Source organism: Delphinapterus leucas, chromosome 7, assembly GCF_059928025.1.
Source record: "Delphinapterus leucas isolate spDelLeu-1000000601 "Yukka" chromosome 7, BTC_Dleu_Yukka2, whole genome shotgun sequence".
In the NCBI taxonomy this organism is placed as follows: Eukaryota; Metazoa; Chordata; class Mammalia; order Artiodactyla; family Monodontidae; genus Delphinapterus; species Delphinapterus leucas.
The window spans coordinates 73,831,717-73,975,895 of record NC_143135.1 but is presented as its reverse complement, the minus strand read 5'-3'; positions in this window follow the sequence as shown (position 1 = coordinate 73,975,895).

Genomic DNA, 144,179 nt, shown 5'->3' with positions numbered 1-144,179 from the left:
ACCATAAAAGGCAGTGGAAGTGTGGGAGAAAAAAATAGGAACAAAATACAAGAAAAGGACAAGAAATATAAAACATTAGCAAAAATGGTAGACATTAATCCAACTATGCCATAATCACTTTGAATGTCAGTGGTCTAAATGCAACAATTAAAGACAGAGATCATCAGAGTGGATCAATAAACAAGACCCAACTCTATGCTGTCTACAAGAAACCCAATTTGGATATACAGATACAGATAGATTAAAAGTAACTGGACAAAAGAACATATTCCAGTCTAACCATAATCAGAAGAAAGCTGGAGTAGCTATATTAATTTCCGATGGAACAGACTTTAGAACAAGGAAAGTTCTTAGGCTTAGAGGCATTACACAATATCAAAGGAGTTGATTCCCAAAGAAGACATAACAATCCTTAGCATGTATATGATTAAAAACAGAGTGCCAAATACAGAAGGCAAAAATTAATAGAACTGCAAGAAAATTCACATGAATCCCCTATTATAGGGGGAAACTTAACACCCCTCTATCAAAAATGGATAGATACAGCAGGCAAAAAATAAGGACATAGTTGAACTCAGCAATGCCATTAATTAACTGGATAAAAAAGACAGCAATAAACAATTTCATTCAATAACAGAAGAATGCACTTTCTTCTCAGGCTCACATGGAGCATTCAACAAGATAGACCACAATCTGGGCCATAAAATACCCCTTAACAAGTTTAAAAGAATAACAACACACAATGTCTGCTCTCAGATAATGAAATTAAACTAGAAATTAATAACATGAGGATATCTGGAAAATCCCCCAAATGCTTGAAAATTAAATAGCAAACTTGTAAGTATCACATGAGTCAAAGAAGAAATTTCAAGAGAAATTTTAAAATATTTTAAACTAAATGAAAATGAAAATATAACATTAAATAAAATGTGTGGGAGGTAGGAAAAGCAGTGCTTAAAGGGAAATTGATTCCATATATTAGAAAAAAAGAAAAATCTAAATGAATCATATAAGATTTTACCTTAGGAGAGCAGAAATAATGTGAATTAAACCCTAAAAAGCAGAAAAAAAGCAATAATAAAAATTAGAGTAGAAATCAATGAAATTGAAAACAGGAAATCAATTGAGAAAATCAATAAAACCAAAAGCTAGCTCTTTGAAAAATTCAATAAAATCAATAAGCCTCTAGCCAGGCTGATCACTTCACACTTATTACAATTTCCAAAATCCAGAACACTGATAAAACCAAATGCTGGTGAGAATATGGAACAGCAGGAACATTCATTGTTGATGGGAATGCAAAATGGCATAGCCACTTTGGAAGACAATTTGGTGGTTTCCTGCAAACTAAACATACTTGTACTCTATGATCTTGCAATTATGCTCCTTGGTATTTACCCAGAGGAACTGAAAAAGTTGTGTCCACACAAAAATCTGCACATAGATATTTACTCATAATTGCCCAAACTGGAAGCAACCAAGATGTCTTCAGTAGGTGAATGGATGAATAAACTGTGATACATCCAGACAGTATAATATTATGTAATGCTAAAAAAAAGATGAGCTACCAAGCCATTAATTGACATAGAGGAAACTTAAATGCATGCTACTAAGTGAATTTGTTAGTCTGAAAAAGCTATCCACTGTATGATTCCAACTATATGACATTCTGGAATAGGCAAAACTAAGGAGAAATTTCAGTGGTTGCCAGGGATTAGAGGAGAGGGAGAATGAATAGGCAGAGCACAGAGGATTCCTAAGGCAGTGAAAATACTGTATATAATACCATAATGATAGATATATGTCATTATAAATTTGTCCAGACCCATAGAATGTACAATATCAAGAGTGAATCCTAATGTAAACTATGGATTTTGGAGGATAATGAAGTATTAATGTAGGTTAATTAATTATAACATATGTACACTCTGATGGAGGTGTTGATCAGGGAGGAGGCTATACATTGGTGAGGTAGAGGGTATCTGAGACATCTCTGTTCCTTCCTCTCAATTTTTGCAGTGAAACAAAAAAATACAGCCTATTATATGTGTGTCATCCATCAGACATTCTGTTATATGTTAGAGTTTTGAAGACAAGTAAGATAAAACCTTACATTTGATAGGATCCTAGCCCTAGACAAATAAACAGAGAAGGAAAAAGAATTGAAGAAACCAATAAATGCAACAAAATATTATTACAGGAGTAGTGCTTGAAATCTATGTCAGGTTCTACAGAGATATAAAGCAAGAAGTCAATTTTACAATCGAGCATAGAGCTTAAATATTAACCTAAATGAAGTTTTACAAAATTAATTGTCATGGGAAGAGGCTGTTTCCAGGAGACAGCACAAAGGGAACGTAATCATAAGGGCATGCAATGACCTGGTAACTATGAGAATGTGAACAGTGTAATGAGGCTGGAGAATGGGGTGTAACTGAATAAGACAAGAGATGAGAGACAAATCAATGATTAATGGCCATTATTATTCAAGTTTTTGTGTGACAGATTAGTTAGGACCGTATCCTAAAACTATAGCGTGCATATTATTTTTGGACCTGAGATATTTCTCCCAGTGAAATCTTTCACAGACACTCAATAGATAAACTGGTAAGGATGAAACTCTCCTGTTTCAAGCAAGGTAATGAACCTGCAACACCATCCACTCTCCCTTCATTTTCTTCTCTGTCCCAAAGGCATTTCCTTTTTAGCCATCCTACCACCACCATTGGAGTACAAAAGGCATATTTCAAAAACCTCTTCTACTTATGATGAGGACCTAATGAAAGCTTTGAAAGGTCATGGGGAGCAGTGTAAAACTAATGATATTTAGGCGTCTGAACTTAGTGAGGATGAAGGAGGTATGAATATATATCAATGTTACTTTCCTAAGACTTAAAAAGTTGCTTTTTTTCCTCTCATTAGAGCACTTCTATCCAAATGAAAAAACGGATTTGTTGTGGCAGAAGTGAGCTTATGCGACATTTCTTGTCACTCTGAATAGGCTTAACTAGAGCCACACTTCCCCTCTGACTTTGTACGAAATGCACCATGAGTGTCCCCTCAGAATGACTCAATAAACTATAGACTCATCTTCCCTGGGGCAAAGATACCTTCTAAGGAGCATGTCAATATAATTAAACCACTATAAACTTATAGTGTGACTTATAAAGGTTTTACTTTGGTAAGCATGAGGCAATAGGTATGTATTTATTGTGTGTAGTAGTATGTAAATATATATAAAAGTAATGGTATTTTTAGTAGTAAAATACTTAGGAGAGATAAATACAGTAAAATAAATTCTTAATGACCCAAATTCTTAATGATCCAAATAGTATTCTTTTGTGATCCGTGAGCTGAATTTGCCTATAGGAAAAGACTGTGACATAATATTGCAAAAATTCTCAGGTTTCACAATTCTAATTATTTTCTATTTTTCTTAAAAGCTAGAAGTAACAGTAACAATCTAGAGTCTTTATTTCAAAATGCTTGTTTATTTACTTATTTAAATGTTAATTATGTTATTCCCAGTTTCCTCTGTACTGAGGGTACTGTATAGTTCTAAATTAAATAATTTACCTTGATAGATATTGATTTAGACCATTAATATGTATTTTTATATACCATACAAAAATAACCTAGTAAATGAGACTATAGATCTAATTATTTTTAATATATGCCTTTATAGGTCATAGTATCATAAATTCAAATGTCTTTAGGACATAAAACTAAGAAGGAAGTATAATTAAGTGAATTAGTGTAATGAACTACTCAATTCAAATTCATTTTTAAATGTTTTGAGCAAATAAAACATATTTGATAGTAGATTTTGGTCCATAGGTCACCAGTTTATGACTCCTTTCCTGGCCTTAAAATTTCATTTTTTTAAGGAAATGATGTACATTTACATGTTTCCATTTATACATATCTTCAATAATCCTTAATTAATCATTGAATTATCATGTGATAATTCCTGGTATTTACTTCTAACATCACAAGTTAAATCCACTTCAATAACTTTTTAAAATTTTATAATTAGTTTTTTTAATTAATACATGTATACATTTAAAAAAAAATGAAATAGCACTACAATATTAGAATGAAAAAAATTAACCACAGCCATAATCCTCCATATCCTTTATTCTTGCTTCCTCTTTGAATTCTATTTTCTTCTGAAAATTACTAACATATTTCTAAATAATATGTGTATATTATGATTGATTTTCCATGTTTAGTTATTATGTATTGTTTTCTCATAAGGAAAGTGATAATAAACCTCAGCTTACCGTCCCATATAACTTTTTCCTAGTCTATGCCTGTAATATTAATTCTTCACATATTTTCTAAATAAATATTTAACATTTACATCATTATAATTAGAAAATATTTTTATAACTTGTATAATATTTTCCACTTTTATAGTTAATAATTGCATTTTTGTTTAGTTTTATGTGTGCCATGTCTTTACTGCTAGCACATTCAAGCAGTGAAATTAACATTTCACTCTCATTCTGTCTCTCTCTTTCTCTCTTTTTTTAAGACATGCTATCTGGGGATCTCAATTTCTCTGCTCCAATTCAACTAATTGTGTTTTATGTTTTCTTCACTGCTTTTGTCCTGGAATTCCTTTTATCAACATCTTTCTACTCTTTAGGAGCCCATGTTTTCTGGAGTTCCTGTAGTCTCCTGTATCTTATTTTAATCTTGTTTAACTCCCTGGATTTGAAAGTTATATTTTTCATTACTTTTCTGAATAAGTCAGCATGGGAGGTAGATTTTTTTTCTGGGAACATGCTGGTCTACTTTTTTTCTATTCTCACTTTTGATTGATATCAAGCCTTAAATTGATTGACAAAATTGGTATATAATTCAAGTTTAAAGTCATTTTCCTTCAGCATTGTTCTTGGAAATTTCATTGATTTATTTGAGTTTGTTTTTGATTGTTGCTTGTTTGTGATTTGTTGATTTCCTTGTCATTTGGTTTTTGTTTGTTATTTTGATAGATCATTGTTGTTTTTAAAATTTCTTTTTTTAAAGCATCTTATGTCTCAATTTAACACTTTTTCTTATTGATGTATTATTGATATTTTTTCTTCTACTGTCTCTATCATCATGTTACTTCTATTTCATTTTATTAAGTTTTTGTTCTTGGTTTTGCTTTTTAATTTTTTCACTGAAAGTTCTGTGAGCATGTCTGGGACTTATCAATTCATATAGCTCTCTATGTAATGAACTGGTAGAGACAACATTTCAACTTAGACTCTTTTATGCTTCTTTTTAAACCTAAAATAAATTCTCCCTTCTTTTACCTGGAGCCATAATCCTGGCTGCCAGTGTTCTTGCAGCTTATTGTGGAATACAGAGATGGTGAAAAGTGTCTAGTCAATATAAACATTCATTTAGCCTCCTGTTTTCAGAACAGTCACTCACTCCTGCTTCCCGCTGTATCTCGTATTGGAGAGTACAGAGAATCTCTGTTTAAATCTCACAAGAATCCAATGTTCTGCTTTTCTTGGGATAGAGAAGGAGTAATCACTCACTACAACTTTGGAAAAGGGAATCTCACTGTCTAGTTGCTTTTTAAAATAAGTTCTAAAGGGATCTTCTTGTATAATGCACTACTTCAAGTCCTGTTTTCTCAATTCCTTAAACTTTCTAAAGTTTTATGGTGCAAAATCAATTTTCAGAAGTTCTATGTCAGTTATCAGTACACCATTTGCTTTACATCATACACTTTTTTGTTGAAATATTTCATTTTATGTTGCTGGTGTTGCTTAATTCTTGTTCTAAAGGGTTGAAGAATTATAACATTAATCCTTAACCTACCACACAGTAGATTTGGCAAAAAGCAGTGGTAACTAATGACCACTTGTTAAGTTTTTGTTCCTAGAAGACTAGAATAGAAGTAGCTGTGTTTTTTAAACTAAGAAAATGCATTCCCCTGACTAAATTAAACAAAAAAAACAGTTACCAACTGTATCTTCTCATTCCCCAACCATAAGAAAAAATTATGAAAAGAAAGGAGAGAAAGTCACATCAAATAATGCAGTGACTAATGAGAAGAAAACAAGTATTTTTGAGAAAAAGTAGGAGTAAATATTGCAATGTACAAACATCAGTTTTGTACTGATGTTTTATGATAAACAATGAATTATCTCTAATTGAGAAGAAAGGTGAGAAGAACTGGTGTTTAAAATCATATTTTTGTCTTTTCTCACTTAGATGACTTCACTTTCTCATAAAGTATTTTAATTAAGAATGTAACCATTATAATCCTCTATGAGGTCTTCCTGGCCAATATGGCAACAAAAAGTAAAAGCAGGACCTGGTATGCCTCCTGCCAACTTTCCACTTTTATTTATAAATACACACAAAATTGGAAAAGTGCTACTAACCTCTCAGTACAAAAGAAACAAGCAATAAACCACAATCTCACAGTATAAGTTCATACAATTTAATGAATAATTAACAATTATTTTTTTCAGGCCTTTGGATAGGCCCTAGGGACACAGTGATAAATAAGGTAAAACACATCCCTGCCCTCATTGCTAGTCTCCCAAGGAAGAGAGCCCTTTGTATGTAAATGCATGTGTGATGAGAGTAACAAGAAGGTAAGTATATGATGTTATGGAAGAGCAAAGATAACTAACCTTTGGGAAAGCCAACTTGAGGAAACGGTGTTCAGATTGAGATTTTATACATGAAACATGTTAAACTCTCGACCATTTGAGTTGAAAAATTTTATTGTAAATTGAGTCTAGAATAATGAATAAAAATGAATAATTTTTATCTAGGTGAAATTTAACAAGGAGTGAGAAGAGAACTCTGAATACTGATGCAAGGTTGAAGACAGTAGTTTTTGCTGCCTCAATTATGGGGATATAGAAATATACTGAACATAAAATTAAACTTTCAGGTCCCTGGGATGATTTAACCAGCCATAGTCAGATTTATACCTCTGACCCTCGATCACCAATCAGGGAATAACTTTCCCATTTTTTTCCAGATTACAGCACCTAGGACTCTACTACTAGAAAGTAGTGTAGGAAAGAAAAATTATATCCTGTGATAGTTGGATGATGGATCCAAGAAAAGACAAAGAGGCTTATATACTAAAAGCTATGGTCTTTAATATGTAGTACAGTTGAAATGGTTTTCTAACAACAACAGCAAGAATACTAATAATAGTATAATAATAAAAAAAAACATTTGAAGAAATCTTGATAACCTTCCCAGAAAGGGTAGCTATGGCTTTCATGAAATAGAAACAGGAGCACATAAAAAGCTAAAAGGATGAAATGATAACAGAGATGCAGAAAGAACTGGAAGACAATATAAAAATATTGTCAAAAAATTCCAGAAATAAAAAGTTATCATAGAGCATAAGATTAGCTAAAGAGTGGGAAAATTTGATAAAATTTTAAGTGAAAAACATAAAACCTGAGAAAAAAATTTAATATGGATAAAAAAAACAGAAGAACTTAAAACAATGGTAATATTGTACATCATTAATTCATAACTGAAGCTGTTTTTTCTTAATGAAAAATATTTTTCAGTCTGCAAATCCAAAGAGTTCACCCAGTTTCAAACAACTTTTTGAATCTTAAGGTTAAGTCAGAGTTAAGGTTAACTTTAAGGTTAAGCAAAAGTTCTGACAAGCATTGAGACAGCAAAACAGGTCATGGAAAAAATCAGACTAAGCTCAGAATTCTTGAAACAATTACTACCAATATTATGAGTAATTTATTACATGCTTGCTACTCTGTTAAGTACTATAAGAATATTTATTCAAATATTAAGAAATAGTTGCACAGCTGTAAAGTTGATACCCCTGTTAACCTCATGTAGAAATTTAACATAAAGAGACATTAAGTGACTTAGTCATGTAAAACAAATATTTGGTCAATTTAAGATTAAAACCCAACATTCTATTTCAGAGCACGTACAGCTAACAATAATGCTTTACTCTAAGATGCAAGTGCCAACAGTAAAATGAGCTAAAAATTTCTGGTGCATGGTAAAGAGAAGGGAGAGATTATTGTGATTCAAATAATCTCTATCTAACTAAACTAGCATATAGGCAATAAAAAGACATGTAAATTATGAAAGGCTTAGAAAAAAAAATCTTCCTGGGAGGAGGAGGGGGATTGAAGATGCACTCTTGAATAAAAATAAAATTAAGAAATCAATATTGTGAAAGTTATGGCATAATAATATTGGAAAGGACATTGTAAAGATAGAAATTATTGCTGTAAATATGATTATATGAATGCTAGAGCAAAACCAAATTACTGAGAAATATAATTTGCATGATGAGTCATAATAATTATGTATAAGCTGCATCTCTAACTTAAAAAATTACATTGGCAAGCATTGTAAACTGGAAGGGCATATTAAGGGTTGTAAAATGCAGTACATTTTTCACTGTGGAAAAGGGATTTACTTATTTCTTTTTGTAATTATTTTTACCTAAATATGCATTTACCAATGCATCTGATGCAATTATAAATAACTGATCTTATAATGGAAAATTAGATTTCAATCTCTCAAACTTTGCAAAAGGAAAACATATTGTTTTCTAAATAGCAAATAATCAGAAATTAAGATAACATAAAGCAATATAACCAGAATAAATTGAGGTAACAAATATGAAAATAAATATAATTATGCAAATTTTTTGATCAATAGGTAAAGACTTTAAGACTAGGTTAATAATATCACAAAGTTGTGTTAGTTTGCAAGAAACAGACATTAATAAAATTGTTCAGAATGCCTTAAAAATTCTCAAAGAAATAGTAGGAAAATACAGAATAAAAAAGGAATACTGATATTAGCAAGAGGAAAATCCAAAGTAAAAAACATAATATTATTGACCATCTTATACAGAAAAAATATCAATTCAAAGGTTTCATGCACTCAGAGAATAGACATTAAGCTTAGTAAGAAACAAGCTAGGTCTGAAATTCTATTCTGGTAATAGGAAGGGAAAGATGGTTGTTGGCAAAGTTTAGACAAAAAATAAATAAAAGGAAGGTGTTTAGCAACATAGAAGAATGAACTCAAGTAAATAATTGCTGTAGTTCAACATAGTTTAGCACAGTTAATCTTGCATGCTTATTATACAGTGTATGTAAATCAAAAAATATATATAAACTGAAGAAAACCTATCATGTTGGTTTTATTCTTAGGTATAAGTAATTACTTTGTTCAGGAAAGTAAAGTAATGAGGAAAGCAAATGTTTAAATTATTTTTTTCAAATTTTGCTGATATGAAAGGGGAAGATGGCAAAGAAAATTAATTGGATAGAGAGGATGTAGAACATTTTTATGACTATGCTATCCTGTAAGTGTAAATATAAGAAGACTTGTTTTGATAAACATTATTTATTTTGTGATATGCCTGAGAATGTTGTGATAATTTTAATACATAGGCCATCTTTCAATGCCAAGTGTAGCACAGAGCATTAAATACACTTAGATTTAGTAATTCTGGATTTCACAATAATATGTCTTGCTTACCCAGGCTTCTCCTTGAATCCCTGGATCTTGATTCTTTGTTTTAAAGAGTATCTACCTGAGTATCAACTCATGAAAATACTGTCATGGTTTCTTTAACATAGACTTGATAACAATGAAAACCTTATTTGTCTTTAACAATGATTGTCAATGAGATTTTCACTTCTCCCTAATGCATTCTAGAAATATATGGGGTTATAAATATATGGGGTTGAGCTTTAAAATTTTATAGTTGTCCACACTGAACCTCCAGCAATTCCAAAATAACAGTTTAGGTTTTCTTAACCCATTACTTGTTACCATGGAGGTTTCAATTCAAAGTTTTCTGCTCCAGTAAGTTGTGATTCTCTGAATTTGCCTGTCAGTCTCCTTAATTTTGAGTGCAGAATTTCACCTTGTGACCTCATTTCTCTTTAGGATCTAAATTTGTTGATTTTGCAGTTTACTTAGTTTTTTACTTGTTAGGATGTAATGGTGACTTCCAAGCTTCTTACATGTAGGATTGGAAAAACTGTACTTTTATGGATATTTTTAATGAATGAAGTCACACACTTTTCAATAGTTAGAAATATTGAGTAACTAAAGATTAATTCTAATTTTCACAAAACCCAGTGAGATATATAATGCTAACTCCATTTTCAGATGAGAAAAATAAGTCTTAGTGATTGATTGACTTGATCCATATTAAAGGGGTAGTGAATGGAGGTCTTTAGATTCAAAACACTTTTACAAAGTTGGTCTCCTAGTAACACACCTTCAAACAACCCCAACCCTGCAACTCTTCTCTTAGTTCACTCTCTTTATATTCTTCTCTCTTCTCTCTAACAATCTTTTGTTGTTGACTCTTCCACTTGTTTATTTCAAAATATCAGATTTCAGTAACATGTTCCTAATGCTTTAGACTTGCCATCAGTTTCTAGCACAATATTTCAACAGATATATCTGTGGATAACCACCCTCTCTTGTTAATGATCAGCTGCTCTCTTAGGCTGAGCTGAGACTTGCAGGAAATCTGGGCTTAGTATAATGATAGAATAATCATAGTGTTCTTTTTATTTTACAATGTTCAAACTGCAGTGCTTATTTTTCTATGGCAATCTATCTTTTATGACTTTTATCAGCCGATTTTTTTAAAATTTCCTGCACTTCAGTTAAATCTTATTCTGCTGCAAAGGAACAAGTAATATGTTTTTTTATATCTGTTATTACCTAGTACATTTATAATATTACATCAAAGGAAAGATGATGTATTTGAGATGTCTTCTTGATGTTATCTGTTATTCTATTTCTTGTATTTATATGTTTGATCATTTGTTTGAGATACTAAACTCTATTTCAAGTTCAATTTTTCTTAATTCCAGGGTTATTTAGAATATTATATACCATTGCTTTTTGTCAGTCTAAATCAAACTAGAGAAGCAATTTATGGATCTTACCTTGGAAGAATCTAAATGCTCCACTGTAATAGCAAATTTTCCCAAGTGTACTTTCAGCGATATAAAAAGGTATTTCTAAGAAAATAGCATCTAAGTGCCTGTGGTTGATATCAAAAATTTTATAGGCTACTGATAACAACCCATGTGCAATAAATCTAATGAAAACTACTTTGTTTGCAAGCAAACATTCTAACTTATAACTGTAGATACATTCCAATTGCATATTAATCATTCATAGTGTAGTTGGTTGTGGGTGACCCAGACTGAAACTAAACTGTATGAATAAAAACTATTACATTTAATTGAAAATTCAAGGAATAAGTGCCAGTTTATCTGAATCCAAATAGGAGGACAAGGGTTTTAAGGAATTATTCTTAGTCAAGCAATCCAATTAATCCTCAGGGCAGGGGAGACACAGGAGCAAAATCTTAAGGTGGAAGTGAGTCTGTGTTCTTGGCATCCAGAAGGAGTCTCAGGAAGGACGAAGATTGACATGGTCACTGCTCTCATAAAATTCAGGATAATCAGATAAAATGTAATGAGCACTGTGAGTGTTATATAAGAGTATTATGATAGGGCTTTTCAAAATACTCCATGATGCCCAAGAAACAGAACACTTAACATAATCCATAGGGTTAGAGTAAACTTCCCAGGAAGAGTTGTTTTACTTTCTCTGTTTGGTTAGATTTGATTTTTATTTTGTGCCCTTCTCCCCTATCTCCTACTAGAATTATAGAAGAGATTGAGGCAAAATATTATATAGGATGTATGGAACAGTAGAAAGAAAGCATGCATGTTCTAGCAGAGACCAGGGAGAAAATATGAGAACAAAAGTAGGTATTTAAAATCTATATGTTGTTATATCTGACATCAGATTATCATAAGAGGCAAAGTGTGAGGCAGCAATTACCTCATAGTAGGCACTCACTAAAGATTTTCTATCCATCAAGATCTGATGTTGTGGGATGAGAAGAAGTAAATATATGTCAGGAGATAAACATGAGTTAGGCCATGGAAAACATGTGTATTACACAGAATAGATAGGATGCACTAAGATAAACATTTAAACTCCCAAATCTCAGTAAGTTAACATAATAAAGGTTTATTTCTCACAGACATTTTAGCTCCATATAAGTGAGGCATTCCTCTTCCTTCTTGTACCCATGCCATCTGGAACACAGGATTTAAAGGTAGCCACACAAAGAAAAAGAACAAGAGAACTGTAAGGTGTTTGAATAGTCAGGCTTAGAAGTGGCTTGTCCTACATTGCTTCTGTCCACATTTCAATACAATATTGCTTCATATGATCCAGATCTAATTGCAAAGGAGGTTTGGGAATGTAGTCTCACCTAGTGTTGTCTCTGTCAAAAATATTAAACAGTTTAAATGCTGCTGGTAATATCATTGATAAATTATGTGCATTTTTATGAGGCTAACAAAGTGAAGAATGAAAAATGCAGTCTAAACACAAGAGTTTTGTTTTCTGTGTGTTTTTCCAAATAAAGAGCCTAATTGCTCTATATAGGAGTATCAGAGTAATTTACTCAAAGCATTTATAAGTAACTTTGAGAATAATTAAAGTGGTATTAAGGTATTTACATGAGGATTAATGGAAAGCATAGAATAATCAAATTAGCAGAAGTACTAAACTGAAAATATTTCTGAGACTAATTATTTCTTAAAGCAATTTTCTAGAAAGCAATGGACATATACAATGGGTATAAAATGATATTTAAGAGACAGATCAGTGTCAATCAAAGTCAAACTAATATGCCTTCTCATCCTTCATCCTTACCTTTATACATTTTTTTCAAAAGACATTCTAAGGTTTTCTACAGAAAACAAATTGATTTTTAATCAAATTTAATATAGTTTAATGTAATCTATATCAAACATTAAACATGTTTATACAAATTAGTGTTTTCTCTTAATCTGAAAAAAATTTGACACCAAATAATGTATTTTAAGATATATTTTTATCTTTAAAAGGGAAAATTATACATGATAACACTAAGTTCTGTCAATAATGTGAATGATTTGGCACTCATATTCTTCTGGAAGAGTATAATTATATACACAGTTTTTGGAATAGAATGTGGCAACGTTATCATTCAATTATACCATAAATTCTGCCTATGAATCTATCCTATAGATTTAAAAACACTAGTATGTAAAGCAGTACATATTTGGTTTCACTGGCAATAAAAAACAATAATAATTGACTTTAAATAGCTACCTCAATAAATTTTACTGCACATATACTGTAGTATTCTTAGATTAAAAAAGAAGTTATGGGGAAACATATATATATAGTACAATAGTAGATGATTTTTTATAAATAAGTCAATGCAAATATATTTGTATATATGCATGATTAAAATTGTATGCTCATGATAAAAATTGTGGGGCTGTCATTGGATTAGACTTTTTTCTTTTTCTTTTTCTTTTTTTTTTTTTTTTTGTGGTACGCGGGCCTCTCACTGTTGTGGCCTCTCCCATTGCGGAGCACAGGCTCCGGACGCGCAGGCTCAGCGGCCATGGCTCACGGGCCCAGCCGCTCCGTGGCATGTGGGATCTTCCCGGACCGGGGCACGAACCCGTGTCCCCTGCATCGGCAGGCGGACTCTCAACCACTGCGCCACCAGGGAAGCCCTGGATTAGACTTTTAATAGCCATTGCCATGAAGGGGCTGGGGTTTGTGTGGGAGAAAGATGAAATGTAGGAAAAAAATTCATCACTGTAACAAATGGTATTTTATCCAGTGAAAATGCAATACAAAATCCTATCAAACATATTGCTTGAAATACAAAATATAGTTAAGAACTATGTCTGAAATTTTATATGAAAAAATGAGCATTTAGTTCTTTAGCTGACTGGGAGGTAAGAAGTATATGTCTTGAAATTCTATAACTTTAATAGGTTTTCAGCAATCAGTATTAGTTTCTTTAAAAAATAAATCAAATATTCATAAGAACTTTTACATTATGATGTGTAGTTAAAACTTTCCATGTTGGTTACTTTTTGTACATACTCAGATTGAGAACATTGTCCTTTACATAGAGTCTACAATTTGCCTGAAATACAACAGTCTCATGGATTATACCCAGCACTGCTATTAAACGCTAGATCAGAAACCACAGTAGAGATGAGGAGGTAAGAATTTGGCTTTTTATGAGCCTTTCAAAATTCTGACCCCCTCTACCCCCACATCAAACCTGTCAGAATTGTTGCCTCCTTTGTGGCCCTTTTTATATTCTGTCAGTAAATCTGTCAAAATCCAGTTTTTCTTATTCCTATGAATTTGCTCAAGACATTTTCCCAAGCAACTAGCTCTGAGTTATGTTAGACCAAAAACCACAGATATTTGAACTCTGAGTAAAATACAGCATTTTAAAGTAATTCAGTAACTTTATTTCAAGGAGAGCCTATCACACTGAAACATACACAGTGCAAAATCTAAAGTAGTTAGACTCTCACAATCTATCCCTCCCTTTAGAAGCACTTTCCCCTTCTAAATTCTTTTATGTCAGCAGCATAGTCCCTGAAATATGAAACTTGAAGTGGGTAATGACCTTGTATGTCCCTCCTCAAAGGGAGCTTGCTTCTTTGTAAATCTTGGTAGTAAAAAAATCTAGAATGCCTGTCCCCTATAATTCACATTGCAAAAGGATTGTCTGTGCCTACAGGTGCCTGTGAGTTTCAGCCTGCATCAGATAGTGTATTTTCAAAGGCCAGCTGCCTTCTACCAAGGCTTTGAGAAGGCTTTGAAGGAAGGCTCTCAGAAACAGCCTGAGTGTAATTGTCAGAAATCTCTGTTAGTTACCAACTGAAATAAACAATCTGATTTCTCATTTTTAAGCTGCTAGTTTTTAGAAAACAACTAGTTGTATAACCTATCAAAATACCTGTTAAAAAACAGAATAACAAAATGAAATGTACTTCAATACTTCTAAAAATTGTGATATTTCATTTCCAGGGTATACATCTCCTATTCAACAAACAAGTTTTGAGCTCATACATGTTATTATACAGTGGGCAGGAAACAGCCCAGACTTTGAACAGGTTAGACTCTAGGAAAGGAAAGAATACATTGTTGATGAGTACTCATGCTTTATAATATTAAGGTTTATCTGTACTGATGCTTCCCCCATATTTAAGAGTTTTCTATTTGAATTCAGGCAAATAATGCAGTCTACCTTGTGCCGGGGTTTCCATGCACACATAGGTGCACTCACATGCACAAATATACATTGAGTTTTACAAATAGATGATTTTTCAAAAAAATAGAAGAAGAAGAAAAGAAAAATAGGCCTTTAAAATCTAATTTTAGATACTGAGAATTAACAATTTTTCACTGAGCTAATCATTTTATTTATTACTACCAAATATCAGCCCCAATATCTGTAAACCAACTGAAGAATAAAAAAGTGATTCTGTTCTTTCAAAGTTCACTTATACAAAGTGATCCACATTTCCCAGGGACAGAAGAACTTGACACAAAGTGAAATATAGCAATTGCATGCCAAGTTCATGGTTAAAGGGAAAAAAAGGTTGACTTAAAGAGGGAAATGGTAAGAAAAAAAAAAAGAGAGAAACAGGCTAAGTTAATCCTGTCCTTAGGTTTTATTTATTTTCCAGAAAAAATTTCATATGAGCCTTTTTATCATTAAGGAATTGAGATTGAAATGTGTCCACTTTAGGTAATCATGTCTTGAATTCTAATTTATCTCCATGGGGTCAACTTAAATGTGGCAAATTGAACCGAGTGCAAAGGATTAATGCAAGTGAAACAGCAGTCATTTTTTTAATGTACTGCACACAATTTGGACCAATTTTACTGCAGCCCTATGAGAAGAATTTGATCTATGAAGTAACTGAAAAGATTAATCCACTTAGAAATAACGAGCAAGAGGTTAGTGACTTTCCATCCCACACTTAAAATCTTGTTTAAACTAGTTTGAAATCTAGATTTAAAGAGAAAAGTACAAAAGTCAGTTCATATTTTAAAATGAAAATCTGCTGGTCTATCCCCACAGTTCACCTACCCCATAACTACACACATTTCCTTTGGTACTTCTTTTGTATGATTAACTATCCATTTTTTTTTTTAATATTGAACTTTGCTGTTACAGAATGCAACTTATCTGATGATATCTCTCTTCTTCGATACTACATTAAACTGTCAGTTCTGAGCTATCTGATCTTTTTGTCTGGTTTCTATCCATCGTTTTGCACATTATGTATCAGCGTGTACCACAGCATATTGACAGGCAAGACGTTTGAGAATAACCATAACTTAGAAAATGGTAACTATCATTTCTATTTCTCGTTTAAAAAGTTCCAGAGCCAAGGTTTCACTGTGCAAAACAAAAATAGGTACCCAAACAAATTTGTATTCTGTTCTTAAGGGGTATTTCACATTTATTAAAAAGAGAAATGAATTTATCATAGAGAATCTTGGTTAATCTTAAGGCAACTCATGAGTATCCCCTGAAATAAAGTAGCATAAAATAGCCCTCCTGAAACACATCATCCTTACAGTGAGGAATTATATTCAATTTTCCCATTTGAAATATATTTGAGCTCCCTTCTCCTACTGTTCAGGAAATGAGGTGTCTCTTTTTTTCTCCCCCTCTGCCTCCAATGGCATGGGAAGGAAATTCTGAGATACTGGGCTACAAAGTAAGAGATGAAAGTGAGGGCACAAGAATTACTGTGAGTAGAGGCAGGACATTATTTTCATACAGATCTCCTGACACTCCTTTCCTTTGTAACATCCTTTTAATAATTAATTAATTTGATGTAAAAAAGGTGTTCAACAATACTAATGCACAACTTCACTGGACCAGGAGGTAGATCGGATTCTAGAATACAATGAAGGATAAATTACTCTTCAGACTAATAGAAGTTTTGCCTATTGGGAAAATAACACTACATAGCAAGTGTATTGGCAGACAAATGAGCACAGAATAGGGTACTGAGGCAAACTACTGGGATAGTTGAGATTTCTTCATAAGAGTTGAGTTAGATCATAAAATATGTGTCTTTCAAATGGAAATTGGAGGAAAAGTATTCTAGAATCCATAGAAATCCTTTTCATGAGTAACATGAATTTTTTAGGGAGAAGGTTTCTATCACAAGAATTGGGGCCAGCATTACTCTAACAACTGTACATTGATGAGAATTATTTTGAATTCTCACATTGGATGTGTGGAATTAGGAAGAAGTGGAGGCAAGTGCCTTCAATAGGTAATGTAACAATGACTGGGGCTTAAGATGAGTTTAGTTTTCCTTAACAGTAGAGAGAAGATCAGGGAAGCAATGTTGGTCAGGAGTGTTTTAAGATGAGACCCCTGAGTGGGGTAATTTTATGGAGTGCTAAATCAGCATCAGATGGATAGAGATATGGAAGGGCAATTTTGAACATGCCCAGGGAAGAGAGGATGGTCATCAATAGATGACAAACATTAAGGATCTAGAAGAGCAACTGGTTTCTTCTCTAGATTTTTGGAACTCAGAAATTTGAGATACTTTGATGAAATTGTGGAGGAACAGAAGCTTAGATAAGAAATAATTGAATATAAATGACTAAAGGAATATGACATATATTGTATCCTAATGTAATAAAACTAAAATTATACACTATTAAAACTATACATCATTACAAATTTATGTTATTATTAAAATTATTAAAATCAGACATTATTATTATACATGAAATAATTTTAAAAGATATTGACTACTTCCAAGAATGGAAAAGTAAATATGTGTCCCAGCATCTCATAATACCATCTCACAAATTTGTAGAAATTTGTAACTGCAATTTGTAGAAAAAGTCAAAGCGTTAAATATCTGGTAAGGGTGGATATTTGTTCTAATAGAACTGAAAAATATTATATCTTGCATTCAAGGAAATATCAGACTTATGCTGACAGTTATTTGGTCAGGTTGATCATGAGTGCTGGGTGAAAAACAGATTGTATCTTCTTGGTGGGAAGTTAGAAAGAGACAGGAGCATTGTTAAGAAGAACAATATCGGAGCTCAGATCAAAAATGGAGATAATAAGATTAGAAATAAGAGAATATTAAAATCGACAGGAAATGCAATTCTTTCAGATTGAGTCTTCTCTCTCTCTCTCTCTCTCTCTCTCTCTCTTTTTTTAACAGAATAAGTTTGACACCAGAAAGGATATATATTACAAGGAGATAAAACGTGGACTTGAGCTCTGCATCCTCTGATTTCTATACAGTGTTTAATTCATTGACCCAAGCAGTTTAGAAGAGTAACCTTATTGGGAATTTTACTCTCATCAACCCTAATACCACAGGATTCTGAGACTAGAAACTAGACTAAGACTGTGAGAGAGTGGAAGATTATTTCCAACAGCACCAGAAGGGTCTCTAACAAAACAATGGAAAAGTAAGAATAATTTCTATGACTATGAGTTATTCTCTGGTGGTTTTAACCTGGAAGGGGCTTCAGTAAGTCAGGTCTAAATTCATAATAACAGGCACAAGCTTGAGAATTTGTGTGAAGATATAGAAGTTGACTTTTAGGAATTTTAAATTAAAAACAAACACAGTATTTGTCAATCATTAGAAATTACTCATAAGGTGACATTACTTTGTAAAATTCATCAAAGTCTAGATAATGGATCAAATTTGCAGACTTAAATTGGTTTCTCACAGTTGTTCAGACTAGAAAATGTGAAACCATATTAAGACAATTTTCCAAAGAATTGTATATAAAGCTATAGTTCCACTTATTACTTTTCATGATAGATAAAAGTATAAGACTTATGCAAGGTATATTTATAATTAGCACACAATTTCACTTTGTTATCTAAGTAGACTATCAGCTCTAATATTCTCAATGCTGCTTGATAAGCCTGGAGTCAGTTCACTAGGTGGGTATTAGCTGATTCAAAAGCCCACCTGTAGAGTTCTTTTTTTTTTTTTTCCTTAATAATAATGGAAATAACACTCCTGCCAAGAACAATTATAAACTCTGGACAAAATAATTAAATAAATTGGAGGATATTTACCCTTGAAAGAAAGAAGCATCAATGATTGAGATCCACATTTACACAAATATCCCTTAGAATACTCCCCAGTTCTTGGGGTGGCATTCTGAATAGAGCTAAAAAAAAATCCTCATTTTTTATTTGAGGAGTCAGTGAATAGAGTTCAGGGTTTTACAATCAAGTAATAATAAAAGGGAAAATCCCAGAAAGTAAGGAGCCAAAAAAAAAGGCGAGAGAGAGCTTTAAAATTCTGTATGATAATAACAGCACAAAGGAGGGGGTGGAAACAGGGATACATTGAAGCAGATTTTTTGGTAATTATTTTTACTGAAATTATGTATTTAGAGTTCTTTACGTTATAATTTTAATTTCCCAGGCAAATAGTTACAAAATAATTGAAAAATATAATAAAAGAAAAGAATTTAAATGGTACAATAGAGAGTATCTATTGAAAATAGAAGGAGGCTGTAATGGAGTAAAAGAAGCACAAATTAATAAGACATACATAAAACAAATAGAAAAATGGTAGATGTAAGTCCTACCTATTCAGTAATTATATCAAACATAAATTAATTGAACACCCCAGTCAAAAAGCAGAAATAGAATAGAATTAAAAAAATTTGATCCAACTATATGTACTGTAAAAGACACACACTTCAGACTCAGAGACACAAATAAGATTGATGTAAAGGATGGAAAAGATTAATACCAATCTTTTACAAAGTGTTCAAAAAATGGATAAAGAAGAAAACGCTTCCCAAGATATGCTATGGGTACTTTATTACTCTGATATCATAACGAGATAAGACAATCATAAAAAATACTAAAAAATATTATCAATATTTAATATAAATGCAAAAGTTCAGCAACATGGAAACAGATTATACATTATGACTCAATGGGACTTACTCCAGGAATGCAAAATGTGATTAACATATGAAAATCAATGTGATGTATAAAGGATACAAAACATATGCCTCAATATGTGCCCCAAAACACTTAACAAATTCAACATTCATTCATGATAAGAAGGAAACTCTCAATAGATTAGATATAAAAGGAATGTATCTCAACATATTAAAGACCATATATGATAAGCTCACAGTTAACATCATACTCAAAAGTAAAAAGCTAAAATATTTTTCTATACAATCTGGAATAAGACAAGAATGCCCACTCTCACCACTTCTATTTAACATAGTACTGAAAGTCTAGCAAGAGCAATTAAGCAAGAAAAAAGAAGTAAAAGATGTCCAAATTGGAAAGAAATAAGTAAAAAGTCTCCCTGCTCACAGATAACATGATAGTACATGTAAAAAACCTAAAGATTTTATCAAAAAAAAAAGGAACTAATTAACAAACTCTTCAAACTGGCAGGGTAAAGAAATCAATGCACAAAAATCAGTTGTGTTTCTGTACAGTAACAATGAACCATCCAACAAAAGAAATAAAGAAAACAATCTCATTTACAATATCATCAAAAGGATAAAATATGTTAATCAAGAAATAAAATTAATCAAACAGCTGAAAGACTTGTGTACTGAAAACTACAAAACATTCATGAGAGAAATTGAATATAACACAAATAAATGAGAAGATTCCCTGTGTTTATGGATTAGAAGAATTAATATTGTCAACATGATCATATATCCAAAGTGACCTATAGTTTCAGCACAAACCCTTTCAAAACTACAATGGCATTTTTCACAGAAATAGATTAAAACACTCCTAAAATTTGTGTGGAACCACAAAAGACCCCCAACTAGTTAACACAATCTTGAGAAAGAAAAACAAAGCTAGAGGCATAACACTTCCTAATTTCAAATTATAGTTACCAAATTATATAACAAACTTACATAATCCAATAGCTAAATAAATAAATAACCTGATTTAAAAATAGGCAAAAAACATGAGGAGATATTTTTCCAAAGAAGAAAAGAGCCAAAGTTATGAAGGTCCTCAACATCATTACTCATCAGGGAAGTGCAAATCAAAACCAGAAGATATCACTTCACCTGTTAGGCTGGCTAGTATCAAAAAGTACAAAGATAATAAGAATTGGTAAGGAGAAAAGAAAACCCTTATCCACTGTGGATGAGAATGAAATTGATACAGCTATTATGCAAAACAGTATGGTAGTTCCTCAAAAAATTAAACATAAAGCTACCATATGATCCAGCAATCCCACTTCTGGGTATACATACAAAGGAAAAAAAAATCACTACCTTAAAGAGATAGCTGCACTGTCATATTTATTGTAGCATTATTCACAATAGCCTAGATATAGAAACAACCTAAGTGTCCATCAACCAATGAATGGATAAAAAATATAGAATATAAAGATATATACATACATATTCAATATTTTATATACATTTTATACATACATACATATATATATATATAAGATATATAATTCAGTCTTAAAAAAGAAGGCAATGTCATTGACACCATGGATGAACTTTGAGAACATTATGCTAAGGGAAATAAGCCAGACAGAAGAAAGAGAAATACTGCATTATCTCACTTATATTTGAAATCGAAAAAAGTTGAACTCATGGAAATAGAGAGTAGAAAAAGTGGTTACCAGAGGCTGGAAGTAGGAGAAATGGGGAGATGTTGTTCAAAGGTAAAAATTTTCAGTTATAAGATTAGTTCTGGAGACCTACTGTACAACATGGTGACTCTAGTTAATAATACTGTATGTATTCATGAAATTTGTAAGAGAGTAGATCTTTAGTGTTCTCATCATACACACATATACAAAAAGATAGCTGTGAGGTGATGGATATGTTATTTAACTTAACTGTAGTAACTATTTCACAATGTATGTATATATCAAATCATTACTGTATATTGTATAGTTTAAAAATATATATATTTTTTGTCAATGATCATGTCAAAACCACATGATCATCTCAATTGGTACAGAATAGGCATTTGATAAAATTCAACACTTTCAGGGTTAAAAAAAAAACAAACAACTTAAGAAACTAGGAATAGAAGTGAACTTCGATTAGTTGATAAAAGGCATCTACAAAATTCCACTGCTAGCATCATATGTAATAGTGAAAGACTACAAGCTTTCCCCCTAAGGTCAGGGACAAAACAAAGGTACCTCCTCTCACCACTTTTTTTTAACATTGTACTGGAAAATATAAATGGGGTAATTTAGCAAGAAAAAGAAAAAAAGGTAAACAGAATGAAAAGGATCAAGAATATCTGCCTCTACTTAGAGATAATATGGTCTTGTATATAAAAAACCTAAGGAACACGTACACACACACAAACACACATATACACACGAATTATTAAAATTAATAAATGAGTTCAGCAAGGTCACAGAATTCAAAATCAATAAAAGGCATTGCATTATATTTCTATTACTAACAATGAATAGTCAAAAATAAATTAAGAAAGCAATGACATTTATAATAATGTTAAAAAGTATAAACTATTTCATAATAACTTTAATCAGAGAAGTTCAAGTATATACCCAAAAAGAAGAAACTACCATTGACGTTGGTAGAAGACGTTGAAGAAGACCTAAATAAATGATAAGGTATTCTGTTTTCATTAACTGAAAGACAATATTCTTAATATGACAATACTACTAAAATTCATACAGATTTAATGCATTCCCTATAAAATTTTGCAGAGATTGACAAGCTGATAATTAAATAAAATGGTAATGAAGAATAGCCACAACAATCTTGAAAAAGAAGAACAAATTTGGAGGACTTATAATTCTCATTTTTTAAACTTACTACAAAGCTATAGTAATGAAGATATTGTGATACTAGAACAAGGACAGACATACAGATGAATAGAATAGAATTGAGAGTCCAGAAATAAAACCTTACCTTTATGATCAATTGATTTTTGACAAGTATCCAAAGCCAATTCAATGGAGAAAATGTAGAGTCTTTTCAACTAATGATGAGACAAATTGATGTCTACATGGAAAAGAGTGCAGTAAAACCCTTGCCTCCCATCATATACAAAGATTAACTTAAAATGTATCATAGACCTAGATGCAAGAGCCAAAACTGTAACAATTGTAGAAGAAAACATAAAAGTAAATTTTTGTGACCCTGAATTATTGCAGTGGTTCTAGATACGGTCAGAAAACCACAAGAGCTGAAAGAAAAGATATTTTGGACTTCCTTAAAATTAAAATGTTTTTGAAAGTTAAAATCAATGGAAGAAAGAAGGCAGTGAGATATCACATTAACTGTGGTGAAGAAAAATTGTCTACAACTCTTTGCAAATAAAAACATAACTTAAAAGAGCAATCGATAGTTATTTTATTGACTTTATATACACTCAACTTATTCTAATTAGCTCTTTTCCCGAATCTGCCACTCCCAATTTCCCTTTTGTATGTCACCGTGTACAATCCATATTGTTAAACTCAACCTCTCCTTACTTTTTATCTTGCTTGACTTCTCAGCATAATTCAACTTTGACCCTCCCTGCTTACTTATTGAAACAATTTTGCTGTGGAATTCAATAATGCACACTCTTTAGTTTTTAACTGTATCACAGGACACTCTGGTGGTCCTGCCTTTATAGACACACCTCCTTACATACCTCTCTAAGTACTTAAGGGGCAAGGCTCAATCCTAGATTCTTACTTTACAACTAGAGGGCAGATTAGTTTCCCTCTTTGTAAAATCTTCACTGCACATTTCTGGCTAGTTTCTTACACTTCGTCAAACGTCAACATTGACCTGGCCCAGAGAAGACTGCCAGGACCCATCTCTAGCAAGAAGGTCATTTCATGACGATTTATAACATTTTCTTGAATGTTCATAATTTGAGGCTAAGCCTAATAGATAAAATCTACTGAGGTTTTTGACCTTGAGATTAGTAAACCCATTCAAATCTTGGCAGTATGTCAGAATATGTACACTGAGCGAGGGTATTAAGAACAAGTTTACTCACATTTGGGATTAAAAATAAAGTGTTTATGAATATATATATTTTGATATCCATATGTATTATGGTTACTATTCACTAGAAATTAACAAATTGCATCAATTATATCTGTTTTCATAACTGAAAAAGTGTGTGTTAAGTATGTAGAAGTATGGTAAAATATATACTGATTTATATTTTTGTGTTCAAACCTATTTTTTCCTAAATGGATATTCTAAAAGCCTTGATAAAATTGAATTAAAAAAACAATATGAACAAATTGTTTCTTATTATTTTTATTATTTCACTTAATGTTGTACAGTGCTTCCATTTTAAAATCACACATTGCAAATTGATATCCTGGTTATTGGTTGCTGCCAAGTCTTTCCATATCAAATTTTTACATGCATTAATTGCATTTAGCATTCAACTCCAAACATAATATGTAAATTCAGACTATGATTTGTCGACTAATAAGCACACAAAACGAATACTAAGTTATTAAATTTTCAATGACCAATATTCTTAATTGTAACTAATTGCTCCTTTTCACTCAGATGTTTATGTTTTGATGTTACACATACAGGGGATTTTTATACAGGTTGTATTTATTTTATGAAGCTTGGCAAAGAAAAAAATTATATTCAACATGCAACATGCTCAATATGCTTAATAAATAATATCACCAAATATGCCTGGATTTATTTGAAACACCACATTATCTGAGGATAAAATGAACCTTATAAATCCTACAGAATCTTAAAAAGAATAGACAAAAGGCAGCATTATTCCCTAATGTAGAAACAATCACTAATTACAATATATATTGTGTTCTATATCGTAATTTTTTAAAACCCTCTTCTCTTAATAGTATGCTCAATTTTACTATCATGTTTGTGCCTGATGAATAAAATGTAATCTGTGCTATTTTGTTTTATTTCAAGTAATAGCAACTCAACTTTCTAATACCTTAATTAGTACTACCTTCATTTGAATAAATGAGTTTGAATTTAAAAATTAGTGTTCTCAATGATTTAATTGGCCAATATATATTATTACATTATGGTTTGATATTTACAACCAATAACCTTAATAAATTATGTAAGTAGGTATAAGAAAAGTCATTCAATTTTAGTCCAATAATTTAATTTTCTAATACTATAATCAAGACCAAGAGAAGTTGTGTAACCTGCCCAGGTCACAAATCTGGTTATTCACTGAAATGAATTCAGTATCCAAGATCTTAACCACACTTTTGGTTATCCTTCAGTTTTGTCATTCTTCTGTGTGTCTGCCATACAACTAATCTGTTAGTTTAAAGAGTTCTTCAAAATATGCCAACATACACCACTCTCTCAAAAGTACTATTTAATTGTTGTTACTGGTATTACCATTTTAAATATGGCACATCTTTTGGCTTTAGGGATAATAAAGTCAAGTCTGAGGAGATCTGTAGTACAGAATTTTAGAAAATTTTATTCATTCCTAAGGCCATGTGGCAATAGATGGTAGGTTAGGTACATACTTCACCAAATTTAAGGTAGTGCATTTTGAGCTCTGTACATGCAATAAACTACTTATTCCATTGTAAATTTTACAATCCATTTTTATTTGTAGCTCTCTCTTAACCTACTACAATCTTATAGCCAGCAATATGTCTGGATACCACACATGTTTGTCTTTCTCTTGTTCATCATCAATAGGTCAAGCAAATAACCCAAGTCTGTTATCCTGTATATTAACTAGTTAAAAGTTCAAAGGTTTTAATACAAAGCTAGGGCAGTTAATCTCAGCATAGCATTATTTAGTAGATAAAGAAATCAAAACAACAGAATTGCCTAATCTTGAAGACGATGGGAAATCCCCATGAAAACCAACCTTAACACTTTCAACATAGTGACCTACAAGGCACGTATGATGTGATAGCTGCTCATCTGTCCATCCTTACTTTGAATCACACTCCAGCTTTCTTACCCAGCTCCATCCATAAAATCCCTTTCTAGCTCCTGAGAAGCATGAAATCTTAGAAAATTTTATTTTCATCTTTCTTTTCTCTGCCTTTCACATGGATAAATCCTGTTTATGTTTTGGATGTCAGCTTAAATAGCACTTCCACAGAAAGTCTTTAACCTAAATTAAAACTTCTTGTCATAATATTTCATATCAGCTTGCACATTTACTGAATTATTGAAATGCATGCACATATATCATTTTTATTAATATATTCATTATTTAATATTTATTTTTCAAATAGACTGTAAGTACCAAGATGGCAGGTAATGGATTTTTTTCTTTATCATCTATATGCAGATTTTGCATTTAGCAAGTAGCATGTATCTAATTTTTGCTGTTCTAGGACATGAATTATGGTTAAACCCAGTAATGAAATCCATTGCTTATTTCTGTTACTTCCCTCCATAATACACAAAATTTCTTCCTATGCTTTGGTATAGTCTATTAGTTAGTAAAGCTATGTTATAATATGTCTTGTTTCTGAATATGTGCCCCATGTCATATCAGTGTCCTCTGAAATGAGCTACTTCACACTTAGATATCAATTATATATAAATCAATTAACAGTCAGATAATTCTCATTTGTATCTCATGACCTATATTTAATTTTACATTATACTTAAATAAAAAGTAGTGTTTGAATACGTTAATGTCTGAGTACTTTCTGTTATGGGAAGATACCCCCCTCTTGATTCCTAGGAAGATTAAGTTTATTTGATTGACACCATTGCAACCATATGCAATTGAGGAGTTGATAAAACTAGACATTAGACAGATGCCCAGAAATAAGATAACATGCCAAAGTCTTCTGGAAATGTTTAATTCACATAGATTATCTCTTAAAAATGGGAAATTAGGGGCTTCCCTGGTGGCACAGTGGCTGGCAGTCCTCCTGCCGATGCAGGGGACGCGGGTTCGTGCCCCAGTCTGGGAGGATCCCACGTGCCGCGGAGTGGCTGGGCCCGTGGGCCATGGCCGCTGGGCCTGCGCGTCCAGAGCCTGTGCTCCGCAGTGGGAGAGGCCACAACAGTGAGAGGCCCGCGTACCGCAAAAAAAAAAAAAAAAAAAAAAGGGAAATTAGGTAGTATAATAATATCCTAGAAATAGCAAGCATGATATTTCACTTTAATTGAATATAGGTTCATTATTTAAAATAGCTAATTGTATTGCATGATGTGGGAAAAAAAGCAAGTTGCTTACACACGCTTTACAAAATGCAGTTTCTTCTATCCTTTTATTAAGTGAGACAAAACTTCCAGATGTCACTCCTTTAAAATATATTATTCAGAAAATTAGAACAGTTCTTTAATATTTTTCAAAATCATGAAAGAAGGAAAGAGCCACTTGTCATCTTCATCAGAAAGCAGTCTTGATTGAGGGTGAGGGAATATAATTAGCAATTTTATTCTTCAATATTTCCTTCCTCTTTAAAAAAAAGATTGCCTTGGGCTTCCCTGGTGGCGCAGTGGTTGAGAGTCCGCCTGCCGATGCAGGGGACACGGGTTAGTGCCCGGTCCGGGAGGATCCCACGTGCCGCGGAGCGGCTGGACCCGTGAGCCGTGGCCGCTGGGCCTGCACGTCCGGAGCCTGTGCTCCACAACGGGAGAGGCCACAACAGTGAGAGGCCTACGTACCGCAAAAATAAAAATAAAAAATATTAAAAAAAGATTGCCTTTAATTTTGCAATATGTATGATTTTTAGTAAAGACACCCTCAATCATGGGTGGATGGTTTTTTGAATTTCTTTAAGTACTAGCAATGTCTGTATTAGGGTGCACAGCATGAAATAAGAGAATTCAATGGTATAGATGAACTTATTTGCAAAGCAGAAATAGAGACACAGACATAGAGAACAAATGTATGGATAACAAGGGGAGTGGGGGAGTGGAAGGAACTGGGAGATTGGGATTGACATATATACACTACTATGTATAAAATAGATAACTAATGAGAGCTGATTGTATAGCACAGGGAACTCCACTCAGTGCTCTGTGATGACCTAAATGGGAAGGAAATCCAAAAAAGAGGGGGTACATGTATACATAGGTGATCCACTTTGCTGTACAGCAGAAACTGACACAACATTGTAAAGCAAATATACTCCAAAGAAAAAAAAAATGTCAACATTATTACCCACCAAAAGTCATGGAGCACTGTTTATGGATTTATGGGAAATATCTATCAAGGAAAAGTTGTCCAGGAGAAAAAAATTGGGCAGGAGTATTGAGAGAAACTATCAAAATAATATGTAAATAAGTTTTGCTGACCTGAAACAAATAGACTGTCAGATACTTCTCCAGCAAAGATGGATTTATTAGAGATCAGCAGAAACTAGCAGTTAGGAGTCTGCAACCAAGGTGAGCCACCTGTAAATCCCTGCTCAGCAAGGGAAGGAGAAAGCTTTTATAGAGGAAAAGGAAGTGGGGAACCCTATAGTAAACCAAGAGTCTATGGCTGTTCTCTGGCTGAGTCCTTACAGGAAAGAAAAGGAGTCTTCGTGTTGTTGGTCTCTGCTATAAATGCAGGGAATAAGAGCACCCCCTTCTGTTCTCTCAACTTCTTTTAATTAAAATTTCTGTTTATTAAGTTGTACAGTTTAAACAGAAGAGCAGAAGTTATAATAAAAACAGGGCACAAAGTCTTATTTATCCTTGCTGTTGTAGCCTCTTTCATTTCCAATTATCTCTCTCTTCCCTGGTATATTTACTTGATAATGGAAAGCTGTGATGTTAGATCCCTCTTTCTTGAGACATGGAATAACAATGTATAGGTCTTATTAGTTTAAGACTGCCACAATAAATCTCCCTGGGGAGAAGATACTATGTGCAATTCAGAAAGTTAGCAGAATGTGAAATCACTTCTTATTACTCTTCTAGTTCATCCTGGTTCAATTAGCATTGGATATCATATTTGGGAATTATCTTCCTGGTATGTTTATAATGGCAAATGAGCTATATGCTAAGCATTTTCTATAATGTGCATATAAAGCTATTTATTATGTGATGCACAACAATTGTGTTGGTATAATAGTGAAAAAGGAATGACCTGTATTTGTTTATTTTACAATCACAGTTTCATTTTTTTGCTGTGTCATCAGTTTATCAGTACCAGAAAAAAAAGTAAGAATACAAATTATTTGTATTGAAAATTCAGGTATGATTCATAATATTAGACAAATTTATTAGGCTTAAATAAGAAAAACAGATTAAAATTATCCATTTTCAGATTATTTTTGCTGTACAGAGAATTTATTAATAAAAGAAAGGAAAATAATTGGAGACTGTTCTTGCAACTGATTTCTTTTTGTTGTTGTTATTGAAGTATAATTGATGTACAATGTTGTGTTAGTTTCAGGTGTATAGCAGTGATTCAGTTATATATATATATATATATATATATATATATACTTTTTCAGATTCTTTTCCCTTATAGGTTATTATAAAATATTTAGTATAGTTCCCTGTGCTATACAGTAGTTCCTTGTTGGTTATGTATTTTATTATATGTATAGTAGTGTGCATATGTTAAACCCAAACTCCTAAGTTATTCCTCCCTTCCTTTCCCCTTTGGTAACCATAAGTTTGCTGTCTATGTCTGTGGGTCTATTTCTGTTTTGTAAATAAGTTCATTTGTGTTTTTTTTTTTTTGGATTCCACATAAAATCAATATCATATGATATTTGTCTTTCTCTGTCTGGCTTACTTCACTTAGTATGATAATCTCTAGATCCATCCATGTTGTTGCAAATTACATTCTTTAATTCTTTTTTTATGGCTAATAGTCCATTGTATATATGTATATAACACTTCTTTATCCATTCATTTGTCGATAGACATTTAGGTTGCTTCCATGTTTTGGCTATTTTAAATAGTGTTGTTATGAATACTGGGGTGCATGTATCTTGTCGAATTAGAGGTTTCTCTGGATATATGCCTAGGAGTGGAATAGTGGGATCGCTGGACCATATGGTAACTATATTTTTGTTTTTTTTAAGGAACCTCCATACTGTTTTCCATAGTGCTATACCAATTTACATTCCCATCAACAGTGTAAGAGGGTTCCTTTTTCTCCACACCCTCTATGGCATTTATTATTTGGAGACTTTTTGATGATGGCCATTCTGACTTGTATGAGGTGATACCTCATTGTAGTATTTATTTGCATTTCTCTAATTAGTGATGTTGAGCATTCTTCCATGTGCTTGTTGGCCATCTATATGTCTTCTTTGGAGAAATGTCTATTTAGATCTTCTGCCCATTTCTTGATTAGGTTTTTTTTTTGTTTGATATTGAGCTGTATGAGCTGTTTGTATGTTTTGGAAATTAATCCTTTGTGGCTCACACAATTTGCAAATATTTTCTCCCATTCTGTAAATTGTCTTTTCATTTTGTTTATGGTTTCCTTTGCTGTACAGAAGCTTTTAAGTTTAATTAGGTCCCATTTGTTTATTTTTGTTTTTATTTCCATTACTGTAGGAGACAGATCCAAAAAGATATTGCTGCCATTTATGTCGGAGTGTTCTGCCTATGTTATCTTCTAGGAGCTTTATGTTATCCAGTTTTATATTTAGGTCCCAGAAATAAACACACACACCTACAGTCAATTCATCTATGACAAAGGAGACAAGAATATGCAATGAAGAAAAGACAACCTCTTCAATAAGTGGTGCTGGGAATACTGGACAGCTACATGTAAAAGAATAAATTTAGAACATTCTCTAACATCATATACAAAAATAAACTCAAGATGGATTGAAGATCTTATTGCAACTGATTTCTAAATGGGCTCTGAAATTTCTAATAATTTCCATTTTTGTGATTGTTGAAAAAAAGCCAAGTTACATCAATTTCTTGTTTTTGCTGGTGGCATGTGAAGCATCAGAATTGCCTCTATTAGGAAAACAACTATTTTGTTCTCCAGAGATTAGAATGTTGAAATCTCAAAGGGTAAGTCTAGCACTTTGAATATATTCATGGTTAAGTAATACTGAAAACTAACACAGGGTTAATGCATTATAGCAATTAAAATATCTAATATATTTTTTTAATATTATAAATAAGACATATCATTTTATGTATGCATTTAACAATTCCCAAATGAAGAATAAGAAGGTATTACTAGGGAGAAGACACAAAATTATTTGACTGTCTCCAATAGTTTACAACTTATACTATAGCTGACGTAAAGAAAAATAATTACATGAGTTCTCCAGACTTTTTAGATACTGGTCTGAATTATTTTCACTTTTTAAGTAAATATATCTCTTTCCTTCTTTCTTTTTTTCTTTCCTCTCCTTATCCCTTCTTCTGCTCTTTCTACAGGCAGATGAGAAATTAAAGGAGAGAAATGTAGCAACTGGTGTAAAGATATACGTATGATAATATTGAAAAAATAATTTGTATTACACTAAATCAAAATATATCTAGCTCAACTACTGAAGATAAAGGAGACTTAGGGCTAACCTAGAAAATAAATTGCATTGTGGTAAGAAATGAAAATGTCTTCCTTTCAGAGTACAGGTCACTGTCAATATGTTAAAAAGGATAATCATTTTCACTGTATCATTTCACTGAGTAAATCAAATTGCTGGGAAAGAATAAAACTGCTTTTTCCTTAAAGTGGCACCTTTATTTCCTTGAGTACAAATTCTATTTTCTCTCCTGGAGGGTTTTGATAGTTAAAATAGATGTTTCCTTTCTTTGACTCTCTGAGAGAAGTTTCCTGGTTAACATTTCCCTCAGTTTTAAGTAAAACAGAGATTGAAATGTGAGATTTTTGGTTCCGTTTTTCCATTATGCATCCAAGCAACCTCTCAGGATCTTAGGTTAAAAAATTGAAATATTGGAATCAGAAAATTATGAGCTGAATAGCGATCTTCAGTTTTAATGTTTCAAACTCAAAAACAAGCATATCAACTTCTAATTTTGCCTTACAAAGTAACCTTAACTATTTTAGATATTTGAATATTTTTCATGACCTATAAAATGGAGATAATAGTATCTTGTCTCTGTCTTCTTTTTTAGGTTAGCATGGAATTGCTAGGTAGTTAATGGATGGAGTGATTAGAATTTCCATGTAGTTGAGAAATTAGTGACTTAGTTTTATTTTGCTTGATTTGGCTTGGTTTGATATGAGGGGAGCATAGTCATTATTTAAAGTTCTTTTATAAGCTAATTATAATACCCGATAACACTAAAAGTTGAAGATATACTTGTGGAATGAAAGAAGAAAATTTTAAAATAATATATTTTCCACATTATAGCAAGTCTTAGTTTAGCTCTAATGTTTACCAAGTTTTTCTACATTTATCAACTGAACTCATTCATTCTACACTCATTTAGGACTACTGTGCTGTATGACAGGCAAAGTGCTAAAGACAGAAAGAAAAATATTACTTGGCATTAGTCCTAGAAGCATAGGAGAGAGAGAGGGACAGAAATACTAATCAATGATCATGAACAGTATGACAATTGCTTGATAGAAATCTTTGATAAATGCTAAGAAAAATATTAAGGAAAAGAAATGAAACTAGATGGATCTCCTAAGTGGCCAGGGAAAGATTAAATTTGGCCTGAAGAAATGACAAGTGTAAATACACAAGATCATGGGCCAACATTATGCCTCTGGAATTTACAGGTATTTCCTTATGACTAGAAGGCCTGAGTGGGACTGGTGAAAGTTGTGACTAGAAGTGAGGACAGGAACTAGAATATGAAGGACCAAGTGTGCTTGGTAGTAGGTATTTTATTCTAAATACACTAGGAAGATCATCATTAGTGAAGTTTGCATTGGGAAATTTTGATGAGGTTTTTATTTTGTTTTGCTTTGTTTTTTCCCCAGGGGAAAAATATTTTTTATTAAGAGTATTTAAGAATGTATTTTAGGATAGGGACTAGAACCATGAAGTTATATAAATTTTAAATGGACCAATTATAGAAAAAATGTAAAAAGTTATTGAAAGGCCCCATTTTATCTCCTATCTTGACAAATTCACCAACCTAGTTGATTTCATAAAGGAATACTAACAAACACTCAAAATCACACAATTTCAATACCCCCTGAAACACACCAATAAAGAGAACAAGGAAAAAGTTCAAAATTCATTTTTTAAATCAAGGCAGGTCTATGCCTAAAATATTACAAAACTAGTATTAAAAAAAACCCCTAGAACTCAATACACTATATATATTTTGCCAAAGTCTAAACAAATAGAAAAGGAAGTCTTGTAGCATAGCAATATCATGAGTTATGTCGTTCATTCTAGATTTGTAACAATAGTTGATTAGGAATTCTATAAATATAAATCATAATGTTGGTAAGTCAAAGAAGAAAATAAGGATTATGTCCATAATTGCAGGTAAGACATTTCATAAAATTCAATAGCCATTATTGCTAAAAACTCACATTCACAAGTGAAACAAAATAAAACAAACACAAAGACAAAAATGACAACTACCAAAATTACTAGCAAAAAAATAAACAGATGAATAGATGGAAACTGCTTTATCATGATGACTGTGCAAGTTTGTATAAATAAAAAGCCATCAGCTTGCTTAGTAGTGAAATTTTAGAAGGACTTCTATTAAGTCAGGATACCACTATCACATTATTATTTCATTTTATTAATAAATTGTATTATTTTCCTTATATATTTGGAAGTAAGTTTATTGGGTTACCATTTTAATTTACCAGTGAACTTCTGTTTATACAGGTCTAATTTACTTTATAGATTTCTGTTTTGTTTTGTTTTCTCAGAACATAAAACTAGAGTGCATTCCAGCCTCACACTAATGTGTGATACTGCCATTATTCAAATTCTTAGAAAAAATTTTATGTTTTCTCCTAAATATTCAGATTGATATCTGACACAAATATATTTGCCTGTGGTAGATTTATTGTTATTTTTGTTTATTTGTTTCTCCTTTCTCTGAGTGTGTTAAACATCTGATCTTAGGCCCACAGCTATTTCTTTAATAAGCCTTTAAAACTGAAATTCTAGGGTACTGGTGAAGCATTAATAACCCTGATATCTGCTGACCTTTCTAGTCTTATTCTCTTATAAATCTCCTGGTTTTAGAAGACTTATCTTCTTGTCAGGTCATCCACACATTAAAGGAATTGTTACAATATTTTTTTTGACATTGTTATGTGTTCTGTAACAGGTGCATCTTAGAATATCAGATCTGCAATATTGCCATACAGAGGTTGTTGGCATCTGAAACTCAGGCTTGTAATGTTGTAGGAAATGATTTGGAAAAATAAACAAGCAAACAAAAATTAGATTCATGGACTTCAAACAGGAAAAGTTTTAAAAGATCACAAAAGCCAAGGCTTGGGTATGATACTTTGTGTCTCAGATAGATGATCTACAGGTGTAGACAGTGAATGAAGAATCATTTACAAAATGTTTTCTGATAAAGGCTAGAAAGAAGAGATCATAAATAAAATAAAATAAAGAAGTTAGAACTTGTATAACTTTTAGATATTCTCTATCTTCTCCATAAACTTTGCAGTTAAAGAATCTGTGGAGAATCAAAGTAGTGGAGTTGAGGAAATTTGGATGTTTTGTCCCACTTATTCTAAGGATTGTTTTAAGGAACTAACTAAATATTAATTTAAAAGCTACAGTGCTTTCAAAGGCCTAGTCAAAGTTGTATAAAATAAATTTATTCTAGATCCTTTCAGATCATTTCTGTGGTTTTGTCCCCTGTATAATTCAGTAGCCATCGTGAAAGGGTAGAATTAGGAAGCCATGACAACAAATAAGGTCATAATTTCATACTTAGAAATTCCCAAGGTAGACATGGCAGAGAAAAAAGAAAGTGAAGACACAAATCAAAAACTGTACAAGCTAAACTTAAGGACTGTTTCTTCACAATTAAAGAGTCTTGTGCCCAACTTCATGGCCAGCTTAAGTGAACAATATAAAGATCAAAATAATGAGCTTGAAGAATATAGTTTTTCCTATAGTTTATTATAGCATAATAATATCGTAAATTTAAATTTAAGATACTGAACACTCATAAAATACAGAGCCATTTTGGTAATAAAGTGCACTAAAATCTTAAAGGTCTTCATTTTTCAGGTGAGTTATCATGATTTATAACATGACTTTTCATGTCATGAAAAAGTGACAAACAGGAATCCAGAGGAAGAAAGTTCCCTGGCATGGCATAAGTTCCCTTGTCTAATAGGTTACTGGTATGGAAAAATTGGATAGAAAATAAGGTTTTCCAATAAATAGAATTACATGAAGACATATTTTTCATTATAATTATGGGTGGCCTGTTCACAAAATGCTTGTAGCCACACTGACACAAAGAGTAATAAACATTTCCTCACTCTGCCTAGTGTTGAAACTAATTATTTATGAATGCAGGAAATATTTATTATTCATCTTGTATTTTACATCAATTCATCTTGGTAACCTTAAAAATAAAACAGCAATTTCTTCTCCTCATGCTTAACAGAGGCTTCGGGTGGGACTAGAGCTTTTGTGATTAATCAGAAGCCAAGCAGCATTAGGGTTCTATTAGGATAAGGTTTAGGCAAGACCCTAAGTGAAGACTTCTTGCCTAAGGCAACTGAAGATACACTGACTGTGCAAAAATTTGAGGCCAAAATGTCAGGTAAAATAAATACTCCTGGTGGGACCAAAGTTATGGATTCAGATAAAAGTACGGAACCAAGGGCCAAAACTTGTGAAAATAAGCAGATATTAAAACAAGTCGATGATACAAATGAATGCATTTGCAAAACAGAAACAGACTCACAGGCTTAGAGAACCAACTTATGGTTACCGGGGGGAAGGATCGGGGAGGAGGGATAGTTAGGAAGTTTGGGATTGACATGTACACACTGCTATATTTAAAATAGATAACCAGCAAGGACCTACTGTATAGCACAGGGAACTCTGCTCAATATTATGTAACAACCTAAATAGGAAAATAATTTGAAAAATAATTAAAAATAATAAAACAAGTAAAGAACTAGGGTGAACCTTGAGTAACATCAACTTGCTTCTGTGATTTAATTTTACAGTCCCAGAAGACCACATTATAAGTGAGTTGATATTCAGCTTAACTGATCCAAGGTAAGATAGAAAAACACTGGTTGTAGCTTTTCTTGGGGATTTAATACACAGTGCTTTAAAAAACTGTTTTGTCAGTTATACAAATCCAGATTTAATAGAATTTATTTTCATCTCTGAAATTATGTTCAAGCAAGGAGGTGAACCCAAACACAAACATTTTGATCAACAAATGTAATAATAGTTATTACTGCAAGACCAAAATTATCACTAAACACCTCTACTGCAATCTTGTCTTATTTTGGTTTTCATAATTTTTTTTCCAATATCTGAATATCCTAAAAATCTTCCTGTGGCTGCAGGTGCTGATTAATCAAATGCAAAGAATAAGAAACTAGATTGTCAAACTAACTAGCATTTTCTCATTAAAGCCTTTGAAATTAATGGCAAAGCCCTGATTTGGAATCTGTGTTTGATCAAGCAATATAAAGGAACAGAAAATTAGGCTTGCAAACTTTCTCTAACCAGTTGGCAAAAACTGGTGTTTTCCAACCAGATGCTGCTTTTTTGTGATCTCCTGGGTGAGGGCCAGACATATTCTCTTACACAATTGCTGAATTTAAATCAGTTATGCAATGGTCATTGACAACCCAAGGATTCATTAATATTTGTTGTTATTATTGTTAGCAGAGGTGGTGGTGACAATTCTCAATTACAAAATATTTAAAAGAGGAGAAGATAAGATTTTTTGCTATTATTAATTTCCTAAAGACTTGAATATTATCATGACTGTTATTTCTTCATAAGATAAAAGTACAGCCTAGGGCAAAACCTATTGTATACTTCTGAGAAGAACATCAGTACTGAATTTTAAGACATTTATTTAACCTCAAGAAGCATAAGGTGTTATATATGTATAAAAATACATACACCTTATGTATATCTTAATTCCTGACATAAATAATTTGAACTTACCTTAAAGGGTTTTAAAAAATGGCTTCCCACTTTTATACTCTTCTATACAAGCATAGGAAATAGACAGATGTCATAAGGATTAAGCACAAAATGTTCCAGATGGCTAGCATAATTTTTATAATTCACAACTTCCAATATATATAAACAGAATAACATCAAGCTCAAATTAAAACAGCAAACAATTTGATTGATTGGCACATGAAACATATGCTCAATTTTTTAAAAAGTACCTGAAGAATTAGAAATGCCAAACAAACGTATCTATATCCTTAATGCTTTCACATTCAAAATATTGAATATTCTTGTTTCCTTCAAAGGTATTTTGGTCTGGAAAGGTATCATGTACCTCTTTGGTGGGATTGCCAATGCTGCAACATAGCTCTCTTGTAGGCTGCCACCTGTTGTGCACTGTGGCTCAGGGAGAATTCCACAATTTTCACAACTTAAGTTAGGGAGAGATTTTAATGTGTAATAGATAAAATTACAAGTCATAGATCAGCTAGAAAAGAAATATGATGATATATAAAGAGATATGATGAGTCCCTCATTCTCTCATTATTCTATGGGCACGCCAGGCCCAGGGACATTTGATGGGTATATTTAGTGGGTAGTTTTGTGTTCAAGTAGAGGAATCTTTCACACTCTCTCATTGGTGTCCTGTCTCATAAGGTAGGCATAGAAGTCAACTTACAGTGGAAGAAATCTCACACTCTGGCATCAGGAAGTCTGGATATGGATGAAAGCTATTGATAGGGGTTGTCTAAAAATGTCAGCTTCCACGGCTTCCCTGGTGGTGCAGTGGTTGAGAATCTGCCTGCTAATGCAGGGGACATGGGTTCCAGCCCTGGTCTGGGAGGATCCCACATGACGTGGAGCAACTAAGCCTGTGAGCCACAACTAATGAGCCTGTGCATCTGGAGCCTGTGCTCCACAACAAGAGAGGCCGTGATAGTGAGAGGCCCACGCACCGGGATGAAGAGTGGCCCCCACTTGCCACAACTAGAGAAAGCCCTTGCACAGAGACGAAGACCCAACACAGCAAAAATAAATAAATTAATTAATTAAAATGTCAGCTTCCAAATACTAAGAGACATTGGGTCCAAGGGTAAGATTTATTCTCCTCTTCTGGCATGACAGCCGCCATAACTTTCCTGGAAAGTTGACCTTGGTACAAACTCTTTGGTGGGTAGAAGGTAAGGTACTCAGGCTTCTTTTTGAACAATTTAATCATTATTTTATAATAATTTTCACAGGATACCTTTTTTGCCTTCATTTATAATGGCTTCTAATCAAAGGCAAAGGAATTGGTTCACCCAAAAGACAAATAGTTAATCACATTCTTATATAAGTGACTACAGAAAGTACACTTTTGTGCACTAGAATATAGGTCCTAAAATCTGAAAGAAAAAGAAATAATGTATATATGTATATCAAGCAATTTGCTGTTGATGCTTAACTGTATGCTACATGGATTTTGCTGAATCATGAGCAAAAATAAAGCCTCAGATGTCAAGGAAAAGAGTCCAAATGTAAAGCAGAAAAAAAACAAAATAAGTCCATTGTTCTGCTTGAACAGAAAGAACCAAGATATTTTACATTAACATTTCTCCTACTCCCTTAGCCCTTATAATAAACATGGCAACAAACAAAAAAGAGCTCAAATCTCAATGCTCATTCAAGCCTGCACTGTTGAAGAAGTTCCTAGCATCTATTAGCTTTTAAATATATGACTCTCAGTTCGAGCATAAACTCACAATTTGACTAAAAAACACTTGGAGTTCCTGTTTAGCAAAAGAGTTATTTGCTCTAGCTGATATAACATCCTGTCGTTCTAGGAACCCCTGTTAACACTGAATTAGAGCCTTTAATTTTAGTTTTGTGTGAGGACCTTCTATGAATGGTGTTGTGTTTCATGCAGTTAACTTATCAAATAGTCACCATGTGTTAGGAAATGATCCTTACATTGAAAATACAGTACTTTTCGCTTGGGGAAGTGAGACCTAAGGACAGGAAAATGACTGGTAATAATATGGTGATTAAAAGAGACAATTTCATCACAATCGTCCCTTTTGAAAGAGCAAACTAGAATTTTTCCAAAATGTTATCTCCTGGTTAACCTATACCAAAGAGAAAATAGATTTTTCTTTCTCTCTCCTTCTTTATTAGCCATGCATGCACATGTGTGCACGGAGGCACACACACACAAACACACACACTATGTATGCATGCACTTCATATATTGAGAGAAAAGAAAGGAGAGATTAAAAGCCAGTCTCTAAAATTACTTACTACCAGTCTTATATTTTTGGGTGGGGAATAACAACAGTATTTTATCAATTTAAGAAGTAGAATTTTTCACATTTTAGATCTCCATATGACATGTTAAAATAGCTGTTAGCCAGATGGCTGTTGTATCATAATTTTAATTCCTGATGGCATGACCAGGCAATTGCATGCCTCAAGAATTCAGTCACTGAAGCATTTAAGAACCATTTGAGGAACAAAAAGAAGTCCAGATTGTTTCTTAAAAACCTCCCATTGGACACTTTGGGGAAAAATAAAGTGTTCAAAATTTGCAGAATTTGTATTAGAGGCTTCAAAGAATATCCTTTAGACACATGCTCTAGGGGACTGTAATCGCTATCTGCTTGTGGATATGGAGCATTTTCCATGTAATTAGCACAAATTAAGATATGATATAAGTGTAAAATATTCACCAAATTTCAAAAATTAGTATGTAAAAAGAACATAAAATATATCATTTATAACTTTTATATTTATTACATGATAAAATGAGAAAATTTTGGTTATATTGTGGTAAATAAAATACAATATTATTGAATTGAATTGAATGTTTTATATTTTAAGTGCATTATAAGAAAACAAAATTACATACGTGGCTCACATTACATTTCTGTTGAACATGTTGCTTAAGAACATATGGAACATTTTTTTGAACAATGCTGCATCAAAAGCATTTTGATGGACCAGAAGATGATATTGTATAGAAAACACAAATATTAATGACCCTGAGTCAAAAATAATTCTGAAGATTTGGAAAATGAATGTATCTAGTTTGAGAGGGTTTTTTTTTCCCCCCAAGACTTTGTGAGGTATGGCCAGCAATCCAATTCCAGCTATTTATACTTTTCGTGAAAAAAAATATTTAGTAGAGCACAGCACTGTCTGTTAGTTTACATTTAGTCTATGGCTACTTCTTGCTACAATGGCAGCTTTGAGCTGTTGTACTGAGAACCTTTGGCTGCAAAGTCTAAAATATTTACTATCTGGCTCTTTACAGAAAATGCTAGCCTCTGCCTTAAGCAATTTATTTTGTTTATATTTTCCATTTTATGTTTGAAAACAAATGATAAAATATATGTATAAAAACTTAAGTCTAAATAAAAAATATCAATAAGAATAAAAGAAAAAGAAAATATGGGTAATTTGCTTAACATTTTTCTTTTATGAGAGTTTATATTGCTATGTGTTCCTTTAAACAAAAAACAAACAAACTCATAGAAAAAGACATTGGATTTGTGGTTACCAGAGATGGGGGTGAAGGAGGAGGAATCAGATGATGGCAGTCAAAAAGTACAAACTTCTAGTTATAAGATAAAGTACTAGTGGTGTAAGGTACAACAACATTAATATAGTGAACACTGTCGTATGTTATAAATGAATGTTAAGAGAGTAAATCCTAAGAGTTCTCATCAAAAGGAAATTTTTTTCTTTTAATTTTGCATCTATATGAAATGATGAATGTTCACTAATGTTACTGTCATAAACATCTCATGATGTATGCAAGTCAAATCTTATGTTGTACACCTTATACTCATACAGCACTGTATGTCAATTATATCTCAATAAAATTGGGAAGAAAAAGATGCTCTGTGTTCCTATCATGTCTTAGAATTGATGAATTGTACTTAGATCCATAATAGATTGCTTTTCTGTTTATATAAATAAGTATAAAAGCATTTATTTGTTTAGTAAATAATTATTGAGAGATTTCTATATACTATGCATTGTTTTGGATAAATATGTAGAATTAATTATATAGAATAAATTAGTATTTAATTAGGAACTTATCTTTTGGAAAGAGAAAGACTGATCACACAAGTGTAGGTGTTAAATGGCATGTAAGTAGGAGAAAAAAGAGGTTTCTCACATTTAGGAAGAAATAATAAGCTTTTTAAAAAATGGTGTTAGACCAGGCAATTAATAATCTTGGAAATTGTTTGATTTATGTCTCACAAAGAGTATTATGAAAAATTCCAAAGAATCAAAGTCATAAATATATTTTAAAGCAATAAATCAAAATATATTAGAATAAACATAACAATTTTTAGTTATTTTAGAAAGGAAAAAGATTTTTTAAAATTCAGAAATTAGAGGTAGTAACAAAGGTAATGAATTCAACCAAAAATTACAAGTGTAAGCATCTTTACAGGGAAAAATTACACAATCTCAAAAGGCAAATAACTTCAATTGAGAAAAAAGAAATATTTACAACTATTACTACAGAAAATGGACCACGTGAAGAGAGAGATATTGGAATTTGGGTGGGGGGCAAGTAGTTAACTGAATTTGTGGTATACAGTGTTATCATTGGAGTGAACAACACAGAGATAACACAGTAGAAATTGGCACAATTCCTTTTAATTCTTTCCCTGAATAAAAATTAGTGCCTGCAACTTGTGAAATTCAATAAGACTGGGCAAAGAACAACCATGGAGCTGTTACATCCACAGTTACAAGAGCACACTCAAGGCCAAGAGATGTTCAAGTTCTAGCCCATCAAATTAGAGAACTCACATTGAACACTTGGGACATTCAGTGGATAGCAGAGTTCTTAGCAGTTTACAGCTTCTAGAGTAAAGCTTACTGTATAACAGAAGCAATGAAACAACCAAGCTGATCTTCAATAATATTAAGTGTTTTCCAAAGCAATTTTTAGTACACTTAAGGGAAAATAATATTATTCAGATATTCAGCAACATAATATTAACATGACTAAGATAATGGAATTAGAAGATAGAGAGTTTCAAATAGAGAATTTGATGATTTAAATAGTGAAACATGAAACTTCTAAATAAAAAGCAAAATATATGAAATAAAAAATGTCACTGGATTTGCTTAACAGTCAACTATGTACTGCAGAAGAGAAAAAATAGTGAATTTAGTAACATAGAAATAGAAACTATCCAAAACAAAGCTGCAGAAGAGAAAAAATAGTGAATTTAGTAACATAGAAATAGAAACTATCCAAAACAAAGAACAGAGAGAAAAAAATATGAAAAAAAATGATCAGAACATCAGTATACTATGGGACCATATGATAATAGCAATCTGGAAGGAAGAAAAAACAAATTTTTTTTTTTTTTTGCAGAATAACAGCTTAAAGTTCTCCAAATTTGATGAAAAATGATAAACCCATAGATTTAAGAAGGTCAATCAACCCAAAGCAAAATAAAAACAAAGAATACAACATAAGCAAACTACAATTAAATTAATGAAACCAGAGAAAGTAAAAGCATTAAAATCACTCAGAGAAAATTGGGACATTACATACAGGAGAACAAAGATAAGAGCTATTACTAATTTCTCATCAGAAAAGACGCCACACAGAAGACAATGGGATAATGTTTTTACCATACTAAAAGAGAAACAAATAAACAAACAAAAACTGATCAGTCTAGAATTCTATATTGAATGAAAATATCCTTCAAAAATGGAAGTCAATTTAAGGTGCTTTCCAGGCCAATATAAAGATATTTCCAAATTAACACAAACTGAAAGATTTTCTATCTATAGTACTGTGCTGTAAGAAATGTTGTTCTTCAGAGTTTGCACAGCTGAAAACTTACATCTAATATACAAAAATGAGAAGGTCTCAAAGTTAGAAATATATAGATAAATGTAAAAGTCTTTTTTCTCACTTTAAAAAATCTTAAGATGTAATAACTGCTTAGAGCAACACGCACAATGTGTTTTGCATAAATCAAAAGATACAGCATGCAATTAATAGGAAGTCTAGAAACATACAATAGAGAAAACAGGAAACTCAGGGAAGTAATTTTTTCAGTGAAGTAACTGAACACAATGACCAGAACTAAAGAACCCAAAGAACCCAAATTTGTGGACTGAATGGGTGTTTCCATTGTTCAACTTGGACAATAAAGTAACAACAGCAGCACATGTTTGCTTTACAAAATAATAGGAAAAAAAGAACCAAAAATTCCTAATTATTTCCAGAGAATGAATGAAGGTATATCAAAAATTACTTATAAATTAATTGACATTGGACTGGTGTCTATTAATTCTTACAACAGACCAATCCAGAAACATAGAAAACAATGGGGAAAATCTTCAAAATTCTGAGGAAAAAATATTTCCAAAAAGTATACAATCATTTAACCACACATTTAATCAAGCATAAAGTTAGAAAGAAAAGAATTTTAGGCATGCTTGTTATATCATTCGGAATTTAGATTCACGGAAGAAAATCTATTCTATCTAGTTTAGGCATGAAGGGATTAATGGCAGATTACTAAACTGCCTAAAAGATATTGAAATTGATGATAAAAAATTAATGTTTGCCCTTAAATAATAATATCTAAATCTACGTGTATTAGTCAAAGTTCTCCAGAGAAACAGAACCAATAGGATGTATATACACAAGAGGTTTATAATAAAGTATAAACCCGCATAACTTATTCAATTTTGGAGATTGCCAAATTCCAAGATCTTCAGCGTTAGTCAGCAAGCTGGAGCTCCAGGAGAGGCAGTGGTGTAGTTCCAGTTTGAAGGCCAGCAGACTCAACACCTAGGAAAAGTCAGGGTTTCAGTTCAAGTGCAAAGGCAGGGAAAAGCCAATATCACAGCTCAAAATCAGGCAGGCAGAAGAAATTCTTCCTCCTTCAGAGGAGGGTCAGCTTTTTGTTTTATTCAGGCCTTTAACTGATTTGTTGAAGCCCACTGGCTTTAGGAAGGGCACTCTACTTTACTCAGTCTACCAATTCAAATATGTCCTATCCATGAATACCCAAACAGACACATTCAGAATAAAATTTATGCAAATATCTGGGCATCTTGTGCACAGTCAGGTTGACATATAAAATTATTATACCAACTCATAAAATCAGGTAATCAAAGGAGCTTTTTTTGTAATCTGAGATCTCTGACTCCTCAATTGTAAAGTTATCAGTACAACTATGAGCTCTGGAACCATCTTTCCTTAGCGACAGACAGACGACTCTAGTTACTAAAACATTTGTGAACAGTGTCACAGAAAACAATAAAAAAAAATCTAAACTCCTTTGTGATTTTGTTTGCCACCAGGAATGCAAAAACAGTCAAAGTGTGTCATCTGACATATCTGACTTTCAAATCTTATCTGTGTCAATTCTCCATATCCACCTCCGTCAACCTCTATGATATTCCTCATCCACATACGCCCACACACACCTTCCCATACTTAGCCATCTAAAACTCCCAACGTCACCAAATGTTCCTATATTACAGAATGCGACTATTCCTTTGTGCACAAACACAAATATCTGACAATCACCCTAAACGGAAAAAACAAAAATCACTTCAGACATGAAATCCATGTTGAACATATTCATTCCTTGCTGGTTCAGTCAAAATCCCAACTTGATAAAATGTACTCTATGGAATAAACTATAAAAATAACCACCATCACCACTTAATATACTATAAAATAGAGGAAATGGAAAGGGGATAAACAAAAAGGTGGAAAACATAGGACTTTACATTAGTCTTCATTTTTTGCAACTGGCTGTTTTTAACTTTTTTCTTTCATTATCTATTTAATATTACTTTGCTCTCAACCAGAACATCAGCTTTCCAGGGTTCTTTACAAGATTGAGTGACCAAAAATTTATTCTTGGGAAAGTCTTGGCCCTTTTGGAGTTATTCCTGTATTTAGATTTGTCACCCAGCCGGTTGAATTTTTACGTCTAAAATTTTGGAGAAGAGAAACAAGGAGGGCTATATATTTTAGTGAAAACAGCATACAGCCAGAAATCAGCATACAACCAGTGAATAAAATCTCCATTGAAAGAATTTGGTTGGATAAAAATGGAAAAAAATCTAAAGAAGAATCTTGAGGATAATATTCATTCCCCAGTGACTGTAGAAAAATCAGTGTCATATTCAGTAAAATATTTCTCCCCTAGCCTGTGGTCCTCTTATTGGCTTTGCTTATTGACAAACTTTAATTCAAAATTCCCTTTAGTTTTGAATTTAGTCATATTTTCAGATAGTCTCTTAACTGTTTAATATTTTCATGAAGATCTTAGAAAATGACTATTTTAAAATATATGAATACTTATGACTCTTTAAAGTACATTGTATTATTTTGAAGACATATAATAAAAAGCTTATAATTGCCATTTATTTTACAATACAGTTTCTTTAAATTGAGACAAATTCATTAAAAAAGATATATAAAGATCTTAAGGAAAAAACCTACAAGTTATCCTTCATGGTTACCTTTTTCTAAAATATAGAACATTTCATTTTATATTAGAGTAATTTTTAATGTAACCTTCAATTGTGTGTCACTATGATGTCTTACTTTAAAATAAATTCAGTTTTATAGTTAAATTTGTTGTATCCACTTATGCAAGTGGAAAAAACAAACAGTGAAAAAGATAACATTTCCAAAAGGGAATGTTACTAGTGAACTTTGTGGTATAGGTTCAAATATCTGGATTAGGATATTTGAACCTTGGCACTAATGGCATTTAGGGCCAAATAATTATTTGTGTGTGGATGCATTATAGGATATTTAGCAGCATACCTGACCTCTATCCATTTGATGCCAGTAACAGTTCCCCCGCCCCCTGCCATGCCATGACAACTAAAAATATCTCCAGACATTTGTCTCCTGGAGGGGTAAAATCATCCCTGACTGAGAACCGCTGCTCTGCATTTAAGAGGAATTTCAGGTCATTTAGAATTGAAATTTAACTGTTAGAATAAAAAACACTACAACATGATTTAGAATGCATTTTGTATATTTAATTATGTCCGTGCGTATTACTATTCTGTGGATTATCATATTATGTTTTTTCTATGAAGGACTATTGCTCTTCTACATTAGAAATAATTTTCATAATAGCTCTTGCTCGACTGCAAGGATAATCCAAATGAAAAATAGAAATTAAGTAGTGGCACTGAGAAAAAGGTATGATCAGTTTTTAGATCAGTTTTTCCCAGAAGCTTCCTGGTGAAACATTAACTTTATTCTCTTTCTTGCAGGCCTTTGTCAATCTTTTGAATTAGTTATGTGATTTAGAATTGCAAAGAGGAGATAGGAATGAAAAGAGCATCTTATTCTTTGGATGGTGTTCATTTGGGAGGATAATTATCAGACATAGATTTTAGAATATTTCCTGATACCATAATTGCAGTTTGTGACATGTCAAATACATAAATAGTTGACTTTTACTTGTTTATTGATCACTGGTACAATTGATTATGGTCAGTATAGTTGAACTTGTTTAATAGTGCATGCTAGAACTTTGTTTTGTATAAAAGACCATTTGATATCAGGCCCCACAAGATGGCTGCTCTCTTGCTCTGTGTACAAGCCCTGCCTCACCTTTATCTTACTCGCATGATTGCTTTCAAGCATCAACTGCGTGAATGGCCTGACCCCCAATAAGTAATTATTCTATTCTTCTGAGCAGAAGAGCTTCATTATGTTATGTTATCAACAAGAAACCTTGGCCCTCATGATGGTTGCTAACCTGAAGATATGCTACCCAACATAAACAATAAGAGAAGGAGCTTTCATCACAATGTAAATCAAAAAAGATACTTGGCAACATATCTTCATTAAGGAAGCAATGCTTTGAGTTTCATTCCAGCTCAAGCTCCTTATTTCATTGATACTGGCACTGAGTTGCCTTGATCTAGTAGATGAGTGTTTTAGGTATAAAATTTAGGAAATACTCTGAGGTAAGAATGTATTTATATGTTCAAGAAAACCACTATAGTCAGAATATAATAAGAGAGGGAAAAGTAGGAGCAACTCTCCATTCAAGGATAACTTTGGTTACTGAAGGTGGACAGAAGAGGAATCAGGGAGACTAATTTAAGATATTGCAAAAAACAATGTTGTATGGTGATGAATTTACTGAGCCAATGGTGGTATTATTTATTGAGATGAAGAGCACTGGTTGTAAAAACAAAGGTGAAATCAAATGTCTTTGCCTAAGCAATGGGATGAATGGTCTTGCAATTTAAGGAGATGGGGGTCGCTAGATTAAGAGGTATAATTGAAGAAACAGGAAAATCAATAGCATACTTTTGGACATGTTAAGTTGGACATTCTTATGAAAAAATCAAACTGAAGATGTCAAGTCTTCAATTGAATATAAGGGTCTGAAATCCAGGTAGGAGGGCAGAGTTGGTAATCAAAATTTATAAGTCACCATTATCTGGATAGTTTTTAAAGTAATAGAAGTAGGTAAATCAGCTTACTTAGGGAGTGGACGTGGTTTAAAAAAAAAAAAAATGACCAGTCTGGAGTTTTCCACTGCATAAAATTCAGAAAATGAAGGAATATTTAGCAAAGAAAATCAAGAAAGTGTTGCCAGTGAAATAAAAAGAAAATTTAAGAGAGTTTGTTATATATGAGGCTAAGTGAATAAAAGTGAAGCTTATAAAAAAGAATGAGGAGGTAGCTAAGATACAGATTGGTCACTGTAAAAAATAATACATATGTTGGAATTTAAAGCAATAAAATTCCTTTCTAATATCCTCTTTTCAAGGTTATAGTCTCATAAGAAACAATTATCATATAATGACTTTGCTACTATAAAAATAATTTCCTATTTCAGCATTGAGGTGAACATCACATGAATTGACTGAAAGGGATGGAGGAAATACAGGCATAGTTTCTTATAATGGGTTGTGTCTATGGGTTCTACCTTTAATAAGAAATAATAAAGGCTGAAATAGATGTTTACAGAAGACTTCAAGTATCCATAACTCTGACACATAGAGATTAAAATCGATGATACATATAAGTGATATAAACTATTATAAATATATATTTAGGGTTATCTTGAGAGATTTGCACTGGACTATGCCAATGAAAGAACATAATAACTTGATATCTATGGATTTTGTATCTTTACCCTTAGGGAAATGGATCTATGCATGAAGAACCAATTTAACAATGTCTACAATTAAGTCTCTAACTTTTACAATATAGAAAGAAAATATGATTTGTGTTATAGCACAGTTTGAGTAGAGGCCTATGTATGTATCCAGGGACTTCATTACTTCCTCCTCAGCACTAAGTTGTACCTCCACTCCCTGAAGAAATTAAGTCTTCAATATCAACTATCAGGTGGATGGTGAAATATATTTTGGACTGCATTGACAAGAATGGAGCTACATTCTGCATAAAATGAGAACACAGGCAATTTCCTAGCTATCCTGCTAGGATAGAAAATCATGAATTGATTAGTTTACTTCTTCTTTGTTAGAAAACAAGTTGAGCCAACAGTGGAATTCATTTATTAATTTAATAAATATTTACTGCTATGTTCCATATTTTTGCTATGTTTGTGCTCAGATTTAGCTCCTAAGTGTATGTGAAATAACAATGCTTTTGTCCAACCAGCATCTCATAAGGCATGGTTATGACCTAGAGACAAGATTAGAATACTTGAGGAATTATTATTACATCTGCTTATTTTGATTGAATCCATTCTAAAAGCCAGCCAGTGGTAGATGTCTTACATATATTATCTAATTGAATTATCATAATAATCCTGCAAGACAATTATCTTTATTTATAAATGAGAAACTAAGGTTCTGTGAGTTTAATGAGGTCATTTAGCCAAGACATTAAGGTGTTTCAATAAGGTGGAAGTAATGATTTTTCAAAGCTGCTTGGAGTTCAAATAAGATTAAAATATATAAATGATTGAATTTGAAAAGTCATTGGTAAACTTGAAAAGATGCTGTTTATAGAGTCAAATCATTGGTGACCTTGATAAGAATGGCTCTTTTAGAGTCAAAATAGTAGTCATTCATAGACTTAGAGAAAGACGTCACAAGGAAATGAAAACCTGATTAGAGAGGATTAAAGACAGACTGCGACATGGAGAATTTGAAACAGGAAATGTAAACAGATTTTGCGGAAACTGCCTATAAAATGGAACAGATAACTGGTCAGTTGTTAGAGCTACTTAAAGTGTAAGGTTGAGGGAATGTTTTATAAAATTGAAGAATTATTTTGTATTTATGCTAAATTTACTGTGTGCAGGAGAGAATAAATACAGTGATGCAAAAGGAACGGAGATAAGTGCAAGAGTGAAAGTTTTTACTTATAAGATGCAATGAGATATAGTGAACATTTTTAAATTTGGACTCAGGGAGACAGAAAAAGAGTTCTGACTTTGAAAAAGGAGGAAAGGGCAAATATATGGGGATATAGTATACAAAGTGAAAATGTTTTATGCATAAGTAGATTGCTTTTATTTTCATAAAGAAGTAAGAAGGGAAGTCATTGACTAAGAATAAGATATTGAGACCATGTTAAATATTCCTTGACCTGAGTGAGAAAGTTAATCTATCAGGGCAAAATAGTACTGTAAGTTCAGAGAGCTCACTTGAAATCTGTGGCTTTAAAAGTGAAGTGAGAGTGGTCTGCATCGGTGTGTATTCCTTCAAATAAATTCATCTGAGTTGGTGTAGGCCTAGTTGCTCTATTCTAAATTTAAAGAAAAAGACTTTAGTTTAAACAGAATTTTAGACAAGAAGAAGGGAAAGGGCTAATGAGGAAAGACTATTTGCAATGAAATGGCTATAGTAAGACTATGAAAAACAAGATGTTCAATGAGTGAAGAGAGGCTTGAGGTCGATAATGACTGAACGTAACCAAGAATTTAAAGGAATCTTGATGTGAGAAAAATGAAAAATACCTGGAAAGTTAGGAGATGACACTGAGAGAATGAAATACTTGAAATGTTATTTTCTGAGGTGGTGTACTTACATTTTGTTTTGAATGTCTAGGAAATGACCAAGGCAAGAATGAGAGGCTGAGGTAAGCTGAAGAAAAAGATCTTCAGAAGTGATGAGGTGAAAGGAACAGAGACACTAGTTATATCTTCTCCATAGAGGTGGTTATATCTTCTCCATAGAGGTGAAGTCATGAAGAATGAGCTCAACCGAATTGGATATTTTGAGGTTGGAGGGAGAAATGAACCTATGGAATTGGATAATAAAAAGTTGAGGGACATAAAGAACAACTGACACATCTTCAAGCTGTATAGTATGTAATGGTGGGGGGATATAAGTATCACCTTGAGAAGGCTGGATGGACCCAGTATCTTCAGTGGGCAACTTGGATTAAGTTATAGCAAGAACAATGTAGGAAACTTTGGAGAATAGACGACCGATATTTTACAGGTGATATTTATAAGTTCTTTAGGACGTAGTGTGATTGGGGGGTGGGGGTGGATAAGAGCAGTGTAGGAGATAATGTCTGGTCAAAAGATAAATAAAAAGTATCTTGATGTGAGATAAGATAATGATGGCTGACATGGGACATTTATAATTTGGATGGTAATTTATCTTAAAAAGTACATAAAACATGATGAGATTAATCAGAATGATTTCTCAGAGGAAATTGAGTTATTGGTTTCAGCTATAGCTCTTTTTGTATGGTTTTTCAATTAGGCTTTAGCACTGAAGGCAGGGTCAGGAACAAACGCTTCAGTATGCGGGTAGAAGCAGGAAGTCAGGGAGTCAATATCTGAAGGCAGGGGAAAGAACAAGTGTGGAATAAAGCAAAGCAAGGGCTTACAGCATACTCAGTCAGAGAGGGGACAAAAGTAGTGCTGACCAAGTGTTCTTTTGCCAAGTTAGTGAGAAATCTTTGCTGAAGTTTTCCTGCATAACATAGAGTTTATTCCTAACTTAGGGACATTGATGAGCTCATTAATATGAGGATTGAGTGGCATTTGTTTGAACAATACAGTAATGAAGGGGAAGAAACTCAAATAATTCGATTTCTGTTTCCTTCTCATTTGCCCCTTTTCTACAATGCCAATGAGTTGCTGCTCTACATAATCCACATCAGATTCCTTGATATTTTGATGTTTTTCCCCATGGCAACAAAGTTTTTAAAAGGTAAGTATGTTATTGAAATATGTACTAACAGTAATGCTATAAGGTATCTAATATGCATTTTGTAAATCAAAAATTTTCCAACTTATTACTCTGTATTTAATTTATTTACTTATTGATCTATATTTTTATTAAATAATAGTTGATTTACAATATTATATTAGTTTCAGGTGTACAACATAGTGATTCAATATTTTTATAGATTATTCTCCATTAAAAGTTATTATAAAATTTTGGCTATATTCCATGTGCTGTAAATATTTCCTTGTATCTTCTTTATTTTATACATAATAGTGTATAGATAGCCTCTTAATCCCCTTTCCCTATATTTCCCCTACCCCCATCCCTCTCCCCACTGGTAACCACTAGTTTGTTTTCTATATTGGTATGTCTGTTTCTGTTTTATTATATTCATTCATATGTTTTAATTTTTAGATTCCACATATAAGTGATAATATAGAGTATTTGTGTTTCTCCATCTGTCTTATTTCACTAAGGGTAATACAATCCAGGTCCCTCTATATTGTTGCAACAAGCACAATTTCATTGTTTTCTATGTTTGAGTAATATGCAATTGTATATATATCACATCTTCTTTATACATTGAGTTTTTGATTGACATTTAGCTTGCTTCCATATCTTGGGTATTGTAAATATTACTGCTATGAAAATTGAGATGCATATATCTTTTTGAAGTAGGGTTTTTTTTTTGTTCGTTTGCTTGTTTTCTTTGGTTATATACCCAGAAGTAGCATTCACTGGATTCTATGGAAATTTTGTTTTTAATTTTTGTTTTTAATTTCCTTATTTTTATTTTTTCCTTTTTTTTCTTTCTTGGCTATGTTGGGTCTTCATGCTGCACGTGGGCTTTCCCTAGTTGCAGCAAGCGGGGGATACTCTTAGTGGCAGTGCATGGGCTTCTCATGGCGGTGGCTTCTCTTGTTGTGGAGCATGGGCTCTAGGCACGCGGGCTTCAGTAGTTGTGGCACGCAAGCTCAGTAGTTGTGGCTCACGGGCTTAGTTGCTCCACGGCATGTGGGATCTTCCCGGACCGGGAAACAAACCTGTATCCCCTGCATTGGCAGGCGGATTCTTAACCACTGCACCACCAGGGAAGTTCCTTGTTTTTAATTTTTGAGAAACCTTCATACTCTTTTCCATAATTGGCTGCACCAGTTTACATTCCCACCATCAGTGTACTAGGGTTCCTTTTTCTCCATATCCTCACCAACATTTGTTATTTGTGGTCTTTTTGACAATAGCCATTCTAACCATTGGCTATTGGCATTCTGACTAGGTGTGAAGTGATATCTCATTTGGTTATATTTGCATTTTCCTGATGATTAGTAATGTTGAGCATTTTTTCATATGCCTGTTGGCCATGTGTAAGTCTTCTTAGAAAAAATGTCTATTCAGTTCTTCTGCCCATTTTTAATGATGTTGTGTGTTTTTAGATATTCAGTTGTATGAGCTGTTTATACATGTTACCTATTAACCCCTTATCAGTCATATCATTTGCAAATATTCTCTCTTGTTTAGTAGAGATACTTTTGGTTTTGTCAATGATTCCTTTTGTTGTGCAAAATGTCTTAAGATTATTTAGGTCTCATTTGTTTATTTTTACTTTTGTTTCCTTTGCCTGAAGAGACAGTTCCAAAAAAATATTGGTAGGACTTATGCCAATGACTGTTCTCCTTATGTTTCATCTAGAAGTTTTAGAGTTTCTGGTCTTACATTTAGGGTTTTTTTTTTAATCCATTTTGAGTTTATTTTTGTAGATGGTGTGATAAAATGTTCTAATTTCATTCTTGCCACATAGCTGTCCAGTTTTTCATGTACCACTTATTGAAGAAACTGTCTTTTCTCCATTGTATAGCCTTGCCTCCTTTGTTGTAGCTTAATTGACCATAAGTGCCTGGGTTTATTTCTGGGTTCTCTATTGTGTTCCATTGATCTATGTGTCTGCTTTTGTGCCAGCACCATACTATTTTAATTACTGTATCTTTGTAATGTAGTCTGAAGGAGAGTGATGCCTTCAGCTTTGTTCTTTTTTCTCAAAATTGCTTTGGATACTTGGGGTCTTTTGTGGTTCTATACAAATTTTAAGAATATTTGTTTTACTTCTGTGAAAAATGTCATGGGTAATTTGAAATGGATTTCATTAAATCTGTAGAATGCTTTGTGTAGTGTGGACATTTTAACAATATTAATTCTTCCACTCCATGAACACAGGATATCTTTCCATTTCCTGTGTCATCTTCAAAATCCTTCATCAATGTTTTATAGTTTTCAGAGGATAGGTCTTTCACTTCCTTGGTTAAGTTTATCCCTAGACATTTTATTCTTTTTGTTGCAATTTTAAGTGAGATAGTTTTCTTTCTTTCTCTTTCTGATAGTTGATTATTAGTGTATAGATAAGCAACAGATTTCTTTCTATTAATCTTATGTCCTGGAAATTTACTGAAATCATTTTATTAGTTCTAATCATTTTTTGGTGGAGACTTTATGATCTTCTATATATAGTATCACACCTACTGCAAATAGTGAGAGTTATACTTCTTCCCTTCCAATTTGGATGCCTTTTATTTAAATATCTTGTCTGTTGTGGCTAGGACAGCCAGTACTATGTTAAATGTTAAGTGGGCATCCTTTTCTTATTCCTGATTTTTAAAGAGAGGGATTTCTGCTTTTCATCATGGAGTATGATGTTACTTGTGAGTTTGTCTTAAATGGCCTTTATTATGTTTGGACATCTTCCTCCAAACCAACTATGATGAGAGGTTTTATCATGAATGTACATTGAATTTTTTCAAATGCTTTTCTGCATCTGTTGAGATGATCATGTGATTTTACCCTTTTTTTTGTTAATGTGATGTATCACATTGACTGACTTGCTGTTATCGAAAGATCCTTGCTCTGTGGAATAAATGCTACTTGATCAAAGTGTGTGGTCCTGTTTATATATTGTTGAATTCAGTTTGCTAATATTTTACTGAGGATTTTTGTATCTATATTCATCAGAGATATTGGCCTGTAACTTTTTTTTGTAGTGTCTTTTTTTGTAGGTTTTTTTTTGTTTGTTTTTTTAGTGTCTTTGTCTGGGGCAGTCACAGGAAGCCAGTCAGAGCCTCAGGCAGCTTTCAATCTGCTTCCTCCATGCTTTTCCCTAGAGTAAGCAGGCATGTGCACAAACTCTTCATGAGCAGACTTTCAGTTTCCTTTAACTCTCTGGTAAGTCCCACTGGTTTTTAAACCAGCTAAGGGGGCTCATCTTCCTAGGGTCAGACCCCAGGGCTGGGGTGCCCAATATGTGGCTGGAACCCCTTGCTCGCCAGGAAAGATTCCTGAACCCCTGATATCTCCTCCTGTGTCCTTTGCTAGGGAGATGGGTCCTGACCCAATCACCTCTATTCCCTTTCTGCCCAACTCTGTGTGGATCTTTGTTTTTATAGCCTTGGTTGTAGAAGAAACTTTCTGCCAGTCTCCAGGTTGTTTTCAGGGAGAGTTGCTCCACATGTAGATGTATTTTTGATATGTTCAGGGAGGAGGTGAGCTCAATCCTCCTACTACGTCATCTTGATCTCCCATTCCAGACTGTTTATTTTTATAACATTTTTCTAGTTATTGTAACTCTTTTCAGAAAGAAATAATGATGGAATAGTGTTACTACAGAAACATGAATTTTTAAGAAACAAAATATTTACTTTATGATAAATATAATTCTTTTAAAAATTTACAACTTATATTTAAGTCAGAGTATTGAGTCACTTAATACCTTTACTTTATCAGTATTTTAAAAGTTTGAGTTAATAATATTTACTTAATGGTGAGTCAATAAATCTAGAAGGCTAACATTTAAATTATTGATAGCGTTATTCATGAAGAACAGTGTTTTTTAAAATCAGTTTCAGTATCCAATGTATTCTATATGTATTTTTCATTGAAATTTAAGATAAAAGTATGAATTTATACTAATAAGTAAATGCAGATGATATTCTTGTAATAGTTTGTCTTATAATATCTGATTACTCTTTAATTAAACAGCTTTAGAACCTCACAAATAAAATAACATTATTTTTTAATTTTAAAATAAAGTGTATAAAGTTCATTATAAGTATAAATTTCAGAGAAAATCTATTTCAGATTTGTAAGTATTTTCTAACTATAATATTATGTAATATGCAAGATAATTGAAAATCATTCACTTATTATTTAACTGACTTACTGGCTCATATTGACCTTAAATTAAGTGTGTGGGACAGGTGTTACAGTTAAGGTTTCATCTGTAAAATTTTACATTACTGAACATGTATAGGCTTTAAGTTAATATTTTATGTATTTACAAAAAAATTAAAAATTAAAAATGTTGCATGCATTAAACAGTCACTTCTCTGCTGAATTCTATATTTAGTGGCCTGTTAGGGGAACCTTCACAGAGAATTTAAAATATATCTTGAGCTTTCCACTATACTCTTAGATATTGGTACTCAAAGTTCTTCCAGCATATCAGCTTTTTGCTATTCTTCATTGAGTATATTACTGCCCTCTGAATTTCCTTATATATTAAAAAGGAACTCCTGAGAAGAACATCCTGTGTTCTCCTCATTTGATTTTTTTTTAATCTTTCCTCTTGTTGATAAGTAGCATCTGTATATTTGTGATATTCATCTGGGAAAGTTGAGGTTCCCAGGCAACAAGTTGTCTCATAGAGCTTGGAACCTTAAACAAATGAGAAAGGGAGGAGGGGGAAGAGAGAAAGAGAGAGAGAGAAAAAAAAACTGCATCTAGATTCATATATTTTCTTCTAAATCTCCATTAAATTTGATAATTTCTCCAATTTGTCTTACCAAAGAAAAGAGGTCTTACTAGTAAGCATTATATCACATATATGTGTTTATTCTGTTGTTTTATTCTGTTACTTCTAGACTCAGTTATTCATGGCACTACTGATTTCCCTAGAGTTCTTTGCCTGCATTCATGCATTACTGATCATCTTATATTATTTCAATTACATGTTTTCAGGTTTTTTTCTACCTTTGGTCATAAATAATTTTAGGGCAAGCAGCACATCTTATGAATTATTACAACCAAAATATATAGCATAGAGCTTGTCATATAGTAGCCACCCTCTGAATAATCTATGGATTCAAACAAGTTTTGGTACAAAATGGCCACTACTTATATTGCATTTCAATGTACTGCACACACACATAAACACACACAAATTATATATATATATATATATATATGAATATAACAGCATTGTTATATTTCTATTTTGTGTTTATGCCAATATTCCAGATGAAAACTATAAGGAAAATAAAGAGTTTGTCTAATCTAATTTTCCCATAGTCACACAGCAAATACATGGTGGGTGGGGAAACATATTTACCCTATATTATAAGATAGTCCTTTGGAAAATTCTTTTAAAGTATTCATGGAGAAATCAGTGCTTGGGAATTTCACTAACCTTTCGACTCATTGTTATTCCTTTTATTGGAAGTGGCAAAATCTCAACTTAGACTAATTTAATAAATATAATTAATTGGCTCACAAAAACTGAAAAATCAAAGGGTAGTTTTGTATTCAATCACCTATGGATCTAGGTGCTTAGCCACTTCATTGAAAAAAAATAAATCAGTCCTTCATCTGCTCACTACCTCACTCTCGTTTCTATTCTGGCAAGTTCATTAGTAGCTGGCTCTCAAACTTTAGTCAAGTAAAACCCCTAGTCCCATTTTTGGAATCCAGAGATGTGATCAGACTCACTTAAAACAAATGACATGAAAGGGGGGACAATTTCTTCTAAAGATGCTGACCAGATCAAAAAACATCTTGTGTTAATAAACGAAGCGGGAAAGTTAGTTTGAAAAATATTCATGACATGAAATAAAATTTCCCTCTCAAATCTCTCTTTTCTTCCCAGTACCAATGTCAGCAGGTGATCTTCCGAATTGCATAGGGCCATTTTTATATTTCCTTAATAAATTTCCTTCTTTTGTATAGGCATTGCAGTGTCATAGTCAAACCATGGGAAATAACACTCCCCCAACACTGTAGATGATGGTATCCAGAGCCATCCAGAGCCACATAATTGAACTAACTTTAAAATTTTCTACTTTTAACTAGGACTACATTTTAATTGGGACTATGATAAAAATTATTTTAGTTAACAAAGAAGGGAGTAGTTAATTCTGCTTGAGATGAAGTCCTGGTCAGGCAATGCTTTAAGTCAGGTGTGGACTTTTAAGCTAAGCCTTAAACATTAAGTAAGTTTGTGGGGTTTTGTTTTTGTACTTGTTGCAATTAGGAGATAAAGAGAAAAACTTTAAGCAGAGCAAATGGCATACCCAATGCCTTGAGATATAAAAGTTTATGACTCCTTATACAATATTCTGCCATGAATAAAGAAGAAGGTGCTGCAGGAGATGAAGTTGGAATGGTAGGTGGAAGGTAGTTTGTACCATACTTAGGTCTTTGTGAATTTTTTGTTGTTATTAATGAGTTTTGGTTAGAGTTTTGGTTAGTATTCCTAGACAGGATGCTTGTGAAACTTGTTTAAGTCTTTTTACTTAAGAGAAAGAGGAAAGAAGGAAGGAAGGAAGGAAGGAAGGAAGGAAGGAAGGAAGGAAAAGATAAAGGATTTTTTTTAATCCTGACATTATTTTATTTATTCAAATTATTTGAAATTTGGAGAGGAATTTCTGCCTTAATATGCAGGAAAAAAGCCTTCTACTCACTGAAATTCCTATGAAAAATGTCAGAATGAGTATTAAGTTTGTATTACTTTGGAAATCCCTGCCCCTTACCTGTATGTCCTACCTTGATGCATTGGTAGAGCAATTGATTATAACTTGGATAATTTAGATATTTATTAGCATTTTTAACAACTAAGAATAATGAAGAAAATTTTTCTAAGTGAAATAACTTCTAACTTCTAAAAAAAGGAACTGAGTTAATATTATTGTAGGATAGAGAAAGTTCTAAGAATTCTGTCGTAAATATTACCCTTGTGGTAGGTAGCTTCTAGCAGGGTCTCAGTAATCCCAACCTCCTGGTATTCACAAATTTATGTGATACCCTCCCTTTGAGTGTGGGCTGGAACTAGTGACTTGACTATAATGAATGAAATATAATAAAAGTGATGGGATGCAACTTAGATTGATTTACATAAAAGCTGTGACTTCTGTTTTATTGTGTCTCAATTTTTACTTGTTGTGAGAGACGTTAGCTCCTGTGTTTTTTAAAAATTGACATATAATATTGTATAAGTTTAAAGTGTATGATGTGTTGATTTCATACATTTATATACTACAATATGATTACCATCATAGAGTTAGCTAATACCTTTATCACATCACATCATTTCCTTTATGTAGTGAGAACAAATGAGATCTAGTCTCTTTGGTACTTTGAAGTTTATAATATAATATTATGACTATAATCTAGTCTTTCAGGGACACTCACATGGCAAGGACTGATGTCTCCTGCCAGTAGCCAGTGAGGACAGGAGTCCTGCCAACAACTACTTCAAGATCAGTTGTATATTCTCCCTCAGTTGAGTTTTGAGATGACTGCAAGGCCTGGGCAAAACCTAAATTATGACCTTGTAAGAGGTCTTGTGCTGGATGGATCTAGCTCAGTAGAACCTGAATTCCTGATTTGCAGAAACTGAAATAAATGTTTGTTATTTTAAGTCACTAAAATTTATGGTAATGTATGATATAGCAATAGATTATTAAAATGCCTTTCTTTTGAGATGCCAAATGGCATTTATTTTCTCTTTCCTCAGTCACAATATCTTGGTTTACCCATTTACTCCTGGCACAGGAGTAGGAATGGTCTGCACTAGCCAAAACCAGTATTAAACTGAGAATCAGAGTGTGGCAGGAAACATTTTGATGCCTAAAGCAGGAATGAATTTGGACAATGCCAACCTCAGAAAGCCATAGAGAAAGAAAGGGCTTAAAATGCTTCCATTCTGAGAGCTGAATGCCTTTTCCTACTAAGAAACTAATGATGTAATCCCCTTTAAATTCTATCATGTAGATCTTTTCTAATAGATTTCTATAGACGCTAATGTGTACAATTATCAGTTTCCTGGGAAAAGGAGTTTAACTGCTTTAATGGAAGGGAGCATGTGTTAGTTTGCTAGGGATTCCATAACAAAATATTACAGACTTGGTGGCTTAAACAAGAGAAATTTATTTTCTCTTGGATTTGATGGTCAGAAGTCTAATATCAAGGTGTCAGCAGGTTTGGTTTCTTCCAAAGGCTCTCCCCTTTTCTTGCAGATGGCTGCTTTCAGGATGTGTTCTCACATACTTACTTGCCCCTGGCCTGTGTGCACATATCTGATGTCTTTCTCTCTGTGTGTCGTAATTTCCTTTCTTATAAAGACAGCAGTCATACTGCCTTAGGACTTATCATAAATGAGATCATTTTACCTTAATTACCTCTTTGAAGGCCCTATCTCTACATACAGTCACAATCTGAGGTACTGGGGGTTAAAACTTCAACATAGAAATTTTAGTGGGTACAGGGCCAAAATTCAGTTTTCTTTTTGATTTCAGTAGTTGGGTCACACTTAGGCATTCGGGTCATGGGCTTGCCTATATGTTTCTATGAAAAGGGAGAAATTGTAGTCCTAGTTAAAACCCACAGACCTGGGCTTCCCTGGTGGCGCAGCGGCTGAGAATCTGCCTGCCAATGCAGGGGACATGGGTTCGAGCCCTGGTCTGGGAAGATCCCACATGCCACGGATCAACTAGGCCCGTGAGCTACAACTACTGAGCCTGCGCGTCTGGAGCTTGTACTCCACAGCAAGAGAGGCCGCGACAGTGAGAGGCCTGCGCACCACAATGAAGAGTGGCCCCCGCTCGCTGCAGCTAGAGAAAGCCCACGCACAGAAACGAAGACCCAACACAGCCAAAAATAAATAAATAAATAAAATTAAACAAAAGCAAAAAAACCCAGAGACCTAATTTGTCTTACTTGTCAGCTATTTTTACAGTGTGATGAATTAGTGACAGGTCAATTAGTCAACAAGCATTTGTATAGAACCAAGTTTGTTTAAAGTACATACTTAGCCAAACATTGTGTCTAGATCAAATGTATTACTCTATCTTTCTAAATAATCACTATTGATTTTTTTGACAAAATTGATGTCATAATACAGTTTTTAAAATTATTCTAGTTTGTGAGTTCGTATGTCTATAGATAACACAATGCTGCTCAAAACAAATACGTGCATCTATCTTCTACTTTTTATTTGATATGAAACACATAATGAGACTATAAATTGAGAATTGTACATTTTTAGGTAAATTATGTGCATCTCATTCTATTTATCGTGATTTAGGTTTTGAAATGGTTTGCGAGGTTGAAGAGATCTGGTTTGAGATCCTGGTTTGACTATTTACTAGCTGTGTCATCTTTAGTAACTAACTTATTTCTCTAAATATCAGTGTCTTCATCTTTAAAAGAGAAGAAAAATTATGCCAAATTTGTGGCAGTTACATGTGGAAAAATAGTTTGTGAATATACTGAGAAATGAATGAGTGTAGAAAAATTAAGGTGAACAGATGGAAAATTACTGAAAATCCAAAATTTGTTATTTCTTTAAGGCTACCTTTAAAATTGTTTTGTAAAATAATGTATTATGGAAACCTATAACAATGTTATATGACAAAATGAGTGAAAGAATGAAAAGGCCTATTACCCTAACTTTATTTATTTATTTATTTATTTTTGCGGTACGCCGGTCTCTCACTGTTGTGGCTTCTCCCGTTGCGGAGCACAGGCTCCGGACGCACAGGCTCAGCGGCCATGGCTCACGGGCCCAGCCACTCCGCGGCATGTGGGATCCTCCCAGACCGGGGCACGAACCCGTGTCCCCTGCATCAGCAGGCAGACTCTCAACCACTGCGCCACCAGGGAAGCCCACCCTAACTTTCTTAATAGAATTCCTGAAGCATTTTCTGTTCTCCAGGTAATATTGCCTTGATATGCTAAGTAGAGAAGCAATGTGTTTAAAAGTCATTAATCTCAATTAGCTTTATTTTCCACCAGAAAGTTGTTCAAATGACCTTACCTATGCAAATTAGGCCTAATTGCTCCCAGTAAAGGAGCTAAGTTCAATTATCTGATATCTTGGATTTCAGCCAGTGTATTTTGTCCCAAATATTTCAAACCTTCAGGAACTCATTTAGCATCTCTTTTAACATAATGCCCTTTAGGGCACCCAGAATCTATAGAACTGGTGATATAACTTAATTTGTAATTTACTGTGTTTTGCCTTATCAACGTAACTTATTCGTGGCTTCACTTCAAGCTAAATTGATATAATAAGAGGTCCTGCCAAAAGTAGCAGCACAACTTCACTTCAAATCTAGAAAATAATACAATGGAAATCATGAATGTGAATGTCTTATAAAAAAATAGTTTTAGAATTTCTAAAAGCAGTCACATTTAATGTTTCTAGCATCTTGCTGACTCTTAATACCAGGGCACCATGGTTTGAGCTAGGGACAAACACTGAAGTCTTAAAATGTATACTGGAAGTGTGTCATTTTTAAAATGTTAGGCATATACCGTGTGTGTGTGTGTGTGTGTATGAGTGTGTGTGTGTGTGAGTGTGTATGTGTGTGTGTGTAGGGAGTGCAAAGTAAAAATGAAGGTCTTAGGTCCTAAAACTAGACATTCATAGTTTGACACTTAACTTTATAAGATACTAGCAGTATGAGTTTTAATGTTAACCTCAGTTTTTCTCATTTTTGAACTTGGGACAACAATGAAGCTTACCATTCAACCAGAATTAAATGTGATAGCTCATGGAAGGGCTTAGCACAGTGTTTTATAGAGGAAGAAAACAACATCAGCCATTATTATTGCTATGTTAGTTGAAATTCTTCTCAGGGTCAGTTAGTGCTTAACTTTGTTCTGTGAAGCATATCCTGACTTGACATACAGTTGCTGAGCATACTTAGAGTTCACCAAATACAAACATATAAAATGTACAAAGTGTATCAAGTGTTTCAGGACCATTTGATGCCTGGAAGAACAAAAACGTCTCAATTCCATTAAGCCAAAAATTTGGCATTACTTTTGTGAAATATTGACTATTGCTGTGTTGCCAAACCAACAGATAATTGTGCATAAAAAGATTTTGTCCTCCTCCACAATTTTCTCATAAACCCAAGAACTACTTATATTGTATAGGAGATGTCAAAATGTTTTATAATCATCTTAGATTTCACTGCTCTAGAAATAATGCTATTGTTGAGATTAGTTACAATGAAATGTACTTCTGGAGAAGTTGTATTTTCTTGGATAAAAGTGAGCATAGCTAAAAGCTCTTAAATTTCTGCCACACATTTTGATTATCAGTTTATACCATCTTTTGAGACAGCAAAATACTAAAACTTTCTTTTTTCTTATAGAAAAAGAAATTTCATTATGACTTTAATGTCATTTTATGGCTTATTGTGATAGGCAGAGAAATGCCCTCAGTAAAGATGCTAGTGCCCTAATCCTTACAGCCTTTGAATAGGTTAGACTGCAGAAGGAACTTTGCAGAAGTAATTATGGTTTGGGACCTTAAAATAAAGAGATATCCTGGTGAGCCCAATCCAGTAGCCTGAGCCCTTAATATCCAAGAACTTTATCTGACTCAGAGCAGAGGAGTAACGAAGCAGATAGAAAGATCAGAAAGAGCTGAAGAATATGGGGCACTTGACCACCTGCTGCTGGCTTTGAAGGTAGAGGAAGGTGGACATGAGCCAAGGAATGTGGATAGTCTCTAGAAGCTGAGAATCACCCATAACCAACCATCAAGAAATGGAAACCTCAGTCTCACAACCCTAAGGAACTGAATTAGGCCAACAATCTGAAAGAGCTTGGAGAGGATTCATCCACAGAAACTCTAAAATGAACACAGTTATGCTGATAACTTGATTTCTTCCTTGTGAAACCTGTAACAGAGAAACAGCTGAGCTATACTGTGCCCAGGGTTCTGACCTACAAATTGTGAGATAATAAGTGAATATTTCTTGAAACTGCTGAATTTGTGGCAATATTTCATATGGCAATACTAGAAAATTAATACATTTATTTAATATCTTTCTATTCTGTATCCATGATGCTAATATTTATGAAGCCAGTTAGATTTGGATAAGAGAACAGAGACTTTCATTTCCACTTCATAACTAACCTCTTTTTATTTGCTCTCTGAAATCCCTGCTTAAATTTGTTTTCTTCTTTTTTCAAAACATGTGATATTTATTTATTACAATACTTGGGACAAATTAACCCTTCAAGAAATAGCATGGATCAAAGCCATTAGGTAAATCTCTACTGGAATACATTTGCTTCTTAGAAGCACTCAATTCTAATACTAGAATATACCACCCGACTGTGGCAGACAGACTCTTTTTTTTTTTTTTTTTTTTTTTAAACATCTTTATTGGGGTATAATTGCTTTACAATTGTGTGTTAGTTTCTGCTTTATAACAAAGTGAATCAGTTATACATATACATATGTTCCCATATGTCTTCCCTCTTGCGTCTCCCTCCCTCCCACTCTCCCTATCCCACCCCTCCAGGCTGTCACAAAGCACCGAGCTAATATCCCTGTGCCTTGCGGCTGCTTCCCCCTAGCTATCTACCTTACTACGTTTGTTAGTGTGTATATGTCCATGACTCTCTCTCACCCTGTCAAAGCTCACCCTTCCCCCTCCCCATATCCTCAAGTCCGTTCTCCAGTATGTCTGCGTCTTTATTCCTGTCTTACCCCTAGGTTCTTCATGACATTTTTTTTTCCCCTTAAATTCCATATATATGCGTTAGCATACGGTATTTGTCTTTTTCTTTCTGACTTACTTCACTCTGTATGACAGACTCTAGGTCTATCCACCTCATTACAAATAGCTCAATTTCGTTTCTTTTTATGGCTGAGTAATATTCCATTGTATATATGTGCCACATCTTCTTTATCCATTCATCCGATGATGGGCGCTTAGGTTGTTTCCATCTCCGGGCTATTGTAAATAGAGCTGCAATGAACATTTTGGTACATGACTCTTTTTGAGTTTTGGTTTCCTCAGGGTATATGCCCAGTAGTGGGATTGCTGGGTCATATGGTAATTCTATTTGTAGTTTTTTAAGGAACCTCCATACTGTTCTCCATAGTGGCTGAACCAATTCACATTCCCACCAGCAGTGCAAGAGTGTTCCCTTTTCTCCACACCCTCTCCAGCATTTATTGTTTCTAGATTTTTTGATGATGGCCATTCTGACTGGTGTGAGATGATATCTCATTGTAGTTTTGATTTGCATTTCTCTAATGATTAATGATGTTGAGCATTCTTTCATGTGTTTGTTGGCATTCTGTATATCTTCTTTGGAGAAATGTCTATTTAGGTCTTCTGCCCATTTTTGGATTGGGTTGTTTGTTTTTTTGTTATTGAGCTGCATGAGCTGCTTGTAAATTTTGGAGATTAAACCTTTGTCAGTTGCTTCATTTGCAAATATTTTCTCCCATTGTGAGGGTTGTCTTTTGGTCTTGATTATGGTTTCCTTTGCTGTGCAAAAGCTTTGAAGTTTCATTAGGTCCCATTTGTTTATTTTTGTTTTTATTTCCATTACTCTAGGAGGTGGGTCAGAAAGGATCTTGCTGTGATTTATGTCATAGAGTGTTCTGCCTATGTTTTCCTCTAAGAGTTTGATAGTTTCTGGCCTTACATTTAGGTCTTTAATCCATTTTGAGCTTATTTTTGTGTATGGTGTTAGGGAGTGATCTAATCTCATACTTTTACATGTACCTGTCCAGTTTTCCCAGCACCATTTATTGAAGAGGCTGTCCTTTCTCCACTGTACATTCCTGCCACCTTTATCAAAGATAAGGTGTCCATATGTGCGTGGGTTTATCGCTGGGCTTTCTATCCTGTTCCATTGATCTATATTTCTGTTTTTGTGCCAGTACCATACTGTCTTGATTACTGTAGCTTTGTAGTATAGTCTGAAGTCAGGGAGCCTGATTCCTCCAGCTCCTTTTTTCGTTCTCAAGATTGCTTTGGCTATTCGGGGTCTTTTGTGTTTCCATACAAATTGTGAAATTTTTTGTTCTAGTTCTGTGAAAAATGCCAGTGGTAGTTTGATAGGGATTGCATTGAATCTGTAGATTGCTTTGGGTAGTAGAGTCATTTTCACAATGTTGATTCTTCCCATCCAAGAACATGGTATATCTCTCCATCTATTTGTATCATCTTTAATTTCTTTCATCAGTGTCTTATAATTTTCTGCATACAGGTCTTTCGTCTCCTTAGGTAGGTTTATTCCTAGATATTTTATTCTTTTTGTTGCAATGGTAAATGGGAGTGTTTTCTTGATTTCACTTTCAGATTTTTCATCATTAGTATATAGGAATGCCAGAGATTTCTGTGCATTAACTTTGTATCCTGCTACTTTACCAAATTCATTGATTAGCTCTAGTAGTTTTCTGGTAGCATCTTTAGGATTCTCTATGTATAGTATCATGTCATCTGCAAACAGTGACAGCTTTACTTCTTCTTTTCCGATTTGGATTCCTTTTATTTCCTTTTCTTCTCTGATTGCTGTGGCTAAAACTTCCAAAACTATGTTGAATAAGAGTGGTGAGAGTGGGCAACCTTGTCTTGTTCCTGATCTTAGTGGAAATGCTTTCAGTTTTTCACCATTGAGGATGATGTTTGCTGTGGGCTTGTCATATATGGCCTTTATTATGTTGAGGAAAGTTCCCTCTATGCCTACTTTCTGCAGGGTTTTTAGCATAAATGGGTGTTGAATTTTGTCAAAAGCTTTCTCTGCATCTATTGAGATGATCATATGGTTTTTCTCTTTCAATTTGTTAATATGGTTTATCACATTGATAGATTTGCGTATATTGAAGAATCCTTGCATTCCTGGAATAAACCCCACTTGATCATGGTGTATGATCCTTTTAATGTGCTGTTGGATTCTGTTTGCTAGTATTTTGTTGAGGATTTTTGCATCTATGTTCATCAGTGATATTGGCCTGTAGTTTTCTTTCTTTGTGACATCCTTGTCTGGTTTTGGTATCAAGGTGATGGTGGCCTCGTAGAAGGAATTTGGGAGTGTTCCTCCCTCTGCTATATTTTGGAAGAGTTTGAGAAGGATAGGTGTTAGCTCTTCTCTAAACGTTTGATAGAATTCACCTGTGAAGCCATCTGGTCCTGGGCTTTTGTTTGTTGGAAGATTTTTAATGACAGTTTCAATTTCAGTGCTTGTGATTGGTCTGTTCATATTTTCTATTTCTTCCTGATTCAGTCTTGGCATGTTGTGCATTTCTAAGAATTTGTCCATTTCTTCCAGATTGTCCATTTTATTGGCATAGAGTTGCTTGTAGTAATCTCTTATGATTTTTTTTATTTCTGCAGTGTCAGTTGTTACTTCTCCTTTTTCATTTCTAATTCTATTGATTTGAGTCTTCTTCCTTTTTTTCTTGATGAGTCTGGCTAGTGGTTTATCTATTTTGTTTATCTTCTCAAAGAACCAGCTTTTAGTTTTATTGATCTTTGCTATCGTTTCCTTCATTTCTTTTTCATTTATTTCTGATCTGATTTTTATGATTTCTTTCCTTCTGCTAGCTTTGGGGTTTTTTTGTTCTTCTTTCTCTAATTGCTTGAGGTGCAAGGTTAGGTTGTTTATTCGAGATGTTTCCTGCTTCTTAAGGTGGGCTTGTATTGCTATAAACTTCCCCCTTAGAACTGCTTTTGCTGCATCCCATAGGTTTTGGGTCGTTGTGTCTCCATTGTCATTTGTTTCTAGGTATTTTTTTATTTCCTCTTTGATTTCTTCAGTGATCACTTCATTATTAAGTAGTGTATTGTTTAGCTTCCATGTGTTTGTATTTTTTACAGATCTTTTCCTGTAATTGATATCTAGTCTCATGGCGTTGTGGTCAGAAAAGATACTTGATACAATTTCAATTTTCTTAAATTTACCAAGGCTTGATTTGTGACCCAAGATATGGTCTATCCTGGAGAATGTTCCATGAGCACTTGAGAAAAATGTGTATTCTGTTGTTTTTGGATGGAGTGTCCTATAAATATCAATTAAGTCCATCTTGTTTAATGTATCATTTAAAGCTTGTGTTTCCTTATTTATTTTCATTTTGGATGATCTGTCCATGGGTGAAAGTGGGGTGTTAAAGTCCCCTACTATGAATGTGTTACTGTCAATCTCCCTTTTTATGGCTGTTAGTATTTGCCTTATGTATTGAGGTGCTCCTATGTTGGGTGCATAAATATTTACAATTGTTATATCTTCTTCTTGGATCGATCCCTTTATCATTATGTAGTGTCCTTCTTTGTCTCTTGTAATAGTCCTTATTTTAAAGTCTATTTTGTCTGATATGAGAATTGCTACTCCAGCTTTCTTTTGGTTTCCATTTGCATGGAATATCTTTTTCCATCCCCTTATTTTCAGTCTGTATGTGTCTCTAGGTCTGAAGTGGGTCTCTTGTAGACAGCATATATAAGGGTCTTGTTTTTGTATCCATTCAGCCAATCTGTGTCTTTTGGTGGGAGCATTTAGTCCATTTACATTTAAGGTAATTATCGATATGTATGTTCCTATTCCCATTTTCTATATTGTTTTGGGTTCGTTATTATAGGTCTTTTCCTTCTCTTGTGTTCCTTGTCTAGAGAAGTTCCTTTAGCATTTGCTGTAAAGCTGGTTTGGTGGTGCTAAACTCTCTCAGCTTTTGCTTGTCTGTAAAGGTTTTAATTTCTCCATCAAATCTGAATGAGATCCTTGCTGGGTAGAGTAGCCTTGGTTGCAGGTTTTTCTCCTTCATCACTTTCAGTATGTCCTGCCACTCCCTTCTGGCTTGTAGGGTTTCTGCTGAGAGATCAGCTGTTAACCTTATGGGGATTCCCTTGTGTGTTATTTGCTGTTTTTCCCTTGCTGCTTTTAATATGCTTTCTTTGTATTTAATTTTTGACAGTTTGATTAATATGTGTCTTGGCGTATTTCTCCTTGTATTTATCCTGTATGGGACTCTCTGTGCTTCCTGGACTTGATTAACTATTTCCTTTCCCATATTAGGGAAGTTTTCAACTATAATCTCTTCAAATATTTTCTCAGTCCCTTTCTTTTTCTCTTCTTCTTCTGGAACGCCTATAATTCGAATGTTGGTGCGTTTAATGTTGTCCCAGAGGTCTCTGAGACTGTCCTCAGTTCTTTTCATTCTTTTTTCTTTATTCTGCTCTGCAGTAGTTATTTCCACTATTTTATCTTCCAGGTCACTTATCCGTTCTTCTGCCTCAGTTATTCTGTTATTGATCCCATCTAGAGTACTTTTAATTTCATTTATTGCATTGTTCATCATTGCTTGTTTCATCTTTATTTCTTCTAGGTCCTTGTTAACTGCTTCTTGCATTTTGTCCATTCTACTTCCAAGATTTCGGATCATCCTTACTATCATTATTCTGAATTCTTTTTCAGGTAGACTGCCTATTTCCTCTTCATTTGTTAGGTCTGGTGCATTTTTATCTTGCTCCTTCATCTGCTGTGTGTTTTTCTGTCTTCTCATTTTGCTTATCTTACTGTGTTTGGGGTCTCCTTTTTGCAGGCTGCACGTTCGTAGTTCCCGTTGTTTTTGATGTCTGTCTCCAGTGGCTAAGGTTGTTTCAGTGGGTTGTGTACGCTTCCTGGTGGAGGGGACTAGTGCCTGTGTTGTGGTGGATGAGGCTGGATCTTGTCTCTCTAGTGGGCAGGTTCACGTCTGGTGGTGTGTTTTGGGGTGTCTGTGGCCTTATTATGATTTTAGGCAGCCTCTCTGCTAATGGGTGGGGTTGTGTTCCTGTTTTGCTAGTTGTTTGGCATAGGTTGTCTAGCACTGTGGCTTGCTGGTCGTTGAGTGAAGCTGGGTGCTGGTGTTAAGATGGAGGTCACTGGGAGATTTCCACCGTTTAATATTATGTGGAGCTCGGAGGTCTCTTGTTGACCAGTGTCCTGAAGTTGGCTCTCCTACCTCAGAGGCAGAGCCCTGACTCCTGGCTGGAGCACCAAGAGCCTTTCATCCACACGGCTCAGAATAAAAGGGAGAAAAAGTAGAGAGAATTAGTAGAAGTATGAGGAAAGAAAGAAGGAAAGGAGGAAAGGAAGGAAGGAAGAAAGAAGCAAAGAAGGAAAGAAAGGAGGGAGGGAGGGAGGAAGGAAGGAAGGAAGGAAGGAGGGAAAGAAGGAAAAAAGACAGAAAGAAAGAAGATACAGTAAAAATAAAATAAAGTATAATATAGTTATTGAATTAAAAAATATTTAGAAAAAAAAAAAAAAAAAAGAGGGACGGATAGAACCTTAGGACAAATGTTGGAAGCAAAGCTATACAGAGAAAATCTTATACAGAAGCATACACCTACACCTTCACAAAAAGAGGTAAAGGGGGAAAAATCATAAATCTTGCTCTCAGAGACCACCTCCTCAATTTGGGGTGATTCGTTGTCTAAAGGAGGGAAGGACGGAAAGAAAGAAAGAAAGAAAGAAGGAACGACGGTAAAGTATAATAAAGTTATTACAATTAAAATTAATTATTGAGAAAAAAATTTTTTTTTTTTAAAAACCATGGACGGATAGAGCCCTAGGACAAATGGTGGAAGCAAGAGTATACAGACAAGATGTCACACATAAGCATACACGTACACATTCACAAAATGAGGAGAAGGGAAAAAAATCATAGATCTCGCTCCTAAATTCCACCTCTTCAATTTGGGATCATTCCTTGTCTATTCAGGTATTCCACAGATGCAGGGTATATCAAGTTGATTGTGGAGCTTTAATCCTCTGCTTCTGAGGCTGCTGGGAAAGATTTCCCTTTCTCTTCTTTGTTCTCACAGCTCACAGGAGCTCAGCTTTGGATTTGGCCCTGCCTCTGCGTGTAGGTCGCTGGAGGGCGTCTGTTTTTTGCTCAGACAGGACGGGGTTAAAGGAGCCGCTGATTCGGGGGCTCAGGCTCACTCAGGCCGGGGGTGAGGGGGGGGAAGGAGGGGCACTGCGTGCGGGGCGGGCCTGCGGCGTCAGAGGCGGCGTGACGTTGCGGCAGAGGCCGGCGTGACGTTGCACCAGCCTGAGGCCCGCCGTGCGTTCTCCCGGGGAAGTTGTCCCTGGTTCCCGGGAACCTGGCAGTGGCGGGCTGCACAGGCTCCGCAGAAGAGGGGTGTGGAGAGTGACCTGTGCTCGCACACAGGCCCCTTGGTGGCGGCAGCAGCAGCCTTAACGTCTCCCGCCCGTCTCTGGGGTCCGCGCTTTTAGCCGCGGCTCGCGCCCGTCTCTGGGGTTCGCGCTTTTTGCCGCGGCTCGCGCCCGTCTCTGGGGTTCGCGCTTTTAGCCGCGGCTCGCGCCCGTCTCTGGAGTTCCTTTAAGCAGCGCTCTTAAACCCCTCTCCTCGCGCACCAGGAAACAAAGAGGGAAGAAAAAGTCTCTTGCCTCTTCGGCAGGTGCAGGCTTTTCCCCGAACTCCCTCCCGGCTAGTCGTGGTGCACTAACCCCTTCAGGCTATGTTCAAGCCGCCAACCCCAGTCCTCTCCCTGCGCTCCGTCCAAAACCGAAACCCGAGCTTCAGCTCGCAGCCCCGCCCGCCCGGGCGGGTGAGCAGACAAGCCTCTCGGGCTGGTGAGTGCCGGTCGGCACCGATCCTCTGTGCGGGAATCTCCCCGCTTTGCCCTCCGCACCCGTCGCTGTGCACTACTCCTCGGTCCCGAAGCCCCCCCCTCCGCCTCCCGCAGTCTCCGCCCGCGGAGGGGCTTCCTAGTGTGTGGAAACTTTTCCTCCTTCACAGCTCCCTCCCACTGGCGCAGGTGCCGTCCTTATTCTTTTGTCTCTGTTTTTTCTTTTTTTCTTTTGCCCTACCCAGGTACGTGGGGAGTTTCTTGCCTTTTGGGAGGTCTGAGGTCTTCTGCCAGCCTTCAGTAGGTGTTCTGTAGGAGTTGTTCCACGTGTAGATGTATTTCTGGTGTATCCGTGGGGAGGAAGGCGATCTCCGCGTCTTACTCTTCCGCCATCTTCAAGGTCCCCCCCCCAGACAGACTCTTAAGTTGGTTTCCATCATCCCAAATTACTGATATTCATGTCTTTGTATTATTCTCTTCTTTTGAGTAAGTGAGAACTGTGACTCACCTATGACAAGTAGAATATAATAAATGTGATGATTTGTATAAAATTATATTACATAGATTGTAATGTCGATCTTGCTAGGTGAGACTCTCTGCGTTACTGGATTTGAGAAAGCAAGCAGGCTGCTAAGTTTGCAGCAATATTGTTACACAGAAGTAGATAACAAATGCAATGCCCTTATTTAGATTAGTAGTAATGTTAAATGACACTTATTGCTGCTACTCGAAAGACACCAGAAGGTGAGGACTAATAAAGGTACCCATCAGTTAAGTAAGTACCTCTATCATGAATTTTCAAAATAACAGAGCAACTGGTCAATTTATCCAAATATAATTATATTTGGAATATTTTTACACTCTTAGCCGCTGGTATAATTATTATATTTAATCAGTAAAGAGTTTTGTTTGGAATATGTTTTAAGTACCAGCTAGTTTTAATGGAGTCTCTATTCACAGTAGGTTGGACTTGAGGTTTTACAAGGCAGACTGAATCTAGCTTGCTAAGTAATAAAGAGATCAGAAGGAATAGAGCCAAAGACTGGAAGAAGAAAAAGAAAAACTGAGGGTTAAGGCGGAGACAGGCCTTGAGAAAAAAATATACCTAATGATAGAGTTTAAATAAAATTATATGCACTTTTTTTACTTCTAAAATCTTCAGTAAAACTTTAAAAAATAATGACAATCTGGGTGTAATTTGATATTATTTTGCCAGTCAAGTCACCGAAGATGCTGAATTTATGTCAAGGATATCTTGATACTTATACTGAATTAATCCACAAAGACATTAACTTTTTTGTTCACCTTGATGATTAATAAATAATACCTTATTTAAAAGGAGGTATCCTTGTAGTATACTTAGTATCGTAGTATTGCTTGACCTCTTTTTTTAAATTGCTAATGCAATATATTTTTTCTGCTTCTTCATATGTCAAGTAATATCTGATTTTATGGGAGACATTATGGTTGCTCCAGTTTTCAAAGTTTAATTTGTGTTTTCTTCCTTAAGCGAGTGTTGAGTTTGTTTTGATAGACAGTTAATTTCCAGGTATTTCATCTTGATCCTGCTGAGCCTTGATTTCTAGATTTGTTAGGACATTTCTGTACAGTCCTTACTATATGGGTAGCTTTACTACTGGTAGATAGCCTTTCAGGGACTTTAACTGAATATCTGGAGAGTTTAACAAGGTTTATCTGGTTGGTAGAACTTCACCATCTCTAACAGCATTTCCGTCACTGGCATCTGTCTTCAGCTCACAATCTCCAGTGTGTTTCTCTGCCAGAGCTTGTAGAGTTTTCTTCTTGTCATTTAGAATTTATTATTTTCCAAAAGAATCAAAGGAATCTGCCTGCAGATTTCTGAAACTTCTTATCCATGTTTCTCTTTTTAATACCCTGCCCTGCAAATTTTAGTTTCCTTGTCATCAAATTTTTGTATATTCCTTTTGCTCAGTGTACCACTGCTCTTTCTTCAGGCTCCATCTCTCTGTTCAGTGATTCATAAAGTGCCCTAAGCATAAAGATGAAACGAATAGGCAGGTGTTCCTCATTTTATTCCACTTCGCTTTATTGTGCTTCACAGATATTGTGTTTTTCACAAATTGAAGGTTTGTGGCAATCTTGCATTCAACAAATCTATAAGAACCATTTTTCCAGCAGCATTTGCTCACATCATGTCTCTGTGTTGCATATTTGTAATTCTCACAATATTTCCAACTTTATCACTATTATATTGGTTATGGTGATCTGTGATCAGAGATCTTTGATGTTACTACTACTATAACTCACTGAAAACAGATGATGGTTAGCATTTTTTTGCAATAAAATATTTTTAAATTAAGGTATGTACATTGTTTTTAGACATAATGCTTTTTTTTATTTATATTATTTTTTTTGCGGTACGCGGGCCTCTCACTGTTGTGGCTTCTCCCGTTGCGGATCACAGGCTCCGGACGTGAAGGCTCAGCGGCCATGGCTCACAGGCCCAGCAGCTCCGCGGCATGTGGGATCTTTCCGGACCGGGGCACGAACCCGTGTCCCCTGCATCGGCAGGCAGACTCTCAACCACTGCGCCACCAGGGAAGCCCAGAAATAATGCTTTTGACTCACTTTTTTATGATATTTGCTTTATTGTGGTATTCTGGAAGTGAACCTGTAATATCTCTGGGGTATGCCTGTATTGTTCACCTCATGTTTTCCTTTTCTCAAAACTCACATTCCTCTGTATATTTTCTATTTTCAAAAAAAATTTTTCTTAAATTTTATCTAAAATTGTTTCATATATTCTGTTCTAAAACTGAGTATAGTAAGAGAGCCATTCCCATACTCATTCCTTTGTCAGTATTCAGCCACTGTCTACAAGTCAGTATAAATTCATACCACTGGCCATTTTTTCATTCAGGAATCTGGGCAATAAGATATATTGTTCAAACTGTTTCCCACTGGGAAAATTTTCCATTAACACTGCCATCCAGAAGAAACCTTCTGTGAGTCTATAATATGCTAGCATATTACACCAAATCATAGGAAAAACAAAACCAAAATCTTTTAATGCTTTAGCCATAAGGGGATTGTCCATAAATCCATATGCGTGCATAGACAAATAGGATGTAATTCAGGAGGTATAGATGTTTGAAACTGTGAAACACCTGCTATGTAACTTATTATGCCTTCTAATTTTGCTCAGATAATATAGATAGATAAGTACATAAATAAACAGATAGAATTTATGCTTAATCATGGAATACTGATCATGATTATGATGCAACTAACTAATTAAATAGTTTTCTGGCTCATATTCCCCAGTTCAGGATTTGCATTTCAGTTCACATGATTATTTGGTGTCCTGTGGTTCAGTAAGAGGCTATTATGCAAAGTAATAAAAGTTGCTTGTAGAAGACAACATGATTTCACCACAAAATGTCTTGTTTTTCTGTTTTTTTTGTGTTTTTTTTTTTGCATTACACGGGCCTCTCACTGTTGTGGCCTCTCCCGCTGCAGAGCACAGGCTCTGGATGCACAGGCTCAATGGCCATGGCTCACTGGCCCAGCCGCTCCGCGGCATGTGGGATCTTCCTGGACCGGGGCATGAACCCATGTCCCCTGCAACAGCAGGCAGACTCTCAACCACTACACCACCAGGGAAGCCCAAAATATCTTGGTTTTTATACCCTGACTTCTATTATTGAGGAGTGTCAGAGGGTCCACACAGTATCCCCATGTGCAGACACACTTCTTACACCATTGATCTGTTTGGATATTAAACCCAAAAGGGCACTTTAGACCAGCTTCAAACCATTGTCCTACTCTGGAAAGTTTTAAAGATTAGACAGTAAATGAGCTGGAATAGGTTTCAACACACCATGAGCCATGGATTGACCATCTGTTCTTGTTAATAAAGTTTTACTGGAATACAGTCATGTCCATTTGTTTATTCACTGTTTATGGCTGCTTACACATTACAATGACAGAGTTGAGTAGTACTGACAGAAACTACTAACAATAAGTTAAGCCAACAAGTTTTAAATATTTTCTATGTGGCTGAGAAAAAAAAAAAATGTTGACCCTCAGTTAGACCATCAAAGAAAATGTGGTATATATATTTCCTTCAAAGGAACCCATCAAGTAATATATCTCACTCTATGTATCTGGTGCAGCAATGCCCGCCAGCTTTCTTTCTTCACCTGTAGAGGCTATCCCAATACATCAACACACTAGAGCCCATGAAATTTCACCAATTAATCAGGCTCATAAATTTGATGTGGTTAATGATAAATGTAATGGATTAAACAATTAATAGGCAGAGGTTATCAGACTGAATGAAGAAACAAGGCCCAACTGTATTTTGTCTGTAGTAGGCACACATTAGATATAATATAAAAATAGATTGAAGGTAAAAGGATAGAAACAAAGATATGTCATGTAAATAGCAACCACAAAAAATCTGGAGTAGCTATATTCATGGCAGACAAAAGAGAAATTAGTACAAAAAATATTACTAAAGTTAAAAAAGGCATTTATAAAAATAAAAGGAGAAATCTATCGACACAATTAAAAAGATATATGCACCTGATAAGTGACCACCAAAATACATGAAGCAAACCTGGAAGAAATGAAAAGAAAATGGATAATTCAGCATTTCAACAATAATAGTCAAAGACTTAATACCTCACTTCCAATAATAAATAGAATAACAAGAAAAAAGACCAGCAAGAAATAGAAGACTTGACCACCTTTAAATATATACCAAATGATGTAACAGACATCAATAGAACACTATACCCTCTAGCAGCAGAATATACATTCTTCTCAAGTACACAATGAACATTCTGCAGTGTAGATCATACCCTAGAACATAAAACAAACCTCAACAAATTCAACAAAATAGAAAAAAACATACAAAATATGTTCTCAAACCACAAAGGAATTGATTTAGAAATCAATAACAAATAGAATTTGATAAATTCATAAATACACACAAACTAAACAACACAATCCTAAATAACCAATGGCTCAAATAAGAAATCTAAAGGGAAATTAGAAAATATTTTGAACTGAGTAAAAATGAAGACACAACATGCCAAAATTTATGAGATGCAGCTAGAAGGACATTTATACTGGTAGATGCCTCCCTTAGAAAAGAAGAAACATCTGAAATCAACAAACTTACTTTCCAAAAGAAAGTTTCCAAAAGAAAGTTCATAAGAAAATAGGAAACGAAGAGCAACCTAAACCTAAAGCAAGCAAAAGGAAGACAATAAAATAGGAAGTAATAGCTAATGGGATACATTTCTCTTTGAGGTGACAAAAACATTCTAGAATTGACTGTGGTGTTTGTGCAATTTAAATGCGTGAATTTTATGATATGTAAATTATATTTCAATAAAGCTGTCTTTAAAAATTAATATGCCTTTTCTCACACACTTTGAAGTACATCATAATACTAAGGAGATATCTTTTAGACATTTGCAAATATTATGTGTACATAAATGAGCAAAGGATAATACACTAACAATTGTGCCCTATGTTTTTTCACCCTCTGTAATTTTTTTTTTTTTTTTTTGCGGTACATGGGCCTCTCACTGTTGTGGCCTCTCCTGTTGTGGAGCACAGGCTCCAGACGCACAGGCTCAGCGGCCATGGCTCACAGGCCTAGCCGCTCCGTGGCATGTGGGATCTTCCTGGACCGGGGCACGAACCCGTGTCCCCTGCATCGGCAGGCGGACTCTCAACCACTGTGCCACCAGGGAAGCCCCGACCCGCTGTAATTTTTAGTAGAAGTTAGAATTGCCTGTTTTGGAAACTTTATTTGAACAGGTATACATTTAGTAAAGTGAACATACAATTTACAGTTCAATAATTACATGTGACAAGCTTACACATCAATAAACAGAACATTATCAACACCCCAGAAACCCTTTTTGGCCTCCCTGCTGTCACAATGTTCCCAACCCCAAGAAGCCCAACAGGAAGAAAACTCCTTTTCTGACAAAAACTCAGCCAATGAAAAGCCACAGACTCTTTGTTTACTATAGCCCTCCCAACTTCTTTATCCCCTCTGTAAGTGTTCTCCTTCCCCTTGCACATGGTCTGACTTGGTTGCAAACCCTGAAATGCAATTCTCTTCTGATCCCAAATAAAAAAAATTTTGTTGGAGAAATAACTGACAGTGTATTTGTTTTAGGTTAACATTGTGTATATTTATCTATATACATATAAATATATGTACATATATAATTGAGAATTATAGAATCATGTTCCAATTAAAAATTTAAAATGTTGATATGTTAATGTGGATTATGTTTACTCTATAGATAAACTTAGAGATAATAGGCTTATTTACAGAATTGTCATTTAACCTATGAATGTAATATATCCCTGTGCTTGTCTTTTTCTCAAAAATATCTTGTAGGTTTTGAAGATCTTATATTTATTACTACCTATTTACATTTTATGATGCTATTGTAAATTGTACTATTTTAAAATTTTTACTTCCTATCTTCTTTGTTGCTTGTATACAGGAATTCATATTTATGTCTTATCTTGTAACTTAGTTCACTTCGGTCAATTAGTTCAACTATATATTCTTCTGATTTTCTACACACACAAGAATGCCATTTGATTTCTTTAAGATAAATGCTATCATAAAGAATTTTTAAAATGATAAGATTCAAGTTGTCAAAGTTAAAAAATATTCTAGATTTCGAGATTAATATTATGTTGAAGAAGACCTTCTATACACTGAGATTATTTCATAATTTTGTTAGGTCAATCATCATCCCCTTGCCTCATGTTTACATTGGGAGAGACTTTGACTAGAGTCAGTAGTTTGCAGTTCTGAATGAATATTAAAGTCACCTGTGAAGCTTCTAAAAACCAAACACACACACACACACACACACACACACACACACACAATATATGTTCAGGGCTCTATTCCAAGATTTTGTGGTTGTATTGGTCTGGGATGGTCTGGATATTATTAAAGTTCCAGTATGCAGGCAGGGTTGAGAATCTATAAAGCTAACCATTGTTCCTCAAACTTTTGTGTACATTAGAATCATGGAGAGCTGATTCAGCAAGTGTGAGGTGAGACATTTAGAAACCTGGCATTTCTAAAAACTTCCTAATGTCATTTTCATGCTGACAGTCCAGGGACCACATTTTGAGAACCATTCCTAGCCTACCTATATATCTTGCCCATTTCTAGCGAGAATAATGGGGAAAACATGTAAGTTAGGGAACTTCAGTGTCTTTTGTGACTGCCTGTTTTCAAATATAGTATTCTGCTTGTAATAAGAAATTATAATCATGCAAGCTCTGTCCCTGTGAGGAAAGATTATGGTGGTTCAGATCCGATTAATCTAGGTGGGTCAGACTAAGTAAGCAATGTTAGCATATCCTTCTGACAATACTCTTCAAGAATCAAATTCCCCAGTAAGCTTTATCAGCAATAAAGTCACTGTATTTCCACTGTCATATTTCTCAACTAATTACAAATTTGGAAGGGGTTTTCAAGAGTGTTTAATATTATTGAACAATTTAGTATGTATGTAACTGGAGTCCCAGAAGTAAGAGAGAATGGTGTAGAATATATATTGAAAGAGATAATTGCCAAGAATTTTCTGTAATTATTGAAAGGAAAAAAGATACAAATCTAATAACTTTTGTGCATACATATCCATACTTTACGGTGCATCAAATCCTCTCCTAGAAATAGTAATAAAACAAATGTGTGACAGAGGTGTGTCAAAATTCATAAAAAGAATGCTCATAGCAGTGCTCTTCATGGTAACCCAACACTGGGAAAACCCGATTACTAACAAAAAGTACTAGATAACTAAGCTGCCATATAGTCTTTCAATGGAACAATTATACAGCAATAAAGACTACTTTTAATTGAAAAAGAATAAATATATACTATATATAAAATAGATAGCCAACAAGGACCTACTCTATAGCACAGGGAACTATACTCTATATCTTGTAATAGTCTATAATGGAAGAGAATGTGAAAAGTAATATATATATATATTTATATATATTATATATATGTATAACTGAATCACTTTGCTGTATACCTGTAACTAACAAAACATTGAAATTCAACTATATTTCAATGAGAAATTTTAAAAAGAATAACTATAAACATAGTGCTATGATCATAGCACTTAGTTGTAATCTATGAACAATTAATTGGCTGTATTGAAAGTCAGCATAGTGTTCCTCTCTGCATAAGAGGACAGAGCTATGATTAGACAGTCATGAAGGACACTATGTACTCCTAAGTTTTTACATGGTTTTGTATGTATGTTATACTTCAATAACAAAGTTTATTAGAGAAAATAATGTTCTAATATGTATTTCCTTATCCTTTTTTTATATTTATGCTAGCTAGAAATTTATAAATTTTATTTTGATATTTGTAAAGAACCACCTTTGTCTCTTAAGAATTGATTTGGTTACTATTTGATTTTGTAATTCATTCAGTTTCTACTTTATCTTCATTTTTTTTTTTTTTTTGTCTTTCTGGACCCTTAGCTTTGTTTCTAATTGCCTTTTAACATGTGAAATGGAATTGATTATATTTTTTATTTTATAAATGAAAAGGTCTTTTCCTACCTTCTACAAAAGATGTTTTTTACAGTTTGGTTTAATCCCCCATTTTATAAACCAACCAAACAAACAAACAAAATACTGATGTTCCAGTAGGAGGTTTGAATAAAATAGCTTTTAAGTTTCAATTATTTTTTTTAAAATTTGTCCTAAATTCTACTTATCATAAACATCTATCTGTATCTTTCCTATAGGTTTGATTCCATCTTGATCAGAGAAAATTGTGCCATTACTTGGCCAAATGAAAACAGACTCCAAGTAATATTTCCCCACAGTTTTCCATATTTTCAGTACCCATAAGCTTTCTTTGAGATAGAGGAAACTCTGAGGAAATTTGAAGAAGATTGTTGCATTTGGAGATATTAGATGAAACAAATCAATTTGTAAAGTAGGATTAGGTTAATACATAGGAATATGCTCTAGTGTCTTAAATAATTAAAACAGTGTAATCTTTCAAGGACATGTTTTAGGAAAAAAAACTAGACATATAAATCTTTAATGTTTATGGATTATGAGTATTTTCTTAAAGCTTTAAGGATAATTTTAAAATATAGGACTCTTAATGAAAATAATAGCTTGAAAAATTACTATAAATCAAACATACCCACATATACACAATATTCACCCAATGTAATATTAACTATGATTTACTCTTCTAAGAAGTTAGTACCCAAAATAGCTGTGGAGAGAAAAATATAGTATGGTGAACAATAACAACTGTTTTAATCATGCATGTTAAATTGAAATATAATCCAATCTCATGCTCCTCAGGACATATTAATTGATAGTAAATGTTCTTTTAGTGCTTAGTATACAATTTTTTATTTGATCTCTGCTTGGTATTTTCGAAAATTGCTTGATCTTTATGAGAAAGAGCCAAGACAGACTTTAAGACATAAAGCATTAATTATATTTCAATATAAAGAAAGCTGTGTTCATTTTTCAAGCATCATTCCTCTAGATATTTCATTTTGTCTATAAGAACTATATATTTTTAAAATTTCAAGTACACAGGAATTTTAGAGATTAGCTCCCTTAATCGACATATTTTGTAAGTGAAGAGGCTGAAATCTAGATACAATTAATAGATTTACTCAAGTTAGATATTTATTCAAGTATAAAAGAGGATTAGAATCTGAATCTCATGTACTCCAGTGAAATCATATTTCCTACCACAAAATATACCTCTTTAAATTTTTGGCATCTCATATTTAAAATTTTTTATGTCCTACACTGTAGAGAGTGTATTTCTACTATAATAAAACATTAAATATTAAAATATGTTTATCATTTTTCTAGTTTATGCTGCAATAAAAACATGACCCAGATTTACTTTGCTGTACAACAGAAACTAACAGAACATTGTAAATCAACTATACTTCAATAAAAATTAAAAAAAAAAATGACCAATTATCAGTGATGTATAATACTAAAGCTATTTTTTTTTTTTGGTGTATTATATGCCCCCTATGGATTTTCTATTGCTCTACTCAATGTTCTCTTATAGAGCTCATAATTCAGGATGGTGTCCTGTCTAGATAGAACTCATCATAGGTAAGGATATGTTTTAAGAAAATAAATTAGACATATAATTCTTTAATGTTTATGAATTATGAATATTTTCTCAAAGCTTTAAGTATAGTTTCAATATATAGGACTCTTAATGAAAATATAACTTGAAACATTACTACAAATCAAACATAGTCTTAAAACTTATACTCAGAAGTGGTACCCATTCCTTTTGCCCACATTTCTCTGGCCAATGAACATGGCCAAAGCATGATGAAAATTGATGACAATAGGTTAGGAAGGTATATTCCTCTTAAATGGAATTCCAGGGAATATTTTGAAAAATGCAATTTCCCACAAAAATGAATTATATATTTTTTCAAATTTATTAACGTATAGTGACATACAAGGAATGACACGCAATCAAAGAGTAAACTTTGGTGATTTTTGACATATGCATACACCCATGAATCCATCTCCACAATCAAGAAACAGAACAATTCTATGATCAGCAAATAATTTTCCATGCTCTTTTTCAATCCCGCTCACCTTTCAACTCTGTCATCAGGCAACAAACTTCAGTCACTAAATTTAGTTCACATTGTCTAAATTTATATATAAATTGAATTATCTAAATTTATGTATAAATGAAATTATATAGGATGTACTCATTTTAGTTCATTGATGCAGCATAGTATTCTAGGTTCCTTTCTGTTGGTTGCATCTTTTAATATTTTGTTTTTTATTGTTGAGTAGTTCTATTGGATGGATATACAAAACGTTATCAGTAACTAATTAATATTTGGATTGTCTCCAGTTATTTGCTAGAATGGTTAGTGCTGATAAAACGCACTCAAACAATCATCTGTACGGATATATATTTTGATTCATTTTGTGTAAATACCTACGAATAGCATGGCTGGGTTGCATGGTAACTGAATATTAACTTTACAAGAAATTGGCAAACTGCCAAATTGGTGGTACACTTTTTCATTCAGTTCGTAATATTTGAGAATACAAGCTGTTCCATGTCCTTGACAATCCTGGGCATTGTGAGCTTTGTTAATTGTAGTCATTCTAGCAGATGTGGTTTTAATTTGAATTTCTCTGATGTTTGTCATTTTTTTTCATGTATTAATTGGTCAATTAAGTAACACACTAATTTCCTTAATAAAGTGATATTCAGATTTTAAATTTTTTCATATATCTAATTGGACAAGATATATTTCAAGAAAAATGTTTATTTTATTGGAAGTGTCAAATTTGTTGTCATGAACTTATTTATAGTTTTTATTACTCTTTAACAATTTAATTTCTCTTAGAATTACTGGTGATAACTTCTTCCACTTTGAAATTGGTGCTCTGTGTTCCCTCTCTTTTTTACTTGACCAGTTAACTGGGCTTTTCAATTTTGTGGCTCTTTCAAAATAAAAACTTGTTGCTTTGCTAACTTCTATTCCATTTTTATTTTATATTTCATTGAACTTCTGCTGTTAAATTTTATTATTTCATTGCTTTTCTTACTTGAGTTTATTTTCCTCTTACTTTTCTAGCCTAAAATGGTAGAACCTTAGGTCATTGGTTGTGGACTTTTTTCTTTTCTAATATAAATGTTTAAAGCTACAATTTCTCCTACAAGCACTGCATTAACAGTATCCTATAAGTTTTACATGTATTTTTTTGTTATTATGGATTTAATTTTTGAAAAAAAATACCATAATTTCATCTTAAACCCATGAATTATTAGACCTTTTTTTCTGTAATTTAGAGTGTTCCAAGATATTTTATTATCATTGATTTCTAATTTAATTACATTTTGGATCAATATAAAAAATTTTATATGTATTGAGGCTGTTTTTTTCAGAGAATATGTTCCTCCTCATTGATTGTACCATGTTCACTTGAGAAGAGTGGTTATATTGTCATCGTTAGATGTAGTGCTCCCTAAATATCAATTATATCAAGGTTGTTAATATTATTGTTTACATATTCTCTATGTTTACTAACTTTTTATTTAGTTATTCTATCAATTATTGAGACAAAGAATTAAAATCTACCATGATTGTAGAATTGTCTATTTCTTAAGTTCTGTCAAATTTTTTGCCTCATGTATTTGGAATGTTGGATATTCGTGTATAAAATTATACAATTAACATGTCTTTCTGATAAATGAGTCCCCTGTTTTGTTATGAAATGTCCCTCAACTTTGGGTAATATTCTTTGTGTACATGTCTGTTTTTATCCAATATTAAAATACTACTCCAGGGCTTTTGGTTTCCGTTCCAATACATAAAGTGCTGGGAAATCAACAATCTTGTATTATACAGGAAAAACTAAAAAACAAAAACAAAAAATCAACTACCTTTCTTGGATCAGTCATATAACTGTGTTTCAAGACAAACTTGAAATCTGGAACGAAGCAGACTCACAGCAAACATCAGCTTACCTGGAGCAGAAATGACGGGAACCTTAAAGTGGTAGGACCACTTAACGTGTAATTTTGATGAATAGCTGGGCTAATATGAGTAAGGAGCTCTTGGGTGCTTAAGTCTAAGTGGAACCCTACCACTTCATGGTTTTACCTCCGGAAATACAACCAGGATCTCACATTAAAAAGCCAAGAATAATTTTTCTCAAGACTCTGGCGGGAAAAGGAGAAAAGTAACTATTGTGAAACATGCTTAGTCTCCAGAACAAAGGTTTACTTTTCAGGTGCCTTATCCCACCTGGAGGTAGAGCAATATTGCCCTCCACCACCCTCTTCTTACTGTCTCAGTTAAAGTGGAAACAAAAACCTCAGAAACACTTGTACAGGTTACATCCCAGTGACACAGTCCCATTGGAAGACTGGGATTTAATCATAAGATTATAGAACAGTTTTCCTCTCTAACATCTCTCCAATACACAAACAAAGCTTCTGTGTAATAACAGTAGACTACAGCCTAAAGAACTATAAGACACAGAGTCTTCAGGGAGGAGTATTTATGGAGGCCCAAAATCAACAAAGGAGACCAAAAAATGACAATAAAGGAACTTAAAACCTATAGCAGGTAAAACTACAGGGAAGAGTAGACAAAGCCTAATTCCTAGCCAGATTAACAAAAAACATACACTAAAATCTTAATTATTTAATGTCTTTTACCTAGTACATTATTTTTTTCTTTTAACAAAAGTCATAAGGCATATAAATCATGAGAAAACATAAAAAAATACAGTCTATAGAGACAGAACACTCAAGTGACACAGATGTTGGAATTATCAAAGAATTTAACTATAAATAACATATTAAAGACTCTAATGAAAAAGTAGAAATGCAACTACAGATGGGTAATGAAAGCAGCAAGATGGAAACAATAAAAATAAAAATGAAATGACAGAAATAAAAAACTTTGTAACAATAATGAAAAATACCATTGATAGGATCCTCAGTGTATTTAATACAGCTGAGGAAAGAATCAGTTATCTTGAAGCTAGATCAATGGAAACTTCTGAAACTGAAATACAAAGAGACAAAAAAGAAAGAACAGAACAGTCCATTCAAGGAATGTGGAGCATTTTAAAAGGTGTATCATTGTGTAATGGGAATATCAGAAAGAAAAGAAAAGGAGAAAGAGAAGTAAAGTTTGAACTAATAATGGTTGAGATCTTTTGCAAATTAATTACAGACACCAAAACACAGATCTCAGAAAACCACAGTAGGTTAAACAACAAAATGTCTACACCTAGGCATATTATACAATACAATCTATAAAAAAATAAAAGATAAAATCATACAATAAGTTGGAAGAAAAAAGCCTTACACATGAAGTTCAAGGATAAAAATTACAATGACTTCTTATCAGAAAATAGGTAAGAAAGGAAATAGTGAGTAAAATATTTAAAATTTGGATTGATATTGGAATTCCAACCACCAAAACTGAGAGAAAATAAATTTCTCTTGTTTAAGCCACTAAATCTGTTGGATTTTGTTATGGCATCCCTAGCAAACTAACACATATCCCCTTCCGTTAAAGCAGTTAAACTCTTTTCCCAGGAAACTGTTAAGTGTATACATTAGCTTCTACAGAAACCTATTAGAAAAGATCTACATTATAGAAATTATATGGGATCACATCATAAGTTTCTTATTAGAAAAAAGGCATTCAACCCTTAAAATAGCAGGAATTTCAGCCCTTTCTGTCTTTCTTTCTCTATGGCATTCTGAGTGTGGCATTGTCCAAAATCATTCAAATGTTTCTTGCCACACTCTGATTGTAAGTTTGATGCTAGTTTAGCTAATGCAAATCATCCTTAGTCTTATGCCAGGAGCAAATGGGTAAACCAATAAACTGTGGCTGAGGAAAAAGAAAATCAATAAAAACCATTTGGCATCTCAAAAGAAAGGTATTTTAATTATTTATTGCTACAAAACATATTACTATAAAATTTAGTGGCTTAAAATTTTAAAAAAAAATATTATTTCACAGCTTCTGTGATTCAGGAATTCAGTTGCTACTTAGCTAGGTTCATCTAGCTCAAGACCTCTTACAAAGTCCACCAGTCTAATATTTTATATCCAGTAAATTTCTCCTTCATATTGAAAAAGAAATAAAGACATTCTCATACAGTCAGACATTTATGTCACTCATTCATCATCAACAGACTTGCCTTGCAAGAAATGTTTTAAAAAGTTTCTCAGGGAGAAGGAAAAGAATATTATACAAAAAATTCAATATACCTAAAGAATGGAGGAACATGGAACAAAGAATAAATGAGAATAATTTGTAAAAAAATTCTTATGTTTTATTGATTGAAAGATAATGAATTTAAAGTAAGTAGTAGCAATGTTCTAGGTGATGATAGCAAGTGGATAAGTGAAGTGAATGCTAGCAATATTATAATGGATGAGAAGGATGAATTGTGTATAATCTGTTACAAGCTGTGCACACACTGCATATAAAGCATTATATTGTTATTTGAAGGTGGACTTAGATCAGTTAAAAATTCACATTAAAAACATTAGGATAACCAGGAAAATAGTAATATTTTTAAAGTATAATTGATTTGCTAAGAACAACAATAAAATGTAATCCTATAAATGCACCATTAAAACCATAGAAAGCCAAAATACAAAAATAATATAAGTACTAGACTGATCCATGTGTTAATGGATTCAAGTTGAAGACATCAGTATAAACTCATGTTTAGCATAATATAAAGATATTACATATAGAAATATTTACAGAAGTGTTTATGTATGTGTATATATGTATATTCATATTTTTTGCTCTGTCACCTGAGACTCTCTGTGAGAATAAAGGACACCCAGCAGCAACAAGCCCATCTAATTCCTTGATCTTGGTTTCTAATATAATTCTCCAATGAAAGAAACCAGGGATCTTTGGAGAAAGCTATTTCTAAGAGTAGTGCCTGAAATATGCAAGATGAGCTTAGAACAATTTGTGGTGCTAGAATGTAGTACTAAACAATCACAGTAACAACAACTCAATCTCCAAGGAAGGGCATTATTTCATAGGGACACATTGAGCCAACTGAAAGATCTCCCAGTGATCAAACCTGTAACAATTTGAGAAACAAAATAAATGAAATAATATTGGATTATTGATCAAAGTATAAAATGTCCATTAGTCCATACTGATATAAATGAATGATATAAATAAATAAACACTTGAAGAGAAACAAATCTCCCAAGCAGGAGAATTTAAATGATTTATGTAAATACTCTTCCCTCAAGAGGGTGCGGCATAATCCTCCACTCCTTAAGTGTGGGCTACATATAGTGATTTCCTCTGAACAAGTACAGTATGTACAGAAAGGGAGGGACGTTGACTTTAGAGCAGTTAAATCAGACAAACACTACTTCTGCTGGGTAATCAAGGTCCACTTCAACAGAGATAAGTCATGTTGATAGTATGTACCACTTTATCTCTGTGATCTTCCTCTCAAAACACAATTTTTTTCAGACTAATCATAAGAAAAACATGAGACAAATACCAATCAAGGGACGTTTTACAGAATACCTGTCAAGGTCATCAAAAACAAGGAAAGTCTGAGAAACTGTCACAGTCAAGAGGAGCCCAAGGAGCTATAATGACTAAGTGTAATGTGATGTCCTGGATGAGATTCTGGAAAAGAAAAACATATTAGGTTAGAAAACTAAGGCAGTATGATTAAATCATGTGCTTTTGCAATAAAATTGTATTAATATTGATTCACTAATTATAAAAAATATACCATACTAAGGTAAGATGTTAATGATAGAGGAAACTGGTTGCGGGGTATATGGGAACTGTACTAATTTTGCAAATTTTCTGTAAATCCTAAACTATTCTGATATTAAATATTAAAATATCACTCCAGACTTTTGTGCTTACTTCTTGCATGGTAAACACTTTTTTATTCATTTACTTTTTATCTTTGTATTTAAAGTGTAACTTTTATAGGAAGCATATAGTAGGATCTCGTTTTTTTTTACTACGTTACCAATCTCTGCCTTTTTAAGCAGAGTATTTAGATCTATTAGTCCAATATTTGAGCTGTTAGCTACACGTCTATTTAAATGCATTAATAAAATTAAATAAAAATTTAAAAATTAGTTTCTCAACCTCAGTAGATATATTTCAAGTACTCATTAACTACGTACATTGAAAACGTCACCAGATATTACACAATTTTTCAGCCATCATATATATATTTTAAAAAGCTTAAACATAAAATATAGTCCTTTATATATACTTAGTTATCATATATTTTACTCTTATTACATTCATGAAGATACTTTTTCTTCTTTTAATTTACCTTCAGCCTGAAAATCATTTAGCATTTTAACTATAGAATTATTTGATGAAATGTTTTCTTTCTTTCTTTTTTATTGAAATATAATTGATTTATAATATTATATTAGCTCAGGTGTACAGCATTAGTGATTCAAGATTTTATACATTAAGAAATGATCACCACTGTAAGTGTAGTCACTGTCTCTCACCACATAATGTTTTTGCAACGTTATTGACTATATTCCTCATGCAGTATATTAGATCCCTATGCCATGTATTTTATAACTGGAAGTTTGTACCTCTTGATCTTCTTCACCTGTTTTTCTTCCTTCTTTTCTCTCTCTCCCCCTCTATCTCTGTTCCCCCCCACCCACTATCTTCTGGACTTGATGCTTTCTGATGAGAAAACAAGTTCATTCAAATAGTTGTTTCCTTAAATGTAATGTTACATGTTTCTCAGAATGCTCTGAGAATTTTTTTATCTTTGATTTTTAGAAATTTGGATTATGATAGTGGTATTTAGCCTAGTGACATCTGAAGTGTTGTGTACAAAACAGCCAGCACAAGAGCAGACTATAGGGTTTGTTATGGTTTTCGATAATAGCCATTTTTCAATTATATTAAGGAATTAAAATTGATTAAATGTCCAGAGACATACTTGAAAGTGTATGGTATTTTGCAATGATAGTTAAGTTAAAAAAACAGTGAAAAATAGTTCTGACTTTTAAGCAATAAGAATTTCCAGTCAATCAAAGATACACTTTGAATTTAATTCCTGCCATCATATACCAAGAAAAAAAAAAGTATATATATATATATAAGGAAATGTTATGTATAGGTGTATCTCCTTTTTTAGTTTCTAATTTCACAGTAAGTTAGTATGTGCATATATTATGGATTTATTTTTTGTCTAGCATAGGATTTTGGCTTGCATTTAAACAAAGTCATACACACTAGAAATAGGTGGCTAATTAAAAAGTATTAATGACTGTTTTTCAAGGAAATGTCTGAGATCTTCTAAATTTGGAATAATTATAATTAAATTTCAAAGGTTAATTAGGACAAATAAATAGCATTAATATATATTATTTGTTTTCAGAGTAATATGATTTATTGTTTTGTATCTCTGTTCAGATCTATTTTTGAATAATTTAAAAATTGAACATGTCTTCCTCCCTTTTTGATATGGTGTGAGAATTTATACCAGGCTTTCTGCCGAGCATCAGAAGAAGGTCTAAATAAAGGCTTAGGCCCCGCAAGTAGCCGACCTCCAAACCATGCTGGGGCAAAGAACACCTCCTGGAATATTGAATAAAAGTTACTTTGTAGCCACACAAAAACTGTGCTGCACAGCTCAGAAGTCTCTGGTGCTGTGGGAAATGTTCTCAGACTTAGGGTACAGGGGACCCTAAGGGGGACAGATGTGATGCAGAGGATGAAGACCCATTCTGGCACAAGTGGCAAGTATATCTATGGTTGTGTCTGGACTTTCTCTCTGGACCATGCCATGCCTCTGTCCTTGTCTGTCTCCCTGGGTCTGGATCTCAAGAATCTAAGACTCCAGCCCCTCCCCAACTCAACAACAGAGGGCTGAGAACTTGGGCTTGGAACCAGGGGAACCTCGTTCAATGCTGAGCCACTGTCTGGCTGGGTGGCCATGAATAAATCACTCACCTTCACTGGCCTCACTTTCCTTGGTTGTAAGTGGGATATTAACAGTGTCTCCATTGTGGGACTGTTTTGAGGGTCAAATGAGGCAAGGTCAGTTTTGTTTGTTGCCTGGTTTTTGTTACTGTTGTTTTTAAAACTTCAATGAAATGCGTTGAGCCTCAGATCGCTAAACTGTCCCCCAGCTCTTGTGTTAATAAAAACAGACTGGGTCCTACTTCAGCCATTCCAAAAAAAAAAAAATGTAATTGTAATTTGAATTATTCTGCATTATAAAAGTAATAAGCTCCTACAGGGCAAGAGTTGTATTAGGTGCATCAATATTTACTTACTGAATTGAAGTGCTTTGAAGAAATCCAATTAAATAAGTATAATTAAGCTTAAAATTATTACAAAACTTTCAGATTATTAAACAATAAATATCTGGAAGAAAAAGAAAATGGTAATTAAGTTTTTTGAAAATGATGGCTTTACAATCTCTGGATTTTCACAGGCCTCATCAGCCTGTAAGTAGCAACTGAATTTATTGAGTGTGTCTCAAAAAATCATAAGTAGTTTCTGGTTTGTTTGCTTCTTTGTTTCTTCAAATGTTTTGATGTAGACTCCTCCAAGTGGGAAACTATACTTGAATTACTATAAAGGCACCATGTCATCACAGCCAAGTTTTGGTGTCAATGCCTCAGTGACACCACAGCTTCCCATGTAAAGTCAGATCTTTCTGGATTTTACCAAACATTCATGGTGCCATGACAGTATTATATTTTTTTCAGTTTCACTGTAAAAAGCATTTTTGCTGTCCAGAGTGGTAGGTCAGATGATCCCTGATACCTCTTCCTTCTAAGAGGGAAGTTTATAGTGATACAAGCTTACCACAGGAAATGGGAAAGCTCTCAAATAAACAACCTAACCTTACACCTAAACAAACTAGAGAAAGGAGAACAAACAAAATCCAAAGTTAGTAAAAGGAAAGAAATCATAAATGTCAGAACAGAAATAAATGACATAGAGACTAAAATTAAAAAAAAAAATAGAAAAGATCAATGAAATTAAAAGCTGGTTCTTTGAAAAGATAAACAAAATTAAGAAACCTTTAGCCAGCCTCATCAACAGAAAAAGGGAGAAGGCATAAAAATAAAAACAGAAATGATAAAGAAGTTAAAACTGACACCACAGAAATACAAAGAATAATAAGAGGTTACTACAAACAATTATATGCCAGTAAAATTGACAACCTAGAAGAAATGGACAAATTCTTAGAAAGTACAAACTCCCAACACTGAATCAGGAAGAAATAGAAGATTTGAACAGAACAATCACCACTAATTAAATGAAATCGGTAATTTAAAAAAATCCCAACAGACAAAAGTGCAGGCCCAGATGTCTTCATAGGTGAATCCTACCAAACATTTAGAGAAGAGTTAACCACCTATCTTTCTGAAACTATTCCAAAAAAATTCAGAGAAAGGAATATTTCTGAACTCATTCTGTGAGGCTAGCATCACCTGATACCAAACCCAGATAAATATATTAAAAAAAGAAAATTACAGGTGAATATAACTGATTAAAATAGATGTAAAATTATCAATAAAATATCAGCAAACCAAATTAGCAAACCAATAATACACTAATATAGATGCAGAAAAATCTTTTGACAAAATTCAACACCTATTTATGATAAAAACTCTCCAGAAAATGGGCATACAGGGAACATACCTCAACATAATAAAGGTAAAAATGACAGACCTACAACTAACATCACACTCAAAGGTGAAAAGCTGAAAGCATTTCCTCTAAGATCAAGAACAAGGCAAGAATATCCACTCTCACCACTTATTCAACATAGTTTGGAAGTCCTAGCCATGGCAATCAGAGAAGAAAAAGAAATAAAGGGAATCCAAATTGGAAAAGAAGAAATAAAACTGTCACTGTTTGCAGATAACATGATACTATACATAGAAAACCCTAAATATGCAACCAGAAAACTGCTAGAGCCCATTAGTGAATTCAGAAAAGTTACAGGATACAAAATAAATACATAGAAATGTGTTGCATTTCTATACACAAGCAACAAAAGATCAGAAAGATAAATTAAAGAAACAATCCCATTTACCATTGCATCAAAAAAATAAAATACCTAGGAATAAACCAATCTAAGGAGGCAAAAGACCTGTACTCTGAAAACTATAAGATACTGATGAAAGAAATTGAAGATGACACAAACAGTTGGAGGAATATATCATGTTCTTGGATTGGAAGAATCAATATTGTCAAAATGTCTATATTACCCAAGACAATCTAAAGATTCAACACAATCCTTATCAAATTACCAATGGCACTTTTCACAGAACAACAATAAAAAAATCTTAAAATTTGTATGGAAATACAATGACCCCCAAATAGCCAAAGCAATCCTGAGAAAGAAAAGCGAATCTGGAGGAATTGGCTCCCTGACTTCAGACTATACTACAGAGCTACAGTCATCAAAACAGTATGGTACTGGCACAAAAATAGAAATATAGATCAATGGAACAGGATAGAAATCCCACAAATTAAACCAGACATTTATGGTCAATTAATGTACAGCAAAGGAGGCAAGACTATACAATGGAACAAAGACAGCCTCTTCAATAAGTGATGCTGGGAAAACTGGACAGCTACATGTAAAAAAATGAAATTAGAACACTCCCTAACACTATACAAAAAAATAAATTCAAAGTGGGTTAAAGACCTAAATGTAAGGGCAGATACTATGCAACTCTTAGAGGAAAGCATAGGGAGAACATTCTTTGACATAAATCACAACAAGATGTTTTTTGATCCACTGCCTAGAGTAATGAAAATAAAAACAAAAATAAATAAATGGTACCTAATTAAACTTAAAAGCTTTTACACAGCAAAGGAAACAAAACAAAATGAAAAGGCACCCTCAGAATGGGAGAAAATATTTCCAAATGATATGACAGATAAGGGTTTAAAATCCAACATATATAAACAACTCATAAAACTCAACATCAGAACAATAAACAACTTGATTAAAAATGTACAGAAGAACTGAATAAACGTTTTTGTAAAGAAGAAATGCAGATGGTCAACAGGCACCTGGAAAGGTGCTCAATGTCACTAATAATCTGGAAAATTCAAATCAAAACCACAATGAGATATCACTTCTCATCAGTCAGAATGGCCATCACCAAAAAGAACACAAATGACATATGTTGGCAAGGGTGTTGAGAAAAGGGAATCCTCATACACTGTTGGTGGGAATGTAAGTTGGTGCAGCCATTGCAGAAAACAGTATGGAGGTTTTTAAAAAAACTAAAAATAGAACTACCATATGACCCAGCAATTCCACTGCTGGGTGTATATCTGAAAACAACAAACAAACAAACAAAACAAAAAACACACAACAAAAAACCTAATTTGAAAAGTTACATGCACCCCAATGTTCATAGTAGCACTACTTACAGTTGCCAAGGTGTGGAAGCAACCTAAGTGTTCATCAGTGTTCATTGACAGGTTAATGGATAAAGAAGATATGGCATGGAATATATATATATATATATATATATATATATATATATATATGTATATATATATATATAATGGAATACTACTCAGCCATCAAGAAGAATGAAATTTTGCCATTTGCAACAACATGGATGGACTTGAAAGACATTATGCTAAGGGAAAATAGACAGAGAAAGACAAATACTATATGATATCCCTTATATGTGGAATCTAAAAAACACAATAAACTAGTGAATAAAATAAAAAAAGAAGCAGACTTACAGATATAGAGAACAAACTTAGTTGTTACCAGTGAGAAAAGAAAAGGGGGAGGGGCAATGTAGGGGGAGGGGAATAAAAGGTTATTATGGGGTTATATGAAATCGTGTGTATGACTCTTTTGAAATTTGTAAAGCACTATAGAATTTAGAATCTTTCATTCAATTATAAAAATTAAACTGCTACCTAAATCTTAAAACTACGGCATTGTTTGTAAGCAAGTCTCTATGAAAATAATTTCTTGAGCTACATCCTGAAATGTCTCTCTCCATGGATCTTAGTCACAACTATATAGAATTGGGCCTGGGATCTCATACTTAAGATTGGTAATGCTATCTCCCTCTCTGAGCGAATGTATTAACTTTTGCTCAAGGCTAATTCTTTCCTATCATACAAATCAAGTTATTAAAATAGATGCCCAAAGCTGACTTCTCTGCAAGCTCACAGAGGTCTTAATTTGAATTGTGAGATGGACCAAAAAAATTACCTCCATATATGTACCTATGTATGTATGTATCTATGTACTTATGTATGTATATATGTATCTATCTATCTATCTATCCATCTACTCTATCTTTCCATCAATCCATCTATTTCTGTATTTCTCTATCTTGATCTCTGTCTCTCTATATATCTCAATATCTGATATGCTTAGTCAAAAGTCTCCTAACTTTTGTATTCTCATGTATTTCCAAAAGAATATTCCCTAAATGTTTTCATATGAATAGATAAATTTAGAAGCAACAATATTCCTAACACTCATAAATGTTATTTTACAAGGCAGCTTAATACATATCTGTTCTAGAAACTCAGAATAATCTGATTATCTTCCTTTCGTGGGTGAAGAAGACTAACTGATTAAAAGTTGAACAATCAATAAGGGGTGAAAATGACACTTGAAATAATGTCTCCTATTTAAAAGATTTTTTTCTCTTTTCACTTCATAGGGAGTAAAGTGTAAGGATCATATTGTGGTGGCTTCTTGTGTCATAATCTTTATATATCCCTTAGTATTCTGTGAAAATTCTGATCTCCTAACTTCAATATCAGTAGCTGTCTCATGAACGTCCACTAGGTCTCTGTAATAGTTAAGAAAATCTGTATTTTAGAATCACTTATGATAAGATTCTGTAGCTAAAGAAGTTAAAAAGACCATGATATCTCTTTCTGATGTAGAGAAATCAAAAGCTAACTGAATAAAGAGAAGAAACAACTGTATATGAGCAATCAAAATCTCAAGATTTTCCTCCTTCAGAAGAACTGGCATAGTAATAACTGGTGGAAGGAACTTGATATATGCTGCTAAAAGATGTTTTCTATTTGGATCCTATTTAACCCTTTCAAGAAATAATTTGTCTGATTTTAAACTGCAAACAAAGCACCAGTTTTAAGGACATTTCTCTTTAGGTGCTATGAAAATATCTACTTTTTATAATTTCAGTATTAAGAATATATTGAGTTGAAGGGGAAGAATGTATTAGTGAAAGAGCCATGGACTACTTTGGAAAAGCTTAATTCCATGGAGCTTAATGATTCTCAATTGAGTCACTCAAACAAAATTTTAGTGTTGTTGACAACAAGATGGCTTTAACTACATTCATTCTTTCTACTCATGCTGCTTTAGGAAGCTGGCATCAAAAAACTTTGTATCTCTTCAAATTAAGGTAAGAATAAAGAAAAGAACACATACTGGATACCTCCTCATTGAATGTATCTTGAGTGTATTTCTGCCTGTCTCTCAAGCTTAACTCTCTTTTGTATACACACTGTGCTCTAGTTGTGGCAAAATACTTTCCCAACATCTGTTTCATCTCTGTGACTCTGTGACTCTGCACAAAAAGCTCCCTTTGTATTGAAATATCTCCTGTATCTTTCTTCTTTGGTAGCTCCTTATTATTTACCATCAAGCTCACTTATTTTCTCCTTAGTCGTATTTCTGTCGTCCTTAAAAAGTAGAGTTAATCATGTATTCCTTTCACCAGAGCTTACAAAAATATCTATTATGGTGCATATAATTCTGCATACCACATTTAACATATATGCCTTTCTCACTGTGCGTTCTTTGAGAGGATAAAAAAATCTCATTTATCACAGTATTACTTACCACATTAATTAGTAAATTATTCAATCAATTTTGTGTGTGTGTGTGTGATATAAAAAAGTTGATGCTACTACCACATGCATTTGGTGGCATAACTTGTACTCACATAGCTCAAAACCTCAGTAGCTTAACAAAATAAATGTTCACGTCTTACTCATCGTATTAGCCAGTATGCAGAGATTGCAAAGGACAAGAACTACTGGGGGGACAAAGGATTTATTCCTGCATCAGTCGGAGAACTGGACTTTTTCCATGAGTGGCTTTATCATTTATCTTCAGATCCTCAACTATATCCTCTGCAAGAAGAGTAGATAGAAAAAAAAAGTGCACAGCATAATCCAAAATGTCTTTAACATCCAGAGCTTGGAGTGGAACACATCACTATGTCCACAGTTCCACTGTTCAGAAATCAGTTCTTTGTTTCTACTCAAATGCAAAGAGTGTGAGAAATGTAGCTGTGCCTATAGGGAGAGGTGGAGAAGGGAGACATTGGTAAAAATCTAGCATTCTTTAATATAAAATGTTGACCGAAAAAAAATTTTTTTTTCCTTTTTAAAAAAAATTCATTTGGAGAAAAGCATCAATTCTCTGTTTGTTGAAATACAATTATTTTCTGATTTGGGTTTTTTAAAACTCAATTTAACAAAATAACCAGATAGTTTGCAATCCTTAGATGCTCAGCTTGAAGACACAGTTCTCAGTATGGTAGCAGGCTGGACATTCTCTCTGATTTACAGGGAAGACTTCCCTTTCAGAAACCACAACTTTTGATAGGAAACAAAGGATTGAGTTTATTGAGTGTTTTCAACTATCATTATAAGTTAACTGTTATCTAGGAGAGGGCCTCTCTGACCAACTAAATCAAAACCAGGTAATGGCAAATAAGAAATACACACAGAATGGTCAATTGATATCATAAAAGGATACACTACTCGTTAATGAATGACTCAATTACGTTGCCTAGTTTCATAGAAATGTCTTTATTAATGTCTCCCATACTGCTTCTTTTCAGACTGAATATGAGGGGACTTCTGCCTTGACTATAACTGTGAAGGAATGCCTTCCCATCACAACCAACTAAAAAAACAAACAAAATATAGGAATCCACTCTTTTTAGATATTGGACATCACAATAGACAATGAAGGACTGTGATCCTTGAATTAGGTAAATAAAGTGAAACTTATTATTAATTTCAAGGCTTGGAGGCAGTTTGCAGGCCACAGAGTAGGAATAGAAAGCCAAACAAAGTCTTACAGTCACTGAGTTTAGGAAACCTCTGTTTCCTAAGGAGGCCAATTGGAGTTTTCGTAACAGAGTAATGCAAAAGAGTGTCAGCTGCATAGCACAGGGAGATCAGCTCGGTGGTTTGTGACCACCTAGAGGGGTGGGATAGGGAGGTAGGAGGGAGGGAGACGCAAGAGGGAAGAGATATAGGAACATATGTATATGTCACTTTGTTATAAAGCAGAAACTAACACACCGTTGTAAAGTAATTATACTCCAATAAAGATGTTAAAAAAAAAAAAAAGAGGGTGCTGCATAGAGAGAGAGCTTGGAAGATCTTCATGCAGAGAAGGGCTCTCCCTTAAATGTTGTGTCTGATTACTGATCTGCTTATGTGAAAGGTGAAATTGTAGGAGAGTGGAAAAGAACCACTAGAAAATAGTAGAGTGAATAATTCCAGGAGTTCATGCAAGGCTGGGAATATTTCATTTTCCCACCCAGCCAGAGGGAAGAGACCTTATTATACATGGCCACTGGGTAGAGTCATCAAAAAGTTCTCTCTATAGTATGAGACTAAATTAAATCTACAATAAATTCTGATCTGGACACACTGTAATTGAATCTCAATTTGAGCAAACTGATTACAATTAAGTGTGTGCTAGAACAAGTCCAACAAGCCTAACAACTTTTAAACAACTACATTACAACTACAACTACATTAAGATCTTGGGCCCAGTGATGTAAACATCAAAATATCCAATATCCAATCAGAGTATCATATAGGATACCGATGTCACTATGGTGTACACTGGAAATTAATATTTTAAATCCACTATACTTCAATAAAAAAATAAGGGACATTAATTAAATTAATTAATTAATTTTTAAAAATAAGGGACAACGGTACAGCTAACAGCAGGTGAAAGATTCAATAAATGAGTAAACTATAGTTTTCTACATTATTCAGAAAATTATACAACAAATCATGCAATGTATAATTTAATAAATCATTTTAATAAAATAAAAACAAATCATGCAATGTATAATTTAATAAATCACAATTTTTGTCTTGATGACCCTGAAAGGCTTATCAATTTTGCTTATCTTTAAAAAAAAAAAAGCTCTTGGTTTCATTGATCATTTCTATTGTTTTTTTTGGTCTCTGTTTTATTTATTTCCTCTCTGATCTTTATTATTTCCTTCCTTCTGCTGACTTTGGACTTTCTTCTTCTTTTTCTAATTCTTTTAAATTGTAGGTTGGGTTATTTATTTGAGATTTTTCTTTTCTTGATGTAGGACTGTTTCAACATAAACTTCTCTCTTAGAACTGCTTCTGCTGCATAGATTTTGGAAGTTTTGTTTCTATTTACATTTGTCTTGAGGTATTTTCTGATTTTTCTCTTTGAACACTTCATTAAACAATTCTGTTAGTAGGATTTTGCTTAGTCTCCACATGTTCATGTTTTAAATGCAGAGATTTCTATAGTTGATTTAAAAAGAGCTGATTTCATGCTTTCCTACAAAATAACATTTAAATAAAATATAGATTGAAATAAGTGGATAGAAAAATAAATTCCTTGTAAACACTTGAGTGGTTATATTAATATCAGGAAAAATAACTTTAAAGCAAAGATCATCACCAGAGATAAATATAATTAGCCCAAGTTGTTTAAAGTGTCATATCATCAGGAAAACAGAGCAATTACAACAGAATTTGTAAATAATAGAAATGTAAAATATATGAAGAAATTTGACAAAAATAAATGGAGAAACAGATAGTTCCAAGAACATAATAAGAGGTTTTAACACATTGTCTCAAGAATTGATTAAAAAAGTCAAAAAAGTCATTAAAACCATTGAGGAACTGAATAACACTAACAAATATAATGAGCTATTTGATATTTCTAGAATGTTCCTCCCAACAATTACAGAATAAGCATTATTTTCAAGATCACATGGAGTTTTTCAATAAGATAGACTATATTTTAACCATAAAACAAGTTTCAACAAATTCAGAAGGGTTAAAATCATATAGAGTACATTTCCTTAACATGAGAAAATTAAAAATAAAATCAGTAAGATAACGTATCTACAAAAACACCCAAATATTTGGATATTTAACATTTGAAATTTCTTAAGATGGTTTGATATGACTAACATGGCTGCTGTGTTGGGAGTATATTGGATTGAAGTGATATTAAGAAATGTTTTAAGAGATTAGGCAAAAGAATATGGTAGTTCAACTTGGGTGTTAATTCAACTTGAGTGATGAGAGGGGAAGATGAATTTTGTAGTAAAAACATCATGCTTGCTTATGGCCTGGAGTTGAGGTCTCAATATGAGGGAGGACTCAAAAACAACTTTGAAGTTTTGGTGTGAAAAACTCAGTAGTTAGTTGTTCCATATATTAAGATATTGAAAAGTGGAAGAAAATATGATGTAGGAAGGGAAATCAAGGGTTCAGTTTTAGACATATTGAGTTTAGAATGCCTTCAGGTCTTGCCAGTGATACAGGAAATAGTTTTGGGGGGTTGTTGCCCAAAGTTTATATATTAGGTACTAACTGTAAATTCTCAGTGTATAGGAGGAAATGGGTCAAATCATCTAGAGACAGAGCACAGAAAAGGAATGAAAACTGTCTCACTTTCTTTCCACTCAATATTATTCCTCAGAGGAGTATTCCCTGACCCCCAATGTAAATTAGGTAATATCTTCATTCTAGTACTTGTCATAACTTTTATTATTATATGCATTTGCATAACTATTTATATAATGTCTATGAATATGTCAAATAGAGATATATTGTTAAATGCCTATAAATAACAAAATATTAATACAATATTGATCATAAACATCATATTTCCTTTGGTCCCTAATAGACTATACCAACACAATTTAGCATGCCATCTCTGAAAGTTCTATCATTAAAAAGAGGTATTCTACTTAGGCCAAAAATGTGATCATTAAGGGGACATTTTCTCTTTGTTATATATACTTCATTATTTCATTGAAAACTCTTTAAAATATTCATGTAACAAGTATAAGAAACTACAGAAACATTTCAATTATACTTACACATGGAATTATTTGATATTTTGAAAGCTGGTAATTTGTTTCTCTGTAAAGGAAATGAAAAATGAGGGGAGGTATCTGAAATAGATTCACTAACAACGTATGCATGATTGTTATCTTACATGCTGATTCACATTTTCTCAACTTTATATTTTTCAATCAATTAGGTGTCCCAACTTGTCAGGTATCATAGTTCTAAATAAGAGAGATTACCCATAAAATAACTTTTTCAATATTTACTTTACCTAACCACCTTTCTACACTAACATATGTGCAAGGGTGTATATATGTGTATGTATTTCTACACACACACACATATGCACACACTCACAGACTCTCTCTCATACAGACACACACACACACAGAGCCAAGGTTTTCATCCACATGTTCTAAAAATATTTTGTATGGAAATACCTCATGAAATTCAGTTTAATCTAAGTATTTGTCATTCTTTCAAATCTCAAATACTGTAGAGTAATAAACCCCATGGATATAAGTAAGAAATAAACCCTTTACATTTGTTCTTGAAAGTCTACCTAGCTGAATTGAATAAACTCTATAATAAGAGCATACGTTACAAATACAAAATACAAATAGTGCAGACACTGTAAGAGAAGTAACCAATGAAATAATAGTTACATTTCAATGAAGAGACCTATTTAGTCATCCATGTTATATAAATGAGTAACTCTTAGAAATTATGTGCTTATGATGGATGCCAACACGCTGGCGAAATGCAGTGTTTACTTTAATCTAGAAACCCCAGACATTTTGTACTGCTTGGTTATGCCTCCTTTTAATAGGATTCATTTTATCTTTGGTGATACAATGCTGTTTCAGCAGGAGGGGATCACTTATCAGGCAAATTAAATTCCTACTCAGTTTCCTCACAATAACTCAAAAGCATGGGTATTTGAGCTTTGGGACTCAAGAAGAATTTATTATGAATCAGAAAAGAAGTTTTATCTGTATATGCAACACAGTTTGATGAATTCTAAAATATTATAAATGATTATAGGGTACGTTTCAGTGCTAACACAAGAGTATATTAGGAGTAAACACAATTATCAGTGACATATCGATATTTCTTCCCACCCAGAAAAAAGCAAATTGTTGAAATTATTTCCATTTTTATTTTCTCTGCTGCTGATCTCTGTAGTAATCCAAAGCATAACACTGAGTTACTTATTTCTTTAAATGAGTAAAACAAAATTTAAAATAATTGAATCACTTATTGGATACAAAGAAAAGCAAGCACAGGAGAAATTGTTTTATAATATTTACTATATCTAACAATTTGCTAAAGTACATAATTGAGTACAAATACTATACTACTATAATGATATACTAGCTATCCAGGATTAAACACATTATTATTAAGAATGCAGATGGAAGATTCTGCTCTCAAGAAGTATTGCCTTAGGATAGCAGTTAAAGAAATGAAACAATACAAAGCAAAACAAAACCTTGACACAGATTTACTGCAGTCTATCTAGCTATCACTTAACTAAAGTTAACCATAATATAGATATCTTTCCTGGGCCCTTAAAATTATTTTTGCTTTAAAGGTAATTTAAACCTTTGCTTAAATAATTGTTTTTTGCTTTTATTCCTATGTTTAAGGATAGTACAATTTAGACAAAATAAGAAGGTTCATATATTTGGACTTATTTTTATTTCATCCTAAAATTACTATATGATAGCTAGTTTACTTCTATCCTGTTAGACTTATAGGGATATTCCTAATTCCCATATCACACCATGGTTTAGGTATTTAAAATATTTGTTATATGTTAGTCTTACTTGGATAGTATAACTAAGCTGTAATAACATGTTTTAATTTTACTAACAAGGAGACCTTAATTTCTCAACTAAGCTAGAAAGGAAAAGAGCACAAGACAGTTTGAGACAGTGGAGGATTATAGGTTCAAATACAACAGTCTACCCCTTTAAAATTAAATTGTCAATAGATATAATGAATCGATTTTTTAATCTGCTGTTAGCTCTTAGGACCATTTCCAGAACATTTAAATGTTTGTGTGAGTGAATATAAATATACATATTATATAATATATACATTATAATATATAGTACATAATGTGTATATATATATACATGTGTATAGTACATAATGTATATATATATATGTGTATATATATATGTGTATATATATACACATACACACACATATATATATTTCCCACCAGTTTCACTGGTGAGTGATTTAGCAAAGGCCTTCACATCATTGTGCTAGAATCCTCACAGCTCTTTATCAGAAGCTGTTAAGTTTTCCCAAAAATTCAGGAACATAGCTGAGTTTACCTATGTAAGGGATAAAGTCTGCCACCATCAAGAATTATATTCCCTGTCTAAGACTTTAATTGGTTTATATGTCTATGAACTGAAACAGACTTTTTGTTTTATCTCATCTTGTATTTACTTGCAAGTCTCATCTTGCTTTTACTTAAACTTAAAAAGATGTTTTAAAAGATGGGACTTGCTTAACTTTTATTGTAAAAGGTCATATATTAATAGTTTAGCCTGTTTATCCCATTTCACTAGAAATCAAATGGACTATTCTCACTTAAATTGCTCTAAAGCTTCATCTCTTCCAGACCATTTATCCCTAACCATAAATGAGAATACATTCCTTTAAGGATATACAGAAGTAAGTAAACCTGGCTTTGTTTATAAAAATTGTAATAATTTCTGTGGAAGATCATAGCAAACCTTGATTTATGACCAGCAATGCAAAAATATAGAGTATATAGATAAGTGAGGACCTTAACAGGCATGTCATTTTATAGTGGGATGTGGAACCTTGAGTGCTAATGTGATACTTATGTCAACTAAGTGCAAAAAGGATAGTGAATTATTGGCTTTCAGTCTTTATTGACCACTTCAGACACTTTGTGAAAAACTAAAAAGCAAATGTGGGATCCTTAATAAAAATTAATCATTGCATTGCTCATTTGCTGAATTGGTGATATATTGAAGTGTGAACAACTTCAACCATCAAAAGTGCATAATTTTAACCACTGTTTCAACTCAGACCAACACTTTTTGACCTCACCAAGTTCAATTGTGTAATTAAGAGGTATTTAAGTAATAATCACATTGACCATTGAACATTGCTCCTCTGTAATTCACCAAATGAGGAGGTAGCTCAGCTGGATTTCTTAAGGTGTTGTCGCACTAGAATCTTGATATGTCATAAACCATGTGAAATGGTCAGAGGCCTATTTAGTTGAATGACTGGAAAACCTGATAAATAATTCATCAAAGAGATGAAACGTGTAGATTTAAATAATGCAAAATAGTGAAAGAAAATAAGACATTATAGATCCACTCCATTGTGCCAGATGATCTATTAAATACTATATGTTCATTGCACTTTTCATACCAAAAAGAAAGATTATGAAATTAAATATAAATATAATATATTGGTAATTAATAAGTGCAATAAAGAAAATTAAAGCAGGATAAGAAAATAGTAATTTTATATGATCAGAGAAACATTCCCTGAAGGGGTGGCATATGAATAGAGACCTGCATGAAGTGAGGAAGCTGTTGATGAAAATGTCTTGCTACTATCAGACCAAGTAAAGGAAACTGAATCAGTAGGCTAGTGTTGCATAACAAAACGAGCCCAGGGCTTCCCTGGTGGTGCAGTGGTTGAGAGTCTGCCTGCTGATGCAGGGGACACAGGTTCGTGCCCAGGTCCGGGAAGATCCCACATGCCGCAGAGTGGCTGGGCTCATGAGCCATGGCCGCTGAGCCTGCGCATCCGGAGTCCTGCTCTGCAGCGGGAGAGGCCGCAGCAGTGAGAGGCCCACGTACCACACACACAAAAACAAAAACAGCCCAAAACTCTATGATTTAAAACAAGATGGGATACATCTTACATGTGGATAGTATTAAATAAATCCCATGCATGACATTTTTCAATATAACCCCATCTTATTAATAAAAAATGCTGAAGGAGGAGCTTCAAGACGGCTGAAGAGTAAGACGAGGAGATCACCTTCCTCTCCACAAATACATTAGAAATACATCTACATGTGGAACAACTCCTATAGAACACCTACTGAATGCTGGCAGAAGACCTTCCCAAAAGGCAAGAAATTCCCCAAGTACCTAGGTAGGGCAAAAGAAAATAGACAAAACACAGACAAAAGAATAGGAATAGGACCTGCACCAGTGGGAGGGAGCTGTGAAGGAGGAAAGGTTTCCATACACTAGGAAGCCCCTTCGTGGGCAGAGACTGTGTGTGGTGGAGGTGGGGGAGCTTCAGAGCCACGGAGGAGAGCACAGCCACAGGGGTGTGGAGGGCAAAGTGGAGAGATTCCCGCACAGAGGACCGGTGCCGACCAGCACTCACCAGCTCAAAAGGCTTGTCTGCTCACCTGCCAGGACGGGCGGGGGCTGGGAGCTGAGGCTCGGGCTTCAGTCAGATCCCAGGGAGAGGACTGGGCTTGGTTGCGTGAACACAGTCTGAAGGGGGTTAGTGCACCACAGCTTGCCGGGAGGGAGTCCGGGAAAAGGTCTGGACCTACCGAAGAGGCAAGAGACTTTTTCTTCCCTCTTTGTTTACTGGTGTGTGAGGAGAGGGGATTAAGAGTGCTGCTTAAAGGAGTTCCAGAGATGGGCGCGAGCCGCGGCTATCAGCGCAGACCCCAGAGACGGGCATGGGATGCTAAGGTTGCTGCTGCCACCAACAAGAAGCCTGTGTGCAAGCACAGGTCACTCTCCACACCTCCCCTCCTGGGAGACTGTGCAGCCCGCCACTGCCAGGGTCCCGTGATCCAGGGACACCTTCCCCAGGAGAACACACGGTGCGCCTCAGGCTGTTGCAACGTCATGCTGCCCTCTGCCGCCGCAGGCTCGCCCCACATCCGTACCCCTCCTTCTCCCTGGCCTGAGTGAGCCAGAGCCCCCTAATCAGCTGCTCCTTTAACCCCGTCCTGTCTGAGAGAAAAACACATGCCCTCAGGCAACCTACACGCAGAGGCATGTCCAAATCCAAAGTTGAACCCCAGGGGCAGTGCGAACAAAGAAGAGAAAGGGAAATTTTGCCCAGAAGCCTCAGGAGCACTGGATTAAATCTCCACAATCAACTTGATGTACTCTGCATCTGCATAATACCTGAATAGACAACGAATCATCCCAAACTGAGGAGGTGGACATTAGGAGAAAAGATATATATATTCTTTCCCTTTTTCTCTTTTTGTGAGTGTGTATGTGTATGTTCTGTGTGTGATTTTGTCTGTATAACTTTTCTTTTCCCATATGTCCTAGGGTTCTGTCTGTCTGTCTTTTTTTTTAATTTTACTTTTAAAAATTTTTTTCTTAATAATTATTTTTTCTTTTAATAACTTTATTTTATTTCATTGTATTTTTTTTCTTTCTCTTTCTTTCTTCCTTCCTTCCTTCCTTCCTTCCTTCCTTCCTTCCTTCCTTTCTTTCTTTCTTTCTTTCTTTCTTTCTTTCTTTCTTTCTTTCTTTCTATTTTTTCTCACTTTTATTCTGAGCTGTGTGGATGAAAAGCTCTTGGTGCACCAGCCAGGTGTCAGGGCTGTGCCTCTGAGGTGGGAGAACTAATTTCAGGACACTGGTCCACAAGAGACATCCCAGCTCCATGTAATATCAAATAGTGAAAATCTCCCAGAGATCTCCATCTCAACGCCAAGACCCAGCTTCACTCAATGACAAGCAAGCTACAGTGCTGGTCATCCTATGCCAAACAACTAGCAAGAAAGGAACACAACACCATCCACTAGCAGAGAGACTGCCTAAAATCATAATAAGTCCACAGTCACCTCAAAACACTCCACCGGACGTGGACCTGCCCACCAAAAGACAAGATCCAGCCTCATCCACCAGAACACAAGCACTAGTCCCCTCCACCAGGAAGCCTACACAACACACTGAACCAACCATAGGTACTGTGGACAGACACCAAAAACAATGGGAACTACAAACCTGCAGCCTGTGAAAAGGAGACCCCAAACACAGTAAGTTAAGCAAAATGAGAAGACAGAAAACAGCACAGCAGATGAAGGAGCAAGGCAAAAACCAACCAGATCTAACTAATGAAGAGGAAATAGGCAGTCTACCTGAAAAATAATTCAGAATAATGATAGTAAAGATGATCCAAAATCTTGGAAATAGAAGAGAGAAAACACAAGAAACATTTAACAAGGACCTAGAAGAACGAAAGAACAAACAAACAATGATGAACAAAATAATAAATGAAACTAAAATTCTCAAGAAGGGATCAATAGCAGAATAACAGAGGCAGAAGAATGGATAAATGACCTGGAAGAAAAAATACTGGAAATAACTACTGCAGAGAAGAATAAAGAAAAAAGAAAGAAAACAACTGAGGAAAGTCTCACAGACATCTGGGACAACATTAAACACCCCAACATTCAAATTACAGGGGTCCCAGAAGAAGAAGAGAAAAAGAAAGAGTCTGAGAAAATATTTGAAAAGATTATATTTGAAAACTTCCCTAATATGGGAAAGGAAATAGCTAATCAAGTCCAGGAAACACAGAGAGTCCCATAGGGGTAAATCCAAGGAGAAACACGCTAAGACACATATTAATCAAACTATCAAAAATTAGATACAAAGAAAAAATATTAAAAGCAGCAAGGGAAAAACAACAAATAATACAAAAGGGAATCCCCATAAGGTTAACAGCTAATCACTCAGCAGAAACTCTGCAAGCCAGAAGGGACTGGCAGGACATACTTAAAGTGATGAAGGAGAAAAAACTACAACCAAGATTACTCTACCCAGCAAGGATCTCATTCAGATTCGATGGAGAAATTAAAAACTTTACAGAAAAGCAAAAGCTAAAAGAAATCAGCACCACCAAACCAGCTTTACAACAAATGCTAAAGGAACTTCTCTAGGCAGGAAACACAAGAGAAGGAAAAGACCTACAATAAGAAACCCATAACAATTAAGAAAATGGGAATAGGAACATATATATCGATAATTACCTTAAATGTAAATGGATTAAATGCTCCAACCAAAACACACAGACTGGTTGAATGCATACAAAAACAATACCCATATATATGCTGTCTACAAGAGGCCCAGTTTATACCTAGGGACACATACAGACTGAAAGCGAGGGGATGGAAAATGATATTCCATGCAAATGGAAACCAAAAGAAAGCTGGAGTAGCAATTCTCATATCAGACAAAATAGACTTTAAAATAAAGACTATTACAAGGGACAAGGAAGAACACTACATAACGATCAAGGGATCAATCCAAGAAGAAGATATAATAATTGTAAATATTTATGCACCCCACAGAGGAGCACCTCAATACATAAGGCATATACTAGTAGCCAAAAAATGGCAAATCGACAGTAACACAGTCATAGTAGGGGACTTTAACACTACTTTCACCAATGGACGGATCATCTAGATGAAAATAAATAATGAAACACAAGTTTTAAATGATACATTAAACAAAATGGACTTAATATTTATAGGACATTCCATCCATAAACAACAGAATATACATTCTTCTCAAGTGCTCATGCATCATTCTCCATGATAGATCGTATCTTGGGTCACAAATCAATCCTTGGTGAATTTAAGAAAATTGAAATTATATCAAGTATCTCTTCTGACCACAACGCTCTGAGACTAGATATCAATTACAAGAAAAAATCTGTAAAAAATACAAACACATGGAGGCTAAACAATACACTACTTAATAACTAAGAGATCACTGAAGAAATCAAAGAGGAAATCAAAAAAATACCTTGAAACAAATGACAATGAAAACACAACACAAATCCTTTGGGATGCAGCAAAAGCAGTTCTAGGAGGGAAGTTTATAGCAATACCATCCTACCTTAAGAAACAGGAAACATCTCAAATAAACAACCTAACTTTACACCTAAAGCAATTAGAGAAAGAAGAACAAAAATACCCCAAAGTTAGCAGAAAGAGAGAAATCATAGAGATCAGATCAGAAATAAATGAAAAAGAAAGGAAGGAAGTGATAGCAGAGATCAATAAAACTAAAAGCTGGTTCTTTGAGAAGATAAACAAAATTGATAAACCATTAGTGAGACTTATCAAGAAAAAAAGGGAGACGACTCAAATCAATAGAATTAGAAATGAAAAAGGAGAAGTAACAACTGACACTGCAGAAATACAAAGGATCATGACAGATTACTACAAGCAACTATATGCCAATAAAATGGACAATCTGGAACAAATGGACAAATTCTTAGAAATGCACAACCTTCTGAGACTGAACCAGGAAGAAATAGAAAATATGAACAGACCAATCACAAGCACTGATATTGAAACTGTGATTAAAAATATTCCAACAAACAAAAGCCCAGGACTAGATGGCTTCACAGGCGAATTCTATCAAACATTTAGAGAGGAGCTAACATCAATCCATCTCTAACTCTTCTAAAAAATAACAGAGGGAGGAACACTCCCAAACTCATTCTAGGAGGCCACCATCACCCTGACACCAAAACCAGACAAAGATGTCACAAAGAAAGAAAATTACAGACCAGTATCCCTGATGAACAAAGATGCAAAAATCCTCAACAAAATACTAGCAAACAGAATCCAGCAGCACATTAAAGGATCATACACCATAATCAAGTGGGGTTTATCCCAAAAATGCAAGGTTTCTTCAATAAATGCAAATAATCAATGTGATACACCATATTAACAAAGTGAAGGAGAACAACCATATGATCATCTCAATCGATTCAAAGAAAGCTTACGACAAAATTCAACACTCATTTATGATAAAAACCCTCCAGAAAGTAGGCATAGAGGGAACTTTCCTCAGCACAATAAAGGCCATATATAACAAACCCATAGACCACACCATCCTCAATGGTGAAAAACTGAAACCATTTCCACTAAGATCAGGAAGAAGACAAGGTTGCCCACTCTCACCACTCTTATTCAACATAGTTTTGGAAGTTTTAGACACTGCAATCAGACAAGAAAAATAAATAAAAGGAATCCAAATTCTAAAAGAAGAAGTAAAGATATCACTGTTTACTGATGACATGATAATATACATACAGAATCCTAAAGGTGCTACCAGAAAACTACTAGAGCTATTCAATGAATTTGGTAAAGTAGCAGGATACAAAATTAATGCACAGAAATCTCTAGCATTCCTATACACTAATGATGAAAAATCTGAAAGTGAAATTAAGAAAACACTCCCATTTACCACTGCAGCAAAAAGAATAAAATATCTAGGAATAAACCTACCTAAGGAAACAAAAGACCTGTATGCAGAAAATTATAAGACACTGATGAAAGAAATTAAAGATGATACAAATAGTTGGAGGGATATACCATGTTCTTGGATTGGAAGAATCAACATTGTGAAAATGACTCTACTACCCAAAGCAATCTACAGATTCAATGCAATCCCTATCAAACTACCACTGGCATTTTTCACAGAACTAAAACAAAAATTTTCACAATTTGTATGGAAACACAAAAGACCTTGGATACCCAAAGCAATCTTGAAAAAGAAAAATTGAGCCTGAGGAATCAGGCTCCCTCACTTCAGACTGTACTACAAAGCTACAGTAATCAGGACAGTAGGGTACTGGCACAAAAACAGAAATATAGTTCAATGGAACAGGATAGAAAGCCCAGAGGTAAACCCACGCACCTATGGTCACCTTATCTTTGATAAAGGAGGCAAGTATATACAGTGATGAAAACACAGCCTCCTCAATAAGTGGTGCTGGAAAACTGGACAGGTACATGTAAAAGTATGAAATTAGAACACTCCCTATGAAGTTAGAACACTCCCTAAGACCATACACAAAAAATAAACTCAAAATGGATTAAAGACCTGAATGTAAGGCCAGATACTATCAAACTCTTAGATGAAAACATAGGAAGAACACTCTATGACATAAATCACAGCAAGATCCTTTTTGACCCACATCCTAGAGAAATGGAAATAAAAACAAATAAATAAACAAATGGGACCTATTTAAAATTAAAAGCTTTTGCGTAGCAAAGGAAACCATAAACAAGATGAAAAGGCAACCCTCAGAATGGGAGAAAATATTTGCAAATGAAGCAACTGACAAAGAATTAATCTCCAAAATTTACAAGCAGCTCAATATCAAAAAAACAAAAACCCAATCCAAACATGGGCAGAAGATCTAAGTAGACATTTCTGGAAAGAAGATATACAGATTGCCAACAAACACATGAAAAAATGCTGAACATCATTTATCATTCGAGAAAAGCAAATCAAAACTACAATGGGGCTTCCCTGGTAGCGCAGTGGTTGGGAGCCCGCCTGTCGATGCAGGAGGCACAGATTTGTGCCCCTGTCTGGGAAGATCCCACATGCCGTGGAGCTGCTGGGCCCGTGAGCCATGGCCACTGAGTCTGCCCATCCAGAGCCTGTGCTCTGCAACGGGAGAGGCCACAGCAGTGAGAGGCCTGCATACCAAAAAAAAAAAAAAGCAAACAAACTACAATGAGATATCATCTCACACCAGTCAGAATGATCATCATCAATAAATCTACAAACAATAAATGCTGGAGAGGGTGTGGAGAAAAGGCAACCCTCTTGCACTGTTGGTGGGAATGTAATTTGATACAGCCACTAAGTAAAACAGTACGGAGGTTCCTTAAAATCTAAAAATAGAACTACCATATGACCCAGCAATCTCACTACTGGGCGTATACCCTTAGCAAACCATAATTCAAATAAGGCATGCACCACAATGTTCATTGCAGCTCTATTTACAATAGCCTGGACATGGAAGCAACCTAAGTGTCCATTGACAGATGAATGGATAAAGAAGATGTGGCACATATATACAATGGAATATTACTCTGCAATAAAAGAAACAAAACTGAGTTATTTGTAGTGAGGTGGATGGACCTAGAGTCTGTCATAAAGAGTGAAATAAGTCAGAAATAGAAAAAAACAAATACCGTTTGCTAACACATATATATGGAAGCTAAGAGCAAAAAAAAAAGGTTATGGTCTTCCCTGGTGGAGCAGTGGTTGAGAGTCCTCCTGCTGATGCAGGGGACACGGGTTCATGCCCTGGTCTGGGAAAATGCCACGTGCCGTGGAGCGGCTGGGCCCGTGAGCCATGGCCGCTGAGCCTGTGCGTCCGAAGCCTGTGCTCCACAAAGGGAGAGGCCACAGCAGTGAGAGGCCTGCGTACTGCAAAAACAAACAAACAAAAACAAACAAACAAACAAAAAAGGTCATGAAGAACCTAGCGGAAGATGGGAATAAAGACACAGACCTACTAGAGAATGGACTTGAGGATATGGGGAGGGGGAAGGGTAAGCTGTGACAAAGCGAGAGAGTGACATGGACGTATATACACTACCAAATGTAAGGTAGATAGTTAGTGGGAAGCAGCCGCATAGCACAGGGAGATCAGCTCGGTGCTTTGTGACTGCCTGGAGGGGTGGGATAGGGAGGGTGGGAGAGAGGGAGATGCAAGAGGGAAGAGATATGGGAAAATATGTATATGTATAACTGATTCACTTTGTTATAAAGCAGAAACTAACACACCATTGTAAAGCAATTATACTTCAATAAAAATGTTAAAAAATAAAAATCATAGAAATTCTGATAATATCTGCATGTAAATATGTATGTATATTATAAAATTAAATTATATTATATTATTAGACATATTTATATCAGCTGTGTGCTCTTTAAGGAAGTATTTTTAAAATAAAAATATCACTGCAAATTTGAAAATAGAAGAGAAAATGGTAACAATATAAATTCCAGTGAAACAATGATACTGTCAAATGATGCAGAATTAATTTTATTTATTAGAAAGGGCAAAATGGGTTATTTCATACCGATAAAATATCCATAAGGAAAAATAGCATTTGGTAATAAACATTAATATTCCTTACAATATAATTTCAAAATACATAATTCAAAAACTGATATAAAACCTAAGGCATAACTGACATTCTCTTTCCGAAGACATCAGTTCAAACGTGGAAAAATATGTAAAGGCCCGACCATACTTAAAATACACAATCCTAAACCACAACAATAAAAACTATATATAAAATATATAAATTAATACAAGTTGTTACAAAATAACCCTGCACACAATGAAAGTATATAAGCAAAAAACTACAGAAATTTCTAAATACACATAACCTTAAAAGCCTTTATTAAAAAAACAAACAACAATAAAGCCAAAAACAAAAAGACTGAAGAAAATAGCAAAGTTTAATTTTTTTTTAAATCCTCTAAATTAAGGAGGATTATAAATATAAAGCAGAAGTAAATTTAATGGTACAACGAAACAAAGAAAATAGCGTTGATCGATGAGACAAAACTCCATTGACTACTTCAAATAATTGGCTGTCCTACCACAAATATAAAGAAGATAAGACAAGTGCAAATTGTCTTTATTAAAAAGAGGAATATAACCACATATAGAGGTTATTTCTAAATAGCATTTCTATTAAGATAAATATTAAAATAAAGATGAAATGGACATTTTCTTAGGAACACACAAAATTCCACATTGACTTAAATATAAATAGAAACCCCAAATATACAATAAACAGAGAAAATTAATGATCTAACTTCTGAAACAGAACTCTTTTATGTGAGTTGTATCAAGATTTGTCAAACTTGTTATTTCTTATTTACACAAAGAGAGCAGATAACTGAAAATACAAGCAACTATCAAATGTCTTTATGAGGCTAACAGAACTCAAATTTATAATATAACATAACCCAAATTCCTTGAGCAAGTAAGACTTAGACACACAAGGATATTTCAACATGGAAAATACACCAATATAATTTACTAAAATGCTGGACTGAGTAGGGAAAAATAAACAATGCTTTTTACTACCAAAAATAATTTGCTATAATTAAGCTTCTATTGCTATTTAAAACTTTAGGAAATTAGGAAAAGGAAGAAGAAATTTCTCACTACACCAAAGATTAGATACTCCAAATCTAAAGCAAACATCATTCTTACTGATGATGCATTAAATTAGTGACCATAGAATCTGGACCAGAACAAGGATAATTAATTTTATCTCTAACCTTTCAATTTTATGTGGAGAAACATCACAAAACAATAAAATAAGGAAAATAATTAAAATGTATTAACTATTGGGAAAATTATAAATATTGATATTAATATTTAATTATTTACTAGAAACTCAATTGGAAAGCTATTATGTCATAATTTATATGGATTTCTAGCCTTCATATGAATAAAATATTCATGAATGAAAGATAAAATACAGTAAAATCAATAGATTTTTTATATCAGAAATAAACAAAAGGTATAAAATAGGAAAGTATAGCTCATTTATAATAACAATCAAAACCTGAAGAAACTCAGAATGATCTGAATCACAGTTTCTTCAGGCAAACTCCACAGAAAGATGTAAAGTAGATCTTAATAAAAAGGATTGCTATCATGCCTACGGATCTTTTCAGTTCTGTGATTGCTTCAGTACTGTTAAGTGGTAAATTTTGCCCAAACTAATTGATAAATGCAATGATATTTCAATCAAAATCCAAACAGGATATTTTGAAGCTTCTCAATTTGATCCTAAAATTGATATGGAAAATATATACCTAAAAATAAAAATAGTAATGGAAATTAGAAACAAAGATATGAGGGTTTTCTTATTCTGATGTCAAAGCATCTATTCATCTGTGATTAAAAATGTATTTATTACCACAGGAATATACAAAAGAGCAGAAAATAAAAATGAGAATTTAGGGAGTGCAGAAATAAGCATGTACATATAGGGATATTTAATGTGCTGTGAAACTTCACATATGTGACCTGAAGATGAATAATTCAGTAAGTGAGTTTGGGACACCTGGGGGAACTTTTAAATCATTTTTTATTTGTCACTATTTATACAAAATCCAAACTTCAAAGATATTACAAGTAAAGACAGAAAAATGCATTTATAACCCTGGATTTGCTGAAATTATGCCTTGATTAACCTTGACATGAATCTTTTTTCTTATGGTGACCCAGTATCAACTGAATGTCTAGGGAGTAAACCTAAAGGGGTTGGACAAAGAAAATATCAAATGATAAAATACAAACAAAACAAACTAAAATGTAATTAGCTGGTCTTGATTCCAAATATAAATTAAATATTTTTTATAAGTTGAATGGTCAATAAGATTTTTTACATATCTGTCTTAATTTGATTAAAATGGAAACAAACATACATAACCTATACAAAGTTTTAATGCTGCCAATCTAAATATCTTGTCCTCTTTTTATGTGAAAATTAGTCAAAATTTTATAGTTTTAAATATTTTGTTTTGTTCCCTCTACTGTTCTCTGAAGAGATTTATCTTAAAAAACAAAAACAAAAATAAGGATAGAATATTTGAGTTACCTTGAATAATCTAAGGCCAGCTTTTGTCAAATTGTATTTTCATCATTTCTTAATAGGTGTTACTTGGAAAACATATTCAGTGGTGAAAGGTTGAGAAATTTGGAGTTAAATATAGTTTATGTGAATGCTAATGAGCAATATGAATCTTTACAAGAAAGATATTATTTTAGTGTTTCCCAAATTTATGACCCCAGAAACTTGTTTTACAAAAAGTGTTGTAGAGAGCACATTTTGGGAATGTGCAATATTGCTAATAATTGCTATGTGTTTAACACTGTCAAATAATTAGACTCTGAAAACACACTTTATTAATATAGTATGGGTTCCAGTTATCAAATAGATATGAATTATTTATTCTAGAATTAGAAAGGAGTTCAAAGGTTACTTTGGAAACTCTTTATCTCTCACTTTTTTTTTAAGTCCTATGTATTTATTCATTTCCATATCTAAAATGAATCTTCTCAAATGAATAACAGGCATTATTAGGTGAAAGAAAAGTAATGCAATCTACTTTTAACAGTGAAGACACTTCAGTTTATTAAATTAATAAACATTAATTTAAGCATTTCAAATTAACCATCTCTATCCCCAAAGTATCCTAGAGTTCCCAGTTGTTGCTGTACCTTAACCTTTCCCAGCTATGACTTGAATCATACTTTCAGTAATGTGCCATTCTCAGTGACAGTGATTAGTTGGAAAGGAGCAACTCACTAAGAGGTTGAATTCCAAAGTGCCAGACATTCATCTGGCAAAAAAAAGTATATCATTGCATCTGGGGGAAAAATGCAGGCTCACCTGTACCAAGAACTCCCTCTTCCTTGTTCTATTCACTGCATGTCAAGATATCTTGGATAGATGGGAATGACTTTTTCCCCTACTACCTGAATCATTTATACATAAAATGAAAATAGTATAGGGTACTGGGCATATACCCAGAGAAAACCATAATTAAAAAAGACACATGCACTCCAATGTTCATTGCAGCAGTATTTACAAGAGCCAGGTCATGGAAGCAAGCTAAATGCCCATCAACAGAGGAATGGATAAAGAAGATGTGGTACATATATACAATGGGATATTACTCAGCCATTAAAAGGAACAAAATTGGGTCATTTGTAGAGACGTGGATTGATCTAGAGACTGTCATACAGAGTGAAGTTAAGTCAGAAAGAGAAAAACAAATATCGTATATTAATGCATATATGTGGAATCTAGAAAAATGGTACAGATGGTTTGCAAGGCAGAAATAGAGCACAGATGTAGAGAACAAATGTATGGACACCAAGGGGGGGAAGTGGGCAGAAGGGGGGTTGGTGGTGGTGGGATGAATTGGGAGATTGGGATTAATATGTATAAAATAGATAACTAATAAGAAGCTGCTGTATAAAAAATAAATAAATAAAATTTAAAAATTAGTATAGGGTTGCATAATATTAGAGGCTGAAAACATTCTAAGATAACATTTTCTTTGAAAATATATTGTAAAAGTCATTCTCATGAATATCAAGCCTGAATTTTTTTAAAAAAAATAATAGTTAAATATGAATCATGATTACTAAAGCTTGCATAAAAATATAAAAACTCTTTCATGGGAAAAAACTCAAAAAACCCATCATTTTTATTTCCATAATGGAATGCTGTGTATTGACACCTAATTATCTTTTTAAAGAGAAGACTGTAACAGTGGTAAAGAGATTATGATAACAGTACAACTCTCAGTAAAAATGTGGTTCATTAAGTATGATCATTGTAGTTCTTACCTCCTAAAAATATGCTTTGGAAATCACAATGATTGTTCACATTTGAATCAGATTATCACATTAAATTTCATAACTAATAGAGTTATTTTTGTTTAATATATTTTCAATTCTAAACCTTAGCAAAGATGACATTTTGGTATATTTTAAATAAGGGGAATCCTATTGATTGGTCAAGTGTCCAATTTTTTGTTTTGTTCTGTTTTACAGAAATATGAAACATTATTTCAATTCTTTTGCATCTGCTGAACCCATGTGTCTGGCTAAAATCAAAAATAGGAACTATGTGATATTCTTCTAATTTATGATGTCTATAGTGAGCCATGAAGTTTTCATACAGCTGTGAAATGTTTAAGTGGTTTTTAAGCATATTTTAGGACCTGCCATTGTAACTATTATGTCAGAAAATAAATATTGCTAGAAAATTTCTCACAGAAAGTGAAAATGGTGATTTTTTTTTTCCTTTTTTTCTCTCTTGTGAAAAGGTTGTTTGGTCTCTCTCATTTAATGCCTAAAATAATTCATAATTTTACTGTTGATAAAACACTTTTAATTATACTGTTGAAGAAGTGAGTGTTCAATATTTACCAAATATGAGATTTAAAGGGACTATTTTAAGAATCTAAGAAAAAAATATAATCTTCTAAATAAAATTATCAATATTTGTTGTGTTCCATTTCACAAGGCAGATATATTACATATGTTAAAAAATATATGTGGCAATGCAGTGTACACAAATGTTGAAATCTCTAACAAACATTTTATCATTAGCACTTAATAGTGTTATCTGGACAGCATGATACAGTCCTTTCTCTGTTCCCTCTCAAAATAAAAATCTGGGCCATCTAATCAAAAATACAAATTATTCCTTAGATTTGAGCAAGCTACATCCAAATATTCAAACAATCCATTTACAAAGAGGTATGGACATCAGTCTGTCTAGAGGCAGTAAGAACAGCGGAACATGAGATTCGGTTAGAATATGAAATGTTTCACTTCCAAATTGTGTAACTATAAATATGTCACTTAACATCTCTGAAGTTTAGTTGCCTTATCTGTAAAATGCAGTTCCACTGTAACTGATCAGAGTCCATGTTTCCTTTAAAGCATTTAGCCTGATGCTTACAGAGAAAAAAGAGCAGTATTTGAAAATATGAATTTTGGAATTAGATTGCCTAATTTAATTCTAGCTCTGCCAGTTATTAACTATGTGACTTAGGGTAAATTACTGGGCATCATTTTCCTAATTTGTATAATGGTGATAATATTTGTACTTATTGCATAAGATGATTGCAAAAACTGAATGCTAATATAAAACACTTAAAATTGGGGTTAGTGCATGACTAATAAATATATATGTGCCATTTTTATTACTAGTAGTTTCTGTATTCTGACACATTTGAGAGGTAATTGTCATTTTGACAATTCTTATATGTACAAAGGATAAAATAATAATAGTATTAACTGAGAGATTTCTTGTATCATTTTTTAAAAATTTGGACAATTACATTTTGTATTTAGGAAATATGGCAATGCACTCATTACTAAAATAAAGATGCTCTAAAGGAGCTTAATAAAGAGACCGAGAGAGAGAAAGAGACTGAAGTTACCCAAGGTTTCTTTCAGTGCAAAACTCTACAATTTGATTAGTCTTGAGATGGGTAAAATAAAATAATAAAAATGATTCATTCAATCTTCTCAAACTTACTATTCATTGTTAAATAAATAACTGGCTATTCTTCCATTGTGGAATAGAACTTTAGTCAATTTTTTGAATTGGATGGAAACAAATAAGAAAAAAGAAAGGAGACTCCTGATTAAAGTGGTTAATTATGTAAGTGTATATGGTTATTGGAGCTTACCATCTATATCTTCATAAGGAGTTTCTTAAAACTGGAAAGCTTCTGATATTAATATGTCTGAGCTAAAATAGAACTGCTTTTTTCCTGCTCAGAACTCACGTCACAACAACAAAGAGAAATAGGACCAAAAGAGCAATTGTCATTTTCCACACAAATAAGAGCTTCTGTAACTCCAAATAGGGACAGGAAAGGCTGCTACATACAATGAAAGTCAAACAGAGGGGAGAAAAGATGATAGTAGTGCCAGCCCCAGACCAAGACAGTGTTTTCAAAAATGGTACCAGTCCATTGTTTATAATAAGAATGGAAACACAGTCTGGCAATGGATGCTCAGAAAAATTTGGAAATGCAAAAATATTCTTCCAAAGGAATTTGATTAATACGTTGAACATCATGGCAGTAGAATTTACACAAACATGCAATATGTTACTAAAATATGTTAAAGGGGAAAGACTCTATATTGTGAGAAGAAATGAAGCTTTAATCTCTGTAGAGCAGTAAAATGCAAAATAATTTAGATGCTCATATTGTAAACTTATTGTAAACCAGAGATAATTATTTCTAGCATGAACAAAATGGCCAAGGATTACCAGCCTCATTTAAAATTAGTTATTAATTTTAAAAAATCAAAATTAAAAAATAAGCAAACTGATGGAAAAAATAAACATAAAACAGAAAGTAAACCCTCCAAATGTCATTGTCAAAGGCAGCTGGTGAAAATCATTAAAGTTTTCACAAGAATTTGAAAAACAAAGTATCAAAGTAATAATCTGTATTAGTTACCTATTGTGGCTTAAGAAATTAATTAGTAGTTTCAAATGACAAACATTTATTATCTCACAGTTTATGTGGGTTAGGTATTCAGGAAAAGCTTAGCTGTGTGGTTCTGACCGAGGGCCTTTCATGAAGTTGTCATTAATATGTCTGTCCATGGTGCAGTCATCTGAAGGCTTGACAGCAGGTGAGGGATCCACCTCCCTCTTTATTCAGGTGGCTGAGGTCAGGATATCTCAGTTCTTTGCCATGAGGGCTTCCCATAGAGCTGCTAAGAAAATGGTAGCTGCTTTCCCCAGAACAAGTGATGAAAGAGAGAGAGAGAGAAAGAGTGAGAGAGAGAGAGAGAAAGGCAGTCACAATGCCTTGTTATGACCTAGTTTTTGAAGTTGTATACCATCATTCACTACCACTTTATTTTATTTCTTAAAAGCAAGTCACTAAGTTCAGCCTATGATCAAAAGGAGAGGAATCAGAGCCCACCTCTTGAAGGGAGGAGTTACAAAAAAAATTGTGACTGTATTTACAAAACAAGCATATCACCCATCTAAAAATATGAACTCAATGTATAGACCTAAGGGCTCAGAAATTATGTGGCAAAGTGAATTTAAGCTGATAGAGCTCAAAAAAATTGAGAGAAATATTTTATAGTAGAAATAAAAGCTAACTTGAAAACAAGACAGAGAAGAGTAGGCAGGACAAAACACTGATAAAAGATATATAATAAGGGCTCATGGAGGACTTGAATTACAGAAGTGAGCAAAACAAAATGAAATGATTAGATGCTTTATAGGATTAACGAGGAAATGATTGTGTTTTTCACTAATCATATTTAAAATGATTGGCACTCTCACTCTATGTAAACATTAAGCTTAATCTCTCTGCAACCAAAACTCAGGCATGGACCTGTTACTCACTAGGATCAATGAAAAGTGAACCAAAGTAATATATGCCCTTCTGGGCAGAACTTTTAAATCCCAAAGCATGGTATGCCATGCTCTCTTTTTCCCTGCTGCTCTGATCAACATCTCTATTAGACAGAGCTCTTAAATGTCCATGATGACAGAACCCCACTGAAGACATGCAATGAGTGAAATAAACTTGATTCTTAAAGTTTTTGAAATTTGTGAGCTTGTTTATTAATGTAATATAAATAAGCTTATCCTAAATAACATGGACTCTGAGTGGAGCTTATACTATCATCAGTCCTGGATCTCAGGGTTTGGACTTGGACTGAAACTAACACTGTCTTCTTTCCTGGTTCTCCTGCCTTTGGATTCAGACTGGAGCTATACCACTGGCTTTCCTGAATCTCTACTTTGATGACTGCGGATCTTAGACGTTTCAGACTCTATAATCCTGTGAGTCAATCCCTCTTCCTGTGTCTCTTTCTGTGTCTCACCCTCTGTCTCTCTCTCTATATATATACAGAGAGAGAGAGAGAGAGAGAGAGAGAGATGAAGCTTTCTAACTAGTTTCTCTGACTCCATCCTTATCCTAGTCCAATAATACAACTGCCAAAATGACATGTTTAAAAAAATATATCTGGCTATATCACTGCCTGCTGAACAACTATTTAACAGCTCTTCACCTTTTTCAGAATAAAGGTTAAAGTTATCATGACTTGTGGTGCATTTAATGATCTGAAAAGAATGCTATAAATAGTAAAATAACATTATAAAGACAAAAATATTATAATTCATAAATGTCATAATATATTGCTAAATCATCTATTAATTATAAATGAAACATAAGAAAAATTACTAAACTCTTGAACATGAAATGAAAATAAAAGTGGAAATACTAATTGTGAAATGGTAAGTTATGCTAAGGTAGAATTTAGAATTTAGTTATTTAGAGATATTCTATCCACTTAGGTACTTAGAGTTGGTAGTCGCTAGCCACATGGCTATTGCCATTTAGACTTAAATTAATTTACATATATGAAATATAAATAAGTGTATTGTTAAATACATAAAACTTCAAAAGTGGCTTTACTAGCCAGTCTTCAATTACTTGATTGTCATATGTGACTTGTGGTTATATATTGGACAACTGTAAATACAAAATATGTTTAACACACATGTAATACTGTAATACTATTTACCCCTTTTAGAAGAAAATGTGCCTTTTATATGAACCATAAGTTAATCTGGGGCTTTTATCCAACCTGAGGATATACACACAAAACAGAACAAGAGTATTCTTCTGGGTTAAAGTATTACAAAATGCAGACATTATCTTTTTCTGTGTCCTAATTTTAGCTTTCAATTCATAGTATTTCAGTCTGTGATACCAAGTTTCAATTTCTAGTGTAGGTTTAAACCAGTTCATGCATTCACAGAGATAGAAGTGCCTACTGAGTCACAAATTTGTATACAGACCACCAACATTGATATCACTGCCACAATTGGAGCCATGCTCAGATCACAGCTGAGAGCCTAACATACCTGTTACATTACATTTGGAGTTTAAGAGTCTTTGCAAGGGCCTCCCCTGAAAACTTGGCATATGCCAAGCTGTTGCAGTCATGTAGATCCACTTACTCCTGCAGGCTACTGCATAAGTAAACGTTTCTCAGAGCAGATAGGAACCCCATCGTGTTGGAACTAATGCAGATGGTATTCTGTCTTTGACTAGGTGCCTTCCAAGTGACAAACAGGAACATGTAGGCTCATGTGCCTGCATTCAACTGTCAGAAATTTATCAGTACCTATATTGGCTTTTAGCCATCATAACCAATGTATTCGTCTGGATTCTCCAGAGTAACAGAAAGTAATTGGAGACCTATATCTGTATCTTTCTCTTCCATTCTCACTCTTTCAGAGTTAGAAAAGTTAAATAGAAACTATTAGTTAATAATAGAAAACTATTAGTTAATAATAGTTAGAAAGGTCTTCCCTGGTAGCGCAGTGGTTAAGAATCCACCTGTCAATGCAGGGGACACAGGTTCAAGCCCTGGTCCTGAAAGATCCCACATGCCGTGGAGCAACTAAGCCTGTGTGCCACAACTACTGAGCCTGTGCTCTAGGGCCGGGAGACACAACTACTGAGCCCACTGCCACAACTATTGAAGTCCACGTGCCTAGAGTCCATGCTCTGCAACAAAGAGAAGCCACTGCAATGAGAAGCCCACGCACAGCAACAAAGAGTAGACCTCACTTGCTTCAACTAAAGAAAGACCGCACACAGCAACAAAGACCCAATGTAGCAAAAAAATAAAGTAAAAAATAAAATATAATAAAGAAAAGTAGTTAGAAACTATTGCAATTTTCAAAGTTGATATTGTGAAGGCCTAAACAGAAGTATGGACAGGGCCTTTGATGAGTGAAAATTTTTCCAAAGATAAAAATCAACATTAGTGACCACATGGAGTAGTCTCCCAAGAATTTAGAGTCTGGATATTATATACTCTTAGCTTATGAATATAACATTGCAAGCCTTTCCAATGGAGTCAACTCTGTTTTCAAATTTTAAAACGATAAAATTATTGTTACCTGTGATTCCATCTCCTGCATTACTTGTTCGTGCAGATGATGATACTATTATCTTTAGTCTTTCTGTAAAACAAAAAGCTCTGGACAATACCATATCTTTTATGAATCTTCTTTTAACTGACACAAAATCCATCTCATTGTCTGTTAGATAGTAAGAGGAAGTTTTGTGCCTCATAACTGAAAAATCCAGAGGCAAATCTGGCTCAGGCAAGGTTTGGTCCATCTTCTCAAATATTTTCATCAATGACAAGGATACTCTTGGTTTCTGCTCTGCCTTCTCTGATCAGCATACAATTATATGTCTACATCCACTCACCTGCTCTTTCTTTGTGGTTGCAAAATAGGTGTACTTTCAGACTTGTTTGTGTGTGTGTTCTGTGTGTGTAATTGCATTTGTGTGTGTGCATGTGTGTGTATATGTATGCACAATGTATATGCACAATGGATGCCCTGGAGTATGTATAAATGGGCCATATTTTGAAGTGGACATACATTTTTGAATTTTTGAGAAGGATTGCAGAGTGCAGTAACTCATATTAGGGGAATAACTGAGGTGGATGAGCCCCTGCAAACCACTTCTACAACAGATGTTTTTTACAAGACGTGGTAAAATACCCATGAGTTGAAGTCAGTATTGCTCTAACCAATAGAAGTCAGTATTGCTCTAACCAATATAGATGATATTCTTATAACTATTGCCAAATAGCAGAGGTAATAATCTACTAAAATGGATTTAAGTTTTCACACACTCTGAATAATTCTCTAAATCTGTTAATAAGGACCTATCATTAAAAACAGCAAAAACATCAACAATAATGAAATGATTGAAATAAAAGTGTTCCTATATACCTGAAATTAATACAGTATTGTAAATCAACTACACTTCAATTTTTAAAAAGTGTGTCTAATAATTCTTTATATTAGAAAATTTTTGTACTGTTCATAAATGAAACATAATATATTAGCACACAATATATAGCATCATTTTTGCTCTCATTATAATAAGCACTTGAATACATTTCAAGGGTTTATATGCAATCTTCTATCAGTGAGGCATTAGCTAAATGTTTATGTAATCTGTGTGGCATCTGAGAAAAAATAATTTAAAGCAAGATGTTGGGTTAAGAGATCAATACAAATTTAAATTAAAATATTAAGGAACCACACACAGCCTATACCCAGAAGGCAAACTTCTACCACATCATTCCTTCAAAGTGTAACAGATTCATTTCTGAGACAATGGATTCTGACCTTATGTGTAACTGAGAAACCAAAGTTTGATTTTACTTCCCTTTGATGATCTCAAAGGAGAATAAAGCAATATAGTGAAACAACAGAGAACATATACACTGTGTGTGTGTGTGTGTGTGTGTGTGTAAATATATGTGTGTGTGTATGTATATAGATAGATAGAGAGAGAGAGAGAGAGAGAGAGAGTGCTAGTTTAGCTGTCCTCATTGAGGATATTATTCCATGGGAGAAGAGCCAGAAGTAATAAACTTGAGTCTTTTTCTTGTGAAGATTACTGTTAATCTCAACAACCAAGAGAGAACCTCTAGAAATTGTTCAGTTCACATAATTAAGAAAGTCTACATCTAAAATAAGATAATAAATAAATATAGTAACTTCTTGGACAACATCTTGAACATTTAAATAATTATAATTCTTCATTGTAATCACTGTGAATGTCTACACAGTCTGAAAATGCCATTTTTAAAAATGGGAAAATTCTACTTAGAATGTTTTTGTCTCTCACTCTTCCTTTTGAATTTTTTCAATTATTACTTTTATCTTTTGAAGGCATTTACCAATTATAATTACATACATTAATTCATCAAATATTTTACTTTGTGCCCTATCCCAGGGCAATATGATACATTTCCTTACTTTTTCAACTTGAATTAAGCATCTTTTCTAAAATACTGCTAAAATAAAATTTTAAGATATTTTAAATAAATAGTGCTACTTTTGTCTGAATAAAGAATATAATGTTCTGTGTGCAAGAATGTAAGTTACAAAAGAAAATTGTCTCCGTTTTTTTTTTTTTTTTTTTTTAGTATGCACATCCCTCTCTAGGAAATGGAAATGAGATAGAGGAGAGAAAGACTGTAAGACAGTGACACATTTGGATAGTTGGAACAATTTGACCAAGGAGCATACAGGAATTAAAATTATAAGAGTAAGAATAAGAGGAGTTGGAGCTGAAAGACATTTTAATACACAGAAATCACGCAAATATTAACTTGCTCAATACTGATGATGATCAAAAGGAAAAAGATAGAATACTTCCAGTCCTAAACAGGAAAACAAACATTAGTTCCAATAAAAATATGGAAAATTTATCCATGGTAATGTAAAAAAGTATGCATGTATGATATCTACTAAATTGATATCAGTCATGGTAATTACAAAGAATGGCAAACTCATGTTTGTGGACCTTAGTATGAAAAGAGATATTTTATTCATTGTTAGAATAGAAATAGTTTTACAATGTATTTCTTCTTTTTTTAATTTAATTTTATTTATTTAAAAAAATATTGTTTAATAGATCTTTATTGGAGTATAACTGCTTCACAACTGGGTGAAGTGTGAGTAGCATCACAATGTACTTCTACTGTTTCTATAGCTGTCATTTTTTTAGTATACAATGGTAAATATGAAAAAATAAAATGATTGGCATAGCTAAAGAATGTAAAACATCTTGATAGGTTATTATAGTTTATGGAGTTTTGTAGCATGTTCTTTTATCAAGGGAATGGAAAAAAAGTAACTTGTGAGTAGAAAATTCTTTTTTTTTAAGTTTTTATTGGAATATATTTGCTTTACAATGTTGTGTTAGTTTCTACTGTACAGCAAAGTGAATCAGGTGTACATATACATACATCCCCTCTTTTTTGGATTTCCTTCCCATTTAGGTCACCACAGAGCACTGAGTAGAGTTCCCTGTGCTGTACAGTAGGTTCTCATTAGTATCTATTTTAAACATAGAATCAATAGTGTGTATATGTCAAACCCAGTATTCTGTGGTAGAAGAAAGCCTTTCAAAAGGCTCTGAAAACTTCAGGTGAAAATTCTTTGGGGGAATGCATAGGGGTGGGTTTTATGGCGTTTCTACCTTTCATTACCTCTAATTTTCTTTGTTTTTAAGAATATTGGTTTTGTCTGCAGGGCTTATTACTATTAACATGTGGAAGAATTTATTAATTAAGCACAGTTATCTTTTATACAAGTTATCTTCAGATCTTTCAACATTATTCCAATCAAATTTTAAATCCTGTACATCTCTGAAGTAATATTTTTGAAATCATCATAATTTTTAATCATTACAATAGTTACATTTATTTTTTAAATGATGCATAATCTACCCAGTAGACTTTTAAGAATAAAAACAGTATATATTAATATATGTGTACATATATATATATAAACAGCATATATGTGTGTGCATTTATATGTGTGTATGGGTATGGATGTGTGTGTGGGTGTTGTGTGTGTATGAATAGTATGGTAGCAGTAAAAATTTAATAACAATTATGTGTAATAGATTATTTTATTACACAGTTACACCCATGAGTTGGTACTGCTATTATATTCATTCTATAGTTAAAGGAACAAGAGCTGTGCTGGGATTCAAACCTAAGTATTGCTACTTTTAGAGTTGTTTCCTTAGGCACTATGATGTATAATATACAGTAATACATGTATGTGTTTATATATATGAAAATATTTTTACATATGTATGTACATATAGCCAGAAAAAGTCATGGAATATTCATAGAATCAGAAAGAAAGTTATGGTAATATCTATATTATCATAAATATATAATTGTTAACATTCTTAAAAGGAAAATATATTAAAAAAATATACTAAATTCTAGGATCTCAAACTATGTAATAAAATTAAAACAACTAAAATACGACTAATGAAGGAATTAATAATATAATAAAGTTTAGAAGCTGCTAAAAGTAAGATAGTGTTTGTGAAACTAGGAGGTACCAAAATCCTCTATAGTGCATGTGTATCTATAAGAGTGATTATAAAAGAAAATCAGGAAGAATGAGCTCAGATGTCTTTGGTTAAATACCTCACATACCAATTAAAAAACTTGTATGTATTCTATATGCAATAACTATCCTTGAAATGGAAATAAAAACATGCCAAGTACATGTGGTTTCTTAGTGGTAAATACTTCCTAACTCACAGATTAGGTTTATGTTTAGAAACTTTTAAGAGCAAATATATTTTGTGTTATTTTTAGGAATTGTATATGTAACATGTATTTTCAACTTTTTAAAAAATAAATTTATTTATTAATTTATTTCTATTTGGCTGCGTTGGGTTTTTGTCGCTGTGCTCGGGCTTTCTCTACTTGCAGCTAGCGGAGACTACACTTTGCTGCGGTGTACAGGCTTCTCATTGTGATGGCTTCTCTTTGTTGCAGAGCAGGGGCTCTAGGCACATGGGCTTCAGTAGCTGTAGCACACAGGCTCAGTAGTTGTGGCTCTCAGACTCTAGAGTGCAGGCTCAGTAGTTGTGGTGCATGGGCTTAGTTGCTCCGCGGCATGTGGGATCTTTCAGACAAGGGCTCAAACCCATGTTCCTGCATTGGCAGGTGGATTCTTAACCATTGTGCCACCAGGGAAGTCCCTCAACTGTTTTTAATGTTTAAAATAATTTATAAGAATGTCTGATATATGAATCTTTTGATCTGTCAAATTTTGCTTCATGTATTTCTAAACTATAATATTAGGTACATAAAGTTTAGATTTTATATGTTGTTCATTGACATTTTATCATTACGAAATATCATGCATAATATTTTTGTTATTTAAAGTCTCCATGTTTTAAATAATATAGCCAAACCAAATATCTTTTGGTTAGTGCTTAAATGATAAAATTTTTTAACCACTGTAGTTTCAACTGTTGTATTTCCTTATTTTAATGTGTCTTTTTAAAACAGCATATAATTGGGTTTCAATTATTTAATATTTATAGAGTATATGTAATTATATAGTATATATATTATAATAAAATCATTATATACAAATTATGTATTTTTTATTGATATTCACTATTTGATGAGCATAGTTCCCCCACTATCTTTAATTATTTAGACATGGTTTTCTCTAGTTCTTTAACAAATTTATAACAGTTGATTTGCATTATTCTCTGCTAAATTTGACTTCTGGTTTTCTGTAGGGACAGTTTCTCCTAGCTGCTTTGTTGTTGTTTCTTTGTATGTCTTCAATTTTTTTTTCTTTGAAATGACATTTTGAGTAATATATGATGACTCTGGAAGTCTGATCCTTCCCCCAAAATTTGTAGTTGTTCTTCCTATCTTGTGTTCAGTAACTCTGTAGGATTAATTTTGTAAAGTCTATCATTTGTGGCCAATGACATCTGTGCTTGGTTAGTTTAGTAGTCAGTTAACTGGACAGAGATTTCCATAAATGACTTGAACAAATAAGTCTTCCACACAGGATTGTGTGCCTGTGTTAAGGCATACTTTTAACATTCCTGCAGTTTATATTTCTGACTTAACCTTCACTTCTTGTGTATGCAGGGTCTCAATGTCAGCTAGAAGTGAGATATTAGGGCCTCTTCTGGTCTTTCCTTGGCATATGCCCAGCCCTCTATATCCTCAGAAATATGTTAGAGCTATTTGAAGTGCCCTAGGGGTATCTCACTCCATAGATCCTCCTTTTGTTTTTCGGTCAGGCTTTTGTTTGCCCTACCTGGGATTATGCCTCAGGCAGCTGCAGTGTTAAACAGTTGGCATTTGTTGTTTTTTTAAAAAAATAAAAATAAAAGAACTCCTGGAAGTAAGGCTCTTCCCATTAGTGGAGCTTTGAGTTAGTCCAATAGAAAGAAGTCCTGTGTATGAGACTTCTCCTGGATGCTTCCAAGTAGGTCAAATAATGACAATGCTCTGGGGATGGGACTTTTTGAACAGCTCCAAACCTGGTTCTCTCCCTTCAGTGGCTTCTAAACTGTTGTTTTCACAGCAATAATGGTTGTGAGGCTGCTGATTTTCAAGGCTATTGAAAAGCTAAAAAAGAGTAGGGCAGTTTTAACTGCCACAAAGCTCACTGTTTTTATTAAGATTTAGCAGCTTTTTCTTGAATAAATACTTCTCTGGTTGTAACAAGTTTTTGTTTACTTTGGACAGTTCTGTAGAAGATAATTTTGAATTTTTTGCTAGTGTTCTAGGTTCTTTGTTAGAGGAATGGTCTTTTGGACCACTTCTGCCATTCTGGAAGTCCCATTAGCACTTTTTTTTTTTTCCGGTACGCGGGCCTCCCACTGTTGTGGCCTCTCCCGTTGCGGAGCACAGGCTCCGGACGCGCAGGCCCAGCGGCCATGACTCACGGGCCTAGCCGCTCCGTGGCATGTGGGATCTGCATCGGCAGGCGATCACTTCTTAATTACAAAAGATATGAAAAGTCTTCATTCATGAGACAAAATTTCTCCATTTCAGATTCTCAGTAGAGATTTAAGCAGGAACAGAATGTCATTTTCTTAAATTTCAAATTTCTGACTAAAAGAATGGATGTTTCAGACATCTGATCTAATGAGTGTGATTTCATACATTCCTCTAGGAATTATAACTTCTTCCTTATATTAGTTCAGAGGACCTGAATGCCACTGACCTGTACACCAATAGCATATACCTCTGTAGAATCAATTATTTGAGTTACAGCTCATTTTTATCAATATATAATTTTTGACAATTTAAAAAATAACATCTACAAATCTGTTCTGTATCTATCATAAAACTGGTTTTAACATCTCTGTGTACCATTGTGTGTGGATGTGTTTGTGTGTGTGTTTACCCTGTTGACTACCTTGACTCAGAATAAGGTAGGCAATGTGACCAACAGGGAAAATGTATCTTGAAATAGAATTAAAATTTTGGATGCACCATGTAGTTATGTAATGTTGGACACTAAATTTCTTACTGTATTTGATATTTTTTCCTTTTATATAAAATGAAATGCAAAATGATGAGAGAAGTTACTGAGTGACTCTAAAGGTTAAAACTTCTTTGTATAAAATGCAGATTGGTGAGATTGGGGGAAATGTATGTTTATTTTTATAATTGTTAGCAATATAAATGCAAACAAAACAATGAATTTTCAGGGAGTTTAGAATCTAGAGAGGATGACAATAAGCATATAAGGAAATATTTTGTAAAGGATTTGACTTGAAATTGGGATGGAAAATTTTTCAGGCACTCTCTTTTTTAATTGCCTAGGTTTTATTCACATATTTTTTATTTGTACAGTTTCACAGACAAGTTACTTGTGTTAAAGAAAAATATATCAACTAACTAATGAATTAGACGATGGTTCAAGAATATGGAGAACTTTGAGAGTTGGGGTTGGGAAGGAAGGACAATATTATGTAGGGGTTAGAATTTAGTGTTTAGGGTGTAGTGTTCAGAGTTTCTTCATTTTCATTTCAACATCTTTTAGTCCAAATTTAATTGCCTTTTATTTCTAAATCAACGTTCTTTTGGTTTAATATTTCTTGTTCATTTAAATACTGTTTTCCACAAAATTGCGAAGTACACTATGTTTATATAAAAGCATTGGAGTAGATTAATTATTGTTTATAATTCTAACAATTTCCTAGTAAATGAATAAATTTTCTGTAAGACTGAATGATGACTATCCTTAATTTTTCTTCACATCCTCCACTAAACACTCTATGTTAGATGAAATTTACTATAAATGGTTAAAACCAGAACTCTATGTTCTCTTAATGTTTACTCTCAAAGAATTAAGTTAAATTCAACATAAAAAAAATTACCAAGACCAAAAGATTGCATTGAAAATTGTTTAAATATTTTCATTATTTTTCAGGTTACCTTCAAAACACTAATTAATATAGAATCAGAAGAGGACCTTCAAGATGGCAGAGGAGATCTCCACGTGGAGGAAGGTGTGGGGACCTTCCTCCCCACAAACACATCAAAAATACAGCTACATGTGGAACAACTCCTAAAGAACACCTGAACACTGACAGAAGACCTCAGACTTCCCAAAAGGCAAAAAACTCCCCACGTACCTGGGTAGGGCAAAAGAAAAAAAAACAGAGACAAAAGAATAGGGACGGGACCTGCACCTCAGGGAGGGAGCTGTGAAGGTGGTAAATTTTCCACACACTAGGAAGCCCCTTCACTGTTGGAGGCGGGGGGTGGGGGAGGTGGAAGCTTCAGAGCCACAGAGGAGAGTGCAGCAACAGGGGTGCAGAGGTCAAAGCAGAGAGATTCCTACCTGGAGGATCAGTGCCGACCAGCACTCACCAGCCTGAAAGACTTGTCTGCTCAACAGCCCAGGCAGGTGGGGGCTGAGAGCTGAGGCTCGGGCTTCGGAGGTCAGATCCCAGGGAGAGGACTGGGGTTGGCTGCATGAACACAGCCTGAAGGGGGCTAGTGCAACACAGCTAGCTGGGAGGGAGTCTGGGAAAAAGTCTGGAATTGCCTAAGAAGCAAGGGATAATTATTTCGGTGTGTGTGAGGAGAGAAGATTCAGAGCACTGCCTAAACGAGTTCCAGAGACAGGAACGTGCTGCGACTATCAGTGCGGACACCAGAGACAGGCATGAGATGCTAAGGCTGCTGCTGCAGGCACCAAGAAGCCTGTGTGCAAGCACAGGTCGGTATCCACACCTCCGCTCCCAGGACCCTGTGCAGCCCACCACTTCCAGAGTACCAGAATCCAGGGACAACTTCCCCAGGAGAACACACAGCGTGCCTCAGGCTGGTGCAACGTCATGCCAGCCTTTGCCACCATAGGCTCACCCCGCATTCCATACTCCTCCGTCCCCCCAGCCTGAGTGAGCTAGAACCCTCTAATCAGCTGCTCCTTTAACCCCCTCCTGGATGGGCACAGAACAGATGCCCTGAGATGACCTACACTCAGAGGCAGGGCTAAATCCAAAGCTGAACCCTAGGAGCAGTGTGAACAAAGAAGAGAAAGGGAAATCTCTCCTAGCAGCCTCAGGAGAAGCGGATTAAATCTCCGCAGTCAGCTTGATGTACCCTGCATCTGTGGAATACCTGAATAGACAATGAATCATCCCAAAATTGAGGTGGTGGACTTTGGGAGCAACTGTAAACTTGGGATTTGCTTTCTGCCTCTAATTTATTTCTGGTTTTATGTTTATCTTAGTTTAGTATTAAGAGCTTATTATCATGGGTAGATTTGTTTATTGATATGGTTGCTCCTTTATATATATATATATTTTTTTTTTCTTTTTCTATTTTTGTGACTGTGTATGTGTATACTTCTTTGTGTGATTTTGTCTGTATAGCTTTGCTTTTACCATTTGTCCTAGGGCTTTGTCTGTTTTTTTTGTTTTCTGTTTTATAGTATAGTTTCTAGTGCTTATTATCATTGGTGGATTTCTTTACCAGTTTGGTTGCTCTCTTTTTCTTTCTTTCTCTTTTAAAAAAAATTTATTACTTTTTTATTTTAAAAAATATTTTTTAATTTTTATTTTAATAACTATATTTTATTGTATTGTATGCTTTTCTTTCTTTCTCTTTTTTTCTCCCTTTTCTTCTGAGCCATGTGGCTGACAGGGTGTTTGTTCTCTGACTGGTTGTCAGGCCTGAGCCTCTTAGGTGGGACAGCTGAGTTCATGACACTGGACCACCAGAAACCACCCAGCCCTATGTAATATCAAACGGTGAAAGCTCTCCCAGAGATCTCCATCTCAGCACTAAGACCCAGCTCCACTCAACCACCAACAAGATACATTGCTGGACACCCCATACCAAACAACTAGCAAGACAAGAACACAACCCCACCCATTAGAAGAGAGGTTGCCTGAAATCATAGTTCACAGACACCCCAAAACACACCACCGGATGCAGTCCTGCCCACCAGAAAGATAAGATCCAGCCTCATCCACCAGAACACAGGCACCAATCCCCTCCACCAGGAAGCCTACACAACCCACTGAACCAACGTTACCCACTGAGGGCAGATGCCAAAAACAACAAGAACTATGAAACTTCAGCCTGTGAAAAGAAGACCCCAAATGCAGTAAGTTAAGCAAAATGAGAAGACAGAGAAATACACAGCAGATGAAGGAGCAAGGTAAAAACCCACCAGACCAAACAAATGAAGAGGAAATAGGCAGTCTACCTGAAAAATAATTCATAGTAATGATAGTAAAGATGATCCAAATTCTTGGAAATAGAATGGAGAAAATACAGGCAACATTTAACAAGGCCCTAGAAGAACTAAAGAGCAAACAAACAATGATGGACAACACAATAAATGAAATTTAAAATTCTCTAGAAAGAATCAACAGCAGAATAACTGAGGCAGAAAAACGGATAAGTGACCTGGAAGATAAAACAGTGGAAATAACTATGGCAGAGCAGAATAAAGAACAAAGAATGAAAAGAATTGAGGACAGTCTCAGAGACTTCTGGGACAACATTAAACTCACCACCATTCAAATTATAGGGGTCGCAGAAGAAGAAGAGGAAAAGAAAGTGTCTGAGAAAATATTTGAAGATAATATAGTTGAAAACTTCCCTAATATGGGAAAGGAAATAATCAAGTTCAGGAGGAGCAGAGAGTCCCATAGAGGATAAATCCAAGGAGAAACACACCAAGACACATATTAAGCAAACTATTCAAAATCAAATACAAAGAAAAAATATTAAAAGCAGCAAGGGAAAAGCAACAAAGAACATACAAGGGAATCCCCATAAGGTTTACAGCTGATTTATCAGCAGAAACTCTGCAAGCCAGAAGGGTGTGGCAGGACATAAACTGATGAAAGGGAAGAACCTACAACCAAAATTATTCTACCCAACAAGGATCTTATTCAGATTTGATGGAGAAATTAAAACCTTTACAGACAAGCAAAAGCTAAGAGAATTCAGCAGCACCAACCCAGCTGTACAACAAATGCTAAAGGAATTTCTCTAGGCAGGAAACACAAGAGAAGGAAAAGACCTACAATAACAAACCCAAAACAATTAAGGAAATGGTAATAGGAACATACCTATTGATAATTACCTTAAATGTAAATGGATTAAATGCTTCAACCAAAAGACATAGACTGGCTGAATGGATAAAATACAAGACCTGTATATATGCTGTCTACAAGAGATCCACTTCAGACTTAGGGACACATAAAGACTGAAAGTGAGGAGATGGAAAAAGATATTCCATACAAATGGAAATGAAAAGAAAGCTAGAGTAGCAATTCTCATATCAGACAAAATAGACTTTAAAATAAACACCATTACAAAGAAGGACACTACGTAATGATCAAGGGATCAATCCAAGAAGAAGGTATAACAATTGTAAGTATTTATGCACCCTACATAGGAGCACCTCAATACATAAGGCAAATGCTAACAGCCATAAAAAGGGAAATCAACAACAACACAATCATAGTAGGGGACTTTAACACCCAACTTTCACCAATGGACAGATCACCCAAAATGAAAATAACTAAGGAAACACAAGTTTTAAAAGATACCTTAACCAAGATAGACTTAATTGATGTTTATAGGACATTCCATCCCAAAACAACAGAATACACATTCTTCTCAAGTGCTCATGGAACATTCTCCAACAGGGTCATATCTTTGGTCACATATCAAGCCTTGGTCAATGTAAGAAAATAGAAATCGTATCAAGTATCTTTTCCTACAACAATGCTATGAGACTAGATATCAGTTGCAGGAAAAAATGTGTAAAAAATACAAACACATGGAGGCTAAATAATACACTACTAAATAACCACGAGATCACAGAAGAAAAATGAAAGCGGAATTCAAAAAATACCTAGAAACAAATGACAATGAAAACATGACATCCCAAAACCTATGGGATGCAGAAAAGCAGTTCTAAGGGGGAAGTTTATAGCAATACAATCTTACCTCAAGAAATAAGAAACATCTCAAATAAACAACCTAAACTTACACCTAAAGCAATTAGAGAAAGAAGAACAAAAAAAACCCCGAAGTTAGCAGAAAGAGAGAAATCAGAAAGTTCAGATCAGAAATAAATGAAAAAGAAATGAAGGAAACAATAGCAAAGATCAATAAAACTAAAATATGGTCCTTTGAGAAGATAAACAAAATTGATAAACATTAGACAGATTCATCAAGTATAAAAAGGAGAAGACTCAAATCAAGAGAATTAGAAACCAGAAAGGTAAAGTAACAACTGACACCGCAGAAATACAAAGGATCATGAGAGATTACTGCAAGCAGCTGTATGCCAATAAAATGGACAACCTGGAAGAAATAGACAAAAGGCATTTTTCACAGAACTAGAACAAAACATTTCACAATTTGTATGGAAACACAAAAGACCCCATTTAGCCAAAGCAATCTAGAGAAAGAAAAACAGAGCTGGAGACTTCAGACTGTACTACAAGTCTACAGTAATCAAGGCAGTATGGTACTGACACAAAAACAGAAATATAGATAAATGGAATAGGATACAAAGCCCAGAGATAAACCCATACACATATGGTCATCTTATCTTTGATTAAGGAGGCAAGAATATACAATGCAGAAAAGACAGCCTCTTCAATAAGTGGTGCTGCGAAAACTGGACAGATACATGTAAAACAATTAAATTCGAACACTCCCTAATGCCATACACAAAAATAAACTCTAAATGGATTAAAGACCTAAATGTAAGGCCAGATGCTATATCACTCTTAGATGAAAATATAGGCTGAGCACTCTATGGCATAAATCTCAGCAAGATCCTTTTTGACCCACCTCCTAGAGAAATGGAAATAAAAACAAAAATAAGCAAATGGGACCTGATGAAACGTAAACGCTTTTGCATAGCAAAGGAAACCATAAACAAGATGAAAAGACAACCCTCAGAATGGAAGAAAATATTTGCAAATGAAGCAACTGACAAAGGATTAATTTCCAAAATATAAAAGCAGCTCATGCAGCTCAACATTAAAAAAGCAAACAACCCAATTCAAAACTGAGCAGAAGACCTAAATAGACATTTCTTGAAAGAAGATATACAGATTGCCAACAAACACATGAAAGGATGCTCAAGATTACTAATCATTAGAGAAATGCAAACGAAAACTACAATGAGGTATCACCTCACGCCCGTCAGAATGGCCATCATCAAAAAATCTGCAAACAATAAATGCTGGAGAGGGTGTGGAGAAAAGGGAACCCTCTTGCGCTGTTGGTGGGAATGTAAATTGATACAGCCACTATGGAGAACAGTATGGAGGTTCCTTAAGAAACTGAAAATAGAAATACCACACAACCCCGCAATCCCACTACTAGGTATATACCCTGAGAAAAACATAATTCAAAAAGAGTCATGTACCACAATGTTCATTGCAGCGTTATTTACAGTAGCCAGGACATGGAAGCAAACTAATTGTCCATTGACAGATGAATGGATAAAGAAGATGTGGCACATATATACAATGGAATATTACTGAGCCATAAAAAATGAAATTGAGTTATTTGTAGTGAGGTGGATGGACCTAGAGACTGTCATACAGAGTGAAGTAAGTCAGAAAGAGAAAAAACAAATACTGTATGCTAACACATATATATGGGATCTAAAAAAAAAAAAATAGTTCTGAAGAACCTAGGTGCAGGAGAGGAATAAAGATGCAGATGTAGAGAATGGACTTGAAGACAAGAGGAAGTGGAAGGGTAAGCTGGGATGAAGTGAGAGAGTGAAATGGACATATACACACTACCAAATGTAAAATAGATAGCTAGTGGGAAGCAGTTGCATTGCACAGGGAGATCAACTCTGTGCTTTGTTTCCACCTAGAGGGGTGAGATAGGGAGTGTGGGAGGGAGATGAAAGAGGGAGGAGATATGGGATTATATGTGTAGGTATAGCTTTTTCACTTTTTTATACAGCAGAGACTAACATACTATGGTAACACAATTATACTCCAATAAAGATGTTAAAAAATAAAATAAAACAAAACAAAATAAAATAAAACAAAATAAAATAAAATTGATTCTAAAAAAATCATGCTTTTAAAATAAAAATTAGAAAAAAATTTCTTTATCCTTGTATTTACAGGTGAACAATGTAAAACCTAGTCAGGTGATTAATGTATTTTTTTGATTAATAATAATAATAAAGCACAGAGAAATCACTGACTTGCTAAAGGAAAAATCCTAGTTTGTCATGCAACTTGAGCCTAGATCACATATCTTCTGCCTGACAGTAAACGATGACTAAAAATCCCTTATTCACTAATTTATACTTAATTATTCATTAGTCATATGAATCCAGGCAAACATTTGCTGTTATTTCAATTTTATATAATGTTTACATGATTAGTAATAAACTTTTTTGCTCTTTCTTTTCAATAGAAATCATGTGAGGAAATGAGAATATTAGTAAATGTAAGATAAGGCAGTTTTTTCTTATTAAGAAAGCTGGACAGCTGTAACAGAGCATGTTCATTACGTATTTGGTTTGTGTTATGATATCTCCCTTAAATTCGTATATTGAAATCTTAGCTCCCAAAGATGATGATATTAGAAATTGGGGCCTTTTGAAGGTGATTAAGTAGTGAAGGTGGTGTTCTCATAAGTGGGATTAATACCCTTGTAAGTGAGACCTCACAGAGCTCCCTAGCCCTTTCCACCATGTGAGGTCACAGCAAGAAGGTGCAGGCTGTGAGGCAGGAAGAGGGCCTTTACCAGAAAGCAACCATGTTGGTACCCTGATCTTGGACATTTAGCCTCAAGAACTGTAAGAAATAAATGTCTGTACTTTATAAGCTATCTGGTGTGTGGAATTTTGTAAAAACAGCCCAGATGGAATAATATAGCTTGAACATTTCTGATCTAAACTCAGGAAGGGATAATTATGACAAAAGGATAATTAATTAATGAGTATTCAACATAGTTGAAGCTCCTTATGTCTGTTATTCACCTTCATTCTGACCGCCTCATGTTTGGTGATGTGACTAGTTTATTCTACTTCACATTGAAAGCTCTTAACTTATCAAGTAAAAGTTAAGCAATATGCGATTATGCAATGAATCAAAAATCATAAGCTACTAAACAGCATTATTTGGATTCTTTACTCAGTAACAGCCTTAAAGAGTTACAGTTTTAAGGGTTAAGGATTAAACCAAATGCTACAATATGAGGTTTAAATAAGGGTGAAGACAGCTCATGAATCTAAGTGGCTGTCTAACTTGGGGAAATAACATTTATAGTGTTTTAATATTTTATTTATATTAAAGAAAATTAATCAATCTAATTTTATGTGTACTATTACTTTAATTAAAGGTGAAATGCAGTTATTTAATTTGTAATTCATACATTTTCTGCAACAGCATATAAAATGGGATCCAACCAGGTCTCTGGACAGCACACTATTTTAAGATCCTCTCAGCTTTGTGATTCTCTATGGGGTAAGTGAAATTTTGACTTAGAATCTCAAGAACCTGTATTTAAATAAATGTGAAATTATGAATGAAATATGTTAAATGTATATTGTGATCATCTTCAAGAGCAGAATTACTAGGATGCACATATTACTTTTAGTAAAACTGATTTATACTGGGAGAGGTTCATATTTTATAAAAGGGCAGGCATGGCAAATATTGCATCAGAGTAAATCCTTTAGGAATTATATATCATAATATGCTCTTGCTTCAGGGAAGTTGAAAAAATAGGCATATAAGAAAAATTTCATACATTACCTGTACAAGTCTAACTAAAATTCACTTTGGATCTTTGTGTTTCAAACTTAAATTTCTGAGGATAAATAATTCCATGGAATAATTATCTAGCAGAAGAAAAACAGCACACAAACATATTCAATGAAACAGCAGATGGAGACTTTTATCATTTGCTTTATCAATTTTATTGTGTAAAATTAATGTTGGTGAATGGTGATACATAATCCTGTTATTTACCTGTTTTAGTTACTTTTGGACCTACTTACATAATATGTAAAATATTACTCACACCTCTCTGTCCACATCATAGAGGACAATAAGAAGGGGAAAGCACCTATATATTGAAAGAATGTAATATTAGATGTGTGTACATATTGTATATACACAAACACACACATGTGTGTATAGCACATACATGTGAAATATTTTTATTAATGAAACTTCTTCTTAATTCTTAAGAAAACGTAATTATAAATTTCTTAGAGTATCATATTAGTCAGACATAGATAAACATGTAAGTATAAGTACAGATGTAGATATATTTGTCCAGAAAACTTCTTTTAGGACCTTTATCATTTAAAAATGTACAAAGGACTAAATTGACCCTAGGATAATAGTGGCTGCTTTTATCTGAATCTCTCAGACAGCTTTAAAAAAAAAAAAAAAACAACTATGATAAATAAGAATTGCATATAAAACCATTTGACAACACCATCAGCACATGAGAATTCGGAAAATACCATAGTCCTCAAATTACCTATAAGTAGAATGATGTATACCCAATTACAACAGAGCTGCCAGTGGAAATACTGCTGTTGTAAACTTGTGGGTGTAGAAAGTAGGGGAGGGGAAGTTTGAAGATACTTCGTGGAAAAGACAAGAGATCAGGTTACAGATGAAATGTAAACAAAACCATTTAAAGAAAGAGAAAGTCAGTGCTAAGATGAGTGAGGCATTTCATAGCATTAAATACAGGGAAGACCTTGAAAGAAAGTGGGACTGAAAAAAGAAAATTCAAGGAAACTTTGAGAGGATAAAGGGATAAGTAAAGAAGGGATGTGTCACTTGGAGATTTTTCAGTGGAGGGGAAAAATAAAAATAAAATCAGGTGAGAAAAGTAAGGATACTGCACAAATAAAAAAGACTCATTGTACAAACCCAAACCTCCCACTCTCTATGAAATCACTATGAAAATCACTATGAAAATCAACCACTACAGAAACAAACAAAAAAATGCTCTTAACTAAGAACATTGCCCATGCAATGACTAAAATTAGAAAAATAAAAATAAAAAAACAACAACAAAAAAGCGAAATTTTATACACAATTAAAAGGAGAAAAGAGTATTAGGAAATGAGAATTGGAACAAGCTACAGAATTCCATTCTTCCAGTAACAATAATGCAGCAGAAGAAAACTATGCCGTAGCACTCCAAACAGAATAAAATATTTTCAAACATTATTTGGTGTTATATAGTAAAAGTGAAATTAGAAATTTAGAAACTAAGAGCAGACATGACTAATAAACTAGAAGAAGTAAGAGAGGTGATCAAAGCCACAAAAATTATTTATTAAAAAAAAAGACAAAACCATCTCAGAAATAAGGAATATATATATATATATATATATATATATATTTTTTTTTACTAAGGAATTGGCTCATGAAGTTATGGAGGGTGAGAAGTCCAAGATCTGAAGTCAGCAGGTGGGAGACACAGAAGAACCAAAAATGTACTCTAGTCTGAGTCCAAAGGCCTAAGAATTAGAAAAGCTAACTGTCCAAGTTCCAGTCTGAGTCCAAATCTGAAGGACGAAGACCATCTTCCTAGCTCAGAGACAAAGGCAAAGAATTTTTTCTCACTCAGCCTTTTATTCTATTCAGCCCCTCCAGGATTGGATGAGGCCCACCCACATCGATGAGGACAATCTGTTTACACAGTTTACTGAGTCAAATGTTAATCTCATTTAGAAACACCCTGTTAAAACAATAAATAACAGTTGTTCTATGCATAACAGGTGGTTGTCAAATGTAATGGTTTTTGATGAAAAATAAAAACAATAATGAATGGTTATATAAGAAAATAAAGAGAATTAAAGGCACTATAAAATATGAATACACAGAATGTGATGAGGATATCTGGATGAATATTCTTAAGGATTTTGGTAGTGCAGTTATTGGTAAATCCTAAAAATTTGCAGAAGCAGACCACCCATACCTAATATGAGCACTTGTGTTGGCTGATTTGACCTTATAGAAGTCTCTCTACTACAAAGTAACCAGACCTTGCATTAGCCTGGGTTCCCCAGAGAAACAGAACGAATAGGAGAAGTATACAGGGACATACTTAAATATCATGTCCAGAGTGTCAGAATAATTGTTGCATTTTGATTCTCTTACCACAAACAAGGAAGTACAGTGCCTGGTGATAGTGTTTGGATTCTGGATACAGCAAATTTCACATATGGAAATTTTTGTTTTTCTGACCCGTATACTGGATGACGTGAAAAGCTGCAACCTTTAGTGTCAGAACAGAAAAAGATTCTAGAGTAGGTCCAGAGCATTTCTACTCCCACATCTTTGTGAATTAGCAGTGTGTTAGGATCACTCTTGGAAGCCATTAAAATACATGGGTGGCCAACAATATTGTAATTATAAGTGACCATGTACCAAATAAAATATCCCATAAACTTAATTGTTTCTTCAACTTACTTCCCCTTAGCCATATCCCTCAAATTACCTTAATGCCTCATCCTAGCTAACTCTGAGGAAAGTGTGATGTTGGAGAAGTCAGAATAAAAATAGTCAGAATTTAAAATATCTCGCTTTTGGAAAATGCATTAAAATATGTGTTTTAAAACACATTGCTAGCACCCCTTCCAGGGCCTCAGACAGCATTCTTGCATGTTAGGGACCTTGAGGCCTAAACTTCATTAGCTTCCCGAAAACCTACCTCTCTCCTTGTGCTTTATTATTTGAAGCAATCTATTATCCTCTGAAATGATTTGGTTTGTTGTTTAAAGAAAGGAAAAAAATGACCTTGAGAACTTTTCCCTTATATAAGATCCACAAATAATAAATTACAGTTCTCATTCTAAAATCAATACTTTAATTAGCTTTAATTTCATCTATTAATAATGTAGTTTGAGGCAGAGTACTTACTGGTCTCCCAGCAATGTATATTATATATTTATTAGTTTGGCATTTCATTTTGTTTAATTTGGCCCATCATCAGAAGCACATATTAATCAAATTTCAACAGGGCAAACAATTCATAGAGAATAAACGTCACAAGCAAAACAAGTCTCAAAATAAATTAACAAAAAATAAAAATGTATCACAAACTCATATACAATGCACAGCACTGAGAAACATCAAATGGAATGAATACATGCCAACATTCTTGGCCCCAATAAGGAAATAATTAATGAAGTAGCATAGATAATAACATATATAACAGCATTCCAAACATGCTGACATAACAAATCCACAATAACTCCTGTCTATTTGAATGATAAAAGGAGCTTAAAATGAAACACAATTTGTATAGTACTTTAGCAAAGTAGTAATAAATGAGATGACTATCACTCTGCATTTGAGGCAGCTACTATCTTCTGCATTCTAATAACTTAAAGGCAAAATAAGAAGCAGGTATTTTGGTGCATTAAACTTACAATTAAGGTTACACACAGAAAATATAATATAAACGACCAAATGACATCTCACTTGTTTCAGTCAACAAGAATCTACAATCTTGGCTACTTACCAATAATTTGGAAGATTGGTATATAAGAAAATAAAAGCGTATTTTGTCTCACATCTCTAAAAACAAAACAAAACAGAAGATGGTCTAGTAAAAATATATCCTTGCAGTAGCTGTAGGACATATTTTCCTTACCATTGTCTGGCTGACAAATGTACTCTAACCTACTTTAGATAGACATGAAATTTCAGCAGATTGAATGATATGTTTATGTTTTTTTCTTGCTTCTATGTATATTTCTGAGAATTATTTTGGATTTAATTGTTGAGAAAAGATTGTTGCCTCTGAGAAGTTAATGAGCTTTATTTCCTTGGACAATTTAAATTTGATACAGAATTATATCTACCTTTTCTTTTAAACCAAGAGAAACAGCATCACATTTATGGACTAATTTTAGTATACTATTTTCACGATTTCCTGAATTAGAGCAGTAACTTCCTGAGTTGTTTCTCTGCATCTGCATTTCCTTATGAGAAAAGTGTGTCTTACTACTCCTCATCCTTGACATTTGCACTTCCAGTTGTATGAGTGCAGAGGGATCTCAGAATTCCAGGTTATCCAGATAAATGTGTCCTCTCTCTTAATAGTCACATTCCTGTGCTTGAAGATCATCAAGACCAATTACTTTCTGGTCAATGCTGTAGGAGTACTGCCAAGATTAGCATTTAAAGACCTTGTCACTGATTCCTGCAGTTGCTTGGAGGGTTGCCTGATCACCCTAAATCTGTTGATATTGAACATGATCCTAGGAAGTTGATACTAAAATGTAATTTTGAAGCAAAACAGTCAGATTTATAGCCTAATAAAGGAGCCCATCACTGGTCAAATTTTGGTAGTAATTTCCCTTGGCATGCTATGGAGATGCAATTGTTAAAATTCTTCTTCCAGTGGTGAATTGAGATGAGATAGATGTGGAAGACAAGGTGTGTTCAGGGACATTTCAACCATTTGGGAGTTTCAATAAAAGCAGTAATTATAAAGAATATGGAATTGCTATGACACTTGCTGGATGTCATTGATTCATTGCAGAAAGGTTTTGAGTAATTAATAAGCCATAAAGTCTGGTAAACAGCATATAAAGGAGTCTTACCTCCTATAACTACAGACCAGAAAAAATGATTATCAAGGTGGTAGAGCTCCAGCAAAGATTAAATTCTCAACCGCAGAAAATGCATTATGCCAAGACCATAAACCTGATTAGGATATGCTTAGATTCTTAGAATCAATATGGTCACATATGGCTTCATGAACTTAAATTCTGAATTCCCAGGTTTAGTCAAAATACTTTGGCCATTCAGAAATTACTTCTCCCTGTTTAAGATAATACACTCCATTGCTTGAAGACCATACAGAAGTTCCTTCCTTCCAAGAAAACACATGACTCCTCATGATAATACCACTCCCTCTTGGCCATCAGACTGAGGCAGGACATAGATGGGCTCCAGGCTAGGCATTTACAGCTGGCCTCCTGTTTACATTTCTTGGGGCAGGAAAAAGATGGGCTTCATGCTGGACACTTACAATTAGCCTCCTGTGTGCATTTCCTGAGATAGGAGATAGGTGGGCTCCAGGTTAGATATTTACAACCAGCCTCCTGTTTGCCCTTTGAAATAGAAATAACAACAAAAACAGGGTAAATAGCCAGGCATTGTCTCCTGAGGACACTTTAAATAACAGTCATGGCAGGAACAGTGAGGGGCTAAACCCTGTTGGAGTAAAAGATCAAGAGGTCACATATTTCCCATCCTTCAGGCAAGGGAGACACTGCACATGTGCAGAAAGGCTCCTTGGAGGTCAAAAAAGGAGGGATTACCACCCCATAATATGTGATGCTAACCCCCCCATCCCCCTCCCATAGCCCTCTGGGCTGGAATCCATCTTGGAAAAATTCCCTCAAGTATGTTGGGGAGGGTCCTAGGGTAGGTCGGGGGTGGAAGATGAAACCAGATAATTGGCCAAAATAAACAAAGACCCGGAAGAACTGTCCTATATAAATGATTTAAATGCCTCTTTACTGCACTCCTCCTCATTAGGGGCACATCTCTGCCTTGCTTCTGTCTTAACTAAACAAACTGTTTCTCTGTGAGCTCTCCCACTTGTGGTGCTGTGTCTCTAATAATAAACTTTGTACCTGTTTTTACAATTTTTGCCTCCTTGAGAAATGCATTTTTCAATGGGGGCAAGAACCAGGGAAATTTTGTTTATAGACTCTAGCCCTTGCTGTTCTATTGGCTAGGATTCATGGTTTTCATTCAGGATACCCAGGTTCAATTCCTGGGCAGGGAACTAAGATCTCACTTCAAGCCACCACTCTCTGCCACTGCCTCTCTGAGATCAAGACTAATAACTAGAGTCAGGTCACAACATAACCGTGCTGAGAAAGTGAAAGATATCCTAAGTTTGTAAGGGGCCTTTCAACTGAAAACAAAATGCACAACCTAAAAGCTGAGAATTATGTTTTACTCGGTGGACTTTCTGCATACTCAAGCCCATGAGGCAGCCTCTCAGTAAGTAGCTCTGCGGGACTGCTCTGAAGAGGTAAGGGAGAAGCCAGGATATATAGGAATTTTTGCAACCAAAACCAGGTAGTTGGAACACGGAAAGATTACTGTTAATTAAAGAAAAGAAAACACCTCTGGTTAATAAATTTAGCACTTTTCTATGTGTGGGAAGATGCAAGAGTCTGGGCTCATTGAAATCCTCCCTTTGACATGCACCTTAACTATCTAGGGCCAGTATCCAGTTCTTCTCATCCTGAATCCCCTCAGGGTACGCCACAGTAGGCAACTGCAGTGGCTGATGTGTTGATGGCTGCTACAGCCTTTGTTTACTGATATGGGAGGCGACATTTTTGCCCATAGACTCTACACCAAAGGAACTGT